This window comes from Phocoena phocoena, chromosome 1, assembly GCF_963924675.1.
Source record: "Phocoena phocoena chromosome 1, mPhoPho1.1, whole genome shotgun sequence".
In the NCBI taxonomy this organism is placed as follows: domain Eukaryota; kingdom Metazoa; phylum Chordata; class Mammalia; order Artiodactyla; family Phocoenidae; genus Phocoena; species Phocoena phocoena.
The window spans coordinates 68368158-68499743 of record NC_089219.1 but is presented as its reverse complement, the minus strand read 5'-3'; the positions used below and the strand labels follow the sequence as shown (position 1 = coordinate 68499743).

General features: G+C 40.4%; 1 protein-coding gene and 1 non-coding gene across 2 annotated transcripts; one reads left to right on the top strand and one right to left on the bottom strand.

Moving 5' to 3' along the window:
- Positions 1-10251: 10251 nt before the first annotated feature.
- Positions 10252-97520, bottom strand: GIPC2 (GIPC PDZ domain containing family member 2). Its single transcript, XM_065890472.1, has 6 exons — positions 97281-97520; positions 67528-67713; positions 57895-58075; positions 37746-37852; positions 32328-32409; positions 10252-10391 (listed from the first exon to the last, which is right to left on the bottom strand). Exons 1-6 carry the CDS (start codon positions 97518-97520, stop codon positions 10252-10254), a joined length of 936 nt encoding a protein of 311 aa, XP_065746544.1.
- LOC136140530 (U6 spliceosomal RNA) lies at positions 62889-62995 on the top strand. Its single transcript, XR_010657628.1, has one exon. It is a non-coding gene; the product is annotated as a U6 spliceosomal RNA (small nuclear RNA).
- Positions 97521-131586: the final 34066 nt, after the last annotated feature.

Genomic DNA, 131586 nt, shown 5'->3' with positions numbered 1-131586 from the left:
ATTTCAGTGCTCAGTCATTTCTTTGCCTCTCAGGTCTAGAGGACCATTGGTTGGTTTTGTAGAATTAGTCATTCACTCTGAATACTCTCTGAAACCGCATGATATAATCCCCAAGAGTCAGAGGAGAAGCTATCTGGCTATCAAAGACACTGTAGCTGTCAAGGGGCTATGCTTATTTGGATCACAGACGAGCTCAAAAATCAGACCGTGGACAAGTCAGAATGGATACAACAAAAATATAACAAATACCTGATTTGCTATTCAGGTTCACATAAGAGGAAGATAGACTCAAGGTAGCAACTAAGGCAGGCAATGCCACATACTGGACAGCCAAGATAAAATTTTTAAGTTGCCTAGTGAATTCTGCCATATAGGACAAGAAGATAGTGGGAGTTTTCATCAGTGAAATAAGCATTAGATTACCTGGAGGAATCTTTCTGGAAGCTAATGAATTTATATTTAAAGATTAAGCCAAAGTTATTAACAATGTTTATCAAGAAAATCAAAAAGGATAGCCACAGACATACTCCTTGGAATTTCAGAATAATCACTCTTGAAAATGCCACCTGTCTCTATTTCAGTCAGTATACCTTCCCACTTCAGAATTTCCTTGGATCTCATTTCAATAAAAATTCAATAAACATATCTAAATTACACATGAATATGTAATCCCCTGGAAGGAACATGATTGATTTAATTTTTTAAATCACCACAGTTACAAATAGTCTTACTTTCAGTTTAGTATTGAGGGAAGCCTCACAGATATTCCCTACTCATCAACTCATAAGTTAATATGTTGAAATTGACCACTCATGTATAGAAAAGAATTGAGTAGGGAATATGTTCAGGGAATTTATAATCATCTGTATAAACTCACCCCTTTGGCATATAAATTGAGTTTTAGTCCAGAAATAAGCCTTCTGAAGCAATATAACTTACCAATTCATTTCTCAGAACTGAAGTATCTTTGAGTCTTAAAAATGGTTAATGATAAGTTTCCATGCTCCATGAAACCTCAAATGCTAATGACATTTTCAAACAGTAAGTGGCATGCAGAGCATTTGATAACAAGCTGCTACTTTTTTTTTTTAATTTGTTTCATCCTATTAAAAACAAGCTTGAAGAACACAGCAATCACCCCTTAATAGTTTACTGAAACATAAACAATAATGACTCCAGAAGCAAAATACCCACAGCCCAAGTCAAAACAACTAAACCATGAAATCACTTGAACTAGAAGAAGCTTTGAAGGATTTCTAAGGCAAGTCCTTATTCTCCAAAAAAATGGTCAGGACCTTTCTTTCCTTAATTTTTTTTTTTTCAGTCAAACTAGCAAGTGATTATTATGCCAGTGACTATAAAAAAAATCCAGACTTATTACTAATTATAATTTTTAACCTAAAGAACCATTAAAATCCTTCAGCATATGGTTTCTAACCTAAAAATCTGTCACTTAGACATTTAAGTCTACTTCTTAGCCTGACCTCTGCATAGCTGCACCCTTACTCAGGCTGACGAGAGCAGTTAACTGGATCTATAACCTTGTTCCCCAAGTTTTGATCCCCTCTACCTCTTTCTTCAGTTGAGTGACTCAGAACATTGCTCTGGTAAAGTATTAACAGGATCAATTTTACAGAGAGCTCAGGACTTAAACTCAAAACTAGGTTCAAATCCTGTCACTAACCAAATATATGTCCTAGAGCAAGTTATTTAATTGCTTTAGACCTGTTTCTTCATCTTTAAAATGGGGCTAATCTTTACCTACCTTGCGGGGTTGCTGAGAATTAGGTGAGGTGATCCATTTCCTGCGGCTGGACACACAGTAGGCACTCAACACACATTTGTTGAAATTCCTCATCAATAATTACTTTTTTAGTGCTTGATATATATGAGGCTCCATGATAAGTGCTGGGGATACAACTATGAGAGAGACGTTAACAATCCCAACCCCAAGAAGCTGACATTAAGGTGGGGAACATAGAATAAAAACAACCTAATAAAATAATCACAAATAATGATGTGTTGTGATGGAAACAAATAAGGGCTGAGATCAAGAATACGGAGAATAAGGGGAGGGAGAAGGTCAAAAAAGCCTTTTCCAAAGAAGTGGCATTTAAACAAACAACAGAAAGATGACAAGGACATAGCCATGCAAATAGGAGGAAGGGTGTTCAAGGCAGAGAAAATAGCAAGTGAAAAAGATCTGAGAAAGGTAAGAGCTTGGAAGTCAAAAGAAAGTTTAATGTAACCAGAGCACAGAACTAGGAGGAGTATGGCAATGGGGTGGGCAGGGCTTAGGGGGCCACTGTATGGAGCTTGAAAGGGAGTGATGTGATCCCATTAACATGTAATTTGCCAGTGTCCCAGCCAGGGGTCACATGCTAGTTCAGGTCAGCCTCCCAAGTACAGAAGCAAGGATTCCCCCACACATCACCAGGTGTTCAAGAGACCATCTCTCTTTTCTACAGCTTATGTGTCCTTTTTAAAAAAGAGCCTGGGGGGACTTCCCTGGCAGTCCAGTGGTTAAGAATCCACACTTCCACTGAAGGGGGCATGGGTTTGATCCCTGGTTGGAGAACTAATATCCAGCATGCCACGTGGTATGGCATGAAATGAAATGAAATGAAATGAAAAAAATAAAATAAAATACAATGCCTGGGAATAGGGCAGCCACAAGAATAAGCCAGAGGTTCAAGCAGATAGGGTGACATTCCTGCTAGACAACAACAGGCAAGACTGCTGACAAACGATATCCTCACCGAACACTGATGACAGAAATAAATAGGGGATGGGAAGAGCTGTTCTATGAAGGCTAGTGCTCTCTGGTCAATGACTCAAGCTTCCTCACAAGTCTTGGGTGTTCAAACACCACCCCTCACTATGGGCCTTACTCCCTCTGTGCCATGATGAAAGATCAGGAATCTTTTGAAGACTTTTGTTCCTGTTGGTCTAAACACTCCATCTAACCATGATGTGCCTGCAGGAAAACAAGGTACCAATCTCCTCTGTTTGGGCCTTTAAAGACATTTCTCGCTCTCTCTGTGCCCTTCCTACACACACACACAGTTTAGCCTTCACAGCCTTTAGTCTACACCTAAGAGATTTCTTCATTTTGCCTCCTTCCTCTTATTTCTTTCACAGTAGATTCTGTGGGCCCTTTAGTAGAAGCTGAATCATCCAAAAAGTAGTGTCCCTTCCCTCAAAGACAGAAAAGAGCTTAATGTCAAACCCTGCCAGAGAAGAAAAAATGAGGCGCTGACACTTTCATTTTAAAGGATGCTGAACACTCATGCCCTGCAGTAAACGTTTTCAGGGTACTCTTGTTACCGGGCAGCACAGAGCCTGTTGGAGCAGCCACAGGAGAAATGGCACATGGATGAAATAGGTGACAGTGAAACTGGAAAGAAGTGGATGTATTCAGGAGGCATTTTGGGAAATACAACAAAAAGGACTTGCTGCTGAATTAGACACAGTAGGTAAAAGAGCAGTGAGGTGAATTATGAGCCTGACACAGAAATTGAGGAAAATAAGACTTCTGAGAAAAATCTAATGTTTCATGCTAGACATGTTAAGGTTTTGACACACCAAGTGGAGATGTCAAGGAAGCAGTTGAGTATCTGAGTACAGAGCTCAGAAGAGAGGCCCAAACTGATGATATAGATTTTGGGGTTGAAAATATAAAGATGTTTAAAGATACAGGATCAGATGAGTCTCCTAAGAAGAGGGTAGAATAGAGGATAGGAACCCAGGCCTGAGGCCTGAGGAGCACCATGGATGGAGGTTAGGTAGAGAAGAAAGAGCAAGGAATGGAAGCTGTGAAGAGGGAAGGAAGATGACTACAATGTTCCCATTATCCTGTTATCCTAAGTTTTCCCATGGTTTTGACTCCATTCCTTAAGTTTGTAAGATTTTATTTCTTCATTTTTCTCCAGCGCCATTGCAAAAGACGAAGTTTTCCTCTTGTTTTATGGAGAAGAAAATCTTTGGTTTATCTCATTTTTATATTTCTGTTTACTTTTCTGTTAAAATAAGATGAAATTCTGATGTGTGTTACAACATGGTTGAATCTTGAAAGCATTTTCCTGAGATAACCCAGACATAAAAGGATAAAGATTGTATAACTCCATTTATATGAGATACCTAGAGCAGGCAAATTCATAGAGACAGAAAGTAGAAGTTTCCAGGGGCTGGGCAGAGAGAGGAATGGGGAGTTGCTGTTTAATGGATATAGAGCTTCTGCTTGGATGATGAAAAAGTTCTGGAAATAGGGCTTCTCTGGTGGCGCAGTGGTTGAGAGTCCGCCTGACGATGCAGGAGACACGGGTTCGTGCCCCAGTCTGGGAGGATCCCACATGCCGCAGAGCGGCTGGGCCCGTGAGCCATGGCCGCTGAGCCTGCGCGTCCGGAGCCTGCACTCCACAATGGGAGAGGCCACAACAGTGAGTGGCCCGCGTACCGCAAAAAAAAAAAAAAAGTTCTGGAAATAGATAGAGGTAATGATTGCACAACATTGTGAATGTACCTAATGCCACAAAACTGTACACTTAAAAATGGTTAAAGTAGTAAATTTTGTTTTATATATATATACACACTATAAATATATATAACATAAGTATTGTATATTATATATATGCAATATAAATAAAAATTTTTAAACGAATCAAATTATTTTTACAAGAACTTATCTGTACAAGGGGGTAGAAATTCTAACTTCTAGAGAAAACACTTTTTCAAAGCTAAATTAATTCATTGGATGTATAACTTTTTTAATCATAAATATTATTTCTCACTTATTTTTAGATGACACATAAGATAAGGAAGCATGAAGTACATTCTGCATTCTACCCTCTGCATAAAGGGACGTCAATAAGAGAAAAATCTATACAAGGAGAATTCAAGCAGCATTTTTACAAGATTAGCTTTTCCATAATCAAAACCACAGCATCCACTGAACTTACTCTAATTGAGAGAGGTCAGTCTTCTTATCACACATGCCAATTCCATTCTCCTAAAAGCGAAAATGTTTAGAAACCATTGTTTCAGAGGATCTTTATCTACAAAATTAGAAGAGGATAAAAAACCTAATAAGGGTGAGATAAATAGCCAATATTTACTTGTATCAACAGTAAGCATCAAACACTGCATGTAAACTGAGGCAAAACCATCACACGGGTTAACCAATAGTGTGCCACTTGGGGAGTCTATTTCTCTAAGATAACAAATTCTTCTAGCATACCAAGTAACGTTTAGAAAATTGCCCACTTAACAAAATGCCTATTGTCATTTACGCTTTTTCGCATACTACATCACATGCATTTGAGCACTTATCTGATCTTAGAGATGTCTTTTATACCTCTGTTTACCTTGATAGATCCTGAGTGCTCGAGTGTATCTATTGTTCCACCCTAGACTAGGCCAGCACCTTCAGAGAGCTCAGAGTAAAGGTCCCTGATTCATTTCCATTTAGAACCATTTGGAGGAGGTGTCAAAATGCAGATTCCTGGGCCCCACCACCAGTACATGGAATTAGCACATTTGTAAGGATTTCTAACAGCTCTGATAGGGCCTTCAAACTATCAAGGAGATAATGAACCCAAAAGGCATAACTACCGAAGAGCTAGGGGCTGATATGTCTTTTATTTACACTATTGTTTGTAAATTACTGCCATAAAAATCAGTTGAATAAAGGAGAAAGTGTCACCCTGGGTAAACCTCCATCTTATAACAGGAACAGCTTCTGACTGTTTTGTCTTAAGAGTATCGTAGCAGTGCCTATCTCATGTATTTTTACTGAATCAAAGCAAATAATTTGGGGATTTTAAAACTAAGAGACCTTGAGGTTATACCTTGTTACAAAATATGTTGAGAAAAAGATATACCAAGGTATGTTAAAAACACAAAGGTCTGGACAATCACATGTGTTATTCCCATTATTTATTTAGACAAAACTAAAAAGTCTGACATTTAAAACCCCAAATTTTTATTGTTTTCACGATAAAAACATTCATCACTTTTTTTCCATGAAAACGATATTTTATTTGAGGAGTTCTATTTTAAATATAAGAAATATAAAGTTATGATAGCTTTACAAATAATTTATTTTGATCAATACATGAAGATGTATACATTATAAGTAGAAATACAGTAAATATTACATTTTTAAACAATGTATCAAAATATAATTTGTAATTACACATATTAATAAATTTCCAAATTCAATCTCAAAAATACATTTTAAAGTATAAGCTATGATTTTTATAAAAGAGGAAAAAACTTTTCTTTATGAAAAAGTAGAATATTTTACCTGTATATAGTCAATGCTATATGCATGGCACAAACAGTTCAAAATACAAAACGTTTACTTAAAACTATCTTTCAGAAATTTTTTTTTAATTTCTTTTTCCTCCTATAGCTTGAAAATATCTAGGGCTATACATAAGTCTCATAGAGATGTAATGTCTCCGATGAAATAAAGATGTCATACTCAACTTTTGTTCGCCCTCCTAGCAGATACTAACCATGAATCATTTCTTAGAACTGGGTTTTCAGGTAATAGGTAGGGACAGGCTGTGCCTGTATAACCATGATACATTACTCTGATATCTCTTTCAGTCTGTGTCAATAAGATAATAAATGTGCATCTTACACAGAGCACTAATACGTGGGACTGTGAGTTGAATAGCATCTCCTATCTCTCTCTATTCACTCACAGCTTGAGTAAAACACTCAACTGTCTTTCTAACCTATTACTTCCTCCAGAGTAACAGCACGCTATTGGTATCCATGTTTTAGACGTATCACAGAGTGAAACGGTAATTATATGGTCACTCTTTTACATCTCTGGAAGATAACTGTACTCTATTTAGAAAAATCATTACTTTGAAAAAAAAACACCATTTGCAGGTGAAATTCATTTTGCTACTATGCTAGGAAGGCAATGATAACTGAAGGAACCAGGAAGGCGCTCTCTAGACTTGACGGAGGTCTAGCAACATGGACCCAAATAAAGTGCGCTTTACTTGGAAAATGTCTATTTGTTAAAGTTATGGGGGGAAATACTGCAAATTAAACATCATGTGGAAAAATTATCTCTATTTAGCTAATTACCTGTCACATTATACTACTGGCTATAGCAGCCCCAAGCAGAGGTTAACTGATTACAGCTTTTATAGTTGAATTCTTTCTTTAAATTATTTATTTATTTTTGGCTGTGTTGGGTCTTCGTTGCTGCATGCGGGCTTTCTCTAGTTGCGGCAAGTGGGGGCTACTCTTTGTTGCAGTATGTGGGCTTCCCATTGCAGTGGCTTCTCTTGTGGAGCACAGGCTCTAGTCATGCAGGCTCAGTAGTCGTGGTGCACAGGCTTAGTTGCTCTGCAGCATGCGGGATCTTCCTGGACCAGGGCTCAAACCCGTGTCCCCTGCATTGGCAGGTGGATTCTTAACCACGGCACCACCAGGGAAGCCCTATTAGTTGAATTCTTAAAGAGTTTCACATCATATAATTATATAATTGTATTTTTGAAACATCACAGAAACCCAAAATGTACCCATTTGTAGTCATCAGAATGTGTAGACCTGCTAGGAGCCAAGCTGTGTTCAAGACCCCATTGAACCCAACGTTCACTCATCCTTTGCATTCTTTCCACAAAGAAAACAGAGTGTGCTCTTAGCGGCCACTGAAAGATGCTGTTTTGCATGAAAGGAAATCAAGAATAAAATAATCAAAATCTTAAAAAGAATGAAACAATCATCCTCCACTTGGGGAAAAAAAAGTTCTTAGAGAACAAGAGAAAACAACAGAGGCCTTCTGAAAATGTTTAGTGTTGCCAATAAAATGGCACAGTTAAAAAAAAAAAGATTTCGTCTCATTGTAGCAGTAGAAGGGTAGCTCCCACTTGTAGACTGTGACATCCAAAAAGAAACCCTGTTCCTTTTGTGCACTGAGAGTTTTACCAAAAGGCACAAAGTTCACAAAGAGATATATTTTCAGGTAAGAGAACAGAGTGAAGAAACTTACTTTCTTATCAGTTTATCAGTAGAGGTAACAGAGAAAGACATTTCAAGAAAAAAAAACTGTTAGTAGTAAAACACCTGTGCCCAGCTGACACCCTTTATGCTCATGTGATGTTAACAAGCAAGTTACAGTTGCAGCTGTACATGGCCGTCAGTACCTTACACATCAAAATTCTAGAAAGATCATGGTAACCACTTTGTGAATATGAGATTCCACAAATCACAGGGAATTTGTACCAAGTGTCAGTGTTCATCCATATCCAAAAGGAAAGGAGGATCAGACAGCCATCAATAATAAACAATGACTCATCATTTCAAATCTAACATCTAGTGCCAAAAATTTTATTTTTTGCTTAAATCGAAATATTTCTGTGGTCCTCTTAAGTCATCCAATAACTTTCCTATCCTATGAGGAGTGATATTAAGAATTAGTATGGGGGCTTCCCTGGTGGCGCAGTGGTTGAGAGTCCGCCTGCCGATGCAGGGGACACGGGTTCGTGCCCCGGTCCGGGAGGATCCCACATACAGAGCGGCTGGGCCCGTGAGCCATGGCTGCTGAGCCTGCGCGTCCGGAGCCTGTGCTCTGCAACGGGAGAGGCCACAACAGTGAGAGGCCCGCGTACCGCAAAAAAAAAAAAAAAAAAAAAAAAAAAAAAAGAATTAGTATGTATTTGGGGACCTCTGAAAGAAATTCACTAAACAAGTAGCAACAAATTACTACAGCCTGGGCTGAATGCTATTTCCAAATGATTGGCAAGGGCAATAAGACAATCCACATTCCATAAACTGCTTTGGTTACATGTTAATGACTGCAACAGTTTCTGTGCAGGTTTCAGATTAATGAGACAAAGAATACCAAGATTCATAGAATTAAATTTATGTGAAAAAGAGAGCGGAATGCAGTTAAAGTGAAGTTGCACCAGAAAACAAGAGTTATCTAAGCATCAACCCAGCATGAAAAGGGAACTACTTTTGATTTCCTAGAATACACCCCTCACAGGTTATTATTTCTGATTACCACGGCAGCATGCAGCATTTTCCATCTAACATTTTAGAAGAACACCTGGTCACACCATGCTCTGCCTTATTAAATGATCTATGTTGAAACCATTCATTTCCATTTCTCTTACATGTGTAAAATGTCAAGTTAAGAGTGATAAAACAGTCATTTACCCTCAATTTTCTCAATAATGTAAGGTTTCAGAGAGAGTGCATTAGAACTCTAAAATAATAAGCTAATATCTTTTCTCAATTTTCCCTTCCTCCTGCATTTTCACTAGGGGGAAATCTACTGCTGATAGTATCTCCTTTTAAGTTCAGGAGGCTTAAAAGTGTTGCTCTTCCAAAAAAAAAAAAGTGTTGCTCTTTAACCCCCAAAAATGTTCTCAAACATAGTTATTTTCTGAGTAAACATCTTTCAAAAGAAAAGTTCTACAAAGACTATAAAAACTTTCCCTGGAATGCTTCTAAAGGGTAACATAACAGTAGGTATGGATGGAAAAGAAATAGTGTTGTAAGAACTGCTACAGAAAAATCAAATATAAGTGGTTTCTACCATATCTGCCTCTCTTTCACCTTCTTCTACATGTGCAAATACATACACAACACAATAGATTTCAACAAGTTTAAGAAGCAAGGAAGCAATTACAAAGAAGCAAAAAATAAAAGTCAATCAATCCTTGTTTTACAAAGAGAGTAAGTAAGCCATAGACATCAACAGGCTATAGGAATCTTCCTCTCCTTATTCAGTGGATTTAAAAAAAAAATGTTTCTAGACCTCTAGTAGGCATAATTCGTATTTCATGTCCTGAACATATCCTGTTCAAGCTAGTATAACAAAATGAAGACGCTATGAGGCAAATTATACTCCAATCCTCATTTTCACTGCATTAAGATTTTGCAAAAGAACTACAAAGCAATTTCAATCAACTACTTATACATGGAAAACAAAACACGGCTGTCAATGGGGACCAAAATAACCTATCTAGAAATACTCTCTAAAACTAACTTTAAAAAGCTTTTAAATGAGTATTAAAATTGATCACGTTTTAGGTAATTTATCTTAAGTATACTACATATGCAACTGCATTAAAAAGTGCCCAGAAATCAAAACTATATTTCAAAAGAATGTATTCATACACATAAAACAAGCCAGAGTCCATAACAGTGTCTAAAAGCAGATCTTAACTTTTTTTTTTTTTATTCCTCCAGAGACGATGATTCACATCATAATCATCCTCATTTGGCATCACCAATGACTCCCCAAACATCAAAGACAAACTCATCTGGGAACGCAAAGTCTCCAAGGGTTTCATCAAGTGCCACAGCAAATTCATCCGGATTACCTTTGTCCTTTCCAGCTTCAAACATTGTAGTAGCTATCAAAAATAATTTTTAAAGATTAATTAGCATCAGAAGACTGAGAAAAATGACACCAAGGCAAAATACTTTCTAAAAGTAACATGCATAAGTCTATTCCCATAGATATTGTAGAAGGAGATGCATGTCCAAAATCCATGGGCAATAAGGTTCATAGGCAGTATTATTCAAAACAGCCCCAACCCAGGAAGACCCCAGGTATCTATCAGTAGGAAACTAAATAAACATAGTATAATCATACAATGAACTTATACACAGCAATGAAAGTGAACAAACCACAGCTAATATACCAGAACATTCTCAAATCTCCCAAATGTGACATTAAGCAAAAGAAGCCAGACACAAAGGAATCATACTATATTATTCCATTTACATAAAGATAAAAAAAACTGGCAAAACAAATTTATGGCTAAGTTGGGAAAATGGTTACTTCTGGAGAGGAGGGAACAGGCAATAATTGGGAGAAAGCATAAAGAGGGCTTTTGAGTACTGGCAGAGTTTTATTTCTTGACATGAGTGGCGGTTAAATAAGTGTTCATACTGTGAGAATTTTGTGTTGTATACTTATAACTTGTTCATTTTTCTGTATGCATGTGTATTTAGCATTAAAGAGCTTAAATAATAAAAGTCATTCATTCATTCAAAAAAACTTTTAATAAAAGGAACATGCATAGATACATACTCTAGTACAAATTAAAATAAGTTACTCTCTATCATTACACATCAAGGTAGCAAAGATGTTTTAAACATTCTGTCTTCGGCACCCGGGTTTGCATCTTCTACCCCTGTCTTCTTCTCCGTCTTGGAGCTCATCAGGTGGAGCCTCTGGTGTCTCTATGGGTGGAGCAAGGGCTCCTGTGGCTAAGCCTGACGGGAGACCCAGAGTACATCCGCTCCCCACCCCCCTTAGTCACTAGCTTTCTCCGTCCCCTCTTCCACTCCCCACCCCCAACTATAAAAAAGACAAAGGATAACAGTTTGCAACGGGGCAATCAAGCTAGGGAGAAGGGGAGGAAATCTGTCTCTTCGTGGAATCAAGGAAACTTTTTTTGAGCCCCTTTCCAGTTTGGGATAGAAAGCAAAGATGGTGCCCTTGTTCTGTTTTTCTAATAAGTTGCCTGGATCCCATATTTTATGTCTGGGGAACCAGCATCTTCAGGAGTACACATTCCCCTGGGACTTGTCCCTCCTGGCTGGGAGCCCATGAGGCTCAGCTGGTTTTTTTCTCAGCCCCCTATAAGCACTAGCTACCAGGAAGAGACAGTGTGGATGTGATTTGGGACTTGGGTGAAAAAAACCCAGGTAAAAGGGAAACACCAAAGCCCAGCCTCTTTTTCCCTCCCAAGTTAAGGTTAAACAAATCAAAGGTTGTATGATTTCTCTGAATGAGCCAAGAGGTCTGGTCTTTCCAGCTAAAATCCACTAGGGCTCTGGAGAGCATTTAAGAACTGTTCCTCACCTCGAACAGCTCAGTACTAACACAGGCAGGCTAGGGGGAAGGCAGGAGATGTGGCCAATAGAAGGGCACCACAATCAAAGCAGAAGTGGATGGGGTGACCTGGGACAGGGGTCAAAGCCCTAGTTAAGGTGAGGAGGGCTTCCACATAGCTGGACAGGTTGGTGTAGGGTGGAGAATCCAGGTGTGGTAAGGAGGGCATGGGGGTGGGGGAGAAGAGGACAGCAGGCACACCGATGAGAGATTGGTTACATACAAGGGCATGCATCACATACATGTATATACACCAAATAATGGGAACCACGTTTTGTCACTGTCAGAGAAAGACAAATAGGAAAAGGGAGAAAACTAGAATGATTGCTGCTAAGTTAGAATTGTAGAGATCAGTGAAATATTATTTTTTCAAAAGAGAGATTAAAAACTATAGAGGTAAAGACATGAACACAGGGCTTCCATGGTGGCACAGTGGTTAAAAATCCACCTGCCAATGCAGGGGACACAGGTTCAAGCCCTGGTCCAGGAAGATCCCACATGCTGCAGAGCAACTGAGCCCGTGCACCACAACTACTAAGCCTGCGTACTGAGCTGCAACTACTGAAGCCCACGAGCCTAGAGCCCGTGCTCCACAACAAGAGAAGCCACCACAATGAGAAGCCCGCACACCACAATGAGGAGTAGCCCCCACTCGTCACAACTAGAGAAAGCCCGCATGCAGCAACGAAGACCCAACGCAGCCAAAAATAAATAATAAAATAAAATAAAAAGACATGAATATACACATTCCTCAATCCACTGTGGGGACCTGGGAGCAGTGACACCCCAATAGCAATGAGCACACAAAACACCCAGATCTTGTTTCCCAAATATCATTTTCCACTAAAAAGAATCAGAGTTCCTCAGAGAAATGGCTGATTCCAGGGCTGGAGCAGGAAAAGTACAATATGAACTAAGAATAACTTCTGCCAGAAAGTAAGAAAGTCTCAAAAAAAAAAAAGGTAGGAACATGTGAAAAGACATAGAAGTCAGAGTGGAATAATGCCCACTGACCAAAATGAGGGACAATTTGAGCATCAGAATAAGTAGTGATGGTCATAGATTATAATCCTATTGAACAAAACAGCAAACCATGAATCCATAATGAAATGATTGGTTGACTGACAGATGGATGAAAGGTTGGTTGGTTGATTCATGAGGAACAGGATATTCACATAGTTTCAAAATATCTCCTCACCAAATACTTATTATGAAGAGAATAACTTGACAGTGGAGAAGCTTAGTAAATATCACATAACAAGTCATCAACATAAACAATATCATAAACAGAACAAATCAAAATCCCGTGCCTCCAGATAAGATGTAATGAAAACAACACAGCACCACATTTGTGATATCTCTGCCAGAGGTGTAACCTGAATGTTATTATGGAAAAATAATCCAAAAATGAGGAACATTCTGCAAAATAACTGGTTTGTACCCTCCAAAAGTGTCAAGGTCATGAAAATCAGGAGTGGAAAACGCTCCAAATTGAGACAAGTAAAAGTAACACATGATTTTGAACATGCTCTTTTGCTGTAATGGATATTAAGGCACTTGGTGAAACAAAAACAGGATATGATTAGATGTTAGTAATGTATCAATGTTGATTTCATGATTTGGACGGTTATATTAGGGTTACACAAGAGAATACCTTTGTTTAATACATCTTGTTACACAAGAGAATACCTTTGTTTATAGGGAATACGCACTAAAGTATTTGGGGGCAATTGTATATCATTAATTTATTCTCAAATGGTTCAAGAGAAAAAAATTTTGTACTGTATAACTTTTCTCTAAGTTAGAGATTGCCTAAAAAAAATATTTTACGCAGTAAAAAGTGAGGAAAATTGAATCTCTTCATTAACATCTCCCTGTCTCTCACGTTGCCCCAGGCTTCAGCCATGACCCAAAAGCTCCTCGATTTACCATTAACCTAGAAGCAAACACTTCAAAAGCGAGGAAGGTCCAGCTGCAGCTGGACCTTCTTCTCCAGCCCAAGGGCCAGCCAAGTTTACTAAAACATTTATATGTATACATATATATATATATTTTTTTTTTTAATGATATGCTAAGGCTGGCCAGGATATAGTGAAGCAAACACTCAAATATACTGGTGTGGACTTTGTAAATTTGGCTTTTGAAAAACAATTTGGCAACAAGTACCAATCTTTAAAAATGTTCACATCCTTTGATCTACTAATATTTCCACTTCTGTGAATCTATACATTTTTTTCTCCCAGCTTTATTAAGATAAAATTGATATACATCACTGCATAGATTTAAGGTACACAGCATAATGATTTGACTTATATATATCATGAAATGATTACCACAATAAGTTTAGTGAACAACCAGCATCTCACATAGACACCAAAATTTTTTTTTCCTTGTAATGAGCTCTTCGAATTGACTCTCTTAACTTTCATATACACCATACAGCAGTGTTAGCTAGAGTCATCATGTGTACATTACATCCCTAGTACGTATTTATCTTATAACTGAAAGTTTGTATCTTTTGACCACCCTAATCCAATTCCCCTCCCTCTCACCCCCTACTTCTGGTAACCACAAATCTGATCTTTTTCTATGAGTTTGGTTTTTTGGTGTTCTGTTCTTAGATTCTACATATAAGTGAGATCATGCCGTATTTGTCTTTCTCAGACTTATTTCACTTAGCATAATGCCCTCAAGTCTCATCCATGTTGTCACAAATGGCAGGATTTCCTTTTTATGGCTGAATAATATTCTATTGTATATATATCTCAACTTCTGTATTCATTCATCTGCCAGTAGATACTTAGGTTATTTCCTAAGTCTATTTTCTTAGGCTATTGCGAATATGCTGCTATGGACACAGGGGTGCAGATATCTCTTCAACATAGTGTCTTCTTTCCTTCACACAAAAGAATCTACACTTTTTTTTTTTAATCTTAAAAACAGAAAAGAATTTAGGAGAACATTTTTATTTTAAAAAAACCTAAGATGCAGGATCATGTTTTTTATTTAATAAGATACAGGATCATTAAGTCACCTCTAGTATGATGAAATATATTAGATGAAATATTTGATGAAATATTTTGAAGTAATTTTAAACAATGTTTATAACTTTGTAATAACTTGAGAAAATCTTTTTAATATTTACTGAAAAAGCAGTACATAAATTTTATATTACAATCACACTATGTTTTTTACAAAAATCTCTACATAGGATGGGTAAAGGGAGAAGTGTATGTTAAAGCAATTATAATCAAATATTAACGGTAGAATCTAGGTGACAGGTATGAAGTACTAAAAAGTCTTTCAACCGTACTGTATGTTTGAAAATGACTGTAATAAAATATTAGGGAGAGAAACTTCTACACAGACAACGAAAGAAAAAAAAAATTTTTTTTTTAAGAAGATGTTGGGAGTAGGAGTTTATTAAATTATTTATTTATTTTTGTTGTGTTGGGTCTTCATTTCTGTGTGATGGCTTTCTCTAGTTGTGGCAAGCGGGGGCCACTCTTCATTGCGGTGCACGGGCCTCTCACTCTCGCGGCCTCTCTTGTTGTGGAGCACAGGCTCCAGACGCGCAGGCTCAGTAGTTGTGGCTCACAGGCCTAGTTGCTCCGAGGCATGTGGGATCCTCCCAGACCAGGGCTCGAACCCGTGTCCCCTGCATTAGCAGGCAGATTCTCAACCACTGCGCCACCAGGGAAGCCCGAAAGAAAATTTTAAATACAGTAGATACATTTAAATTGGAGAGAAAGTTTTTGTTTTGGTTTTTTTAGCTAGGGCCTGTTCAATGCAATAAAACTATGGCTGACTTAACAAACTCTGTGCCCTCGTGGGTACCAGCTATATTTTGGAAATTATTTCCTAAGCCACTGAGAAACACTCTAATGTCTATAAGTAATGCTTCTCTTTCAACAGCCATAGTACCATAGTCAAGAAAGGAGGAAAGCGGCCCTCAAAGCGCATTTCCACACAGTGAGATAAGAAACCAAGTGTTCAGGAAATGGGACTCTACTGATGTTCTGTGTCCCTCCTCTCCTGAGGTGGTCTTGCCTTGGAGGTCTTAGCCACACGCCCAGCTTAACCATGGCTTGCTGCAGAGAAGTCCCAAACCTTCACTTCCATCCCTGACTTCTCTCACGAGTTCCAAATACCCCTTTCTGAATAAGGGGTGCACAAGTCTCCTAGCTTGTATTCTGTTAGCATCTCAACCAGCATGTCCAGAAACCAAACATCATGTCCCCTTCCGAAAAAACCGCTACTCCTCTTCCCGTTGCCACCACTGTCATTAGTAGTGCAATCATTGTCCGTTACTTTCTCTTCTTGCCTGTGTACCAAACACTGCCTCCCCTTGATTCTACCCCTGCAACCTCTCCAGCCTTCATTTCACTCGCACTGCCACCATGCTATTTCCTTAATCTCCAAGTCTAGTCAGCGAACCATCTCCCATAGGTACATTAGATTTCTCTTCCTAAAGCACAGCTCTGATCCTATTAGGTAATAAGACAAAAGGACCAGGAAGCTCCTTTCCACCTCTCAGACTGTCTGTGTCACTCGCATATATGAAAATATTCCTTTGATCTCCAACGCATATCTTAAAAACTCTAAACCCTGTCTGTCATTCTGATCCGAAATACCCCTGGTTCCCACGTGGGAACCCAGTACTCCTGCACTAACGCTGTACCCTTAGAAATCTGACAACTCAAAAAGCTGTCTTTCCTCCTTGCTACCTTTGCCCAGGATAGCCTGCTCCTAATCACCAGCTCCACCATCAAAATCCTTTCTCGGGCTTCCCTGATGGCGCAGTGGTTGAGAGTCCGCCTGCCGATGCAGGGGACACGGGTTCGTGCCCCGGTCTGGGAAGATCCCACAAGCCGCGGAGCAGCTAGGCCCGTGAGCCATGGCCGCTGAGCCTGCGCGTCCAGAGCCTGTGCTCCACAACGGGAGAGGCCACAACAGTGAGAGGCCCACGTACCATAAAAAAAAAAAAAATCCTTTCTCTCCTTCAAGTCTCCTTCCTCCATGAAATCCTGTGTCCCCAACTGGAAGTGACATCTGCATTCCCTAAAGCCTTCTACCAGTGCTCTTCATACTTGAGTATGTGAACATATTGGCTGAGATCTCGGCAAAGTGCAGATTCTGGTCCAGTAGCTCTGCAGCAAAGCCTGAGATTCTGCATTTCCAACAACCCCCAGGTAATGTCAGTCCCCAGATCACACTCTGAGGCATAAGGCCTTATGGTGCACATTTAACATTATTCTGTGTTGTCATTATTTTCATCTACATATTGCCTCTATCAGAGAATAAACTCCCAACAGATCTTGAATAGCTTACTTAGTCTTTTATGCCCAGGGAAAACTAGTTCAGTGTCTTATGTACAGTAAATGCTGGTAGCTGGGTAGGTCCAGAAAGAGTCCTTGGAATTACACTTAAATAATTTTTGTACCTGCACAGTTAGCATGCGCTCAAGAAAATGAAGCCCAGAACTCTGATCCTGTAGCCAGGATGTGAAAGAAGAGCAGCCAAAACTTTTGCAAAAGTAGGACTCAAGTTCAGAATTTTGCTTAGACTACAATTCTAAATAGTTCTCATAGGGCCTACAGACAGCATTTACTGAGACAGTTACCTAAAGATCATACCGACATGAGGGTGATATACAATCTCTTTGAGGAAGAAATAAGATGCACACAAATAAAAGATATAAGAAAATCTACAGACCATTCAGAAGCAGAAATTAACAGTGCCGGTGACTGATGCTCTTAAATGCTGGAGGAAACGATGACCAGGATCAGATGTTCACTAATGGACACTGAATCAAACAACCTCCCTCCCTCCCTCCCTCCCTCCCTCCCCCCCTCCCCCCCTCTCTCCCTCTCTCCCTCTCTCCCTCTCTCTCTCTCTCACACACACACACACACACACACACACACACACACACACACACATTGGCTGAAAGAAACAACTTGGTGCATGTTTTTTGGCACCTCAGGAAGTCAGCAGTACTGGCTAGCGCCCTGAGCCCAGGAACAACATATCCTGGACCTGGCTGACTCTGACTCGCAATCTCTGGTTTGGGTTCCTTAGTCACAAAATGAGAAAAATGATGGCTTAAGATGCCCCAGACAGTAACCTTACAGTCCAAACTATATAACCTCACTCATGCTGGCACAACAGAGAAGAAAACCTCCCATACACTAAACACAGCCCCAGAACTGCTCAGACCTCCTATATGTTTCTACCTCTACTACACCACTACCATTATTACTGGCAATAATTGTTAGTAATCATTGCTAAGAATGATAATAGCTACACCTATTATTTATGATGTGATAGAAACTTTATATATATTTAATTTAATGCCTTGCCAACCCAGTAAGGTTGTTTTTTATCATACCCTTTTACAAACATACAGAAATTATGATTCAAAGTTAAATAATTTGCCCAAGGGCTAAAGCTTCAAAAATGATATTAGGACTCCATACTCCCTGTGAATTCACTATTTTTGTGCCTCTTAACAGACATTCGGTCAATAAACATTTACCAAGGATTTACTCTGGGAGAGGCACTGTGGTAGGAGCTGAGATTAAAAACTGAGTAAGTTATCACCCTTCAAGGAAACACGGGTCTTGTAGAAGCAACAAAAGTACCAATTAGGCAGCTTCATAGTTATGCTGGAAATACTGTATGTAATACAGTGCTCCAGAGATCTTTCCAAAATCCATAATTCGCTTATATATTTTAAAAGAAATTACGAATGGAGCATGCTCTGAACATGTTATGAATTGCTAACTCATAAAGTATAAACATAGATTTTAAATATTTTTTACAGGAGAAATAAATGGTATTATTGTATCTGTTTTGGTAAAAGATTGAATCTCTGATTTAAGACAAAAGCAAAAGAGGGCTTCCCTGGTGGCTCAGTGGTTAAGAATCCACCTGCCAATGCAGGGGACACGGGTTCAAGCCCTGGTCCAGGAAGATCCCACATGCCACAGAGCAACTAAACCCGTGCGCCACAACTACTGAGCCTGCGCTCTAGAGCCCACGAGCCACAACTACTGAGCCCACGTGCCACAGCTACTGAAACCTGCGCGCTCAGAGCCCGTGCTCCGCAACAAGAGAAGCCACGGCAATGAGAAGCCTGCGGACCGCAAGGAAGAGTAGCCCCTGCTCACCGCAACTAGAGAAAGCCTGTGCGCAGCAACAAAGACCCAACGCAGCCAAAAATAAGTAAATAAATAAATTTATGAAAAAAAAGAGAAAAGCAAAAGAAACTTTAGCAAAATGAAATAGTTTTTAAAAAGTTTTATTACATTAACATAGTGACAGCTACTAAAATGCTTTTAATATGTTAACTATAATAGATCTGCAGTATGCCGCAATAATATTCAGCACCTGAATACAACCTGGCAAAAAATATTCCACTAAAATGTAGAATTTACACCACATATAGCAGCTAAGTGCTGACATCTAGTGGCCATACTGAGAATATCTTTATATTATTACCACTACTAAACAACTTTCACATCATTATTAATGACAAACTTACATTGGTGATACAGGTCAATCTGTATTTTCCACTAAGTTTTTAAATACTTAAACATAACTTTTAGCTATAAGGTACTACTGAAGGTGAAAAATCTTGGTATCAAAGTCCCAGAATTAAATCTCAGTCCTTGTTAGCTGACTGGGCAAATTACCAAACATCTCTGAATCTGTTTGCTCTCTAATCTATAAAATGGCACATAGCAGGGTTTAGATAAAGGTTAGTGACCACCATTGTTAATTTAACCATTAAATCTGTAACTGTACCTCTTTCTACGTAAAGTCTTTAACACCTACTTTCCCTAAGACTTTTCATAAATGTCGACCCATTTCAAGCAACTCACACATTAGTCAAACATCAAAAAATACAGGCAATACAGAATGTTTAAGAAAAATCTATTGCCAAAATTTCATTGGCTTTATCTGAGAAGGATGACTTTCACTGTTTTGAATTCAGTGAAAAAAGAAATCATCCTAGGAAAAAATGTAATAACCTCTAAATAAAATTATCATATACATTTAAAAGACCTATAAAAGATTTTACAGGAAAACTCTACTGAGAAACTATCATTCAAATTTCCTTTCCACATATTTCTGGATCTCTTTTTTTTTTTAAGGATTTTTATTTCGACTTTTAAAATGATAAACTTCATTAGCAATAACATTAATTTTTTAACATCTTTATTGGAGTATAATTGCTTTACAATGTTGTGTTAGTTTCTGCTGTATAACAAAGTGAATCAGCTATATGTATATATATCCCCATATCCCCTCCCTCTTGCGTCTCCCTCCCTCCCACCCTCCCTATCCCACCCCTCTAGGTGGTCACAAAGCACCGAGCTGATCTCCCTGTGCTGTGTAGCTGCTTCCCACTAGCTATCAATTTTACATTTGGTAGTGTATATGTCAATGCTACTATCTCTCTTTGTCCCAGCTTACCATTCCCCCTCCCCATGCCCTCAGGTCCATTCTCTATGTCTGCGTCTTCATTACTGTCCTGCCCCTAGGTTCTTTAGAACCTTTTTCTTTTTTTTTTTTTTTTGCAGTACGCGGGCCTCTCACTGTTGTGGCCTCTCCCATTGCAGAGCACAGGCTCCAGACGCGCAGGCTCAGTGGCCATGGCTCATGGGTGCAGCCGCTCCACGGCATGTGGGAGCCTCCCGGACCGGGGCACGAACTCGTGTCCCCTGCATCAGCAGGCTGATTGTCAACCACTGCGCCACCAGGGAAGCCCCCCTTTTTCTTTTATTTTAGATTCCATATATATGTGTTAGCATATAGTATTTTCTCTTTCTGGCTTAACTTCACTCTGTATAACAGACTCTAGGTCCATCCACCTCACTACAAATAACTCAATTTCATTCCTCTTTATGGCCGAGTAATATTCCATTGTATATATGTGCCACATCTTCTTTATCCATTTATCTGTTGACGAACACTTAAGTTGCCTCCATGTACCACCTATTCTAAATAGTGCTGCAATGAACACTGTGGTACATGACTCTTTTTGAATTATGGTTTTCTCAGGGTATATGCCCAGTAGTGGGATTGCTGGGTCATATAGTAGTTATATTTTTAGTTTTTTAAGGAATCTCCATACCGTTCTCCATAGCGACTATATCAATTTACATTCCCACCAACAGTGCAAGAGGGTTCCCTTTTCTCCACACCCTCTCCAGCAGTTATTGTTTGTAGATTTTTTTCATGATGGCCATTCTGACTGGTGTGAGGTGATACCTCAATTGTAGTTTTGACTTGCATTTCTCTAATGATTAGTGATGTTGATCATCCTTTCTGTGTTTCTGGGCAATCTGTATATCTTCCTTGGAGAAATGTCTATTTAGGTCTTCTGCCCATTTTCGGATTGGTTTCTTTGTTTTTTTGATATTGAGCCGCATGTAATGCTTGTATATTTTGGAGATTAATCCTTTGTCAGTTGCTTCATTTGCAAGTATTTACTCCCATTCTGAGGGTTGTTTTTCATCTTGATTATGGTTTCCTTTGCTGTGCAAAAGCCTTTAAGTTTCATTAGGTCCCATTTGTTTATTTGTTTTTATTTCCATTTCTCTAGGAGGTGGGTCAAAAAGGATCTTGCTGTGACTTATGTCGTACAGCATTCTGCCTACGTTTTCCTAAGAGTTTTATAGTGTCTGGCCTTACATTTAGGTCTTTAATCCATTTTGAGTTTATATTTGTGTATGGTGTTAGGGAGGGTTCTAATCTCACTTTTTTTTTTTTTTTTTTTTTTGCGGTACACAGGCCTCTCACTGTTGCGGCCTCTCCCATTGCAGAGCACAGGCTCTGGACACGCAGGCTCTGGACGCACAGGCTCAGCGGCCATGGTTCACGGGCCCAGCCACTCCGCAGCATGTGGGATCTTCCCAGACCGGGGCACGAACCCGTATCCCCTGCGTTGGCAGGTGGACTCCCAGCCACTGCACCACCAGGGAAGCCCTAATCTCATTCTTTTACATGTACTTGTCCAGTTTTCCCAGCACCACTTAAGAGGCTGTCTTTTCTCCATTGTATATTCTTGCCTCCTTTATCAAAAATAAGGTGACCATATGTGGGTGGGTTTATCTCTGGGCTTTCTATCCTATTCCATTGATCTATATTTCTGTTTCTGTGCAAGTACCATACTGTCTTGATTACTGTAGCTTTGTAGTATAGTCTGAAGTCCAAAAGCCTGATTCTTCCAGCTCCATTTTTCTTTCTCAAGATTGCTTTGGCTATTTGGGGTCTTTTGTGTTTCCATACAAATTGTGAAATTTTTTGTTCTAATTCTGTGAAAAATGCCACTGGTCGTTTGATAGGGATTGCACTGAGTCTCTAGACTGCTTTGAGTAGTATAGTCATTTCCATAATGTTGATTCTTCCAATCCAAGAACACAGTATATCACTCCATCTGCTTGTATCATCTTTAATTTCTTTCATCAGTGTCTTATAGTTTTCTGCGTACTGTTCTTTTGTCTCCTTAGGTAGGTTTATTGCTAGGTATTTTACTCTTTTTGTTGCAATGGCAAATGGGAGTGTTTTCTTAATTTCTCTTTCAGATTTTTCATCATTAGTGTATAGGAATGCATGAGATTTCTGTGCATTAATTGTGTATCCTGCTACTTTACCAAATTCATTGATTAGCTCTAGTAGTTTTCTGGTAGCGTCTTTAGGATTCTCTATGTATAGTATCATGTCATCTTCAAACACTGACAGCTTTAATTCTTTTGCGATTTGAATTCCTTTTATTTCTTTTTCTTTTCGGATTGCTGTGGTTAAAACTTCCAAAACTATGTTGAATAATAGTGGTGAGAGTGGGCAAACTTGTCTTGTTCTTGATTTTAGAGGAAATGGTTTCAGGTTTTCACCACTGAGAACAATGTTGGCTGTGGGTTTCTCACATATGGTCTTTATTATGTTGAGGTAAGTTCCCTCTATGCCTACTTTCTGGAGGGATTTTATCATAAATGGCTGTTGAATTTTGTTGAAAGCTTTTTCTGCATTTATTGAGATGATAATAGGGTTTTTATCCTTCAGTTTTTTAATATGGTATATCACATTGATTGATTTGGGTATATTGAAGAATCCTTGCATTCCTGGGATACACCCCACTTGATCATGGTGTTATGATCCTTTTAATGTGCTGTTGGATTCTGTTTGCTAGTATTTTGTTGAGGATTTTTGCATCTATGTTCATCAGTGATATTGGCCTGTAGTTTTCTTTCTTTGTGACATATTTGTCTGGTTTTGGTAGCAGCGTGATGGTGGCCTCGTAGAATGAGTTTGGGAGTGTTCCTCCCCCTGCTATATTTTGGAAGAGTTTGAGAAAGATAGGTGTTAGCTCTTCTCTAAATATTTGAAAGAATTCGCCTGTGAAGCCATCTGGTCCTGGCCTTTTGTATGTTGGAAGATTTTTAATCACAGTTTCAATTTCAGTGCTTGTGATTGGCCTGTTTATGTTTTCTATTTCTTCCTGGTTCAGTCTCAGAAGGTTGTGCTTTTCTAAAAATTTGTCCATTTCTTCCAGGTTGCCCATTTTATTGGCATATAGTTGCTTGTAGTAATCCCTCATGATTCTTTGTATTTCAGCAGTGTCAGTTGTTACTTCTCCTTTTTTATTTCTAATTCTGTCGATTTGAGTCTTCTCCCTTTTTTTCTTGATGAGTCTGGCTAATGGTTTATCAATTTTGTTTATCTTCTCCAAGAACCAGCTTTTAGCTTTACTGATCTTTGATATTGTTTCCTTCATTTCTTTTTCATTTACTTCTGATCTGATCTTTATGATTTCTTTCCTTCTGCTAACTTTGGGGTATTTTTGTTCTTCTTTCTCTAATTGCTTTAGGTGTAAGGTTAGGTTGTTTATTTGAGATATTTCTTGAGGTAGGATTGTATTGCTATAAACTTCCCTTTTAGAACTGCTTTTGTTACATCCCATAGGTTTTGGGTCATTGTGTTTTCATTGTAACTTTTTCAGGTATTTTTTTAGTTCCTCTTTGATATCTTCAGTGACCTTTTGGTTATTTAGTAGCGTATTGTTAGCCTCCATGTGCTTGTATTTTTTTTACAGTTTTTTCCTGTAATTGATATCTAGTCTCATAGCATTGTGTTCAGAAAAGATACTTGATACGATTTCAATTTTCTTAAATTTATCAAGGATTGATTTGTGACCTAAGATATGATCTATCCTGGAGAATGTTCCATGAGTCCTTGAGAAGAAAGTGTATTCTGTTGTTTTTGGATGGAATGTCCTACAAATATCAATTAAGTCCATCTTCTTTAATGTGTCATTTAAAGCTTGTGTTTCCTTATTTATTTTCCTTTTGGATAATCTGTCCATTGGTGAAAGTGGGGTGTTAAAGTACCCTACTATGATTATGTTACTGTCAATTTCCAGTTTTATGGCTGTTAGCATTCGTCTTATGTATTCAGGTGCTCCTATGTTGGGTACATAAATATTTACAACTGTTATATCTTCTTCTTGGATTGATCCCTTGATCATTATGTAGTGTCCTTCTTTGTCTCTTGTAATAGTCTTTGTTTTAAAGTCTATTTTGTCTGATGTGAGAATTGCTACTCCAGCTTTCTTTGCATTTCCATTCGCATGGAGTATCTTTTTCCATCCCCTCACTTTCAGTCTGTATGTGTCCCTGGGTCTGAAGTGGATCTCTTACAGACAGCATATATACGGGTCTTGTTTTTGTATCCTTCAGCCAGTCTATAACTTTTGGCTGTAGCATTTAATCAATTCACATTTAAGGTAATTATCAATATGTATGTTCCTATTACCATTTTCTTAATTTTTTGTTATTGTAGGTCTTTTCCTTCTCTTGTGTTTCCTGCCTAGAGAAGACTCTTTAGCATTTGTTGTACAGCTGGTTTCTTGGTGCTGAATTCTCCTAGCTTTTGCTTCTCTGTAAAGGTTTTAATTTCTCCGTTGAATCTGAATGAGATCCTTGCTGGGTAGAGTAATCTTGGGTGTAGGTTTTTCCCTTTCATCACTTTAAATATGTCTTGCTACTTCCTTCTGGCTTGCAGAGTTTCTGCTGAAAGATCAACTGTTAACCTTATGGGAACTCCTTGTATGTTATTTGCTGCTTTTCCTTTGCTGCTTTTAATATTTTTCTTTGTATTTAATTTTTGATAGTTTGATTAATATGTGTCTTGGCGTGTTTCTCCTTGGATTTATTCTGTATGGGACTCTCTGAACTTCCTGGACTTGATTGACTATTTCCTTTCCCATGTTAGGGAAGTTTTCAACTATAATCTCTACAAATATTTTTTCAGATCCTTTCTTTTCCTCTTCTTCTTCTGGGACCCCTATAATTCGAATGTTGGTCCATTTAATGTTTTCCCACAAGTCTCTGAGACTGTCGTCAATTCTTTTCATTCTTTTTTCTTTATTCTGCTCTGCAGTAGTTATTTCCACTATTTTATCTTCCAGGTCGCTTATCCATTCTTCTGCCACAGTTATTCTGCTACTGATTCCTTCTAGTGAATTTTTAATTTCATTTATTGTGTCGTTCATCACTTTTTGCTTGCTCTTTAGTTCTTCTAAGTCCTTGTTAAACGTTTCTTGTATTTTCTCCATTCTATTTCCAAGATTTTGGATCATCTTTACTATCATTACTCTGAATTCTTTTTCAGGTAGACTGCCTATTTCCTCTTCATTTGTTTGGTTTGGTGGGTTTTTTACCTTGCTCCTTCATCTGCTGCATATTTCTTTGTCTTCTCATTTTGCTTAACTTACTGTGTTTGAGGTCTCCTTTTCACAGGCTACATGTTCGTAGTTCTCATTGTTTTTGGTGTCTGCCCCCGGTGGGTAAGGTTGGTTCAGTGGCTTGTGTAGGCTTCCTGATGGAGGCACTGGTGCCCATATTCTGGTGGGTGGGGCTGGATCTTGTCTTTCTTTTGGGCAGGGTTGCATCCAGTTTTGGGTGTCTTGACTTAGTATGATTTTAGGTAGCCTCTCTGCCAATGGGTGGGGTTGTGTTTCTGTCTTGCTAGTTGTTTGGCATGGGGCATCCAGCACTGGAGCTTGCTGGCCGTTGGTGGAATTAGGTCTTAGTGTAGAGAAGGAGATCTCTGGGAGAGCTCTCGCCAACTGATATTACATGAGGCTGGAAGGGTTCTGGTGGTCCAATGTCCTCAACTCGGCTCTCCCACCTCACAAGCTCAGGCCTGACACCAGGCCGGAGCACCAAGACCCTGTCAGCCACATGGCTCAGAAGAAAAGGGAGAAATAAAGAAAGAAAATAAAAATAAAATAATTAAAATTTAAAAATTAAAATAAAAAAATTAAAAAGTAATTAGAAAAAGAAGAGAGCAACCAAACTAATAAACAAATCCACCAATGATAACAAGTGTCAAAACCTATACTAAAATAAACATAAAAATCAGAAACAAGTCAGTCGCAGACAGCAAACCCCAAGTCTACAGCTGCTCCCAAAGTCTACCGCTTCAGTTCTGGATTGATTCGTTGTCTATTCAGGTATTCTACAGATGCAGGGTACATCAAGTTGACTGTGGAGATTTAATCCGCTGCTCCTGATGCTGCACAGAGAAATTTCCCTTTCTCTTCTTTGTTCGCACAGCTCCTGGGGTTCAGCTTTGGTTTTGGCCCCACCTCTGCGTGTAGGTCGCCCTCAGGCTTCTGTTTCCACCCATACAGGAGGGAGTTAAAGAAGCGGCTGATTAGGGGTCTCTGGTTCATTCAGGCCAGGGGGACGGAGGGGTACAGTAGTTATAATTGGAATGCAGGGCAAGCCTGTGGCAGCAGAGGCCACCATGATGTTGCAACAGCCTGAAGTGCACTGTGTGTTCATCCAGGGAAGTTGTCCCTGGATCACGGGACCCTGGCAGTGGCGGGCTGCACAGGATCCTGAGGCAGTGTGGATAGTGACCTGTATTTGCACACAGGCTTCTTGGTGGCGGCAGCAGCAGCCTTAGCGTTTCATGTCCGTCTCTGGGGTCCGCGCTGATAGCCACAGCTCGCGCGCATCTCTGGAGCTTGTTTAGGCAGTTCTCTGCCTTCTGTGGGCAGACAGGGAAGGAATTCCCCTTCTCCTCGCACACCCTGAAACAATGGTCTCTTGCCTCTTAGGCAGGTCCAGACTTTTTCCCAGACTCCCTTCCTGCTACCTATGGTGCACTAGCCCCCTTCAGCCTGTGTTCACACCGTCAACCCCAGTCCTCTCCCTGGGATCTGACCTCCAGAGCCCAAGCCTCAGCTCCCAGCCCTCACCTGCCCCAGTGTGTAAGCAGACAAGCCTCTCGGGCTAGTGAGTGCTGGTCAGCACTGATCCTCTGTGCAGGAATCTCTCTGCTTTGCCCTCCACACCCCTGTTGCTGTGCTCTCCTCTGTGGCTCCGAATCTTCCCCCCCACCCACCGCCCCCCCATCTCCACCAGTGAAGGGTCTTCCTAGTGTGTGGAAACCTTTCCTCCTTCACATCTCCCTTCCAGAGTTGCAGGTCCCATCCTTATTCTTTTGCCTCTGTTTTTTCTTTTTTCTTTTGCCCTACCCAGGTACGTGGGGAGCTTCTTGCCTTTTGGGAAGTCTGAAATCTTCTGCCAGCATTCAGTAAGTGCTCTTGAGGAGTTGTTCCACATGTAGATGTATTTTTGATGTATTTTGGGGGAGGAAGATGATCTCCAAGTGTTACTCCTCTGCCATCTTGAAGGTCCCCCCCCCCACCTCTGGATCTCTTTATAAATTAGAAATCCTAAAATTCTGAAGTTGCTGGGATGATCTCCAAACTCCTAAGTTGGCATCATCAGAAAATAGTGTAGTTCCATATACAATTTACACAATGGCCTTAAATATTCATGAAGAACCTTATATGACACAACTTTCCTTTAAGTTAGGTCAATCCCATCTAGGGTCTTACAGGACTCAAAACCTTCCAGAAACCATTTTACCCATTGGGTAACATTCCAAGGAAAGCCACGTTGGCTGGCATTGGTTTGGTTGTGAAATAGTTCACAACTCTACAACCAAATGAAGCACTATCCCTTTCAGGGTTACTTCTACATAAACCCATTTGAATTGTTTTCCATTTTCAAATGGTAAATACATCCCAATCCTTTTTTGAGGATAGTGTTTTGAGTTTTAGTCATTTTATTGCCATATTACTTTTTAAGTTTTCTAACAAAAACATATTAACTCGAATATAACATGATATCAATGTAATTTGCATTAAGACAACATTTCTGAAAGCTAAGAAATGCTTGGAATACAAACAAGTAAATATATTCATTTGTCTGTTGAATCAGTGTCATATTTGTGAGTCATATTTCATGCTAATCAGATCTGAATAATGAGAGAAATTCCTAATTCAACAATGGTTCACATTCTCAAAATAATTACTTTCCTTAAACTTTACCTCCCTAGGTGACTAATCACGTTGCTAATCATGTATAATAATAATGATTTTTATGCCATTGGAGGAATTTGATTAATTAACTTTATAAAGGGATTACTAGTTAATTTACAAGGAATGTTTAGTGCTCAATTTGTCAGAGTGAAAGAAAATTGATCTTTAAAGAACTTTATTGGGCTTCCCTGGTGTCGCAGTGGTTAAGAATCTGCCTGCCAATGCAGGGCACACGGGTTCGAGCCCTGGTCCAGGAAGATCCCACATGCCGTGAAGCAACTAAGTCCATGTGCCACAACTACTGAGTCTGCGCTCTAGAGCCCACGAGCCACAACTACTGAAGCCTGCACGCCTAGAGCCTGTGCCCAGCAACGAGAGAAGCCATCACAATGAGAAGCCTGTGCACCGCAATGAAGAGTAACCCCCCCACTCGCCACAACTAGAAAAAACCTGCGCGCAGCAACAAAGACCCAATACAGCCAAAAATTTAATTAAATAAATCTATAAAAGAAGAACTCTCTTAATTCATTTATAATTACTTGTACCATTGCCCAGCACTCTTCCCTGTATATCTGTATATTTTAATAACAAAAGATTTATTATTAAATATGATTTATTTAATTATGCCCTATTTATACTTAAGTAGCTATAAGACCTATGCCCAAAATTAAGTTCTAAAGTTAAGCACTGCTTTAAGTTCTCACCTTTGAAAAGTATGATTCTCCTAAAGCTCAAGATCCAGCAACTGATACCCTAGTTCCTGAATCTTATAATATTTATACAGTATACAATTTTAAAACTTCTCAATTGAATAGAGATATTTCATATTACTTTCCTAACAAACACTACCTGAGTTTAAGAGCACTACCATCTCTAAATCCCCTTTACTCTCATTTGCAGGTTCATTTGCATAACTGCCACAGGCCCACATCATTTATGCAAATCTCTTTATTTTTCCAAATACAAACAGGTTGTGAGAAACATTTTAAAACACTTGCTTTCTGTAGGATCATCTCAGCTTTAACTTTGTGTCGTGTGTAGCAAGGATCTATTATATGCAAATTTTATATTTCTCTTAAAGGAGCTAGAAAAGAGTATCACTTTTTTCAATTACAGACATCATCTGCACAGCCAACATAAAAATTTTATTTTTAAAGTTCAGATAGGCTAGAAAAAAATAAGAATAAACTCTGTAAGGAAAAAGGAAAATGAGTAGAATTAGAAAAGGAAGAATGAGTTTTAAATACTTCTAGCTAATGTAAAGTAAAATACTTTCCCTGGTAGCAAGTAAATAAAATAGTCCCAGTCTTTGACTTTAAAAAATTTATTAAGTACCTGATACAAATTCACCCACGCCCACACACACAGATGCATGCAGGCACACACCCCACCACTAGCATTCTCATTCACTCTTTCCCCATCCAGCATCCACCTGCCCTTCTTAAGGGAACATTTATCATTTGCTTCTACACTGGAGGGACCAGGCCCTGCACAATCTCAGCCCTTGTATTTCAGAGTCACTCTCTGTTGCATAGGTAGAGCATCTGACCCAGACCTAACCACCTCCCTGGCCTCTGTGACTAATTCACTTGAGACAGAGACGATCCTGAGCATTTTGCTTGAATGACTTGGAAAAGGCCCTCCCTCTCTCCCACTGTGCTTGCCACCAAGAAGATGTAGAGGGTGGAGCCATGGCTGTCATTTGGGCTCTATGACGGAGGGCCTGAAGCTGCCAGGGGATACCATGGGGATCTGAAATGAAGCCAGAATTGAGAGAAGAGAAACCACATCCTGATGACAGCGTGAGAATTCCAGTTCTAACCATTTTTGAAGCCAAGATCTACCTCTGGAATTTTCAGCTATAAGAACCAGAACATTTCCCTGGCTTAACGTTCCCTTAAGCCAGTTGGAATTAGATTTGTTGAGTTTTGTTTTGTTTCATTTGTTATCTGCAATTGATAGAGTCTTAACTGAGAGATCAAGATACTGACATCCTAATGATGACATAAGAAATACACAGAGGGCTTCCCTGGTGGCACAGTGGTTAAGAATCCGCCTGCTAATGCAGGGGACATGGGTTCGAGCCCTGGTCCGGGAAGATCCCACATGCTGTGGAGCAACTAAGCCCATGCGCCACAACTACTGAGCCTGTGCTCTAGAGCCCGTGAGCCACAACTACTGAAGCCTGCATGCCTAGAGCCCATGCTCCACAACAAGAGAAGCCACCACAATGAGACACCTGCACACTGCAAGGAAGAGTAGCCCTGCTCACTGCAACTAGAGAAAGCCCGTATGCAGCCACGAAGACCCATCACTGCCAAAAAATAAATAAATAAAATTTTTAAAAAATAAAATAAAGAAATACACAGAAATTCAAATGCTCTTGTTCGTCACATGCCAAGTGTGTCTGCTTTCTTCATATTTGATCCATTGTTCACAAGGTTTCAGTAATCTTATTAAATGGGGCACAACTTTAATACTGTAACAAATACACAATTTGTCCATTAAATCTGATGTATTAAATACTTTCCATATGTATCATTTACAAATTTTTCCACATATATTTTAATATATGTATATATTATGAAATCATCACCACAGTAAGTCTAGTTAACATCTATCATCATATATATTTTTTAAATCCATAAAACTGCTTATGTAGGAAATATTATTTATAGGTTAAAAACTGAAGTTTAAAACAGCCTCTACAACTCAATACCAAGGAAACAAACAACCCAATCAAAAAATGGGCAGAAAACCTAAATAGGCATTTCTCCAAAGAAGACATACAGATGGTCAACAGGCACATGAAGAGATGCTCAACATCACTAATTATTAGAGAAATGCAAATCAAAATTACAATGAGTTATCACCTCACATCAGTCAGAATGGCCATCATCAAAAAGTCTACAAATAATAGGGGACTTCCCTGGTAGTCCAGTGGTTAAGACTCTGTGCTCCCAATGCAAGGGGCATGGTTTCAATCCCTGGTCAGAAAACTATGATTCCGCATGCTGCACAGCACAGCCAAAAAAAAAGTCTACAAATAATAAGTGCTGGAGAGGGTGTGGAGAAAAAGGAACACTCCTACATTGTTGGTGGGAATGTAAATTGGTGCAGCCACTTGGAAAACAGTATGGAGGTTCCTTAAAAAACTAAATATAGAGCTACCATATGATCCTGCAATCCCACTACTGGGCATACACTGGAAAAGCTGAACACTCTAATTCAAAAAGATACATGCACACCAATGTTCATAGCAGCACTATGTACAATAGCCAAGACACGGAAGCAATGTAAGTGTCCATTGGCAGATGAATGGATAAAGAAGATGTGATAGATATATTACTACTCAGCCATAAAAAAAGAATGAAATATTGCCATTTGCAACAACATGGGTGGAAGTAAGATAAAGAAAAATATGATATCACTTATATGTAGAATCTAAAAAATAATACAAATGAACTAATTTAAAGAACAGAAACAGACTCACAGACATGGAAAACAAACTTACAGTTACCAAAGGGAAAAAGGGGGGGAGGGATAAAGTAGGAGTTTGGGATTAATAGATACACACTACTATACATAAAATAGATAAACAACAAGGATTTACTATATAGCACAGGGAACTATATTTAATATCTTATAATAACCTATAATGGAAAAGAATCTGAAAAAAAATATATATATATATAACTGAATCACTTTGCTGTAGACCTGAAACTAACACAATATTGTAAATCAACTATACTTCAATTTTAAAAAATAGATAAAATGAACATTTTCCCGTAAAAAAAAAAAAAAAACCCTGAAGTTTAGGAAAGTTGACTTGGCTTTGAGGCCTCATAACTAATAAGGGGTAAGGGCCAGGTGTTCTTTTCATTTTTATTTATCTTTATTTTCATTATGCTTTTCATCACTACACAGATACTGTTTATCTTGAAAAATATAAGTGACAATAAATGCAAGCAAGACACAAATAAGCATTAAGTTCCATCAAATTAAGACATAAGAATTTCTAAAATAGTATGATCTTACCTAAATCGATATCTCGAATTCCCATGTACAATTCAAGAAGATCATCAACCTTTCCAATCGCCTTTGTTTTGGTTTCAGAGGGCTTTATGAAAGAAAAGAGAAATAAAATCATATTTTTATGTATAATCTCTTAAATGTCAAGCCATACATAGGGGGAAATCTGATGTGGAGCCAGTTCCTGGTTGTGTACTTCAGCTAATTTGAATGGAAATATATCTAGAATGTGCACTGCAACTCAATACAAATGAATATAGTAAATATTTTTGGTGTTTGTGTTAAGTATTATAGATTCAAAGAAGAAAAGCAAGAACAGTCTCCAAGCAGCTAGCAGTCTAGAAGGGAGACAGATGTGAAAAGAAATAGCTATTTAACAATAATAAGGACAATTTCTAAAGGATGTCAAAGGCAAAGAGGCATCACAGGGGAAGTAAATTTAAATCTCTAAGTGTCCAGGAAGACTTCAGAAAGGTGACTTAAGAACTGTGTTTTCAAAATGAACTGGCATCAGATAAGCAGAAGCAGGCACCGAAAGTAGAAGGCAATATATACACAAAGTCTATGTGAGGTTGCAGAGTCTGATAAAAGCGTACAGTGGGTTAAAGGACTGCAAGAAGTCCCATGTGATGGGAATCATAGCGCCAGATATGACTAGATCTTAAGGAGTCCTGTTGGCCTTGAATAGGGCTTTGGTCTTTATCATGCAGGCCATATGCATTAACAGCTCACCCCAAGAGTAAAACACTCTGAACACATACCCCTATTATTTATTTTTTATTAATTTTATTGAACAGAAGTCCCCCCCTCATCTGTGGTCTTGCTTTCCTCAGTTTCAGTTACCTCAGTCAACTGAGGCCCAAAAATATTATATGGAAAATTCCAGAAATAAACAGTTCACAAGTTTTACATTGTGTACCACTCTGAGTAGTATGATAAAATCTCACACCTCCTGCTCCATCCCAGAATTCCCAACCACAGACATCACCTGCTCCTGAGATCCAACCTTCACCATCATCACGGCTAGGTGATCCAGGATCACCCAAGCAGATGATCCTCCTTCTGACTTAGAGTCAGAAGGTCAGTGGTAGCCTAACACTATGTCACAATGCCTATGTCATTTACCTCACTCCATCCCATCACACTGGCATTTTATCATGTCACATCATCACAAGAAGGGCGAGTACAGTAAAATAAGACATTTGGAGAGATCACGTTCACACAACTTTTATTATAGTGTATTTTATAATAGTTCTATTTTACTATTAGTTATTATCATCTTTTACTGTGCCCAACTTATAAGTTAAACTTTATCATAGGTATGTATGTATAGGAAAAAACATAGTATATATAAGTTTCAGTACTATACACAGTTTCACACATCCACTGGGGGTTTTGGAAAGTGTCCACTGTGGATAAGAGGGGACTACTGTATGCAATTTTTATCAATTACACACATGTGTTACCACATTAATGTATTGAGTATGTTATAAAAATAGAAATTTTATAAGATGGTGAAATAATATTTTTAAATAATTGTTTTATGTATTAATGGTACCAAAATATTTTTGTTCTTCCTACAAGTTTCTATGAAAAACATGATTGGACATATTTTATTATTCTTTTAAAATCTTGGTTTAATATTTGGTGAAGTCTGGTTCTGTTTAGTTTATTTCAATACTTGGTTTTAAATGGCTTCATAGCTGAAATAAAATTTGCCCAAAGATGTTAAACACTCAACTACGGGTACAAATGTTGAATTCAAGACTACACTGCAGGGCTTCCCTGGTGGTGCAGTGGTTGAGAGTCCGCCTGCTGATGCAGGGGACACGGGTTCGTGCACCGGTCCAGGAAGATCTCACAAGCCGCAGAGCGGCTGGGCCGGTGAGCCGTGGCCGCTGGGCCTGCGCGTCCGGAGCCTGTGCTCCGCGACGGGAGAGGCCCCAGTGGTGGGAGGCCCAGCATACCACAAAAAAAAAAAACAATGGCCACCAAGATCTTACTATCCTAAATAGCTCTTGACCTCATCACCCCCTCTTCCATTCACGTTCTGATTGCCTGTGTTCAGTCCTGACTTTTTTAAATTGAGATATAATTGACATATAACATTATCTTAGTTTCAGGTATACAACATAAAGATTTGATATGCGTATATACTGTAAAATCATCACCACAATAAGTCTAGTTAACATCCATAACCACACATAGTTATTTTTTTCCTTGTGATGAGAACTTTTAAGATCTAGTCTCTTAGCAACTTTCAAATATATAATAGAGTATTATAAACTATAGTCACCATGCTGTGCAGTCTATCCTCAGGACTTGTTTATAAGTGGAAGTTTGTACCTTGACCCTCTTCACCCATTTCACCCACCCACCCCCAACCCGCTACCTTTGGCAACAACCAATCTGCTCCATTTCTGTATGAGGTGGGGGATTTGGGGGGGGGGAGGTGAGAGGAGTATATAACTGAGGTCATCCAATATTTGTCTTTCTCTGTCTGACTTATTTCACTTAGCTTAATACCCTCACGGTCCATCCATGTTGTTACAAATGGCAGGATTTTCTTCTTTTTCATGTCTGAATAATACTCCCCTTGTCTTTTCTTATTTGCAGAAGTCTCCTAATTGGTCTCCCTGCCTGAAATCTTCAGGCTCGGGACTTCCCTGGTGGCACAGTGGTTAAGAATCCGCCTGCTAATGCAGGGGACACGGGTTCAAGCCCTGGTCCAGGAAGATCTCACATGTCGCAGAGCAACTAAGCCCGTGCGCCACAACTACTGAGCCTGAGCCCTAGAGCCCACGCACCACAACTACTGTAGCCCGTGCACCTAGAGCCTGTGCTCCACAGCAAGAGAAGCCACCGCAGGGAGAAGCCTGCGCACCGCAATGAAAAGTAGCCCCTGCTCGCCGCAACTAGAGAAAGCCCGCACACAGCAATGAAGACCCAATGCAGCCAAAAATAAAATTAAAATTAAAAAGAAAAATCTTCACACTCTCAAATCCACCCTGCTCAATATCCCATCCCCCAGAACCAAGGGGTTTTTCTAAAACACAAAACTGATTTGCTGTTCCCCTTGCAATTTTTAAATAGCACCCCCCGCTCCATTATCCACAGGTCCTTCACGCCCTGACCCAGGCCTCTACCTCCAGCCTCATCACCCCCCACCAGGTACTTGCAGCACACTCCAGTCCCGTGGACATTTCCATTTCATGCCTAGAACACTCTTCTCCCCATCTTTGACCAACTCAACCATTTCTTCTGGAGGGAACTCTCCCTGATTTCCCTTTCCCAATCCCTGACTGCAGCTGATCAGCCAGCCCCTCCTTTATGACATTAACCTTGCCCTTCTGATTTGTAATAGTTTCTTTTCCTGCCTCTCTCCTTTTAAAGGAAAAACAACGTCTTTATCCATCTTTGTATCACCAGCACCTGGACTGTACCTGTCTCAACAAACACATAGTGAATAAATCGTGAGGTATGCAGGTGGAGTATAGTTCCGTTTTCAGAAATTGTGCTAGATAATGAGGGGCTGATTTGCTTCAAATCTGTAAATCCTTTGGTGTTTGAAATTAAATGGTAGGTCATTTGTACCAAATTTAATATTAGCACCAAACTAGTTTTTTTTTCCCCTTTATTACGAGCTATTTTAATTGCCCTATTTAATGAAGCAGGCTATGCAAATAGGAAGGGAGTTTTAGATGTTTTTCTTGGAATGAATCTTTCCCACCTCCTCAGGCAGATCTGCAGTTATTCTTTTTCATTCCAGCACCTTCTATATAGCAGCTGCTCATAAAGAAACAGATATGTATTACCCATTTTAACTGTTAGAAGAGGGCGCTCCTCCTGCAGTGACATGGAGTTTTTCCTGCCGACCCCACTTCCTTTGCAAACAGTTTGAAGGCCTGTCCTTTTCTCCTCCACTTTAAAGCACACTTGGCATCCCCTAGCTCCTTCCCACTGTCCTTCCATCCTCTTACAGATTCCTTTCTTCCACTGAGGTTTGTTCATTTGTTCAACAATAAACATTTACTGGACTTCAGCATTATGTCTGGCAGTGTGCTGGGCATTGGAAAAGCAAAGACTCAGAACAACCAGATGTCACTGCCCTGGGTTTTTTCACAAATCTTGTCATATCTCACTTTCAAAATGTTTTCAGCTCTCCCAGGCCTCTCCATTGTCACTTGCCTCCAGATCAATCTTTTCATTCACCCAGGACCAAGGCACTCGACTCGGAGTCTTCCTCTGGATTCTCCAAAACAGACAACATCCTGGGTGACTCAAACATTCAAGAGGACAACCCTGGCCTCGTGGTTCCTTGAGGGTCTGCTCCGACAAACCACACCCGTGACTGACCCTGACATCGTCCCCCAAAAGCTCTGGATCCTATGAAAACAGCCTCCTAACCATTCATCTGTCTCACTCTCTTGCTCTTCAAACAGCTGGGAGCCCTAAGACGGTAGGTGCACACAGACATGCCTTCCCCCTGACCCAGCCCCCCCACCCCACGCTAAGGAGCTCCGGAGCCTCAGAGGTCTGTCTGACCTCCCCAAAGGAGGGCTTCATCACCGCTGTCTTCCTGCTGTGAGCGGACCTGCCACTTGTCACTTTGAATCATTACCACTGTCACCCTCTTCTTCCACCTTCCTTCCCTCCATGTGTCTCTTCTCCTTGTGTTTTTCACTCAAATACTGACCTTTACATAGACACAGTCAATCAGCAAAACCCTTCCTCCAGTCAATCGTAAGTGAATCACTCACTAATTCATTAAATTCAAAGATCTGAGCTCCTCTGAAGTGTCAGGCACTGTTCTAGGTGCTGGGGATACAGCTGTGAACAGGACATGTGAGAACAAGACATGGGACTGAGAGGAGACAAGGATGTAAGTCCCACTGGGTTCAGTGCCTTAAAAAAAATGAAGGGCAAGGAAGATTGGGCAGGGGGCAGGGTGGCGGGACCTGCTATTATAGCAGCTGCTCAGAGGTTAAACAGGGTAGGATGTGGACAGAAACTCAAGGCGGCAAGGGAGTGAGCAGTGCTCGTAAATGGGCAGCGCATCCAGCTAGAGGTAACAGCTCATACAAAGGTCCTGAGGCAGGGATGTATCTGGAGTGCTTGCGGACAGAGAGGAGACTCAAGTAGCTGAAGCAGAGGGAGCCAGAAGGAGAGGGGTGGAGATGAGAGCAGAGAAGAGACGCAGAGTCAGATCGTGTTGGTCACTCTGAGGAATTTAGCTTTTACTCCGAGTGACGTGGGAAGCCACTGGAGGGTTTTGAACAGATTGTTCCATCTCATTTGAGTTTCTAAAGGATAACTCTGGCTGCTGAGTAAGCAGAGGGAAAGAGGGCCTTTATTTCCAGCTCTGACAAACACGAGTGTCCATCCATTTCCAAGACGTATAGGGATTAAATGAACATAACATACCACTTCTTCCACAGTGGCAGGACCTTTTGATCTCAGGCGAAGTGTCTCCCTTCCAGTACCAATCCTTCCTGTTGATGACTTTCCAGCTTTTGACCTAGGCTCCATGTCTATAAACATACAATGGATGGGGAAACATACATATATTAAGAATTCCAACCAGTTGCTATAAAAGCTAATGAGTTTCCATCACAAATTTCTGTACAGTTATTGAAGAGATTTGATAAAAGCTATGCCTTCTGATAAAATTTCCCAAAACAAAATAAATTCACCTGTCATCCATTATTCTCATATGAGAGTCTCTATGAGGTCTGCCTACAACAAGGAAAGGGAATACGTGAAATGTGCTGATCGGAAAGACTGGAAGTTATAAGGAACAAAAAATAAAAGTTGGTTTTATTGTAAGAATAAAGAGGTATATGTGGCAGGAAAGCAGAGGTAGGTGTGTAGCTGGACTTCATTAAGGTCACAAAGAAGGGAAGGAGTCATGTCTTGATAGAAGACAGAGATGGAGGCACTATTATTGGAGGACCTACCTTCTGCTGGATGCTTTGAATACAAAATCCCATTTAATTCTTGGGCCAACTTATGAGGCAAGTTAGAGCCGTCATTTTACAGAAAAGGAAACTGAACTCAGTAAGGATCAGAGCTGGTATTCAAATCCAGGCCTTGTGACCCCAAAGTCTCAACAACACTTCACCACCACACCTCTTGGAAGCACAAGGGATAAATTCAGAGGTAACGGACCTCAAGAGGCTGGGAACAGGTTCCAAGGAAGGAGTTCCCCTCGCAAGGCAGACGACAACAGAGAGTAAGAGTCCACGAGAAGCCACTCCTTCCCTATGCTGGTTTTCTACGTGTGTGTTTTGGTTTGGTTTTGGTTTTCCAGCATACCAAGAGTCACCCCCACTCCCAGACAGTAACATAAATGAGTGGAAGGGTAGGGTGGGAACTGAGGATAACTCCCAGGACGTACCCTATCCAGGCCACTCCAGTAACTGACTGCTCTGTGAGAAGGTAGGCCCTGCACAGCCAGATCTTCTACTGGTTTGCAGAGAAGATGAACACTCAGTTTTGTGTCAACCTCCTGATTTTTAACTTTTGGCAACTAAATCAAACTTTTAAAAATGACATAATGTGCTCCGCAACAAGAGAAGCCACCACAATGAGAAGACTGCGTGCCGCAACGAAGAGTAGCCCCTGCTCGCCGCAACTAGAGAAAGCCCGGGCACAGCGAGGATGACCAAACACAGCCAAAATAAATTAATAATAAATTAAAGATAAAAATAACGTAATGGCAAATAAAAAATTTGTGGATCAGATTCTAATCATAGGCCACCGGTTTATAACTTCTGCAGGTATCCCGAGTCCCCTTGACTGAGGACTCTGGCAGCAGTCTGGGGCATGGATGGAGGTGGATGTGAGGAGACGCAGCACCAAGCCTGGGCGATAACTGAGCTCCAACGCAGAGTCACAGGGCAGGCCGCAGTGTACGAGCAGGTGGTGAGGTCCACACAAAGCTCTCAAAACATGGACATCAAGTGGCCTGCACAAACACATCCTTCCTTAGAATCTAGGATAATTCCCATCTTCAGCAAGTCCTGTTTCACTATTGGGGATCTATTCCAAGGTGACTAAGGATTTTACATGTTAATTTTAACCTGCATTTGAGGACAGAGCCACCAAAACATAAAACACATAAGTCTTCCTCTGAGAGTGAAATCATTCAAAATAATCATGCAATAAATAGGGTAGTTCCCCTAAGCCAAAACCTCTAAATGGTGGCTGACAGTGCTCATGTTGACCACGCTGACCAGAGAGATGCTCAGGAGACCAGAGCTGTGTCAGCACATCTACAGCATTTGCCTTGCCAGTCACACTGTGTCCCGTCCGAGGGAAGAACAGATTAACAGGAGATGCTCACTCAGCACAGGGTTTCCAAAAGAATGCCCAACGAAAAAGATGAGGCCAGTCTGTCACCAGCACTGTCCAGGATCCTATACTACCCAGTTTGGGGTCATGTACAGACCTACAGTGGTCAAGACAGCCTCACCTTAATGATGCTAACCTCCAAGATAAACTACCTTACACCCGCACTCCCCCTATCACACACTCTACCCACCACGATTTCACCAAGCAACCTGCTCTGTATAATCTGTCTTCCAATATAAATTTTCTACAGGGTGGCAAATGAAGTACTCAGCTAACACACGTCTTTGGTTTACAACTACATATACATTTCTAACTGTAAAGTAATACACTGGCATTCTGACTTAACAACGAGTCTTTTGTAAGTTTGGTAAGCAAGACATAACCCTGGAAAATTGCACAAGTTCTGGATACACTGAAGAAATTAAAGGTTCCTGGGATGTACGAAGCTGAGGACCCAGACTCTGGAACGTGGGAACTTCACGGAGGGAATGTCATCCAGGCTTGAGAAGTCGGCCAGCCACCCTAGATGATGTCTCTGCTTACCTGGCTCTTACCTGCAATAGCAGTAGCTAAAAATGAAAATGAAATGTAGAACAGAAGTTTTTTTACTTGGTTTTTTTTTTTAATTTTTAATTCATTTATATTTTTAATTCATTAATTTATTTATTTTTGGCTGCGTTGGGTCTTCGTTGCTGCGCACAGGCTTTCTCTAGTTGCAGTGTGCATGCTTCTCATCGTGGTGGCTTCTCTTGTTGTGGAGCACGGGCTCTAGGCACGCGGGCTTCAGTAGTTGTGGCGCATGGGCTTCAGTAGTTGTGGTGTGTGGGCTCTAAAGCGCAGGCTCAGTAGTTGTGGCGCAGGGGCTTAGTTGCTCCGCGGCATGTGGGATCTTCCTGGACCAGGGCTCGAACCCATGTCCCCTGCATTGGCAGGCGGAGTCTTAACCACTGCGCCACCAGGGAAGCCCCTAGGCTTTATTTTTTTAAGCAGTTTTAAGTTCATAACAAATTGAGAAGACAGAGCTCTCCCATACACCTCTTGCCTCCACATATGCATCACCTCCCCCATGATCAATACCCCTCACCACAGGGCTACATTCGTTATAATCAATGAACCTACATGGACACATCATATCACCTAAAGTTCATAGTTATGTTAGGGTTCACTCCTGGTGTTGTACATTCTGTGGGTTTGGAAGAATGAATAATGACATGTATCCACCATCAGAGCATCATTCAGAATAGTTTCATTGCCCTAAAAATCCTCTGTGCTCTGCTTGTGCACCCCAGATTTTTTTTTTTAGTCATTACATGTTTGTCATCTTCTCCTTGAAAGTGTTATCTCAAAACCAACCACTTGGTGGCACCAAAACAAAAGTTAAAATTTCACTTCTGGCTTAGACCAGCCTCCAGAAAGGCAGTCCTTGTGGCTAAAGAAATAGAAGCCACGTTTCTCCACAATCCTGATTAAGGGAAGTAAATCAACCGGTTTATACATGAAAACAGGCAGGATGGCCCTGTTCAGTCTCAGAGGGAAAAAAATGTTTTGCTTTTTTAATGTTTGCAAAGGTTGCTAGTCTGGCCTACTTTTAGGGTGCTGGCCGGTCTAAGCTTGTCGAACCAACCAGGCCAAGCCCTAGATCAGTCACTTCACTTCTCATGAACAGGTTTTCATGAGGCCTCTCTTGGGGCTGAATGATGAGAGGGATGCAGTTCACACAGGAGATGCTGGTAATCGGCCTGCAGCTCGAAGGATTCACTAGACTCAGGGCTCCCCTCCTGTGTCACTTAGGGCACAGGACACTCAGAGCTCAGGGGTACACAGCTGCTCCCACAGCTGAGTGGGATGTCACCAAGAAGCAGTCGCCTTAGTTCCAAACCCTTTTGTGGCAACTGTATCTGTTACTCTAATTACATAATTGAATTTAAAACTACGTGAGCTGATGAAATAAGTGTGAAACACGGAGTTATTATTGCTAGGAAAACTAGGTTAACTGCTTTGGAAAGACTCCATAAGGGCGAGTTGCAAAAAAAAAAAAAAAAGGTGTGGGCAAAATGATGCTAGGAGATTAGGAAAAATATCTTTAACCATCCAGCATTTCACATATCTGGCTTTTAGATATCAAACAGAAACCATAGATGTGCGTTCAGGTTCTGATTACTAAAGCAAGACTTCATAGAACTCCAATTTGTGTCCTCTACTCAAAGAGCTTTTTACATCTAAAGAGTTGTAAAAGAACGTATATTTATATGTTTTAAAATAAAATGTTTATATCCACTTGTGTCATTCTTTATGATACCATTTTAACTGGCATTTTCAATAAACAGACCAACCCCCAGCCCCTGCTACAACGTGAAGGTCAGGGGAGAGATGGGGAAATGGAGAAGACAGCAAGATGTCTGTCTCTAGTCCCACCCTGAGCCCCAGGGGAAGAAGAGCACTGACAGCGGCCAAGGCCCTATCTTCAGGTGGAACACATGCAAATGGTTTAGATCCCCAATGGACACAGAGTGACAGTGAGAAGGGTAGGCATTCTCCTGCTTCTGCGCAGAACAAGATCTTGTTCTGGTCCCACAAGGGCCTGCGTTGGCCTGGAGTACAGTTCATAGCAGGGGCAGAGCCATGATTTCCATGAGAGGGGGGCACATATGGACACCTCTGTGCCCAGGAAGAGATAGACTTCAGAATCAGAGAACTTGAGTTAAAACCCAGCTTCACCATTTACAAATTGTGAGAACTTAAGGAATAAGTTCTTATCTGTACAAGAACACTACTGAAACCAAGTGAGGCCCTGTGGGACTCCCAAGCACAGAGGCTCTTTTGTCCCGTTTCTTGTGGGCAAGGCTCCAGCCTCTATGACCTTCCCTGAGTTCCAAAGGGCAGATTCCAACAGTTGTTAATCAAGGGAGAAGCAGCCATGAAACCACCTGAGGCCAGATTAAAGGGACCAGAGAAGCTCATCAAGATTAGCCGACCACCTGAGCTGAGATTAAGGGCGTGCAGGCCCTGCTCAACCCTAATCTTGTCACAGACCCTCACCTTTGAACCACTGTTATAAAACCCTCATCAAATCCTCCCGGGTTGGGACACATCATTTTTCAAGGCAGAAGCCCAGTGTGTCTCCCTTTGCCTGGCAAAGTAATAAAGCTATCCTTTTCTACTTCACCCAGAACTCTGTCTCCAAGATTTGATTCGGCACCTGTGTACAGAGAGGCCGACCTCTCGGTAACACTACCTATATAGGATGTTGTCTTAAGCATTCAAATGGCTGCCGTATGAAAGGTGCTTTGCCCCGTGGTCTGGCTCATACACAGAAAGCTGCTACTGCTGTTGGATTTGCTTCTGCTAACACGGTCCACACTGGACAGCCAGCCATCTGCTCATCCCATGCTCTCCCCAACAAAACCATTTGCACTGGTTTTCCCAGGATGAGAAACATGCAGAAGTCTCTCTTCGAATGTTCAGAAAACTGTCACTTCAAATACAAAGGTCTCCTTTTTATTCTATCTTCTATAGAACTGTGATTTTTTTCCCCCTTCCATTTACAGGGGAGTAGAAACAACAGATGACCCATTACCCTACTCAGATTGGCCAAAGTGGCTGAGTTTAAGCCCAGCTCCTCGGGGTGGGGGGGCGGGGGCACTCAGCAGTGGGGGCCCTCCAGTGTCCATCTCATTGGACCTCTGACCCCCATTCAAAACGTCCTGTTAGAGTTACATGACACCGTGTGGGCAAGAGGGCAGACACATCAACATTCCAACCTGGAAACTTAGAGTCCCCTCCCCTAACTACCCATGTAGGTGAACTAAGCTACTTCACCAAATTCACTAATCCATTTCTATAATTTCCACCTCTGGAGTTAGATAGCATCAAAAATGGTGGCCAGGGCTTCCCTGGTGGCGCAGTGGTTGAGAGTCCGCCTGCCGATGCAGGGGACACGGGTTCGTGCCCCGGTCCGGGAAGATCCCCCATGCCGCGGAGCGGCTGGGGCCGTGAGCCATGGCCGCTGAGCCTGCGCGTCTGGAGCCTGTGCTCCGCAACGGGAGGGGCCACAACAGTGAGAGGCCCGCGTAAAAAAAAAAATGGTGGCCATATGGCAACTCAGGCAGGACTGTGCAGGATGTGTATACCAATGACTTTCAGCACTGCAGGCCCAGAAATGCTTTCTTCCAGTGTTTCCAGAACTGACCTGAGTCTTAGGGATTGACTCACACTAACCAAATTCACAAGAACAGACGTCATACATCAATGTATTAATCATAGGGAGGGATGGTATCAAAGGTCCAAGTGGGCTCCCATGCTTCATTCTCATGAACCCAAAACCTCCTGGGGAAAATGTCCAAGCAGAAACCCAGCCATGAAGGCCTAAGACAGCAAGGCTACGTGGGAAAAGGGGAAGGGATCATGCTCCAGACCATGAGTTCCAAGACTCCAAAAGCAAGGAGTGGAGAGTTGATGTTTTAGAGTCCCTCCCAACTGGGTGACTCTCAGTTGACCACGCCTCTACCCCTCTTGGGAATAATTCACTTGAAACTTTCTTCCCATTGGGTACCTGAGAAGTTTAGTGTGCATGGATGATACCAGAGAAAAGGACTTGGGCACAAAGGATAATTCTCACAGCTCAAGGCTGCAAACAGGTAGTTCAGTGACATATGGTCCACAGACATGTTTGTGAAGTGTGCAACGTTTTCAGATTTTTTAAATTAGTTGCCAACTTTTAAAAGTTGGGTGATTTCTCATCAAAATTCAAATTTTAAGTTTCTCTTGGAGGCTGACACATGCCTACAAAACAATAATAATTAGGGTCGACAACTTTACTTTGGGGTTTGCAGCTCTCTGCCGTCATTTTCAGACAATCTCTCAAGGTATAGAATTTCTCACTACATATGGCTATAAAGCGTTATATGCTGTTTCATACACTAGTGTTATTCTTAGACTGCAGTCTTATTTCAAAGGAATAAATATACACACATACATCTACACTATAATTCATCTAGGGGCAAAAACATAGATCATCTGGGAAAATTAAAGGTAACTTTTTTAACTGATCATTTAATATGTCCCAGGTACTAGAAATTCTTGATAAGTTCTTTTATTTAATCTTCACAACACTATTACAAGGTAGGTATTACTCTAATTTTACAACTAAACTTACAGCTGAGGCTTGGAGAAGTAAGATGATTTCATCAAGGTCATAGACAACGGGTAAGAGGTAGAGCTGGGCTACCCCAGAGCCACTGCCTGATTTTATATTCTATTAAAGATTATGAGTTGCCATTGGTAACAGACATTAGTTGGCTGTCTTCTCAGTACCCAGTGGTCATGAGGATCACTGTGGTTCAGGGGAAGCTGATTGCTCCCAGCTTCAGGGATGGGACACACAAATGGGCCAAGCTAACTGATCCCCTTCATCACAGTGATTGTTTCAGAGGTAGACATGGGAACAAAGGTAAGTCAGAAAAAAATCTAAGGACTTTTGCTAGAAATTCTGAGGCAAGGACACTCTCTTTTTCTGTTCTATGTAAATAAGGAAGCACATGGTCCCAGCCATTGCTGATCACCATCTTGGGATACGTTAAGGATATATGGATGATGAAGCTGATGCCTCAGGCAGAAGAGCAGAAAGGAAGGGCAAGAAACAGGGTCCTGATCACATTGTACGGGCCCTACAATAGAGCTTTGCTAATGCCGACATCACTCACGGACGGTTGATTTATAAGCTTCCCTTTTCTGCATTAGCCAGGGTAATAAGATTTTCCACTGTTTCCAAGTGAAAGATACCTCACAGATACAGAATTGTGTCTAAGCAATGAAGCAAAGAGAGACCTTCCAATGCTTGGACATACATAAATGACACTGTCCATAAACAGCTGGTGTGCTCACTTCCCTACCTCGACCCCCAACACTCCCTCCCTCCCTCCCTCCCTCTCTCCCCCCACCCCTCTCTCAGAGTAGCTGACATAAAACCTAGCTTTGCCCCAGAATTTCAAACTTTATTCATTCCCTTTTTCTATGTCTCCTTCCTCTCTCCAACATTCTTCAGACTTCTTCAGAATAGCTATGCTGTTTTTTTTGTTTTGATCGAGCTGGTAGGGTGCTGGGGCGGATACGAAGGAAAAGGAGATAAGTGGATGCCACATACACAAGGTGGCTATCGGATCAAAAGGGCTGGCAACACATGACCCAATCCACCCAAAAAAAAAGGCTACACAAAGTTGCTCTTAACTGTTCCTTTAATGAGACTGAACAGTGTAAGACAAGTGTCAGAAGGGAAATAACTATGCCCAAAATCATCTTGTTCTCTAGGTAAGAGTGTCATTTGAGAAAAACTCAACCCTATTTTCATAACTCCCTGAAATCACAGGCAAAAGTTAACGTGCATCTCTGGGATAATTTTACTCCAGAGGGGACTGTGTCACCAAAAATACTACAAACCTCGGGACTCTAACACGAGGAAGTTAAAAGGATGGCTAAAGTATTTTTATCCTTTTATACTTATTTTATTCCATAGTATGATTTTATGGGAATTCAAAAATCAAGAATTGTTCACTTTTATTCGTGGTTTATTACACATATTTTTCCTCCACCTTTTAAAAAGTTTAGTAGTTACAAAAACAATCCTGCCAGGCTTCCCTGGTGGCACAGTGGTTAAGAATCCGCCTGCCAATGCAGGAGACAAGGGTTCGGGCCCTGCTCAGGGAAGATCCCACATGCCGCGGAGCAACTAAGCCCGTGCGCCACAACTACTCAGCCTGCGCTCTAGAGCCCGTGAGCCACAACTACTGAAGCCCGCGCGCCTAGAGTCCATGCTCCACAACAAGAGAAGCCACCCAATGAGAAGCCCGAGCACCGCAACAAAGAGTAGCCGACGCTCTCCGCAGCTAGGGAAAGCCCGCGCGCAGCAACAAAGACCCAAGGCAGCCAAAAATAAACATAAATAAATAAATTAAATTAAATGTCTAGTTCATATTAAAAAAAACCACAGGGGGCTTCCCTGGTGGCGCAGTGGTTGGGAGTCCTCCTGCCGATGAGGGGGACGCGGGTTCGTGACCCGGTCCGGGAGGATCCCGCGTGCCACGGAGCGGCTGGGCCCGTGAGCCATGGCCGCTGGGCCTGCGCGTCCGGAGCCTGTGCTCCGCAACAGGAGAGGCCGCAACAGTGAGAGGCCCGCGTAACGCAAAAAAAAAACAAAAAACAAAAAACACAATCCTGTCCATTTAAAAAGTTGATACAATGTAATCTACCACATTTCTAACATGGAACCATTTAAGATAATGTTAAAGAAAGCTGTTTAAAATAAGTATGATCATACAGTTAAAAATTATAAAGCTACTAAAAGTGGAATGATTCCATTTCTCTACTTCCTAGACTAGGAATGCTAGACTTTTTTTTAAATAATTGTTTTCTGGTTATAAAAGTTAATATTTTCTATTTAAAAGGTGAGAAACACAAGAAACCTAAAGAAACAAGTCATTCATAAACACACCACCAGAGATAACTGTTAACATTTCAATATACATATACTGCAAGTCACTTCTTCTACATGTAAAGATAGTTTTTTACAAAAAACGGGATATTACTGTACATTGTTTTGTAATCTGTCTTTTCACTTAATATATCAAGCATTTTCCCATACACAAAGGGAACTGTTTATCTGCTTACATTTTTCTGAAGGCATACTCTGACAGTTTTGAGTATAATTTGTCAGATCCATTGTCTTACAATTACATGACACTTCCCATTATACAATGGGAAGAATGTGTATTATTAGAAATGTGTATTATTAGAAAAAGAGCAATTAGACCAATAAGTTATATTATCTTCACACTGTTCTACCATATTAAGGAAGCCACTTCCATGTTAGCACCAGTTTTGACCCCTTCATCCCACATGGCTATTTTAATTATCAAGCTTACAGACAGCTGAGAACTATTATCTACCTTCCACTCATGGTTGTTATTAATTCCAAAGGCTCCTTAAACATTGTAGTTCTAAGAGAAATCAATCACGGTTTAGGGTAAGTGACACGGGAAATACAGATTACAGAGCTTTCAGTATTATAGATCATAATAATTTTACCTTTCTTAGATTGAAAACATTTAATAAGCATTTAATAAGTTTTCCCTTAGAGAGAGTTTATAGCTAGAGTAGAAAAGAGTGAATATTTAGCCTAGGTCTTTATCCAGCTGAGCCTTTACACTGAAAACACATTTATCGGTTACACCCAGCATTCATCTAACACATCTGCCACACCCCACAAAAGAGAACTTGGCTCTTCATTTATCTTCTTCCATAGTATTTTTGTGGTAAATGCCAAACCAATGTCTAGCTAGATATAAGAAAGGCAGAACAAACTCTATGACATGAAAAGATGATTAAGTGGCATGTTCTAGCCCCGAAAGTTGTCACTGTGAGTGCTTTAAACCTTTGCCAAAAAAATACATGAGAGTGCCACTGTCACATAAAATGCAATACATCTAAAATTAAACTTCTCTCCCTTTCTCCCAAACCATTACTACATCCAATGGCCCCATTTCCAATGATCACTTTTATCACAGGCTCCAACGATAGAAACCTGGGGTTACATTTGCTTCTTCCAAACCTTCTCTCTCCCTCTTTTAGCTAAAGTGCATCAACCCATCTCTAACCTCTAGTTGTGCCTCTGCAGTATTACTCAGGCTTTCTTCTTTCATGCAAATTCCCACTGCTGCCTCCAATCCCAGCCCTTATTATTTCCTCCTGGACTACTGCAGCAGCTTCTGACGTGGTTTCTCCTCCAATCAAATACAGCCAACATTCCTCCTCCGGGCTTAACTCCCCAAAGTCTATTTCATCATTTCATTCTTCAGTTCTAATATCTCCATGATTCCCTATTATCCTCTCCGACAAGCTCAGGTTCCCCACCTAGTTTTCAGAGGTCTTCTTAACATGGCCTGGAGCTGTTTTTGCAGCCTGATTTGCTGCAGTCCCTCCAAGACTCTTTTCCACAGGAAACCCTCCTTCCTTGTCTGTACTTCCCCTGCCATCCTGCAAGGCCAAGTTCAAGTGCAATCTTCTTCAGGAATCTTTCTCACCTACTCATATCTTTCCCCTCTTTAAACACCCATGTAAATGTCTGTAGTGGATTTAAATTTTTGCTCCACAGTTTTGGAGAAAAGAAATGTCAGGTTGAATCTGACTGGGAGCCCCTCACCCCACAGGTTTGGTGAGAAACTGAGTCTTGGTTTTTGCTTTGGGAGTCTCCCCTTCTTGGGATCCAGAGGGCTGATATGGTGCTCAGTCCAACATAGATCCTACTCTGAAGCTTGACCTCCAAGTCAGTGTGTCCAAGCCCAGGGCACAGGGGCTCTTTCACCTCAGATGGCAAGGTCACAGCTCTCACAGCCCTGATATCCCTTTGCAACTCTATCAGGAGGCCTATCACTTCTCATGGGGAGTTACGTGGGAATGGGACAACTGGTCCTTGATACTGGTGGGACATGCTATATAAGCCATCTGTCCCATGGCTTATCACTTTGGGAAAATTCCTTCGCAATCTTACCACTGCTCCCAGCCTCCCTCTCAGCTTCAGGACCCTTCTCCGTCATGGACAAATCAGCTCTCAGCTGAACTGCCCTTCGTTTAAATCTGCATTACAGCACATATCATATGGTTTGCATTATAGTCTAAGAGGCAGTAACACATACTGTTAAGCGCAGAAGCCTCAGGAGCAAACAGGAATGGAGTAATATGACCTCAGGGAGGTATTCAACTGCCCAAAGCCTCAGTTTACTTATCTAGAAAACCTTCATAGGAATGACACAAGGATTGCATCAGGCCAGAATAGAAGTCCTAGTAGCAACGACTTACATTTATGCAGCACTGTGTGCAAGCACTACTCCAAGTGCTTTACCTACATTAACACATTCAATCCCCACAACACTTTATGGATAAGTAAACAGGCATAGAAGGGAGGGAGTAAGTAGTCCAAGATCACATAGGAAGTAAGCAGCAGAGGTAGGAATTCAACCCAAGCAGTGTGGCCCAGAATCTATGCCTTTAACCGTTATACCATATTGCTTCTAATAAGCAATTGCTTTAAATGGTAGCTATTACGGCTATTGATAAACTACCTGATTCTTTTTTTTGGGGGGGGGCGGGGGTTCGCGGGCCTCTCACTGTTGTGGCCTCTCCCGTTGCGGAGCACAGGCTCCGGATGCACAGGCTCAGCGGCTAGGCCGTGGGATCTTCCCAGACCGGGGCACGAACCCGTGTCCCCTGCATGGGCAGGTGAACTCTCAACCACTACGCCACCAGGGAAGCCCAAACTACCTGATTCTTAATATATCTGCCTCCTTATGTAAATTGCAAGCTCCTTGAGGACAGTAAACAGGCTGACTCATCCATAACAGCTGTTAGGGGCTGGCTCTGGAGGCTCACTGCAGGGGTTAGAAGCCTACCTCCCACGGTCACTAGCTAACTCTAAAATCTTGGACAGATTGCTTAACTTTTTAGAATGGCTGTAAGTATTAAATTATTTCCGACTTAGAAAGTACTTAGAAAAGTGAATGGCAGCTGTGACAATGACATACTGATATAGTTCATTATTTGATACGAGATGTGATTTACCATCTGTCTTTCCAGGATCCAGAAGAGTGCCAGAGTTCTCAACAAATATTTGCTAATCACCAACTCACCCACATTGTTTGTCTTGCTTCATGTGGGGTTCATCCTGTTTCTAAAATTACTCCTTAAAGAAAGGGCTACACCTTCAAGATAGTATCAGCAGTAATAATAGCAGCTAACTTCCACCATAGACTTATATGCACCAGGGACTGTTCTGATTGTTTTTGTGTTTAATCATTTAATCCTCACAACGGCCCAATGTGGTCGATATTATTATCTTTACTTTTTGTGTGAGGAAACCAAAGCACAGAAAGGTTAATTCACCCAATGTCACATTAACACACAGCCCATATGTGGCAGAGTCTATATACTTAACACTTTGTTGTCCCTTTTGTAACTTTTTTCATATTCCACAGGATATTTAGTAGAATTCAGTATATATAAAAGTACCGGACTTCCCTGGTGGCACAGTGGTTAAGAATCCACCTGCCAATGCAGGGGACACGGGTTCGAACCCTGGTCCGCGAAGATCCCACATGCCACGGAGCAACTAAGCCCGTGCGCCACAGCTATTGAGCCTGTGCTCTAAGCCTGTGCGCCACAACTACTGAAGCCCAAGAGCCTAGAGCCCGTGCTCCACAACGAGGGAAGCCACCGCAATGAGAAGCCCGCGCACCGCAACAAAGAGTAGCCCCCGCTCGCCGCAACTAGAGAAAGCCCAGGCGCAGTAACGAAGACCCAACGCAGCCAAAAATAATTAATTAAGAAACAAAAAAAAAAAAGTACCAAAAGCACTGTTGCTTGAAAAATGTTCACTCGAAATAGCATGAATAGTAGAGAGTATTTTTTAAATATTTGAAGTGTCTATCTAAGAAGTCATAATACTTAAAAGCCAAAGTTTCTCTTAATAGCAAATAGACTTAGTCTTTGAAAATGAGCACATCAGTTAAGCTGAATCACGAAGATGAGGTACAAGTTTTCCAGCTGTGAATGACTCAAGGGAATCGGACGTACTTCACATACTGAACATCCTATTCTGATGGGCACATAGCACAGAAATGAAGTCTCTAAAAGAAGACATAGCCCAGAGATCTGTAACAAAATCTAACCCCAAAACAAAGACTATCGATGCTTTAGGAGGCCAACATTCTTTCAACTCTTTTTCTGTTTTCAAAACACTTTACTGATACATTTCATACCTCCTTCCACAAACCTCTTTCCATAAAGTGGAACAATTACAAATTAAAGAAATTCTCCAGGATAAGTTAAGTAGAGACTCATCTAAATAAAATTGAATCAAGGCCTCATAACATTTAATAATTAAAAGGCCTCGTGAGAAAACAAACCAGTTGAACTAGTCTGATCCTTCAGCCAGTTAAATGGAAGAATGAATTTTCACAGCCCTGGGAAAATCTAGGTTTACAGGGCAAACTCTGAAGGGTTGAGCTCATTGTGGAGACATGTTCCTTTTCACTGGCTAAAGAGAAAAGGAAGTGAGCCATGCCCTAAAAAAATTACCACTAGAGACATTCCAGCCGATACTTGATAAGAACTGGGAAGGCTGCCATCAACTCATGGCTAGAAGATGGAAAATTTGGATTGGAATGCAGCTGACCAGGAGAAACCATGTTAGGTATGAATAAGATTTCCCATTAAATTACAAGTTTTCAACAAGGGGGTCATTTAAACCAGACGCTTTCAAATGTTTTTGTTTTCTGTGTTTTTTTTTGCTGTGACACAGTGAGAAATATATATAATACATTATATCACGACATATATTATATATCTGAGACACCCATATGCATACACGGAAACATTGAAACTGAAACAATGCTTACCCTTACTAGGCACAAAGCACTATGAAATTTTCAGTTCTATTCTACTTTGTGCTCCGAACACACTAGTTGAGACCTACTGGCTGAAAAACAGCTATTTAAACCAGCAGAGGAGATTCTGAGGGTATGTTTTATAATAGCGTTTATTCCTCCCTCAGAGTCCCATAGCCAACTTAGGAAAGCTGCGATGGCGCGTCTGCTCTTGGGACAAGTGACTTGTTCCTTGAGTGCTTGGGTAAAGGCCACCCAGAAGCTGGCTCTTCCAAGTCCAGCCATTCCTCACTGTGCGGACTCCTCTTTCTATCCCTTGAATGCTGGGGTTCCCCCAGGGCTCTGTTTTTGGCCTTTTTCTCTTATTACTCTGAGTAACTTGATCTACTTCCATGGCTTCAAGTTACTCAGAAATCCAATTCCCTAGGCCCCAATTCTAAATGCCCATCTACATCTAACGTATTTCCAACTGAACTGTCCCACAGATCTCAAACTCTTAAGGCCCAAAATTGTACTGTAAGTACAATCTCTCTTCCCTGTCTCCTCACCCAAATCTTTCTTTTCCAGTTTTCCTCCTCTCAAGGAATAGCACCACACACAATCCACAAATCTGTGGATCATCATTTGCAATTTCTTTTCCTATACCTCAACATCCAATGCGTTACCAATTTTACCTTCTTAATATTCCGTGGTATGCAGGTAAATGTTTAACAGTCACCTTTCCAGGTTAAAAAAAAAAAAAGCCCTGACTTGCAGCACTTCTCTATTTCTGTGACGCAAATACCACACCAGAGCCAATTTCAAGCAACCGACTTGATGCCACTGAACATGGAATTGAAAAGAGATGGGCACTAATGGCTCCAGCACACCACCATCTAATCCTCAGAACCATTTCTTATCTCCGTGCCTACTGGCACTGTCTCCGGATTTCATCTTGCTTCTCCTCAACACAATAGAGTCTTTATTGACTTCCTGACCTTTTACTCATACCCTACCTCTCCGACATGGTCTCCAAAATACCTCTCTAAAATCCAGGTCTCATTATGCTTCTCCCCGGCCTAAACCCCTTCAGTGGTTCTCCACTGTCCACTCTTTATCTGTATACATAAGGCCCTTGATAATTTGGTGCCCACTGACTCTTGGGCTTTGTCTCTTGCCACACCATAACCTATAACCTCTATTCCAATCACACCCACATACATCATATTCTAAGATATATGATACTGCTTCATGCTTCTGCACCTTTGTTTATTTTATTCCTACTCCCTAGGACAACCTTCCCTGATTCGTTCCTTGAGTAAGCCTCTTAGGATTCAGCTCAAACTCCTTCTCCAGGAAGCTTTTTCTAAACTCCTTGGTTGGTTTGATGTATCCCACTTTTAGACCTCCAGTACATTCTATCACCTCTAACACCCTTTAGTGAAATTTTTTCATATCCATCTCTTCTCACTAGACATGAGTTTTGTTTTTTTTCTTTTCTTCTTTTTTTTTTTTTTTTTTGGCTCCGTTGGGTCTTTGCTGCTGCGCGGGCTTTCTCTAGTTGCAGCGAGCGGGGGCTACTCTTCGTTGCAGTGTGCAGGCTTCTCATTGTGGTGGCTTCTCTTGCTGCAGAGCACAGGCCTCAGTAGTTGTGGCATGCGGGCTTCAGTAGTTGTGGCTTGCAGGCTCTAGAGGGCAAGCTCAGTAGTTGTGGCACACAGGCTTAGTTGCTCCGCGGCATGTGGGATCTTCCCGGACCAGGGATTGAACCCGTGTCCCCTGCACTGGCAGGCGGACTCTTAACCACTGTGCCACCAGGGAAGTCCCTAGACATGCAGTTCTTGAAGGCAAGAACTGGATCTTATTTATGGAATACCAAGTATGTAGTATGGTGATGGGACACAGTAGTTTCTTGGTGAACAGTGACTCTTATCCCAACAACTAGCACCCTAAGACCAGTATATACTAATTACTCAAATATTCATTGAACGAAAACATATTGGTAAGTTCTTGCCATCTGCCCAAGGCCAAAGGACTGCTAAGACACCCAACCTATACCTTCTGTATTGTCAGGAAGTCCAAGATCTACTGCCATAGTCAAAGAACTTGCAGTATATTTTCTTTTTTTGCTTCTTGGCCTCTGTATTAGTTTCCTGGGGCTGCCATAACAAAGGACCACATGGCTTAAACAACAAAAACTTATTTTCCTACAGTTATGGGGGCTAGACGTCTGTTACCAGGGTTACTTTCTTCTGAGGGCTCTCTCCTTGGCTTGCAGTTGGCTGTCTTCATGTTCACAAGGCATTCGCCTCCTACATGTCTCCATGTCCAATTTTTCTCTTCTTGTAAATACATCAGTCATATTGGACCAGGGGGCCACCCTAATGACCTCATTTTAACTTAGTTACCTCTTTGAAGATCCTATCTCCAAATATTGTCACATTTTGAGGTACTGGAGATTAGGACTTCAACATACAAATTTTAGGGGGACACAATTCAGTCCATAACAGCTTCCTACTAGACTGTGAGCTTCTCAAGAGGCAGGAGCTATAACTTAGTCTTTCTTTCTTAGTATCTGCTAGGCATAGCAGAGTACCTGGAACACAGCAAATTCTCAAATTATTTGTGGGATACATAAATGAAGGACCTTCAAGGAGTGTAGTCCCAATCTATGGAGTGAGGTCCCTTCCAAATTTGGTGGCCAGCACCAAGAAGAATATGGCTTTAGCCTTTCCCTGAAAGAAAGTTAGATACTGTCATGGTCTCCAGATAGCCCACTGCCAAACAGCCATCTATATAGCACCCAAAACTTAGTAGAATAATAAAATCCTTAAGACTAGACACCCAAAGCCAGTTGACAATACCCTCCTCCCTCCAGACTCATTCTGATACACCAGACTGACAGCATCATGCATGGATAGAGTCAGATTCAAAGTCAAGAGAAAACAAACACTTCTCTACCTAAAGAACAAGATGTAAAAGCTTAGAGAAATGGTTAAATGGACATCTGCCTTTTCCTACCCAAAAGGAAACGTCCTCCCCTTCACTGTTCTGTGTGATTTTGGTGGGCCTGTCAATTATGTAGTCTGCCTTCCCCACTATCAAGACAGACACATGACCTAATAAGTACCCCCCTCCCAGGAATTTGAATCCTAAGTGGGGTAACATGAACACAGGAAATAACTGGAGGGAGTCAATTAAACCAGTACCATGAAGAGTTCCTTGTTCACACATCCCTGAAACAGCCTCAGTTCCTACCTTTCCAAGACTTGATTGAACTTTCTTTGTTTCTGAGACCTACTTGATAGTCTTTCCCAAAAATGTCTTTTCCTTAAATTAGATAGTGCTTATTCTGTAGCTCTCAAAGAATCTTGACACATATAGTGGCCCCTAGAAGTGGAGTGTGGATAGTGGTGGATGTAAAATATGGAAATAAAACAGGCAGTACGGATTCCCTTATCAGCGGTTAAGAAGTTGTATTCATCATACCTGCTATGCCAGCACAAAGCAGCCAACTACATTATTCCCTCCTATATTTTGGGACACAGTCCACATGCCTCCCCAGGCTAAATCTTTGGGAAGCTGACAGGAAAATCTCAAGATACTGGAGTGTGTGGCTACTTCTGACAGCTTTTGGTTAAGTCCAAGAAATGACTTAGGCTATCTTGGCTGAAGCTACATGAATGCAAAGAAGAGAATTCTGCCTCATGTAGACTGGCCCTTTCTCCTGGTAGGAATCCATGATGACAGAGTCAGATCATGAAGGACTTTAAATTTGAATCAATGAAAATGCTAGAAAAACACAGGAAGGAAGGAAACATAGCAAAAGATAAGATTGGGATGGAGAGAATGGGGCCAAGACTGGTCCCCCAAGTACCTCCTGATATATATTCCCTCCCTGGCAAAAGAGCTAAGTGCTGGAATAAGGCCACAGGGTAAGGAACAAGCTAGCATTGCCTTTATCCTAGAGTCAAAAAGATAGGCACCAAAATTAAGGGCTGAAGGGTGGAAAGAGAAGCAAGGCCTACTTCTAAGAGAAATCCCCGGACTAGGGCCCAGAGGCAAACCTTGATCTACAGAGTGAAAAATGCATATAGACCAGCAGGTGTTACATTGAGTTAAGCTGCCATTGAAACCATAGAAAATAAAAACTTGTCACTGCCCCAAAATCAATCTCCAGGTATCCTAACTCATACCACCAGAATGTGAGCTGCCTGAAATAATATACCCCCATTAGGAAAATCCTTTTCAAATTTGTCCATGGAATTCATATGAAGCAAAAGAGCAGGTTCAGCCATCGCAGACACATAAGGCAGTGAAGTACACCAACCGTCCATACATGTATCTCAAATATTGAAGGAAAAAAATCTAATCATGGAGCAATAATAGCTAAATACAATGACCTCTGTAACATCCAAGACTATTACCAACCTAACGTCCAAGTTAAGGTGTACCAGCAACTTTCTACAAAAAAACACAGGGACCACACAATTTATATGCAGACAAGGAAAAACAGGAAGAGATCGACTCTGGAAAACAGATTCTATGGTAGAAATAAATGTAGAAAGAAATTATATTTCTTGAGCTGTACTAAGAGAATAATTTTGATTTACAAACAGTCTAAATCAGATACTGTTTATCTGAAACTGCCTACATCCTATCAGTTTATATGCTGTGATACCTGGGAAGTTGGTTACCAAATAAAGCCATTTCAAAAGGGGTTGCTGGATAGAACTCTGCGTGATGGCCCACCTTCCTCTGTGGGAAGTGAGCTCAGATGCTGTGATGTACCATGTGGAACCATGGTATCTGCGGCAGTGGTTCCTAGAATGGTCCCTCCAGGAGCACTACTGGCATAAGGCATCCTTTTCTCACATCTTCTTGGAACTCTGTCACCTACAAGCAATACCACCTGCACTGCATTTCTAGTAAATGGCACAGAATCGCTCGGAAGCAGAGAAAGTGTTTCAATTTCGTATGGCTAGGATCTGCCCCTTACTTGCTTAGGGTGGGGAAATGTAATTGCCCAGACCCACTGCATTCACTCATCATTGTCATTAACTGCCCTGAGAAAAGCCATTAGAGACAAACTATAAGGAATATTTATGTTTTGTGAGCAAAGGAAAGAACTAAGGTGGGTGGAGTCACAGATGAGCAAGGGCGGGCTGAGAATGATTCTGCTGAAGGTATTTTAACACCGATGAACACTAGGCCATCATTTGGCTTATTAAAATAGTTCTGGGTAGTGAGAGAGAAGCTGGCACATTTTCCTGTAGATGAGATAGCCCTAGGTGTTTGAACAGCAGTTGGAACACAGCTGCCATGGCTAAAACCAAGCAAGTACAGATGTCACACCAAAGTAGAAGCAATCTCATACCATTCCACACTGCCAAGTTTAAAATGCCAATGGAGGAAAAGTATTGAAGGAAGTCTTTAAAATAGACCAAATAACTACTTTAAATACCAATTCTGTGTGTAACTAAAATTTTTGCTGTTGAGGTCCATGAGTGACAGACACCACCGTTTAGAGAGCTCAGTCAAAAATCTCCCTGCTCGGCAAGATGAACGCAATACAAGGTGCTGTTCTTCGAGCTTGGAGCAAATTGAGTCACTATACATGACACTTTATAACTCCAAAATGTCTTTTTAAGAAAATGTCCTTCTAGGTAATCTTTTTCTCCTTCAATGGTTGTTTTCCTTATAAGTAGAGCTTATCTATCACTTCCTATGTTCTTAACTGATATACAAAAGCACATGGCACCATATCGCAGTACTCATTTCCCCGAGAAAGATAAACCAAACCGACTTACCAAAGGCCTTCTTAGGTTCTATTAACTTCAAGGTAAAGAGTTCCTCTTTTTTTAATTCCTTTAACTTCTTAGCAACATCAAAGTGACGCCACCCAAGGATAGTTTCTCCATTGATGGCTTCAATGTGATCCCCCACACAGATTGTTTTAACTGAGTCAACTATGCTGCCATCTTTAATTCTCTGAAAGAAAATGAAGGGTAATACTTAATATAAAATAGCACTGTGTAACATGACTTATCATGCTCTTGAGACATTACATACAATACACTGACACATCAACAAGGCAGTTTAGTGTTCAGTTAAAGACAGAAGCCCAAACAACAAAGACAACCATCCTACTCCCAACCATTCTCCTTTATCATTCAGAATTCAGCTTCCATCACAGTCACCACCTCCTCTGAGTAGCTTTTCCTGACACCTCCCAGCCCACTCCAAGACTAGGTAAGGTGCCACTCTCATGTAGTACTTTCTGCTACATAAGTTGAGCTCTAAGCTAGATACTTTACATTCGCCATCTCAATTAATTTTAACAAACTTTATGAGAGTCTCATGTCTCGATCAGAAGATCAAGGAATTTGCCAAGTTCAACAAACCATCCTGCAATTGTTCATTTATCTCTCAGTCTCCACTACTGAACTGTAATATCCTTGGGGACAGAGATGGTCTTCTTCACCACTGCCCTGTGCCTAGCACAACATCTGCACAGAAAAGCCCCTCCATAAATGATTGTTGAATCATTTCAACATGAGGCCTGTTACATCAGAATAAAGCTTGAGCTTTTTCTACCAGCTACAGTTTTTTAAACCTTAGTTACAAACGCAAGACAAGAATTAGTAGTTAAGAATATTGATACTTGGGCTTCCCTGGTGGCGCAGTGGTTGAGAGTCCGCCTGCCAATGCAGGGGACACGGGTTCGTGCCCCGGTCCGGGAAGATCCCACATGCTGTGGAGTGGCTGGGCCGGTGAGCCATGGCCGCTGAGCCTGCGTGTCCGGAGCCTCTGCTCCGCAACGGGAGAGGCCACAACAGTGAGAGGCCCGTATACCGCAAAAAAAAAAAAAAAAAAAAAAAGAATATTGATACTTAAGAGACAGGTGTGGTTACCAGTTGTGGAGCCAATGAGAAGGATGTTATACCACCACTTTTCATTCATATATTTTAGGTGAGGAGAACTTAGGACCCAAGGAGAAACATCAAATTGGTCTTTCATAACTCTATCATAGGTATGTACAATATATCAGTAGCTCAGAGTTTCAAGATGAGGTGTAAGACTCCCTAACATAATCCTAAGAATTTCTGAAAAGATTTTAGGGACAGAAAACTCTGCACAGGTAACAGCCCCACAGAGGATGTACAAATTCTTCAACAGTGGTGAGGAACACGGCAAAATGCAGGCCACAGTCTGCCTCGGGCATCACAAATCCTTTGTGAGAATGACAGGCTGGAAATATTAGGGGCTGCTGCTGTTGTGTAACTGAAGTGTGTGTATTCCCCACTCTTGCCAGGTGGAGTAACAACATCTTCTGAGGCAGCAGGGGATTGATTACTGCGTCCACGAGTTGAGAGACAAACCGATCTCAAGTACCCCAACATCTCCATAATACTGTCATAAGAAAAAACAAGTTGTAGAAGACTAACCTAGAAAGGTTGGGCATTTTTAATTTTTAAATTGTATTACAATATACCAAAACTTACAGTGGGTTTCTTTTTTACCCCCCCCAATTTTAAGAACACTGATATGTTCATTGTAATAACTGTTAACAGGCTTTATGCAAATGACACAATAATGCTTATTCACACAGAGATTATTGTCATTACAGGTTGTTAATTTTAAAGGAAAAAACCCAGAAATTTCATAATCTAAGTGACAATTTTTTTTAGTAAGTCCATATTTGACACAAAAACTAGAGAAACAAACAAGGGTAACAAACACTGTACTGAGTGGTAACAAACCACTCAGTACAACTGGAGTTTCCAAACTGTCATAGAAACATAAGTGAGATTAAACAAAAGACTAGAGTTTAAAGAAACAAAGCAAAAAAAATGTAATATTCTGTCATCTAACCTTTCTTAAGTCACTAGAGAATATGAAAATCTATAACTGACTTTCTTCATTTTTATTCTAAGTTGTTTCTTGATACATTCTGAACCTATTTTTTCCTTTGATCAACTATACCATACCAATTTCAGTTCCACATATTTTTAGTTTAAGACTTACTGTTGTAATTTTATTAAAAATAAGCACTATATAAAACTAAATGAAAGACTTTAAAGACATGTATGAATCTTACCAGTAAATTAAATGGCAGAGTAACAGAAATCTAGGGTCACCAGGGCCTATGAGTAGCCACAGGTCACAAGAAAGGTGCCCAGAGAGAGGGAGGAAAGGCAATTACCAGAAGTCAGCAGGTAGCAAGGTGAGAATCCAGGTGGGCAAGAGAAAAGTCAAAGCATATGTAATCATCAGGGCCAGTGGATAAGAATCTGGGATGAAGAGAGAGGAAAATCAATATAAGAAACTTGGAGAAAGGCACCATAGGTGAACCAGATATAGAAGCAAAGTGGGAGAGACTGATGATATATTTTGTGGGTGACCTGAGCCTTAGCTTCCTAAATAGATAGAATAAAGAATGAGGTAGCAACTGAAACAAGTTTCTGCAATTTAATATACTTTAATAATCATACCATAACTTGATATAGATTAATAATATTGCTAAAAGTGCTACTCAGGCACAAAGGACCAGGAAGAAAAAAGAGGCATTAATTCTATATTTATATTTACTGAGTTACTTAATATCATTCTCTTAAATACTTAGAACTTTCTCTCATCTGGCTCTGGAGCTTGATGCTGCAAAATGTGAAGACAACATTAAATATTTTTTGGAAGGTAGGATTTACAATATTATTGAACTTAGAGGTTCCCAAATATTCCAGACTATTATATTAACTTCTATTAATTCATCCCATATAGCTACAAAATTCCATCTTCTCATCACAAATCAGCAGAACTCTAGGGTAGCATCCCACCATCCTCAAAGCCTTAAGCATTGACTCGAGGTTGTTTGAGCCGACGCTGCCCACATGGTCAGCAGCTCTGAGTCTCTGCTGCTGGCCCTCCAAACACTGTCCTCAAACCTTGTTCATAATAATAAACATGCAGATAACAATTGTAAATAGCTATTTCATTTAGTCCTAACAAGCCTGGGAGGGGAAATACTTAATATTCCTTTAGTGAATGAGGAAATCAAAGCACAGTGATGACATGGCTTAACCAAAATAACACAGCTAATAAATAAGAAAACTGGTTTTCAAAGAGAGGTGGTATAATTATGAGACATCATGCTCTTTCCTCAAAACACTCCCAATCAAACAGATCTAACTAACCCAAATGTCTGGTTAAGAAAGAAAGAAAGTCACATGAATAATTCAAGATCTTCTGACTCAAGACCAGAGTTTGGGGTTGTAGTTATCCAAGATGATCTGTCACCTTGATAATCATTTTACGATACGTAAGTGTATCAAATCAATACATTGTACACCTTAAATTTACACCATGTTATATGTCAACTATACCTCAATAAAGCTGGAAAAAGGTGACCTATCACCTTTGAACTTTTTTTTTTTTTTTTTTTTACAAACGCCACCCTCCTACTTTACTTTTTCTTACCTCTACTAAAGCTGCTCTTCATCTATATCATGGCCTCCAGATCTCAAATATTACCTCTTTTCTCAGATCACCACTTCTATTCTTGCTTTACATGCCTCTTCTCAGAGATCCTAGCTTCCATCCCAGAACTGCCCCCGCCCCCGCCCCTGAGTCCCTTGATCTTGTACAATTATTAGTTCTGGATAAATAATCAAAATATTAGAAATATACGAGTACCATATTTCTCAAAGGATCATGCTAAAATGTGATTTAGTTCTAGTAAAGTAAAAGTATCCCAAATTATACAGATTTCTATAAGAAGATATTCTGAAAATGACAGTTCTGTGGTTATTTATGTTACTTCAATTCTAAATCAACTTAGGTTTTCATTTCTTAATTGCATAGTATAAGCCCTTATTTTTATTTTGAATCTAAAAGTATTCTCTTCTGTTAAACTAGGGAAAAGGAAACAACAGTTCAGAGGTCAAATCTGGCCTACCACTTGTTTTTATACGACCCATGAGTTATGAATGGTTTTACCTTTTTTAATGGTTGGGAAAAAATAAAAGAATATCTGTGACATGTGAAAATTATACAAAATTCAAATTACAGTGTCCATAAATAAGATTTTACTAAAAGACATCTATGCTCATAGTTTAAGTATTGTATATAACTTCTGTGCTACAATGTTGAGTTGAGTAGCTGCAACAAAGACTGTATGATCCTAAAATTTAATGAAGCTTAAAATATTCACTACCTGGCCCTTTATAGAAAATGTATGCCAACTCTGGTCTTGAACTATTTTAGGAATTTGTAGAGTTTGTTGTAAGTATACTCTGATTTTTCTGATTTTCCTGGGAAATGTTAAGACTTGGGTACAAAAGTTATAAAGTTTAAGTCTGCTGTCTTTCCACCTGAAGAGGCTTATCGGTGAGAACCATGCGGTACTAGCAAATACATTTCTCTGCCATCGATCTCATCTCCTAATTATGTGATGATTTGTTGTTGTTGCTATTAGTAAGGTATTAGCTATCAATTATAAGTACTATCAAACATTTCAGAGGTGTCATCAGTTTATACCCAAATAATCCTATAAAGTAGGTGCTAATATTCCATTTGAGAGAAGGCACAGAAATGACTTTAATGACTTGTCCAAGGTCACACAGCAAGTAAATAAATGGTTGAAGCAAGACCAAAAGCAGGCCTGATTCTAAAGCCCGTGGTCCTATACACCACACTGCCTTCCTAATCATTGACTCCTTCCTCCTCACCCTTGTCTGAATCCCCACTACACTGTCCTCTTACATCAACCTTCACTGACTTGCAGCCACTGCTAAAAGCATATCAAGTACTCATTTCAGCAGCACATACACTAAAATTGGAACCATACAGAGAAGATTAGCATTGTCCCCAAACAAGGGTGACATGCGAACTCTTGGAACATTACACTTTTTCTGCTTATCTTGGCAGAAAACACTGGAAGAGTGAGCCAGAAATTAACAAAATTGATTACTTTAAGGAGTGGGGAAAATGAGTAAATGGGGATCACAGAAGGTGTGACATCTCTGAATACATCTTTTATTGTAGTTTTAACTTTTGAAACCATTTTACATACTCAGAAAATTAAACCAACATGAGAGGAAAAACTCAAACTCAGTTTGAAGAGAAGCAAATGGATTCAACAGTATTTCAAATGAATAAAAATCTTGGGGTTCGGGGGTTTTCCCTGGTGGCGCAGCGGTTGAGAGTCTGCCTGCCGATGCAGGGGACACGGGCTCGCGCCCGGGTCTGGGAAGATCCCACATGCCGCGGAGCGGCTGGGCCCGTGAGTCATGGCCGTTGAGCCTGCGCGTCTGGAGCCTGTGCTCCGCAACAGGAGAAGTCACAACAGTGAAAGGCCCGCATACCGCCAAAAAAAAATCATGGGGTGGGGGAAGGAGAGGCAAGTGAGAACCTATTCCAAGTTAACTCCTGAAGAGAATACTTTGTGTACATACATTTAAAGACAAAAATGCATAGAAATCTTGAACTCTTAATAGATTTTTCAGAGTACGAATACAGCAATTCTGAAACTATTTTATGTATATTGTAGAACTAAGGAAATAAGTAAATATTTCAATAATCTTGAAAGCAAATATTTTAGTTGGGAAGCCAAGGTAGAACTTTGTGGGGCAGGATTAGAATTGGAGGCATAATTATGAAATCATAATTCCTAAAATACATGTTTTCTAACCCTTTCTGTGGTAACTGAAAGGACCTAGAAACACTGACACTCAGGTAGCAATGAATGCATGCGACCAGCTTCAGATCTTGATTTTGAAATACCCATCCTCACTAAAAAAGAGAGCTCCTTGAAGAATGGTTGATTCCAAGCCTGGGGAAAAGAAGATAAAAGATGATCGTAGAGGGCTTCCCTGGTGGCGCAGTGGTTGAGGGTCCGCCTGCCGATGCAGGGGACACGGGTTCGTGCCCCGGTCCGGGAAGATCCCACATGCCGCGGAGTAGCTGGGCCCATGAGCCATGGCCGCTGAGCCTGCGCATCTGGAGCCTGTGCTCCGCAACGGGAGAGGCCGCAACAGTGAGAGGCCCGCATACCGCAAAAAAAAAAAAAAAAAAAAAAAAAAAAAAAGATGATCGTAGAACATCTTGTTGTACCAGAAAGGAAGGAATTGCTCAATAAAATAATGGGAGGCTGGTCAAAAGGATAAAGGAGCCAGCTGAAAAGGACTCCTGCAGGACAAATCTCAGGAAACTGGAGTATCAAAATAAATGATGGTAATGGACCCACTGAATAAGAAATTGACAACTAATAAGGACCTACTGTATAGCACAGGGAACTCTACTCAATACTCTGTAATGACCTACACTGGAAAAGAATCTAAAAGAGAGTAGATTTATGTATATGTATAACTGATTCATTTTGCTGTACAGCAGAAACTAACACAACATTGTATAATCAACTATACTCCAAAAAAATTAATTTAAAAATCATGTGTCCATTGCCAATAGATAATAAATAAGTGGAGTGCTTTATTATAATAGAACGTTTTAAAAATATATATAGGAAATGATGGAATTAGAAAGACCGCCATTTTGCAACCATTAAAGACCGAGTCAGGCAAGACTCATCAATAGATGCTAAGTGTGTGGGGTGCGACTAAGAGAACAAGATATATACATAATCTCAAAGTATCTCTCCACAAATTATTAATTACAAAGGAAAATATAACTTTGCAGTGAATAAGACTGGCAGCCACTACCTTACACAAGGGAAAAAATTAACATCATGAATAGTGAGACAAACCAATAAAATGCATCTTCTGAGGTAATACACTGAGAAGGACACAACATCACTTATCTAATTTTCCTGCCAAAAATGCATAATAACCGGTTTCACAACATAAAGAGACATCAGAAAAGTCCAAATTGAGGGATATTCTATAAAAGGCTGAGGAACTATTCAAGAGTAAAGATGACTAAAAAGACATGATAACTAAATGAAATACATGATCCTGTATTGGACTTATTCCAGGAAAAAAATGCATTACTAGGACAACTGATAAAATTGCAATATGGACATTAGATTAGTTTGACAGTATTGTATCACTGTTAGGTTTTCTGAATTTCGTAATTGTACTGTAGGTATACTAAAGAGAATATCTTTGTTCTTAGAAACTACATTCTGAAGTATTACTGGATAAAGAGACATAATACATGCACTCCACTTTTTCCAATGGCTCAGGAAAGATTACATATATGTATATGTGTGTGTACATATACACACACATACATGTGTGTGTTTAAGAGAATAAAGCAAATGTGGCAAATGGTAAAACTTTTTTGAGTAAAGGGTATCGTGTGAGTTCTTTGTTATTACACTCTTTCAATAAGTCTGAAATCACGCCCTCCACAATTTTTAAAAAATCATATCAACCTTGTACACAGTATGATATTCATTTCTTTTCTAAGTTGAACTGTAAGTTGGAGGTTTGACTTAGGCTCCACTTTCTCTTTGACACCATGTTCTCTGTCCCCACAGGGCTAGTGACTAGTAATCTGAGGCAGGCACATGTCTGAAGGGGCATAAAAAAATAGAAACACAAGCTCTGAACATCAGAGGCTAAGATCTAAAAAATCCATGCGTGTTTGCAAAACTTCCAAGCCCTTCCCTTGCAAAACTTCCAAGCCCTTCCCTGCTGACATTAGAATGGCATTGCTCCATGTACCTCATGTCCTGAGCTTCCCCCAGATAATCCCACATGACTTTCCCAACTCACGGATTTTCCATTTGGTCACCCACTCAACCTTCAGCAAGCAGAGTCATATCTTTTGCAGAGCTAAAAATAGCCATTCTATCAAGTGGGAAGTTAATTAAAGTACTATTTACAGTTAAGAAGATAACTTCCCTAAGGCTATTTTTTTCAATGATGACAATGCATCAGCAAATCAAGGATCTGGACCAAAAAAAGGCATGAAACTTTACCATTAATTCTAAGCTCAGTGGGTAGGATTGCCAGCTCTGGAGTCAGATCGCTTGGATTCAAATCCTGAATTTGTCCAGCTGCATTAACTCTGGGCAAGCTGCTTAACCCTCCCAAACCTGTTTCTACATCTGTAACAGTTGATAATAGTGCCTACCCAGAGACGAAGCTCACAGACATGTTGAGCAAAAGCCAGAAACAGCAGAGTACATAATATGTGATTCCACTTGCATGAAGTTCAAGAACAAGCAAAACTATGGTGATAGAGGTCAAAATAGTGGCTACCTTGGAGGGGGAAGGGTACTGACCGAGAAGGAGCACAAGGGAGCCTTCTGGGTGAGGGAAATGAAATTTCCCTTACTCTTGGTGGTGTTTACACAGATCTGTAAACATTCGTTAAAGGTGTACATCTGTTACATCTCAACAAAAAAGTAATTAAAAAGAAAACATGATACCAAATGGAATTGTTGTGAGCATTAAAAAAAAAAAATCCCACCACGTGAACAGTTCCCCATATTCACAGTTCCGCATCCATAGATTCAACCAACCCTGGACTGCATTACACTGTAATATTTACTATTGAAAAAAATCTGAGTGGACCCACACAGTTCAAACCTGTGTGGTTAAAGAGTCAACTGTATATGTTCAGATATTTTTGAAGAGCATTTTTTTTTTTTTTTTGTGGGACACGGGCCTCTCACTGTTGTGGCCTCTCCTATTGCAGAGCACAGGCTCCGGACACGCAGGCTCAGCGGCCATGGCTCACGAGCCTAGCCGCTCCACGGCATGTGGGATCTTCCCAGACCGGGGCACGAACCCGTGTCCCCTGCATCGGCAGGCAGACTCTCAACCACTGCACCACCAGGAAAGCCCACTGAAGAGCATCTTTTTTAAAGAAAATAAGGTGGCCAAAAATATGTGCTCTTGGAAATAACACAAAATCAGTGGCAATCAGCATGGAAGTCACATGCTGACGAGCAACAGACCTACAAGATCCCATGAGGATAAGTAGGCACCAGGGCCAGGCTTTCCTTTTCAGTAAATGCTAAATTCTAGAGGAAGTTTAATCTGAAGGAAAAAAAAATCAAGGAAAGAGTAAACAAAAGAATGGTGTTGGGACTTCCCTGGTGGTGCAGTGGTTAAGAATCCGCCTGCCAATGCAGGTGACGCAGTTCGAGCCCTGGTCCAGGAAGATCCCACATGCCGCAGAGCAACTAAGCCCGCAAATGGCAACTCCTGAAGCCCCCGCTCGCCGCAACAGAGAAAGCCCACGCACAGCAAAGAAGACCCAACCCAGCAAAAATGAATTAAATAAAATAATTTTAAGAAAAAGAATAGTGTCTTTGAAACATTTTTTAAAGGAAACATTACCAATCCATCCATTGCTGTCGAGTCAGCTCTCACTCCAAAGATCATTTCAAACTTTCTTTGACCTGGTAGATTTTCATATAATATAGATTATATGTTACCCTCAGTTAAGTCACACAGTTATTTTTTAAGACTTACCTTTATAAAAGCATAGCCAGCACCATTATCTGTAATGGTGAGACCAAGTGAATCCTCAGATTTATACACATTCACTTCTTTTTTGATCCCTTTCACATGGGCAAATATGAAATCTTCAAGACCTATCTGTGCTCCCAAGAGTTTTCCCATGTCAACTTTAGGTGTATTTAAAGTGCAATATAAGATCTGCAAAGAGAAAGAAATATTTTAGGTCAGTTTCCACCAGGAAAACATTCTGATCATTAGTTTATTTAATACTTGAGCGAAACAGTCCTCCATTTATGATGTAAGCAGTTATACCATTAACGTTAGGTGATATGAACTGTTTCCTATAGGCCAAGCTCTGTGCTAAGCAACTTATATCCATTATCATATTTAATCCTCACAATAGCTTTATAAATACGTTATCATCTCCACATTACCAATAAGAAAATCGAGACTTAATGAGAGTAAGCAATTTGTCTAAGGTCACAAAGATATTACTTGTCAGAGCCAGGGTTCAAGCTCAGGTCTCACCAACTTCGTAGCGGTTTACACTCCTACGTTACTTGCCATTTACAATGCTGACATCGAAGGTTGTGTTCCCAAAGGCGGGGTCATGATATGTATACCACAATGAAAACATAGGCAAGACTATTTTGGAAAATTTGCTTTTTTAAATGAGGAAATTTTTATTTATTTTGCATTTTTGTGCTTAAGAAAGTAATTAATGGGTTTCCCTGGTGGCACAGTGGTTGAGAGTCCGCCTGCCAATGCATGGGACACGGGTTCGTGCCCTGGTCTGGGAAGATCCCACATGCCGCGGAGCGGCTGGGCCCGTGAGCCATGGCCGCTGAGCCTGCGCGTCCGGATCCTGTGCTCCGCAATGGGAGAGGCCACAGCAGTGAGAGGCCTGCGTACCGCAAAAAAAAAAAAAAAAAAAAAGAAAGTAATTAATGAATGAGGTAGTAAAACAAAAATGTCTAAAACGGACCTTGACTAGTCCAATCCCTTGGCTTTTTTTTTTTTAAATAAATCTATTTATTCATTTTTGGCTGCATTGGGTCTTCGCTGCTGCACATGGGCTTTCTCTAGTTGCAGCGAGTGGGGACTACTCTTTGTTGTGGTGCGCGGGCTTCTCACTGCAGTGGCTTCTTGTTGAGGAGCATGGGCTCTAGGCACACATGCTTCAGTAGTTGTGGCACGTGGGCTCAGTAGCCATGGCTCACAGGCTCTAGAGCACAGGCTCAGTAGCTGGGGCACACAGGCTTAGTTGCTCCCCGGCATGAGGCATCTTCCTGGATCAGGGCTCGAACCCATGTCCCCTGCGTTGGCAGGCAGATTCTTAACAACTGCGCCACCAGGGAAGTCCCAATCCCTTGGCTTTAAGCAAGGGGGAACTGAGGTCTGGAGAGGCTAATGCAACTTGATCAAATTCACTTAATGGTAGAAACAGAAAGACTGAAATGGCAAGAAGTTGTGTGGAGGTTTTAAAGGGACTTCTTACGTTTACCCAGTCTTTATTTGACCTCATTTTCCTTCAAAAATACAATTCATTTTACTAAAATCTGCAATGCTACTCTTAAGTTTGCCAACTGTAATTTGGGTAATTTGTGAGGCCCAGATAAAAAAATGGAAGAGGAGAAGGAGGGTTAAGAACATGCCATTGGTTTCAAGATTAAGTTCGGGACTTCCTGGGTGGCACAGTGGATAGGAATCCGCCTGCCAATGCAGGGGACATGGGTCTAATTCCTGGTCCAGGAAGACCCCACATGCCAAGTGAAGCAACTAAGCCCATGTGCCACAACTACTGAACCCGAGTGCCACAACTACTGAAGCCCATGCACCTAGAGCCCGTGCTCCTCAACAAGAGAAGCCACCGCAAGGAGAAGCCTGCGCACTGCAAACAAGAGTAGCCCCCGCTCACCGCAACTAGAGAAAGCCTGCATGCAGAAATGAAGACCCAATGCAGCCAAAAATAAATAAAATTAAATCTTAAAAAAAAAAGACTAAGTTCAATAAATAAATATTTATTGAGTACCTTCTACATACCAAACAAAACTTTCTTTCTTTTGGTGGTAGGGGCCCTCGGCAGTGAAAGCACAGAGTCCTAACCACTGGACCACCAGGTAAATCCCTAATACAGGTTTTTTATATCAAAATGGCTAAATGAAAATTTTTACCTTTTGTTATCAAGTAACATTTGCCAAAGATATAGTCAGCCTTTCCTCCATCCCTGAGACTTGCTTCAGCCCTCACTTCCAACCCTCTCCCAACCTCCCTGAGTTTCACACCATTCCTGATTCCCCTGGAACCTTGAGCTTTAATGCATCCATAAGCCTCTGGAAGCCCAGAAACTGTGCAATTACTATTTGTTAAATGGCTTTTTAAGCCCTATCAAAATATGTCTGGGGCTTCCCTGGTGGTGCAGTGGTTGAGAGTCTGCCTGCCGATGCAGGGGACACGGGTTCGTGCCCCGGTCCAGGAAGATCCCACATGCCGCAGAGCGCCTGGGCCCGTGAGCCATGGCCGCCGAGCCTGCGCGTCCACAGCCTGTACTCCGCAACGGGAGAGGCCACAATAGTGAGAGGCCAGCGTACCGCAAGGAAAAAAAAAAAGTCTGAATTGGAACAGCTGTCCCTGCTCTACAGTTAGAGGTCCAGCATGGTTGGCAAATCCCTTATCAAATCCCAGAGGTATATGAAAGGTACTAGTGATAAAGACAAGGAAGAGGCCAAAGGGTACAGAAGAATTAACGCCTACAGGGAAGAACTACTGCCGCTGCCCTTTCCTCTTTACACCCAGGTCTGTAGTGAGCTGTTCTAACTGGTGGGCCTTTAACACAAAGGGTTGTTAACCTTTGTATCCCGGTGAAGACATAATATATTCGGCTTTATAGTTACTCTTTGCAAATACTCACTGGTGTTAAATTTTTATTATTCACGGGGGGCGGCGAGTCATTTAAGCCAATAATGGCTCCTATTTCTTATTCCAGTTGTGAAGTCAGTGGTATAATTAGCCCACTAACAAAAATCATTAATCATGGTTAGTCAGGGGGAGGTAGTATGCATAGAAAACAGCTTTTCTGGCTTCCTTTCTCAAAAAGATGGAAAGTGAGTAGAACAGTTTTCTCCTTGTCATTTTTTCCCGTGAAAATCTGTTAATGAGGCTCATAGTGGATCCTAACCACCACTAATAAGCAACTTACCAAGTAGACCTATGATCTTATTTGCAAGGCAGAAATAGAGACACAGACGTAGAGATCAAACGTTTAGATACCAACGGGGAAGGCGGGGGGGATGAATTGGGAGACTGGGATTGACATATATACACTACTGATACTATGTATAAAATAGATAACTAATGAGAACCTACTGTATAGCACAGGGAACTCTACTCAATGCTCTGTGGTGACCTAAATGGGAAGGAAATCCAAAAAAGAGGGGATATATATGTATACGTATAACCGATTCACTTTGCTGTACAGTAGAAACTAACACAACATTGTAAAGCAATTATACTCCAATAAAAATTAATTTATAAAAAAGCAACTTACCAAGTAGACAGGAACTAAAACATAATGATGATAAAACAGGGTAGGGGAAAAAGCCCCAAACAGGAAATCCCACACAAACTGAACTTCTAGCTACTAAGCTACTTCCTTTCTTTCAACCTTTTCACATGCTTCACTACAGAACAAATATAAGATTTCCTGTAGATATAACTCTTTCCCACTGTGCTTCCTCCCCTGCAGAATAACGTTCCACTCCGGGCAGCCAGAAGTTGGCAGCCAAGGCATCAGGGTTTCTTTCCTGGAAGGAGTAGAGCCATGGAAGAGCTCCAAAGAAAGTTGTGTTGAAAACCGGCAGAAACGTAATGGTCCCTGGGAGGTGGAGTAAGAGCCCTCTGTAGCAGCAGGTAACTAAAGCTCCGAGACTTCAGATCAGTTCCTCAAGGGAGGATAAAAACCTATCACTCACACGATCTCAATGCTCAGCCATCAGCAAATACATCTGTATGTCATAAAGTCTAGAGATTCAAATACTCCTCATAGATACTGCATTTTGAACTGAAAAATAAGAAATGCTTTCTAAATGCTGCAAAGTCCGTGCTCATTCATCTACTCACAATCATCTATTGAACACGTGCTTTTTGTCAGGTTCTGTGCTGCATGCTGGATGTACAAAGATGACTAGGACCAGTCCTCATACACAAGGAACTCCCAGGCTGGTAGATGCTCCACTGAGGTACAGTAGGGCAACATAACCCAATTGTAATATAACAGTCCTGGATATTTAAACCAAAAAGGAACCGCAGATACATATCATGAAGCTTCCGACCTCCATTCATACATTTTCTTCAATCCAAAACCTAAAAGGCCTGCCCGCCCACCCCCAACTCTACCCCCACGCTCTTGTCTATTGAGACTCTGCAGGAATGTGACTGCCCGGTGGAATCACTCTTTCCACTTCACTCATTCGAGTGTCTGAGTCACCTTGCCTTCAACTCCAATTGGTGTAACACGTATTTGTCATCCTCACTCAGAGAGGCGAGATCTCAGTCATCTTTCTCCTACGATGTCTAACACAGTGCACTGCTCAGTTTTTATCCGAATGTCACTGCACATTCACTTACCTCGTTTAATAAAACCTACCTGTGTACTAGGTTTTATTAACCTCATTTTGTGGATGAGAAAATTATGACTTCATCCAATTATCACAGCTAATAAATGTTTAGTGTTAAAAGAAAGAAAAAACAATACAAGAAAAGAAACACTGAAGTGGCTATATAATCAATGTTCCTCTAACAAATACCTGGTTACAGAGATATACTAGAGAAAAGATATACTAGATAAAAGTAGTATGACATAGTACTTAATGTCATATTTTATACTCTGGTGCACAAACTAAATCAAAAGAAAGTAAACTCAGGGTAAGGTAGCATATAAGGAAAATTATCCATCCATTAGATATACCTTTCTGATGTTTTTTCATTGTAAAACGAAATACTTAACATCTTCTGGGGTATCTATATTTGATGCTTTACCACCATCATTGTTAATTTTCATAAGATTGATGGAGTTCTCATGACTATTCCACTTTCCAGAGCAGTACTACTCAATATAAATGTAACACAAGCTACATAATTTTAAATTTTCTAAAAATCACATTAACAAAAGATATAGGTGAAACTAATCTAATTTCCTCATATAATCCCATATATCCAAAATATCATTTCAACATATAATCATTTTTAAAATGAAATTGAGAGTTTACATTTTTATTAAGTCTTTTTTTTTCCAATTGCCCAATTCAGCACACCACCACCGCTTTCCCCCCTTGGTGTCCATACATTTGTTCTCTACATCTGTGTCTCAATTTCTGTCCTGCAAACCGGTTCATCTGTACCGTTTTTCTAGGTTCCACATATATGCATTAATATATGATATTTGTTTTTCTTTTTCTGACTTACTTCACTCTGTATGACAGTCTCTAGATCCATCCATGTCTCTACAAATGACCCAATTTCATGCCTTTTTATGGCTGAGTAATATTCCATTATATATATGTACCACATCTTCTTTATCCATTCGTCTGTCGATGGACACTTAGGTTGCTTCCATGACCTGGCTATTGTAAACAGTGCTGCAATGAACATTGGGGTGCATGTGTCTTTTTGAATTATGGTTTTCTCTGGGTATATGCCCAGTAGTGGGATTGCTGGGTCATATGGTAATTCTATTTTTAGGTTTTTAAGGAACCTCCATACTGTTCTCCATAGTGGCTGTATCAGTTTACATTCCCACCAACAGTGCAAGAGGGTTCCCTTTTCTCCACACCCTCTCCAGCATTTGTTGTTGTTTTTAAGATCTGGTGTATATTTACCCTTGCATTTTATCTCAATTTGGACTAGCGACACTTAAAGTGCTCAATATCTGTATTTGGCTAGCAGCTACCATATTAGGCAGCTCTGTTCTGGAATCCCACGTCTTTAACAATTTTATACTTTGTATTTTTCCCATCTCCATATAACTATACATGTCATTCCCTCGGCCAAAAATGCCATAGCTTAAACTCAACTTCTAAACCCAGTCATATCTGTCAAAATCTTCCGCATCCAATAAAGTCTAGCTAAACTACATTTTCTAGTAACACCCTAAGCTAATGTTATTCCTTCACCTTCTATATACCTATTAAATTTCATACATTTGTTGTGGAACTCACCATGTGCTGCTTTGTAAACTTTTAGCAGGTAAGGATTCAACTTATTGTCATATTTGTCTTATTGCGTGCCTGTCACCATGATTTATAGGAGATGTGGTTTAATGAAAGGAGAAAGCTATTGCCCTTTGGGGCCAGATTTGTTGTTGTGCTGGACATCAATATCTACAGTACCCATTCCCCTTCCCCCTCAAGTTTCATTCCTCATTTTAAGCCATATGGTAGATTGGGTAGGAGTAACCCATCCTCAGTTCCATCAGAAATGAATCGTAGTTAGGTTTAAATCAGTTAGTGACTAATTCATAATCCAACTGAGGCCAATAACATACAAGAAAGAATTTGTTGGGGTTTCTGGGGAAGGAATCTTCTTTTCCACAGAAGCTCCTAGAGAGGTGTCTCTGTCCCTCTGATGTGAAGTCTAACTACTGCGGCTGTCACTTCAACATTAGAAGACTGACCCTGGGGACAAAGCTGGCACATGGAGAAGGGCAGCGCCTCTAGATCCAACCTCACCCAAAAACAGTCAGTAATGGACACTGGAAGTCGTCCACCCCTTTCACCTCCTAAGACAATCTTCTGATATCAGGTAGCTATACTTCGTGTGTGCTTTGGAGGAAAATGATTCACCTCCTGTGTTACAGGCATAAGGCTTAGACTGGTAGAAGTGGTGATTTTAGGAGTAAGCATGTGGCCCAGTCCTGGCCAACAAGACATGGGAGGAAGATGTCCAGGAAGCCTCAGGGAAGTATTTTTTCATTCCTAAGAAACAAACACAGTAAAAGACAATCCCCTCTTCCCCTGGATGTTCCCTTACCTGTATGTGATCTAGAAACTTCCACCACCACCTTACTACCAACGCAGGAAGAGATCAATGCCAAGAACGCAAAGATTTCAAGTGAACCTAGGTCCTTGACGTTGGTGAGTTGCTCTGTTAGCCAGCTCTGGAACCCACTATGCCTCTTTTATGTAAAATAGAAAATTATTTGTCTTAGGCAGTTGAACTAGCTCTGTTCTACTTGCAGCTGAAAACATCCTATCTGATACACAGCCCTATCCCAGAATGTTTAGTTACACAAGCCAATAATTTCACCAACCCACTGTGGGTTGGATTTTCTGTTGCTTTCAACTAACAGATTTCTAACTGATAGAATCATTATCCTTTGTATCTTCATAATTCACGGGAGGGGGTGTTGTTTTGTTTTTGGCCACACTCCACAGCTTGTGGGACCTCAGTTCCTGGACCAGGGACTAAACCCAGGCCACGGCAGTGAAAGCACCAAAACCTAACCACCAGACCACCAGGGAACTCCCCATAATTCACAGTTTAAAAGTTCTTTCTACCTACTGTCTCATTTTATCCTTAAAAAAAAAAAAGACAACTCTGAGGTCTATGGTGAATCATGTTTCCTTTAATGCACTGAAGTGATATGCATTCTTATCCTAATTTCATATCCTATCAAAAATTTCAAGCATTGGGCTTCCCTGGTGGTGCAGTGGTTGAGAGTTCCTCCTGCGTGCCCCGGTCTGGGAAGATCCCACATGCCGCGGAGCGGCTGGGCCGGTGAGCCGTGGCCGCTGGGCCTGCACGTCCGGAGCCTGTGCTCCGCAGCGGGAGAGCTCACAACAGTGAGAGGCCCGCGTACAGCAAAAAAAAAAAAAAAAAAAAAATTTCAAGCATAAAGTAAAGCTCCCCTTACTTCCAGTACCAGCAAAATGGATATCTACAGAGGAGCTATGTTATACTTGTAATGGTTGTGAGAAAGAAAGAAAAATAGTAGTAAAGGAAAGAAGGAAACAATGGGTTAAGAGGTAAGAGACCTGGATCTAGTCCCCACTCTGTGCTCTCAGTAAGCTCAGTCATTTGACCTCCTTGGTCTTCATGTACATCCTGGCATTAGTAAAGCTTGGCCTACATCACACAGCTGTTACTAAAACTCTAAGAGACTATACATAAAAGTGCTTTTTAAACTAAAAAGCTCTAAAGGTTATTATTAGTATTATTCCTGGAATACAGGTGCTTCTTGAATAATATTTACACCTATGCTTGACAGCTTAAATTGCATTACTTTTCCTGAAAATTAGATTTTGCTCCTTTTTAATGTCATAACCAGGATGGATTTCATGTTCCCCCATAAATTACATTATCCTTGAACTTTTTTTGTTGAGATTAACTCATGACAGTATTCTTACCCTGCACTTATATTTCAATAGCTATTTTTCAGTTCTTATCACACGGTTATGATTATTCACCCCAGAAACTCAATATGGCTAGGATGATAAGACTCTGAACTACTGTAGAGAGCCATTAATATAAATTAATATTACTTTTTCTCTGATGGCACCATTATATATTCCACGAGTGTGCTAGGTGAATAGGGTTAAATAAATCATTTGTCATTAGTGCTTCAAAAGATATTCTAGCCCACAAACAGGTTGCAAATCTCTCCAAAAACACATCAAATTCATTTTTAAAACTCCAGGAAGTCCACTTCCAACCTTTTGTTTAATGCTTTCCTTAAACAGGAACTGAGTTGGCCCAAGATTCCACATATTCCAAAGATCTCTGGAAGAAATTATGGGCTTGTGTGGCTTGCATTACAGTATTTGGAATGTGATTTTAAATATAAGCAACTAAGGACTTCCCTGGTGGTGCAGTGGTTAAGAATCCACCTACCAATGCAGGTGACACGGGTTTGAGCCCTGGTCCAGGAAGATCCCACATGCCTCGGAGCAACTAAGCCCATGCGCCACAACTACTGAGCCTGCACTCTAGAGCCCACGAGCCACAACCACTGAGCTCGCGTGCCACAACTACTGAAGCCCACGTGCCTCGAGCCCGTGCTCCACAACAAGAGAAGCCACCACAATGAGAAGCCCGCGCACCACATCAAAGAGTAGCCCCAGCTCGCCGCAACTACAGAAAGCCCACATGCAGCAACAAAGACCCAACGCAGCCAAACATTAATTAATTAATTAACTTTTAAAAATAAATATAAGCCACTAGAATAGTTATCTCCTGTGGTTATCTAAAATAACAGTGTTATCGGGCTTCCCTGGTGGCGCAGTGGTTAAGAATCTGCCTGCCAATGCAGGGGACACGGGTTCGAGCCCTGGTCTGGGAAGATCCCACATGCCGCGGAGCAACTAAACCCGTGAGCCACAACTACTGAGCCTGCGCGTCTGGAGCCTGTGCTCCACAACGGGAGAGGCCGTGACAGTGAGAGGCCTGTGCACCGCGATGAAGAGTGGCCCCCATTCGCCACAACTGGAGAAAGCCCTCGCACAGAAGCGAAGACCCAACACAGCCAAAAATAAATAAATAAAATTTAAAATAACAGTGTTACTAAATATTTTAATACAACTACTTTCCTACATCTCAATCTACCAAGAACCTTGCTAACTCTTTATATTTTTCTAAAATAAGCATTATAGAAATATCAATGTCATTATAGAAAATAAAGAGAAAGTGGATAATAATAAACATAGTAATTAACTAAACCATACTTTCATCAGGAGTTAATACCACCATCTTTATACACAAGAATACCACTTGGATTATGTTTTCTTCGTTAATGACCAAGGCCCTATCTGGGTTATTCTTATTATCTAAGCCTCACAGACTGTTTCTCAAAAAGAGAAAAAGATTTTACTTCCGTTCAGTTAATTGCCCTTAAAATAGCAGGAATTAAGAACAACCTGAAACTAAGAATAATTACTGAGGAGAAAAGATCACCCACTTACCCTGTGTGCTTGAACAGAAGGAAGTAACTCTAGGCAAGCCAGAGTGACAGAATTATATTACTCAAAACTCTTCCCAAAAGCTAAGAGTCTCATCCTACATGATTCCCCCAAATATATGGTAGATGTGTTGTATAAAGGAAATTCTAGAACTCAAACAATTCTTCAATGACATTCATGGAATGAGACAGCTGCTCAGCCCTCTCAGCTCTACACAGTTTGGAGACTGGGTCCCACTTCTATTAGAGCACTAAGTGAAGGAACTGGGGAGATAAAGGTCTGGAAAAACAAAAATAAAATAAAAATTAAGGTTTCATAAACATTAATTGATGACTTATGTGTACCAGGTATTTTCACATACTACCTCATTTAATCCTACAACAATTCTATGTGACATTTATTACTATACCCATATACTATACAGATTAGAACATAAAGATTTAAAGAGATAAAATAGTTTGTGATTAAGTAGTATTTGGTGCTAATATAACTCCAACCCTGCTTGTCCAGTTCCATGCTCTTTCCCCTACAACGTTGCCTCTCTGACACCAAATATCTACATAGAGACATCCAAGTTACTGATCACTTCCTAAAGCATTAGCTCAGCTAATCCATGTGCATCAGGTCATAAGGACAAGCAACACTACATGCTGTGTAGAAGAGAAAACCAGCTCAAACCCCCTTACATGATTTGTCTAAGGTCACATAGCTAGTGAATGACAGAGACAAACCTGGAATTCAGACTTTTGTGCTTTCTCTAACCCCATGATACCATAGCTGTGATGTAAATATAAATTTGGCTTTAAACTTAAAACTCCTAGAAGGCAGAGACTACAAAGTTTTTGCTCTATATGGAGCCAAATACAGTTTATTTATTAAACCACCCACTTCTTAAAAGGAGTGAAGACAGCTTACAAAAAGGAGCTATTTGTAATTGGACTTGAAAAGTCAGATGTAAGACTTCTCTGGTGGTGCAATGGTCGCAGTGGTTAAGAATTCGCCTGCCAACGCAGGGGACACGGGTTTGATCCCTGGTCCGGGAAGATCCCACATGCCACAGAGCAACTAAGCCCGTGCACCACAACTACTGAGCCTGAGCTCTAGAGTCCGCGAGCCACAACTACTGAGCCCGTGCACCACAACTACTGAAGCCCACATGCCTAGAGAAGCCACCGCAATGAGAAGCCTGCACAACAAAGAGTAGCTCCCGCTTGCCGCAACTAGAGAAAGCCCGCGCACAGCAACAAAGACCCAACGTGGCCACAAATTAAATAAATAAATAAATTTAAAATAAAAAATTTTTTAAAGTCAAATGTATTAGGTGATTAGTAAATATCAAAATATTAATACATTGTTTAATTTGATTTACTGTAAATAAGTAATTTTAAATGATTTCTTCCAGTTAATTTTAAAACTGACCATAACCCAAAGAAATGAATGTAACAAAACACAGACGTTTAAGATCTCATGCCTATTATCTTCCCAGTATAACACATGTAACAAATTTCTAAGATTTGTTTTTTTAAATATACATTATTTTAGAAATCCAGTGCCTTTGCCTTCACCTTGTCAATGGCTACAGTCACCTAGAAAAAAAGTTTCAGTTTGGAAAAGATATAAAATTGGCAACAAGACAGATATTTAGAAACCTGATACTGTATGCTCTATTTAGACCTTCATGAGGATATTGTACAAAGCCCTGCCTCGGAACTATGTAGAACTTTCTATAAATGATTCACTTCTAAATTAGCTGTCCTGGGTCAGCAGTGGCAAGTCTTAAATAAAAGGTGAATCATCCTTTGTACTGTTCCTTCTCTGGTACAACCACATTTTTTCCCAGTGTTTTCAATGGGCAAAATAATGTGACAAAAATAGTTTTATCCCCTCCTCCAAAATCAAATCACATTTTTTAATCTACCAAATGACTTCCCAGAGTAACAGAAAGAACGTTTTCCTTTGTTAATGAAATCTAATCAAAGCAACCACGTAACAAAGAAAGGCAATCTCAAAGCAATTCTTGAAACAGGAAAAGGTTAAAAGCATAGAGATAGGTTTTAGTCTTGCTTTTGTGGACATTACACCGACACTAACCCGAGGAGTAAGATAAATCAAATGTGTGTAGCTATATATATCCATCCTCTTCCAAACTATAATTCAGGTCAGAGGAGATATCTGAGCTTTAGCCTGGTCTAATAATGCTGCAAGGTTACATGCCAATTTGAAAGACATCATAAATCACTGCTGTTCCCCTTGTCAGGTGCTGTCCCAAATTTTCCAGGTTTCTAAACCACGTATCTTCTTCTTTTTTTTTTTTTTTTAAACCACTTATCTTCTTAAAAGCGTCCTCTTGCTTGACACTTAAGATGGAAGAGAACCTCAAAAGGGAAGGAGAAACTCGATATAACAGGAGACGTTTTACATCCGAGAATGCAGTAGAATGGTTTGTGAGACATAACATTATAAATTATTATTAGTAAAGAGACCTGTGATTAAACTTTCCAGTTTACCAAATATACAAATATAAATTATATTATTTTTTAAAAAGCCATTAGATCCCCAAAGGGTCCTTAAACAAAATTTTAAAATTTGTTTGGCAGAGTGCTTATGTAGCAAGCACCTGTTCATATTAACCAGGAAGCAGACTTATTATAACTCTTACAATGAAATGTCTACAAGGTATGTGATATTTAAAATCCACCCAAATGGCACAACATTGTAAATGAATTATATTTCAATAACTAACTAAATAAAAGCTACCCAAATAAATCATGAAAAATTGGAAAGCAAGCATGAGGAGCCACTCAGGGGTCAAGACGGGAGTGATGCAGGAGGGTGGTCTATTCCTTCCTATTCCCCAGAACAGAAATTCTGACAGAAAGAGATGAGCACTTTATGAAGAAAATGGGTCATGCAAGAAACTCTCAACAACTTGAGGGAGTGAAAGATTGCAATTGATTTTTATTCTAAACTAGGACACCTGAAAGACGTTAGAAAAACATAGTGCAGAGTGACAGGGCAAGAGGGGACAAAGGAAAATGTACTATAGGGTTCCCTAGATGAGAGGTGACAAAGGGTTGGGGTGAGGGAGTGGAGGCAAACTCAGTGACCGCCTTAGACCCTTATTGATTAGAAAGCCTGAGAAGCATAGAAAAGTTCACCCATGGGTGGGGCTGGTGTGACGCAAAGAAGCTGGTTAGCCGAGAGTCTGGAGACTGTGAAGATTCTTCTAGGTTCAGTTGCTCAATTTCAAGCCACCTCCCACCCCAGGGGTAGACAGCTCCAAGAACAGAGACCAGGAAGACACGGAGAGGAGCTGCCAGGAATAGAATCCTGTCACAGAATCGGAGACACTTAGTCACAGCCCTGGCTGAGAGCCTCTCATCTTTGCTCCCAGGGGTTTATGACCAGCTCGGGCTCCCCACTCTCCCAAGCAGCTTCTTCCCACCCTCTGCTTGCCAACATTCCTGCCCTCCCTGCCTGTAGGACTCCTGCGACTGGAGCAGACAGAACAGTTAGAGAAGAGGGGAGGAGGACCCAGCAGTGTCAGGAAGCTTCCCAAAGAAGCTGGCAGGGCTCCATCCTCACTCCCAAGAATGTGTCACCAAGCCAGAGCCAGGACGAGGAGTACCAGCATCTCCTGGCTCCAAGCTTAGAGCTGACACTGTGCCTTCACTACCTGCTTCTATTTTTATGCCCACACCCTCCTCTCCCCACCCCCTCCCTAAATGCCTACCATTCAAAACCTTCCTTACTGCCTAGGAAACTGGCTTGTGTGTGGTGCGTGCATAATTAGCAAATGTATGATAAACTTTCTCACATCGCATTTTTTTTTTCTCCTTTTCTATAATTAGAGGGACTCTGGATCCTAGTTCACCGCTGCTGTCCCAGAGTAATTATTACAACCTTCCTTCTCACTCTGTGAAGTGTCTGGGTAGGAAATATAAGTTACATGGCCATCTATTTATAATGCTTCTTCTACTAAGCAGATCAAATAAGCACGTTCCCTTTTCAGGATGATAAGACTAGACAACGTGGGATAAAAGGAAAAACATGATTTGCATGTTGAGGAAAGGCAGTGGTAGAGTTCTTCCTCTATCCCTTAGCATGTAAGTAATCTTCCCCAGAAGCTTCTTGGAAGTCAGTGTCCGCGACTTGAGCACAATTAAGAATCTAGGAGGGACTTCCCTCGTGGCGCAGTGGTTGGGAATCTGCCTGCCTGTGCAGGAGACACGGGTTCGAGCCCTGGTCCGGGAGGATTCCACATGCTGCGGAGCAACTAAGCCCGTGCGCCACAACTACTGAGCCTGTGCTCTGGAGCCCATAAGCCACAACTACTGAAGCCCGCGTGCCTGGAGCCTGTGCTCCACCACGAGACAGGCTACCACAATGAGAAGCCTGTGCACCGCAGTGAGGAGTAGCCCCCGCTCACTGCAACTAGAGAAAGCCAGGGTGCAGCAATGAAGACACAACACAGCCAAAAATAAATAAATAAATAAATTTAAATTAAAAAAAAAAATACTTCATTATAAAAAAGAAAAGAATCTAGGAGACTCATGTACACAGTGTTATATTTAAAATAAATAACCAACAAGGACTTACTGTAAAAAAATAATAATAAAGACATTTAAAAAATAAAAAATTTAAAAATAAAAATTTTTTTAAAATCTCCAACTAACTTTAAAAAAAAGATTCTAGGAGATTTAACAAGTGTGGGGAGAGTTGAAAATGAGCTCTAAATGTTCAGTGGGAGAATGGAGTAGAATAATAGAATTCCATGCTAAGAAAAATTCTGTCACAGGTATGTCTAGAGATATGACACAAAGAAACATGGGTATTCCTAAAGAGTTATTTTTGAAATAACTCTTTTGAATAAGAGTTCAAGAGAAATAAGCATTGACAAATGCAATGCAAAATAATTCTGAATAAATTTGTATATTTAATATTTCAAGTTTGAGATCTTTGACTGTGTTGACTGAAATAGTTTATTAGGTTTATACTAAACTTTATTGAAGAAGTCCTTGTCAGAAGAGTCCACGTTAGTTACTATAACACAGAATTCCACACTGAGATAGCTTAGTTTGAGGATCATGTATAGAGATAAACTTTTAAATTTGCTTTCCTTATTTTCTGGGATTAGGCAAAAAGTAGGAGACTGAAATTGTACAGGTCTAGAATAGAAAAACTAAAAAGAAAAAATTACCAAAAAATTACTCAAAAATTGCCTAAAAAGCATCTTTTTTGAGGAAAAGAGGGAACGGGAACTAACATTTATTGAACCATTGTTCTAGAGAGCTAATATGCTATTTCATTCAGTTCTTGCGACACTCCTATAAGGCAGGTATTATTTGTACATTTTCCAGGTTCAATTCCATTGTTCAATTTTCCAGGTGAGAAAATTGAAGCCACTCGGTGACACCTCCAAGCATCAAACTCAGGGCACACCACGCTACTCTGAAACCCACCTCCCCATCAGATTGACCTAAAGCATTGCTGTCATGCCACCCTGACTCTCCATCTATCATAGGACCCTATAAGCCTGTGAAATAGCCACAGCAACATGTGTGGCTTCAAGATATTGCAAAAGCTTGGAATCTCACTAAATTAACCAGCCATGTTTCACTTTGTATAATTACAATCCTATAACACTGATCCTAAAACTGTAAGTATAAAACAAGAGGTCTTTCTACTGCTTTTCCCTTCTTGTTGCTTTCCCATTTTGCCCCCCTTTGCATCCTAACTTCACAGCTTAGAGCAAGTGCTTAACCTCAAGCAAACTGGCATAAAGCAATGTTGCCAGCATGTAGGGTGACACTAGAAAATTCTGAAATCTTGTGGGAGCTTTTTTAGTTGTTACAATGATTATGTACACCACTGGCGCTGGCAGAGATAGGGGATGAGGCAGGGATACAGTATGAACTCTAGTGCTCAGAGAGGCTCAGCCTGGTGAGCCTAATTCTGATGATTTTCAAATGTCCTACTAGAGATTCATGTTGGGAAGAGAATATATATATTCTCTTGTTTGTGTAGAACCTTATCAAGAGTTGTTCATCATTTCAGAAAATCAAGTCACTGACAGCACTGCTGTCCATGTTATTTGAATTTAACACGAAACATTTATATCATTTGCTCCTATTATTGTGACATTATATAGTTCTATGAATACCTACAAATATTTAGATAACAAAAGGTAACAGAAAGGAGTCAACAACAATCAAGTGACTATTGTCTTACTTTTTTTCTTCGTTTCCTTATTCTTTTTAAATCCAACCGTATTCACTGTAAGTAGGTAAATACAAGCAACTGACTGCTTCATTATGTCTTCTGAGATAGTTTTCCCAAGTATTTGCATTGAAATCCATGTTTGTTCCTAATAGTTTTAAAAATTATGTGTATAGGTAGGTATTATTGTTTAAATTTTTATTTCAGGATAAGTAAAAGTGGTGCCACAAAATATTTGTTATTACAGGGGAACTTTGGGTCCAATAAGGTTAAGAACCACTTGTGTAAAGGAAAGAACATGGGCTTTGGAGTCAGACAAACCTAAGACAGAAGACGTCTCTTTGGACTGCATGATTTGTGTACTTTACTTTTTTTTTTTTTAAGTCTTTATGGAACTTGTTACAATATTGCTTCTATTTTTTGTTTTGGTTTTTTGGCCCCAAGGCATGTGGGGTCTTAGTTCCCCGAGCAGGGATCAAACCCACACCCCCTGCGCATTGGAAGGCGAAGCCTTAACCACTGGACCGCTAGGGAAGTCCCTTGAGTAGTTTACTTTTTTTTTTTAATTAATTTACTTTATTTTATTTACTTTTGGCTGCATTGGGTCTTCATTGCTACGCATGGGCTTTCTCTAGTTGTGGCGAGCGGGAGCTACTCTTCATTGCGGGTGTGTAGGCTTCTCATTGTGGTGGCTTCTCTTGTTGCAGAGCACGGGCTCTAGGCATGCGGGCTTCAGTTGTGGTGCCCGGGCTCAGCAGTTGTAGCTCACAGGCTCAGTAGTTGTGGCACACTGGCTTAGTTGCTCCGCAGCATGTGGGATCTTCCTGGGCCAGGGCTCGAACCTGTGTCCCCTGCATTGGCAGGCAGATTCTTAACCCCTGCACCACCAGGAAAGCCAGAGTAGTTTATTTTTGTTCTGAGCTCCAATTGCCTCATCTATCAATCACAGCCATTTCTGGGGGCTCTGTTAAGAATTGCTATTTCAAACAAGGTAGCACAGGTTAAGTGGTAATGATAGGTATTCAACAATAATTCCCTTCTCAATGCTCAAGCTATGCTTCCCTCCCCCACTTACCTTTACAGAAGGCAGGAAAATTAAGATAGGAAGGAGGAAGTATAAAGAATACAGAAGGAGGGACTTCCCTGGTGGTCCAGTGGGTAAGACTCCACACTCCCAGTGCAAGGGGCCCAGGTTTGATCCCTGGTCAGGGAACGAGATCCCACATGCATGCAGCAACTAAGAGTTCTCATGCCGCAACTAAAGATCCCATATGCCACAATGAAGACCTGACACAGCCAAAAGTAAATGAATTTTTAAAAAAGAATACAGAAGAAGAAAGGGAGTAACAAATCATGATCTGTACCTAATACCTAACTACACCCAGAACACACTGTTAGTATCAAATGTGAAAAGGTTCAGGAGGTTCAAGTTACATTCTGGCCCTGGATCATGAAGAACATGTTGTTAATGCCAATCAATAACACAAACACTACTACAAACACTACTACTTAATGCAATATATGGATATGTAAATTGTTCCAGGAATGGGTACAGAATTATCATTTCCTCAACCTTGTTACTGTGTATCCCTTTAATACCACTTAAAGTTAACACTGCAACTTAAGAACCTGTAGAGGTTGAGATGTAGATCTGGATTTCAGCCTTTTTTTTTTTTTTTTTTTTTTTTAAGTTGGAACTCTTCCTCTACACGTAGTTTGATTATCTCCAGGGAGATTTTTATACAATAGCAAATACACTTTCTGAATGCTGGATCTTGTGCCTGTTTAGCCACTACTAACTGGGGGTCAGATATGTTCCTAAAAGGCAAATATTCTATCACTGACAAGGTCTAAGGTCTCTTCTTCCCTTTCGCTTATCTGTAGAAGCCATAGGACCTCCCTGGTATTAGCCATGTCCAAGCTTCGACTTCATACTCCACATTTTAATCACCAAAATTTCAAAATACTCAGCATACCCCAAACAGAAAGGCTAGAGTTTCTAAGACAGTGAGAAAAAAGCAGTTTTTAGATCCCAATCCAGAGAAACAGTGACAGTCATCCACTCTTTGTTGGCTTCCTCTTTTCTTTATCTCAGCAAGTATCTAGCCCAAAGGTATTTGTTAGTTACTTTATCTGAATACATAGTTTCAAGAAACAGCTTTAGATGCACCCCAATGTTCACAGCAGCATTATTTATAACTGCCAAGAAGTGGAAACAACCTAAGTGTCCTTTAACTGGTGAATGGATAAGGAAGATGTGGTATATTCACACAATGGAATACTACTCAGCCATAAAAAATGAAATTTTGCCACTTATAGCAACCTGGATGGACCTGGAGGGTATTAAGCTAAGTGAAATAAGTCAGACAGAAAAAGACAAATACTGTATGATATCACTTATATGTGGACTCTTAAAAAAGTACAACAAACTAGTTAATATAACAAAAATGAACAGACTCACATGTATAGAGAAAGAACTCGTGGTTACCAGTAGAGAGAGGGAAAGAGGGAGGGGAAGACTGGGATAGGGAACTAAGAGGTACAAACTACTATATATAAAATAAATAATCTACAAGGATACATTGTACAACATCAGGAATATAGCCAATAACTATAAGTGGAATATAACTTAAAAATTGTGCATCACTGTGTTATACACCTGAAACTTAATACTGTACATCAACTATACTTCAATAAAAAAATGAACACCTTTGGTTACCTTAGGTGATGGGGATTTATTTTAAGGAAACAAAGGGAAACAAAAGAAACACAGGAAACCTTCTCAGAAGACAGACTTCTTAGAAATTACTAAAAATTGGCTCATTGCCATTAAAGACACAGTGTCAGCTCTCCTAGCATGAAGGACATTCTGATGGCCCTCTGTGACCCTGAAAGGACCCCAGTGACTCTGCCATCCCCAGGCTTCAATGTTTTTTTCTTAGGTCCACTTCTTTGCTTCTGCTACTACCAACTGTACAGAACAGATACATGGTATGCTCCTAATCTGTTAAAAGTAGAAGGGAGGTTTACACTTACACAGATATGCATTTACTTTCACACAAACACACACTCATAAATTCACAAATTTTATTTTTCTGTAATGATGGTCAAGAAAGTGGCCTAAGCAGCTGCTTCTGGGGAAAGAGGACTAGGGAACCATGGTTCACACTTTTTTCCCCCACACACAAAAAAATGGTTATCCACTTTTTAAAATTTTTTACTATGTACATATATTATTTTTTCAATTAAAATAAAAATTGGTGGATTTCCCTGGCAGTCCAGTGGTTAAGACTCCATGCTCCCAGTGCAGGGGGTCCAGGTTCAATCCCTGGTCAGGGAACTAAGATCCCACATGCTGCACCACATGGCCAAAAAAAATAAATAAAAATAAAGACACCAATTTCTAAAAAAATTAAAATAAAATAAAAATTGGTTTTAAATAACATTTACTATGTAGCTGCTCTGTGGACTTCTGCTTCACAGAGAGTAATTTCTGCTAGGAAATTTAGTGAATGAATAAAACAAAACCACAAAAGCCATTTTCCCTTGGTGGTCTTTGGTCAAACATCATGGATATGCTCACTAACTGAGAGCCAACAGGTGGAAAGAAAGAGGAGGACCTGAGAGGAAGGTTACAATTAATAACACTGAGGAGGGGACTTCCCTGGTGGTCCACTGACTAAGACTCCACACTCCCTATGCAGGGGCCCAGGTTCGATCCCTGGTCAGGGAACTAGATCCCACATGCTAAAGATCCCACATGCTGCAAGTAAAGATCCCACACATGGCAATGAAGATCCCGTGTGCCGCAACTAAGACCCAGTACAGGCACATAAATAAATAAATATTAATATTAAAAAATATATATATATGGGACTTCCCTGGTGGCACAGTGGTTAGGACTCCGCGCTCCCAATACAGGGGGCCGGGGTTCGATTTCTGGTCAGGGAACTAGATCCCACATGCATGCCACAACTAAGGAGCCCTCGAGCCACAACTAAGGAGTCCGTCTGCCACAACAGAGACCCGGTACAACCAAATAAATAAATATTTATAAATAAATAAATAATTTTTTAAAAAACAGTCTTCGATTTGAAGTCATTCTCTTTATTCTAGTTTGTTACCACACTTTCCTGTATAATTACAGTTTTACATTTGTGGAATCAAAATTACACGCTAGGTATGTACACTGAGCAGTAAAGGTACACACGGCTCAATACTTTTGGGGCTCTGCCACAATTTTCTCAATCAAATTCCATCTCACTCTTCTTTGATCTCTGCCTACCATATCCCTACCTGCATATTTGGTATCTCTGGCAGCATCCTTCATATTCCACCTTGTATTATCAGCATATACATACTTGTTAACTCATATGCCTTAGTTTACTCTTACCACCACTCCTATACATTGTAAGCTCCGTGAGATAGGCAGTTGGTAACATTTATATGCATTTCAATACTTTTTACATAAAAGTGACACTCCAATATTTTTAATTGAGTGCACAAGCTCTGGAAGACCGTTCATACTGGAAAAGACCTTGGATCTTCTCATTTAATCCAGTGGTTCCCAAAAACATATCTGCCAACAGATGATAGACCAACTGCCTAGGGACACCAGGAAGAAGTTAAATTACCACATTTTTCAGGCCCTAGCCCAAATCTGTAGAAGCGGGGCCCAGAAACCTGCATTCTTGGAGTACTGACTCACAAGCCTGAGCGTAAGTAGGAGTTGTTAATTTTAAAAGGAGGCCATTAGACTGAGAGTGTTCTAATGAACTTGGCAGCCTAGGTAAGCAAACCAAAACCTAGGCCAGCAAATGCCTCAAAGTTAAGAAACCTAAAGGACAACCAATCACAAACAGCCAAGTAGGTTTTCCCAAATAAGGCAACCACTTAAGCTAGAGCCAATCAAATAACTTCCTCACTTTGCCTCCACATCTCCTCTAGAAAAACCTTGCCCCTAACTCCTGTCTGCTGAGCACTCCTAACCCCTTCTGGTTTGCCACTGCCCAAATCGATTTTTGCTCAAATATACTCAATTTAAATATGCCTCAGTTTATCCTTTAAAAGAATTAACAGGGAAAGAACAGGGGAAAGATTTCCAGGTAAAGAGAAGAACAACAGATAAATGTCAGAGAACCAAGAATAGTTTCATGCTCTCTACAGGCCGTGGAAGGTGTCTGCCACATCCCTAATTCAAGAAGTCTCAGACCATCTGTCCTGCCCACTGTCCTCTCCAACAGGACTCCTTATCCACTGTTCATCCGCCTTAGTACCACCTACACACTGGACCAGAGACGAGCCCTGACCCACAAGCCAAAGGGGCCTGCCCCACCTGTCCTGTACCCTGACTCAACAACAGAGACTCACTCTCAGGGAGTTCAAGTTTGAGACAGAGTGGGCGCACAGAAAGTACAGAAGCAAAGGACTAAAAGACAGAGAGGAGGCAATAGGGGCCTTAAAGGAGCAAAGTCAAAGGATAAAAAGAGGAAATCAGTCAAGAACACAGTAAGAAGTAGGGAGACAGGTAGAGAGGGAAGGGGAAGAGCAACTGGACTTCCTCTTGGTTCTCCAGAGTCTGAAGTTACTGCTTTCACCCAGACAGCATGAGTGATGTTCCAGCTGTCCACGGAACCTGACCGCCCAGCTACAGAGACGATCCTGGGCTTCCTCACCTCCCCATACATCCTAACAAATACATACATACACGTTGTCCAAGGTAACCTGAGTGTCTCCATCTCTTACAACCTGCAAGAGCCTCCCATGTCCACTCAGGATGGCTGGAGGGGTGGGAGTAGGTGAGGGACGGCAAAGGGGACACCATCTGTCTATGAGGTAGCAGAGGCTTGGGGAGGGGTTCAGACTTGATTCTAGAGTTGTTCACGCACCTACTTGGGGGGGCATCTCCAACACACAAATCAACAGTCTTACCCATTTCTTATCTTCCTGAGAGCAATGAGGTCTATAAGGCAGCTGGTGAGACTATCCTCCCACTTCTCAAAATGAGTCACGGTTCTAGGGGGAATTTTTTGGTGTTTTGTTTTTTACTTGAGCTTTTCATAGAAAACAGAGGCTGATGCTCATGAGGGATAGTAAGCATACATAATGATCGTAGTATATTTAGAACTTCTCAGATGGTACTGTGCAATTCCAGAAAATACCATCCTATTTAACTTAAACTAAACTTTATAAAGGAAGCATAGCAAAGGAATGGTCGATTGTGTTTCAACTTTATAAAACACCAGTCAGGGGTCATTCCCCTGCTGAAAAATACTTGGCTTACTCTTACTGCCTACAGAATAGAACCCATATAGCTTCAAGGACATTTGTAGTCTCACTACTGTTTACATCTTCAGCTTCATCTCCTACTGGATCCACCATCTACTTTTATTTATTAAACTTTTATGGTGCAACTAAGCCATCTAGCAACTCTGGAAATGAGATTTTTAAGGGAAAAAACTCTCCCAGCCCTCAGTAAGAGATAAGTAACTAAATTCAATTCAGTGTGCTAATGCTATGTTAAAATCATGCAGTACTGGGTATTAAACATATCTAGGGCTTTCCTGGTGGCGCAGTGGTTGAGAGTCCGCCTGCCGATGCAGGGGACATGGGTTCGTGCCCCGGTCCAGGAAGATCCCACGTGCCACGGAGCAGCTGGGCCCATGAGCCAGGGCCACTGAGCCTGCGCATCCGGAGCCTGTGCTCCACAATGGGAGAGGCCACAGCAGTGAGAGGCCCACGTACAGCAAAAAAAAAAAAAAAACATATCTAGATTGGCAGATTCACAAGGAAGGCTTCTTGGAGGAGGTGACAGTTGAGACTGGAGAGGTGGGTAGGAGCTACCAGAACAAGGAAGTGAGAACATCATGAGAAAAGGCATAGAGGAATAAAACAGTTAAACATTCTGGAATAAAAAGGGGATTGTTAGGAGATGAGACTGGAGCAGTAGGCACGGGGCAGGACTAAAGAGGCAGGCAGGACTAGGAGACGTTGTCTGGCTGGTGGGGGTTATTTGTAAGTGCTATGGTCTGAATGTTCATGTCCCCTCCCCCAAAATTCAAATGTTGAAATCCTAGTGTTAATGGGTGGGGCCTTTGGGAATTGCTCAAATTATGAGGGTGGACACCTCATAAATGGGATTGGTGCCTTATCATAGAGGCTCCAGAAAGACCATTAGCCCCTTCCACCAGATGAGGACAGAGAAAGAAGTGCCAGCTATGGACTAGGAAATGAGCCTTCAACAGAGGTAACCATGCTGGCACATTGATCTTGGACTTCCCAGCCTCCAGAACTGTGAGTAATACGTTTTTCTTGATTATAAACTACCAAGTTGGTGGTATTTTTTTAATAGCAGCCCCAAAGGAATATAACAGTAAGTAACAGGGAGCCTTGTAGGTTTTTGAGATTGGTATGAAGAATCAATATTAAAATAGAGGATGCGGGACTTCCCTGGCAGCGCAGTGGTTAAGAATCCACCTGCCTATGCAGAGAACACAGGTTCGAGCCCTGGTTCGGGAATATCCCACATGCTGCAGAACAACTAAGCCCGTGAGCCACAACTACTGAGCGTACGCTCTAGAGCCCACGAGCCATAACTACTGAGCCTGCATGCCACAATTACTGAAGCCTGCATGCCTAGAGCCCATGCTCTACAACAAAAGAAGCCACTGCAATGAAAAGGCCATGCACCACAACAAAGAGTAGCCCCTGCTCGCCACAACTAGAGAAAGCCTGCACACAGCAATGAAGACCCAAAAGAGCCAAAAATAAATTAATTAATTACTTTTTTTAAAAAATAGAGGATGGGTGGAATCAGGGAAACCATATTCAGGGTACCATTTAGAATCTGCATTGTAGAAATCCAGCAGTGACAACTGTCAATGCCTTCCAGCCAAAAACCACCAGGCATTCTCATTTCTAGTTTACTGTTCCTTGCAACAAGGAGGGAGCACACCATGGAGAACCATGGGGGAGGGTCTGAGTAAGAGGGCATTAGAAAAGATTTGGGCTTGTGTTAGGTGATGTTAGGACAGCATAGGTTTGCTGTCAGGAACTGAGGACAAGTCTATGACTCAGTATCTTAATAAAACTATCTACAAGGTGGGGAAAGCTATCAAAGCTAAAACTGTGGGTGGTAAAATGAGCAGCAGTCATTTATATCAGTCAAGACAGGGGGATAAAAAAAAAAAAAAAAAGACAGGGGGATAAGAACTTCCCCAGTGACACAGTGGTTAAGAATCTGCCTGCCAATGCAGGGGACACGGGTTCGAGACCTGGTCCAGGAAGATCCCACATGCCATGAAGCAACTAAGCCCGTGCACCACAGCTACTGAGCCTGAGCTCTAGAGCCCGCGAGCCACAACTACTGAGCCCGTGTGCCTAGAGCCCATGCTCCACAACAAAGAGTAGCCCCGGCTCACTGCAACTAGAGAAAAGCCCACACGCAGCAACGAAGACCCAATACAGCCAAAAATAAATAAATAAATAAATTTATTTTTTATAAAAAGGGAATAGGGAGTGCTATAATTTGGAGGGTTTTGTTTTTTCTTTTCATTTTTTGTTTGTTTTGTTTTTAGGGGGTGCTGTAATTTTAAATGGGATGATCAGTACCAGCCTCACTGAGAAGATGACATTAGACCAAACTTCAGAAAGAGCATTCTGGGAATTCCCTGGCCGTCCAGTGGTTAGGACTTGCGCTTTCACTGCTGAGGGCTCAGGCTCAATACCTGGTCATGGAACTAGGATCCTGAAAGCCACAGGCGTAACCAAAAAAAAAAAAAGATCATTTTGCCAAGGAGAGGTTCTGGTAGAGAAGACAGCCAGTGCAAAAGCTCTAAGGCTCCAGAGTTCAAGGAACAGCCTGGAGGCCAGACTAGCTGGAGCATGTTAGAGAGGCCACAGGGCCTGTAAGCATCATTGGATTTTGGCTTTTACTCTGAGTGAGCTGAGGAGCTATCAGTCTTGAGCAGAGAGATGAGATGCAGAATATATCTCACTGGAGACAGAAACTTTTGAGTTTTGCTATAAAGGAGAAATGGGGTAATAGCATAAGAGATGGGGGTAGGTGACAAGAGAAGGTTTGTTGTGTTTTTTTTGTTGTTGTTGTTTTTAAATTTATTTATTTAGTTTTTGGCTGCACTGGGTCTTCGTTGCTGCGTGCGGGCCCTCTCAAGTTGCGGCAAGTGGGGGCTACTCTTCGTTGCGGTGCGTGGACTTCTCAGTGTAGTGGCTTCTCTTGTTGCCGAGCACAGGCTCTAGAGCGCGCGGGCTTCAGTAGTTGCGGCACGCAGGCTCAGTAGTTGTGGCACGCAGGCTCCAGAGCGCAGGCTCGGTAGTTGTGGCGCACGGGCTTAGCTGCTCCGCGGCACGTGGGATCCTCCCGGACCAGGGCTCGAACCCGTGTCCCCTGCATTGGCAGGCGGATTCTCAACCACTGCGTCACCAGGGAAGCCCTGTTGTGTTTTTTTTAAGACAAAGAGCATAATTGCATGTTGAACGTTTGGCTTGAAATTAAAATCACAATTCTTGACTCTTCTGCTTCCCCAGTGCACTGCTTTATTTGACTGCCCTATGTATTGAGAGAGAAGGGGCTGTACTTGCTTGATCCATTCATTCAATGAATTACTTAGTATCACAACATATACAAACTAATGTAACCAAATCAAAGTTAATAATTTCTGAAATCTATAGTTTTCAGCTTCTGGACAAGTATCTAGCTATAAAAGTGATTTCTTAATAAACTCTTTCAAATTCACTCTTTCCCCACAATCTTTCCACATAATAGAGAATTAAGAAAATATGTCATGACACAAACTACTTGTCAAACAATTACAGTAGTAAAATATTCAAAAGACCCCTTCAACAAATTTTATGACTACAGCTCAACAGTTTAGTAATCAACTCGTACATGAATCCTGAAATTTTTCCTTTTTTTTTTTTGGCTGTGCACGGCATGCGGGAGTTTAGTTCCCTGACCAGCGATCCAACCCATGCCCCCTGCAGTGGAAGCGTGGTGTGCTAACTACTGGACTGCCAGGGAAGTCCCTGAATCCTGAATATTTTAAAAGATGGTATCAAATGTTTTGTAAAACTGTCCCAGCATTTATGACTTAACTGTTCTTTTAGATGAGATTTACTTTTTTTCTTTTTGCTGAATTGCTCATTTAGCTGTTTAGAAAAATGACATCAGCTGTAAGGGATTTTTGCATAATTGGCCATCTGTTTCAAGGTAATGATTACAGACTGCACCCTGCAAGTGATTCATAGGTTTCGTTAACTTCTTCCTTCAGAAACCAGGTAATAGGTGAAATCCATAATTATCAGTTTCACTACAGCATCTTTTTGAGGTAGTAGGTATTTTGGTGGTTGAGTCTGAGGGTTTACTTGAAAAGATCATTTGTTTAAAAAAGAAGTTTTGCCGGTTTGTATTTGGAATCTGAAGATAGTTACCAAGAACCCCACAGCTGCTATGCAATGAACTTGGAACCAGGAAACCTTGATTCGAATCCCGACTCCGCCACACATGAGCCCAGTGACTCTGGGCAAGCTACTTGACTTCTCAGAGCCTCATGTAGCTCAACTGCAAAATGAGAAGACTCCTTGCCTCAGTGCTATGGTGAGGATGGAATGACCACCCTGTAGCCTTAAACGCCTCGCACAGCCAGGGGCACATTACAGACTCCCTGCCATCAGGTCAGAACAACTCCTTCCCTCTTTTCCTTAGCAGAGAGAGTACAGCTCTTCATACAGTGCCATTTGTATCCTTATAGCCACCTCTCTAGAGAAAAGGCAGGACTTCTGATATAGTCATATAAAGGGGGAAATTTTTTTGTTTTTTCCCCACTGACATCTCAAAAGTTTATACCACTATTCCTCTTGCTGGGGGAATGGGATGAGAAATGGGATCTCACTAGTGTACATTTTATTTTAATAAATTACTCGTTTCAAAAGTAACTATTGAGGACTTCCATGGTGGCGCAGTGGTTAAGAATCCACCTGCCAACGCAGGGGACACAGGTTCAATCCCTGGTCCGGGAAGATCCCACATGCAGCAGAGCAACTAAGCCCGTGCGCCACAAATACTGAGCCTGCGCTATAGAGCCCGCGAGCCACAACTACTGAGCCCACGTGCCACAACTACTGAAGCCCGTGCGCCTAGAGCTCGTGCTCTGCAACAAGAGAAGCCACTGCAATGAGAAGCCTGCGCCCTGCAACAAAGAGTAGCCCCCGCTCGCCACAACTAGAGAAAGCCCGCATGCAGCAGTGAAGACCAAACGCAGCCAAAAAATAAATTCATTCATTCATTAAAAAAGTAACTATTTAGATACTTTGACATATACTATGATGATCGATACTTTACCTTGAATATACTTAACTCTTTTTAGTCTAGATGAAAAACCTGCATTAATGTTGATTATATGCATAAACATACTAATATATATATCTAGGGTTATAAAAATTTATGAAATTTGATAAAGCACATCAAAATACCTAATGTTTATCTCGAAATTTTAATGCAAGTCAGCACATTGTAAACTTAAAATGCTGAACGTGGTTGCCAAGTTATTGCTGAGACACCCTGGAAAACTTGGGAAGCAATATAACTTCATGGAATTTGGAGCCAGAAAAAAAACCTGGGTTTAAACCCAGGCTCTGGGACTTCCCTAGTAGTCCAGTGGTTAAGACTCTGCACTTCCAATGCAGGGGGCATGGGTTTGATCCCTGGTCGGGGAACTAAGATATCACATGCCGCACAGCATGGCCAAATAAATTAATTAATTAAATAAACACAGGATCTGCCACTTACTATATGTAATTTTGAAAATTTTCTGAACCTCAAAGCATTAGTTTCCTATCTGTGAAGTAGGGATAATAATAATACTTCTCAGGGATTAAGTGGATTGAGTCAAGTCATGCATCTAGAACTCAAAATAGTATCCCATTATGATGAGGAAGACTTAATGCAAAGTAAATAAATCTGGAGTCCCTGGTTACAGGACAGATATTTAAAGTTGTCAGTTAAGAATGCTAACTAGCTCACTTAGCTTAGAAACAAGAAGATCCAAGTTTAAAATAACGGCCCAGCTTTTTTGTTGCTAGCCAATGGCCAGACACATTGTACCTCAGCCCACTCATTTAACTGTTAGGTATTAATGATATTAGGTATTAATGATATTAGTTACAATTTGTAAAGCACTGACCACACACCAATGCAATCTGATAGGTTTACACATGCACTCCAGTCTTTACAATAACCCTTCAAGGTAGATATCCTTATCTCTATTTTACAAATGGCTGAAATTGAGAGAAGTTAAACTTGTTCAAGGCCACCCAGCTAGTAAGTGGTAGAGCCTGGAACCACAGTGGGGTTTGTCAGTCTCCAAATCCTGTCCTTAACTACCCAATGAACTCTCTACCACCTACCTCTCTTAGAGAAGATCAAATAACATTTTTCCTGCAAGAGTGCTTTTTGAATTGAAACGTCCTATACAAACATGAAGTATTATCGTTAATACTCTATATCAATCTAAATAATTCATAGAATGGGTCTGTGATTTGCCCCCTCAGTGCCTGGGAACCCTGAAAGAACAAAAGGTTAGCTTCAAGATCTCTTTCATCTCCTCTTGGAATTTTGACCTCAATTTCACTTGAACTGACCTGATAAACAACATTAAAGAATAGATAGCTAAATGCTGCTCTGTGCCACCCAAAGGCAGCTCTCTGCACTCTCAGGAGTCCAGGGCAACACGGTCTTGTGCTTTTCCTTAACATATGGACAAAATATTTTCTTGGACTGACTTCTCACACCTGCATTTGCAGTTAGCTTGGGTAAGTATAAATGAAAGTGTTCACATAAATGTCCGCCTAGACTAGGGCTTTGGAAATCACCCTATAACAAACTCCAGTTCCTGGCACACATGCTATCGATCTAATAAAAGCAAATTTCAGTCCCTTTTCAAGGATATGGGGTAAAATTTAGAGGGGTTTTTCCCTCTGAAATTTTTGTCAACTAGTCCCGCATAGTTTAGTATAACTCTCTTAGTTATCCACCCTTGGAATAATAAGCTTCCCGGAAATTCCAAAGCGTTGATGACATGTGACATGACATATGCGGGTCAAAATGGGGCTCGGTTTGGTATCACCCGGAAGGCACCCCCTAGCCCACCGATCCCGGAGATGCTCAGCGTGGCCCGCTCACCCCTGCAGAGGAAGCAGGAGGGCAAAGTCCAGACAAAGTGAAGGGTGTTAATTTGCCGAGCCAGATCTCGACGCTGGGAAGGCGCCGAAGCTGCTGAATCTCGGGTTACTAGAGCATGCTCATTTGCGTGAGGAAGAAAGGTCGTCCCGGGTTTCCCAGAGGCCAGATAGAGACTGGAGAATGTGACTTTCTCCAGTCCTGGGACTTAGCTCTTCCCTTCCCTGTAAGGCCGTACTCGCTCCCCCTGGGGCGCTCGCAGCCGCGGACCCCACCCCGCTTCCGACTTCGGGATCCGGGAAGCGCAGCTCAACCAGCCGGAGCCAATTTAAACCTGCGCGGGGCGGTGGGAGAAGCGGCGAGAGGGAGCGAGAGGCTGAGCCCCAGCCCCCGGCGCTTACCTCCGACGGCGAAATCTCAAACACGCTCGCGATCTTGGCGTAGAGCTCCTGGATGCTGGAGAAGTTCTCCACTCTGCCCGTGGCGCTGCCGTGGGCCAGCTGCGTGTGGAAAGCCAGCCTGCAGGTGGGCGCCGGGAGCCTGGGTAGGCTGCCGCCAGCCGCATTAGTCTGCTCGCCCTCCACCAGCCGGGAGGTCTCCTTGGTATTGAATTTCTTTTTTCTCCGCAGCCGCAGGGGCATCTTGCCTGGCCGAGGGCGGGGACCCACCTGCACTGCCACGGACTGCTGCCTCCTTGGCCTGGGCCCGCAGACTTTGTGCTATGGGCCTGCCGGCTCCGGGCAGGTGCAGCCTGGGCTGAGCCAATGGCAGAGGCGCTCCCGCCAGGCCCCGCCTGCTCAGGGCCCTCCTCCACTGAGAGGAGCTGCACCTGCAACCCACCGAGCAGCCACCTGCCCTCCGGATGGATCAGGGAGAAGAAAAGTTGGACCCTGAGGAAGGGGAATGTTGCCTACCATTCCAGTTCTACAAGGATCAAGCCATCAACCATCGCAGCTGCCCCGGATGGTGTGCCCTGAGGGGAATTCAGGATGGAGAAAACAAGGAAGCATTCTGTTATTTGGATACTGGCCCTAGATAGTTAAGATGCACATCTAAGGAATCATTTCAGTGAACTCAGACTCTTGCATCTTCCCCTACATAGGAAAGCACTACAATCATTAACTTGAGACGTCTGTCCTTTGTGATTAGCAGTAATCTTTTCATGTTCCATAACACGTTTTTATCCAACAAAAACACCCATATATCCTGGCTCCTCCCTTACCTCTTCTGAGCAGTTCCTCAGAGCTATCTGAGAGGCTCTCCTCTGCTATAGTGCTCAGTAAGGTCCCCAAATGAAACTTAACTCAAAACGTTTAGGTTGTGCAGGTTCTTCAGTCGATAGCCCATTCCCTCCTCTCATCTCCTGGCTTCTTTCCCCTCCTTTAAAAATGGTTCAATTTCTAGGGATTTCCCTGGTGGTGCGGTGGTTAGGAATCCGCCTGCCAATGCGGGGGACTCAGGTTCTAGCCCTGGTCCGAGAGGATCCCACATGCCCTGTAGCAACTAAGTCCATGCGCCACAACAGCTGAGCCTGCGCTCTAGAGCTCGCAGGCCACAACTACTGAGCCCATGTGCCACGACTACTGAAGCCCGCACACCTGGAGCCATGCTCCACAACAAGAGAAGCCACCGCAGTGAGAGGCCTTTGCACTGCAATGAAGAGTGGCCCCCACTCGCCGCAACTAGAGAAAGCCCGCGCGCAGCAATGAAGACCCAATACAGCCAAAAATAAATAATAAATAAATAAATTTTGTTTTTAAATGACTCAATTTCTATAAAAGCCTTAGGATTCTGATTCTACAGAACAACACATCTTAGAATACAAACATGCTGGCCCTTCTGGTGATGGTCATAAACGTGTGGTCGGCACTCACACACGACTGGGCCACATGCCTTCGTAACTATATGTCTGCGCCATTGGGAATAGGAATTTAAGTGGAAGTCAATCTCCATCTTTCTTCTCTGTACCTTACACCCTGCAAGGCAGAATTGGAAGAAGTTTTGAGATTAGTGCCACATTGAATTCATAGTTAAACACCCTCAGCCAAGCCCTCAGCAACTCTCAGTAATCCTTTTTACTTCTTCCTGGGCATCTTTCTCTCCCAAACGTTCAGCATTCTCCCAAGGTGATTTACTCCACCTCCGCCCTCCTTGGTCTCTGTAGAAAACCCTGTCTCTTATTCTACAGAGGAAATTGAGGTCACTCAGTGTGACTCCTGAACTCCCTCAATTCCCCACCCTTTGTCTGTAATTCCACCAACCTCCCTTCTCCAAACTCTGAAGAAATCTCTTCTTTTATTTGACCCTTGAGCTGATCTTTTCATTCCTTGAGGATCTCTATGTTTAAGCTACCTGTTGACTCTCGTCTTTCATCTCCCCACCTGGTACCATCCACTGATGGTCAAAAGCCCAAATCTTTTACATTGTTTTCAAGTCCGCCACCCCTCCGCCCCTGCAGTCACCTCTGCATTTTCACAGCAAAGCAAAACAGTCTTGAATTAGCTGCATTTCCTCAATTCCCCCTTTGCTCTTAGACCCACTGTGATCAGACTTTGCCCTCACTCTTCACTGAAATTGCTCTTACTATGGTCAGCACTTAATCATCAGATATGATTAATACTTTTCAGTCTTACTTCACCTTTTGGAATATCTGACTGCATTGACCATCTTATTCTTAAATCACAGCTCTGTTTTGGCTTCTACTGAAATAAAAACATACAACATGAGAGTTCTGAGTTTCAGTTTTATTTGGAGATTTACTGAGGACTATAGCCCAAGAGACAGCATCTCAGATAGCTCTGAGGAACTGCTCAGAAGAGGTAAGAGGGAGGTCAGTATCTATGTGCTTTTGGCAAAGGGGGTACATGCACCCAAGCACACATCTCAGTAGAAGTTTGCTGCCAGACATGAGGAACAGATATCTTCATAAATGGTTTTAGTGCTTTTCTAGGTATGGGAAGGCACAAGAATCCAGGTTTATAAAAAATTTCTTCTGAAAATATTTAACTATTTGAAGCTTTGTTCTACCAGTTTTCCCAGAGTCTTATTCCTAATCTCTGTCCTGAACTCCTTTCAGGGTGTGTTAAAGGTCAGCAGCTGCAGTGGCTAATAACTCAATTCCACTTGTGATATCAACAAATTTGAATGAATTCCTCTCTTCTTGAAGCTTCCAAGATATCTTGAGATTCCTGCACTTGTCAGGAGGTGGCCTTCATTATTCACCTGATAAGTCTGCTGGGAACCTAAGAGTTTCCAATTTCTGGAGGGATGAAGTAGAGAGAAAAGATAAAAGTTTCAATTCTGCTTACAAGGATATAATTTACCAAATTGCTGTAAGCCATAATTAGCTTAAGGGGAAATGTTTCCTTATATCTGGAAAACACAGAGTAAAAGCCAGTAACATTTCAGACAAAAAATTTTTAAAAACAAAAAAATTATAACCATATTCAGTAGTTCACTCAGTCCTATGTAACTAATCCTTGATCTCTTGTTAACAGTTTTATGAAGCCATCAGGGTTTCCATTAAAATTCAATTCCTTACCCAGTTCAGCTGTATGATCTGAAATTTATCAGAAACCTGTACTTGTCAAACAGTCCTTTCTATGAATCTTGAAGATGAAGCTTTATTTTTTTGCAAAAACATCAATACAACAATAACTGTCTATAAATGACAAAAGATTTTAAAAGGCATAGTTAAAGATCTTATTTCAATGCAATTGACAAAGAAGCTTGGTTACTGCTGTGACATACAACATTTTAAAATAAGTAGAATTATGACTGATAACATTTTGCCAGGACATACCAGATTTTTAGGAATTCCATATAATTTCTAGAATACCTGTATTAATAATATTTACCCCAATATAACATAGGAAGGTTTATCACTCATTTAACGATGCTTCCCATGTAATTTAACGTACCAAATAAATCTAATTAACTTAATACCTCTTTTTGGAGTTCCATGGCTGTCCAGTGGTTAAGACACTGCAGTGTCAATGCAGGGGGCACGGGTTCAATCCCTGGTCGGGGAACTAAGATACCACATGTTGCGTGGTGAGGCCAAAAGATAAATTAATTAATTAAATAAATAAAATTATTTTTTAAAAAGGGCAGACCTTCCCTGGCAGTCCAGTAAGCCTCTGCACTTCCACTGCAGGGGGCATGGGTTCAATCCCTAAGATCCTGCATGCCATGCAGCGCAGCCAAAAAAATTAATTAATTAATTAATTGAAAGAAAGATTTCAAAGGAAAATTCAGAAAGTTATGATACATCACTTAAAAGGTAAAGAGGGACTTCCCTGGTGGCACAGTGGTTAAGAATCTGCCTGCCAAAGCAGGGGACACAGGTTCGAGCCCTGGTCCAGGAAGATCCCACATGCTGCAGAGCAACTAAGCCCGTGCGCCACAACTACTGAGCCTGCGCTCTACAGCCCATGAGCCACAACTACTGAGCCCATGCGCTGCACCTACTGAGCCCATGTGCTGCAACTACTGAAGCCCGTGCGCCTAGAGCTTGTGCTCCACGACAAGAGAAGCCACCACAATGAGAAGACCGTGCACCGCAACAAAGAGTAGTCTCCACTCGCTGCAACTAGAGAAAGCCCATGCTCAGCAACAAAGGTCCAATGCAGCCAAAAATTAATTAATTAATTAATTAAAAAGGAAAGAAACTTTACAATCTGTTACCAAAAGCAGATCGACTTTCTAAGAGAACTTTGTTTTCTTCACAGAGAGAGAAAACCAAATTCAAGTTTTGTACCACTTTACCTTTAATCTTAAAATGTGTCTACTCAATTAAATTCATTCTAATCTAAGTCAGTCCTGAACCATACATAAGATTCCTTTCTAAGGATTCTTTTTTAATTTCTTCCCCAGGAACCTTCCACAACTCGCTATATCCATATTAATATGTCCCTTATTTTCTTTCTTATTCAGAAATAACCAGCTTTAAGACAAAATTACTTTATTTTCCCTTAACAAAATACATTTCCATTCCTCATATCTTCTTTTACTGAAAACACAACTCTTACTTTCCTTGCATAGTGAAATGTTTCCCTTATTATTTCTATTAGCTTTAAGTACATATTTTAATTAGAATTCTCAACTCTTAAAAATCTTAATTTCTAGTGAAAACAAAGAAGTAAGCACTTAGGAAATTTTACATTACCATTCTATAGATTGGCAAACTTATAAACACTATTTATAATGTCTAAAAACATGCTTTCTTATAGAAAATGTCTCAGTGTGGCACCAAACATATTTATTAATCGTCCTTAAATATCTTTAGTTTCTCTGTAAAAGAAAGCCAGTGTTCAGTAATTATTGTTTCAGTATCTTATTTTATTTGGAAATGACCTAGATAGTCAATAAACTTCCATCATTTAACTTAATTTAGCAAAACTGTAAAGTTTCAAGTTAGCAAAATCTGGAGAGACTATTTTTAGGTAGACATTCCTAAAACATAATTATTCCTAAAGAGTTTACCTTTAGGTTCTTATCTCATTTACATTTAATTTACTTATTAAAAACTTCATCATACCAAGTTATTTTTCTTGGTAAATAAAAAAGCTGACAAACTTTGGTAAAGCTGACAAACTTTGCACCAGATATAGTAAGATCTTATTTGACTTCTAGTAAACCTAGGTACAATCATACTATTATACTTAATGTTGATGACTCTAAAGACATGTCTGTATTGATTAAACTAAATTTAATACCAAATATTAATTTAATACTGAATATTTCCCAGTTCACCTGAAACTGAAATTCATTTGGGTTAGCTTCTTTTATATTTCTGAGAATTTAAATAAGCAACTTAATTTCCTTTAAGTCAATTAAATAGAACTCACTTGCAAATTAATTTTGGTAATACCATCTGGAGGTAGAGACATATCACATCTCTAACATACACACAGCCATACATATATCCGTACAGACACAGAGACATCTCACAGTTGGATTTTAAAACTTAGTCATGAATCCTGTGTTACAATATAAAACTCACTAGTTCATAAGTAACAATTGGAATAAGTTAAGTTTACTCGTTTGAGCTTAAAAAGGCCTCCCCCCTCACACTTTATTCTCAGTCTCAGGAATTGAAGATGTCTAGATAAGACATGAATTTCTAAGAGCCCTAGTAGAACATTTACATCTCAAGACACAGAGAGAGAAATGCAAGCTTCTCCTAGAAGGACTTTCCCTTAGGATCAGAATTCTGAAAGGATATTTTATTAAGTTGGCTTTCTTGAACTTAACTGCATATGCAATGAAAGAGCCCCATCTTGGCCATTTTGGAAGCAAGATTTCCTTTAATTCCCAATTAAGTTGGTGCTTGTAAGTATAAGTTTTGTATGTACATAACCTGGCTCGGGTGTTAGTTGGAGGCTGGCTTTCTTTATTTTTTTTTTTAATTTAATTTTATTATTATTTTTTATACAGCAGGTTCTTCTTAGTTATCTATTTTATACATATTAGTATATATATGTCAATCCCAATTTCCCAGTTCATCCCACCACCACCACCCCTGCCCCTGCTTTCCCCTCTTGGTGTCCATAGGTTTGTTCTCTACATCTGTGTCTCTATTTCTGCCTTGCAAACCTGTTCATCTGTACCATTTTTCTAGATTCCACATATATGCCTTAATATATGATATTTGTTTTTCTCTTTCTGACTTACTTCACTCTGTATGACAGTCTCTAGGTCCATCCACGTCTCTGCAAATGACCCAATTTTGTTCCTTTTTAAGGCTGAGTAATATTCCATTGTATATATGTACCACATCTTCTTTATCCATTTGTCTGTCGATGGGCATTTAGGTTGCTTCCATGACCTGGCTATTGTAAATAGTGCTGCAATGAATATTGGAGTGCATGTGTCTTCTTGAATTATGGTTTTCTCAGGGTATATGCCCAGTAGTGGGATTGTTGGGTCTTATGGTAATTCTATTTTTAGTTTTTTTAAGGAGCCTCCATACTGTTCTCCATAGTGGCTGTTTCAATTTACATTCCCACCAACAGTGCAAGAGGGTTCCCTTTTCTCCACACCCTCTCTAGCATTTGTTGTTTGTAGATTTTCTGATGATGTCCATTCCAACGAGTGTGAGGTGATACCTGATTGTAGTTTTGATTTGCATTTCTCTGATAATTAGTGATGTTGAGCAGCTTTTCATGTGCCTCTTGGCCATCTGTACATCTTCTTTGGAGAAATGTCTATTTAGGTCTTCTGTCCATTTTTTGATTGGGTTGTTTGTTTTTTTAATATTGAGCTGCATGAGCTGTTTATATATTTTGGAGATTAATCCTTTGCCCGTTGATTCGTTAGCAAATATTTTCCCCCATTCTGAGCGCTGCCTTTTTGTTTTGTTTATTGTTTTCTTTGCTGTGCAAAAGTTTTAAGTTTCATTAGGTCCCATTTCTTTGTTTTTGTTTTTATTTCCATTTCTCTAGGAGGTGGGTCAAAAAAGATCTTGCTGTGATTTATGTCAAAGAGTGTTCTTCCTATGTTTTTTCCTCTAAGAGTTTTATAGTGTCTGATCTTACATTTAGGTCTGTAATCCATTTTGAGTTTATTATGGTGTTAGGAAGTGTTCTAATTTCATTCTTTTACATGCAGCTGTCCAGTTTTCCCAACACCACTTATTGAAGAGACTGTCCTTTCTCCATATCCTTGCCTCCTTTGTCATAGATTAGTTGACCATAGGTGCATGGGTTTATCTCTGGGCTTTCTATCCTGTTCCATTGATCTATATTTCTGTTTTTTGTGCCAGTACCATATTGTCTTGATTACTGTAGCTTTGTAGTATAGTCTGAAGTCAGGGAGTCTGATTCCTCCAGCTCCGTTTTTTTCCCTCAAGATTGCTTTGGCTGGAGGCTGGCTTTCTAATGCCCCTCTTTTAGTCATGGTGTTAGGCCAGCCTCCCACCTAATCACCCAGTCCAGACCACTCAGTGTCTTTCAACTGAGCAAATCCCTGTATCTTTCAACTGGAGAGCCAGGTACCTGTTATATACCACTAAACAAAACTTAGGCTCATCAACCAACAATTGGGAGAGCCAAGAACCAGAAGAGGCTTACTCAAATTCGTCTGGGCTCACCAAGGAGGCAGACAAGCACAAGGGGCCCTTCTGGTACCAAGGATCCAGATCCACATAAAGTTCAGGCAAAGGAGAGAAGTCTGCTCTGAGTCCCTTAGTGGTCACCAAAACTGTCAACAGAAATAAAAACACACAAAATGAGAGCTCTGAGCTTCAGTTTTACTGGGGGACTTACTGAGGACTACAGCCCAGGAGACAGCCTCTTGGAAAGCTCTGAGTAACTGCTCAGAAAAGGTAAGGGGGAAGGTCAGTGTCTATGTGATTTTGGCAAAGGGGGTACATGCAACTAAGCACACATCTCAGTAGAAGGTTGCTGCTAGTCATGAGGAACAGATATCTTCATTAATGGTTTTGGTACTTTTCCAACTATGGGAAGATGCAAGAATCCAGGTTCATAGAAAATTCTCCTGAAAATATCTAACTATCTGAAAGCGTATTCTGCCAGTTTTCCCAGAGCACAGAGTACCTCATTCCTGATCTCTCCCCTGGCCTCCTTTCAGGATGCTAAAGTTCAGCAGCTGCAGCCGCTAATAACTCAATCCTTGTAGAGCCGAATGGCGATCAACCTTCATTAGTTGGCACTTCCTTACCTCTCCCCACCTTTGCTAACTGCTACTCTGCAGGAACTTTGCTCTGCAAGGAAGGCATTTTTCCTTGGCCATCTTGTCTTCTTACCCTACATGCTCTCCCTGAATGACCACATCTATTCTTCTGGTTTCAGCAGATGTTGTTGATCTCCAAATTTGTATCTACAGCTCCATCTACCAGAAAGGGAATGTACTGTAGGAAACTAAAATTGAGATTGTACAAGTTCATCCTTTCTCCTGAAAAATATCTTTTATTTTCTCCTGATTTCAGTAAACAGGATCATGTACTCAGTGGCCCAGACCAGACATAGTTGAGTCATCATACCAAGCTTTTTTATTTTCCCTCACCTCTCATATCAATTCGGTGCTGAAAATCCATGTTTTCCTAATTAAGGTTAGCAGAATTACAGGGGGAGACAAAGAGAGTCTATTAATTCCTTAGGATAACTTAACATTTTTTGTGTTTATATTTCTATAACTTAAGAAATTAATATAAACATATTATGATTCATAGTCTGGTTCATACTCCCTCAAAATGGAATATTGCTACAGGATCTCAAGGCTTGAATTTACCTTTGTACTTATGGTTGTTATAGCACCAAATAGCATTACCTTGTCTTGAGCTAATGAGAAAAGATTAGAGAAAACCTAGTAAGTACTATAAATAATGCATTCCCATCAAGTGAAATAATATCACAATATATTGCCTGAGTAAAAAGCTTACTGAAATTTGATTAAAGAAAAGTAAGAAGAGAAGTGAGTCATCGTAGGGTATACGGCAGATACATTATCAATATCTACATGTGATGTATGAGGGATTAGTACAAGGGAACACAATAGGGTTTGAAGTTAAGAAAAACTTCAAAGATAAGAATCCCTTTAAGCTGTATCAAATAAAATATCAAATAAACGGGTAAAACTATTGGCATAAGGTGGGAAGTTTGAATTCTGTAGCCCTTCTTTCTTTTTTTTATATTTATGTTTTTTATTATCATTTAGTTTTGGCTACATTGGGTCTTCGTTGCTGCACGTGGGCTTTCTCTAGTTGTGGCAAGCAGGGGCTACTCTTTGTTGCGGTGCGCAGGCTTCTTATTGCGGTGGCTTTTCCTGTTGCGGAGCACGGGCACTAGGCACGCAGCTTCAGTAGCACACAGGCTTAGCTACTCCACAGCATGTGGGATCTTCCCGGACCAGGGATTGGACCTGTGTCCCCTGCATTGGCAGGCAGATTCTTAACCACTGTGCTACCAGGGAAGCCCTCTATAGCCTTTCAATTCCCTTTATTTTTCTTTGCCTAGAGAGTGGAAGTTTCCCTTAAGGTCTACATCAAGTTCACGTTTACTGTAAAATCTCACTTAAGGGTGCTATATGTCAATTATATCTCAATAAAACTGGAAGAAAAGAAAATCTCACTTGAGGGACCAGCTGTATCAGCCATAGTAACAGAAGGAAATAGATGGTACACTCAAATTAAGAATATATGGTGATGGCTTACTAAAAGGAATGGACAGGTAGCAGTCAGGGTATACTCATAACATATAGCATAATACCCCAGGGCCCTTTCTATTCCCAAGTCCAAAGAAATGAGGAATTAGGAAATTCTGTAGAGAGAATCACCTTATAAGGAGCTGTGACATTTGCTTGAAGGAAACAGGTAGCCAAAGGCAATCTAGAAGGAAAGAAACTAGGGAAATGAATAGCCTAACCTAATATTACCCTTAGACCTGAGCAAAGTGAGCACCTACTCCAACCCTCCTTCAGCTGCACAAAATCCTATAAGATATGGAGTCCACAGGGTCAAGGGGCATGGTCACCCAGAACTCATGCCCTCCCTTCTAGACCATGCTCTGGATACACAGGATTCTGGGTTTCCCTGCTCAAGTGGCCCCAAGTCTGGTCCCAAAAACTGCATAGGCTTTCCCAGGGTCAAGGCAGGTCAGCACCTGATGCGCACAACCGTATGCCTGGGGGGTGGCCCAGGAGCAGCTCTTTGCCACAATAAAAGGTGAGGGAAGTGGGGGGGGAGCACAGAGCAGAGCTGGGTAGGAAAAGAATGAGGTAGGCTTCAGGCAGAGATCTGTTTCTCCCCATGAAACTACATTCCTCTGTGTAACTCTGATGATCTGTAGACCTCAAATTTTGAACCTGGACTTTCAGATCATTATTAAAATATATTGGTCAAAATAGGAAGCTAGAACATATATTATTTGACAGTTTGTTTCTAAGCAATTAGTTTTCAGTAGTTAAGATATGGTAATTGGGCCTCCATGTGTACTCTTGCCCTGCATCTCACACACGTGCCTACCCTGACTTCATTCTCCTCCCCAGGTCACCTGCCCAAATGCAACCTTGAACCAAACCAGATGTCAGAGGGAAGAGACTGTCTGTTGACATTGTCCAGGCTGCAGATGTCTCCAGGAAAAATTGGAAAACATGAAGTTTGGGTCTAGAGAGGCTGGCATACCAGCCCACCTAATCCCATCTATTGTACCAGAAATATTTCTCTGCAACAGAGTTCTGAATTTGCATATATGCTGACTTTTTTCACATATGGTAAATTGTCTACCCAACCACACAGTTCCTTGAAGTTAGAGAACATGTTTCATATTCCTCTTTGGTACCCTCTCCAGATTCTCAAGTAGTGTTATATATGTAATATATATCAGTAAATATCATTGGATAAAATAAACCGATCTTTGTTCCTACCTAAGACAAATGAATTAACTACAATTAATCAAAAATATTGTCTGGGGCTTCCCTGGTGGCACAGTGGTTCAGAATCCACCTGCCAATTCAGGGGACATGGGTTCGAGCCCTGGTCCAGGAAGATCCCACATGCCATGGAGCAACTAAGCCCGTGTGCCACAACTACTGAACCTGCGCTCTAGAGCCCGCGAGCCACAACTACTGAAGCCCGCGTGCCTAGAGCCTGTGCTCCACAACAAGAGAAGCCACCACAATGAGAAGCCCCTCACACCACAATGAAGAGTAGCCCCCGCTCACCACAACTAGAGAAAGCCCGCACACAGCAATGAAGACCCAAGGCAGCCATATATAAATAAATAAATAATTTTTAAAATATATATATTGTCTTTGCTTTACATCTAGGCGTAGAGTTCAACCCAGTTATCAATCTACAGTACTTCCACTCAGTAGCATTTTGTGTTGCTACAGCCTAAAAGTATCAACTATAAAATCAAGTATGAGTTGAGTCATAAAAAAAAAATTCTAGGATTAAATTAATATAACTTTATATGCCTGCCAAAAGCAATAATGTTACCTTGTTTGTAAGAAAACATGTAGTCATCAAATGAATCGTAAGACAAATTTACTAACTTGTTTTTCCCAGCAAATATAGCCTCTAATTACATGTAACATTAGTAGTTCTGAAGAAACACACACCGCCCACCCCACTCAACACATTTCCCTCCCCCACACCAGTTATGTATGTATCCAGTAAGAAAAAACGGGAGAAAATAAACACAGGATTTGTTAAACCGTAGGCAGTTTTCCCTGGAACTAAAGATAGCATGTTTTATAGTTGCATGGAAACAATGAACAACTGAAGATGACAAGTAGGCAAGGAAATAACCCTTATTTAGCTGAAATTCAGATAAATCCTTCTAGGAATAATTGGAAATTAAGAACTGGAAAATGGGAAGAGGAAAAGGAGGTGAAGTGATATAGTAGGAAGAATAAGATAATAATATGTAGCTGTTCACTGAGCACCTACTGTGTGTCTGGCATAGTGTTCACTATGTTACATGCATTGTCTCATTCATTGATACTTGGAGGAAACCCTCTGTCTTGGAATCCAACTTACTCTGCATCTCTAAGGTTATGGTAAATAAAACAGTAAAGAAACAATAATAGATGTGAACAGTAAACTAATTTAACATAAGTCCTTCTATAATAATACAAATATGAAAAAGCTGCATGGGATTTAGAAAGTAGTCTCATTCAAAAGTCACATATTTTAATCATTCGAGAACTGTATTCAGAACTGAAAATAGTCATTAGTTGGCATATAAGCCCTTGATGACTCTTCAGAGTTGGGCAAATAATTTCCTTTATATAGAATCCAAAACAGTATTTAGAGTAAAACAAATATTCTCAATGAAATTGATAACTAAGTAACCTTTGAAGATAACCATTATAGTGATTTGGAGGTCAGGATACAGCAAAGGCTAAAAAATGTAATTTCTCTAAGGAAAAATATCTCACATAAGAGTAGAAATAGTGGAGCAATTATATTACATATCAAAAATATGAAATCTGGGGTTGCTTCCATTTGCTGGGAGAAAAGGGTGACAGATTGTCAGCACCTGATAGTCATTAGTGGTGATGAGATAATTGTCTCCAACTGTTCCATTTTTAATTTCAAATACATGCAAATAATAGGTTCTGAAACAGGGCCAAATATTTTTCATTTTGTTCCTCGGTTTTATTGGAAAAATTATACAGTAACTGTTATCCAGAAATATTTTGCCACATTTGATAATTAAAATTAGAATACTGAACCTACCCAGAAAGTTTTAAAACTAAGAATTTGATCTGAAAACTAATCAGTATAATATAACCTCCGTCATTTAACGTAACATATTTCAGGTTTTGCTATAATTTTAGCAGAGACAGGGCTGAAGTTTTTATCTGCCAAGCAGAATGCAGAGAATGTTGTTTTACATGACATACATATAAATTCAAAATCCAAATGGAATTTTTTTTTTTTTTTTTTTTGCAATACGCGGGCCTCTCACTGTTGTGGCCTCTCCCGTTGCGGAGCACAGGCTCCGGATGCGCAGGCTCAGCGGCCATGGCTCACGGTCCCAGCCGCTCCGCGGCACGTGGGATCTTCCCGGACCGGGGCATGAGCCCGTGTCCCCTGCATCGGCAGGTGGACTCTCAACCACTGCGCCACCAGGGAAGCCCCCAAATGGAATTTTTAAGTGGGCATCCTGCTTTCCACTTTCAAGAGTCAAGTAAACAAATAGAAATTATGAGTTTATATATTTTAAAAAAGGAAAAAAATCAGCCATAAGGGAATGTTACACAGCGATGGTATTATTTTCCATACTTCCCACAACTGTTATAAATCAGGGAAACTGTTCAGGATACCGATTAAGTACATGAGTATTGGATTAAATGACCTGATTCAAGTCATCAAGACATTATATAATAGTAATTGACTATGATTTGGAACAAATCTTTTAATCTCTTGGCTAATTTTTCATACTTGAAGATATATACTTTTTTTTTTTTTTGGCCTCGCAGCATACAGGATCTTAGTTCCGCCACACCCGCTCTCTCTGCATTGGAAGCAAGGAGTCTTAACCACTGGACTGCCAGGGAATTCCCTGAAGATATTTACTTCTTATGGATACTGTGAAGGTTATATGAAATAACATGTAGATCAGGTGGCATAACACCTAGCACATAGTAAGTGATTAAGGAATATTAGTTATTCCTTATTGCATAATAGATAATCAAAACGAAAATGAATGACATGCTGAATCAAGTATGTGTTCTATGTTTGATAAGCTTTCATATGGAGTATTTCATTGTACTCAAAGTTTGATAATAGGCTATCTGAACATGGTATATATTTAATTATTCAAAATAATGAATCAGACTAGTTTATTCCAAAAATTTTGGATGAATAAAAGTTGGTTTAAATAGTGAATATAAATTATAAGAGAAATCTTAAGAAAAAACACTTTCAATCCAATCATTTTAAAATGCAATAGGAAATTTCAACAGTTTAATTATGCTTATTATTACATGTTTATCTGCTCATTAAATCAAATCCTGAAGTACATTTATTTGGCAAATGAGTATTGCGAGTTATAAAATAAACTGGAAAATTATCAAACGATCTGTCTTCATGATTCATTGTATTTAATATTTCTTTAATTCAGAATAGTCTATTTCTAAATTATTTCAATTTATTGTGTTTCAAAGACATGTTGCATTATCTCCCTCCTTGGACATTTTTCTTAAATAAAAATATTAACAAATAAACTCCACAAGATATCTATTTAAATTATTCAGCATAAATTCAGTCCAACATGTATTGAGAAATTGTTTTGTATAAGGCCTGACCTAAATGTTGGGAAAGAAAAGTCTATTTTCAGGAAGACCCAGTCTAGTGAGGACGAGTTACATAATTGTGAATTATACAAGGCAGATTTTAATGAGCTCTACAAGGAAATAAGCAGAATGAGGGAAAGATTGATTCTAATCAAAGAGATCAGGAATATCTCACATTTTAGGTAGATCTCGATTTTGACAGAAGATGGGATTAGAATGGTATAAGAACCACATGAGGAGAAAACCAGAGGGGATTTCTTTCTGCACAGGCCAAATATTAGATGTGAATGGCTTATGTTATATATGTGCCTAAGTTTGGAATAAATATATAAAACTGAAAAAGCAGGTCAATACTAGATGATAAATGATCTTGAATACTAGGAAGAAGTTTGAATTTTATTTTGTAAGCAATTGATGATAACCAATGATGTGATTAATGCAGAACACCAGACCAGCAATAAGGACACCTGGTCCAAGCTCTACTGCCACTTAGCTCACGTGCACGTCATTCATCAACTCCGGGCATCGGTTTCCTCACTTGCATTTTAAAAAACAAAACTGAGAGTTGAACTGAATCATCTAAGACTCCTTTAAATACAAAAGTAATGTAATTCTGGTGAGTTCCCTGGTGGTCTAGTGGTTAGGATTTGGCGCTTTCACTGATGGGGTCAAAACTGGGCCACTGGTTGGGGAATTGAAATCCCATTAGCAGTGAGGCGTGGCCAAAAAAAAAAAATAATATAATTCTATGATTCAATATAAAACTATGGGACTACTTTAACTTTTTATCATTCTGTATAATTTACAAGCTGAAGATGGATTATTCCTATTTAAATAGAACATAGAAAAATTTAAATCATATCATCCTCATGGTTGTTAAATGATGATTCAATTTTACTGAAATCTGGTTCTAAATCTATAACAAATGAATATTTTCTTTCTGGAAATTAAATAAAATATATTCTAGCACAGGGAACTATACTCAATATTTTGTAGTAACCCACAAGGGAAGAGAAGCTTAATATATATATATATTATATATATATATATATATATATATATATATAAAACAATCACTGTGCTGTACACTTGAAACTAACACAACATTGTACATCAACTATACTTCAATTAAATAAATGAAGACATAAATACATAAATAAAATAAATTCCCCCAAAGAAAGTTTATCTCATCTTCTGCCATTATAGCACTTTCTTCTCTGCCAGGATCTCAAATACTTTGAAAAATTACAGACTGCCATAAAAATTCCAGGCAAAATATTTAGGCACAGTATCTGTCATTTAATAAATATCTGTGAAATTATTTTCTCTTTCCTTCCTATTTCTATTGTTAACTTTAACTCAAGACCTCAAAATTTCTTAACACAATCATTTTGATCATCTTGCAATTGGTCTCATTTGCCTTGTGCTGTATCTTTCCTACATTTGCCATACTTCTGTGAGTGATCTTAGAAAACTTAAATCTAATTGTGTTGCTTCTCTGTTTAAAATTGCTTACAGAAGTAGTTCTCAAAGTGTGGTCTCCAGACCAGCACCATAAGAATCACTCACAAACTTTTTGTTAAGTGCAGGTTCTCAGGTCCCACTCCAAACCTATGGTCCATGTTTTAACAAGCTCTCCAGGTGACTCTGATGTACCCTAAGTTTGGGAATAACTGGCTTGTAGGATAAAATAAAAGTACCTTAGGTTAGGATACATCCAGCACCAGTTCCTCATGTATTCCCCGGCCTCTCTCCCAAATCACACCCTACATTTTAGCCTTGCCATTATTTTATCTGGCCATTCCTTAAATACTATTATACTTCCTTTTGCTCACTGTACTCCTGGAAAGCATTTTCCCAACATGGCAGCCTGATAGCCCCCTGCTCACTTTTCAGAATTCTGCTGAAGGGCATCTGAAGTATTGTAGCAGATATAGATATTATATGGAACCTCTGATAAGTCCCAATAAGAGAATTAGAATGCAAAGCCCTAGGACTTTGCAGTAAGGGCATACTTTCTAATGCCAACAACCATTCTCCCTTTGAAAAGCAGCTCCTGACTTGCTGACGGGTGCTGGTAGAGACTCATCACCTGATGGAGGGACACAAAGTGATTACACAAGCTGAGCTGCTCCTCATGAAGTGAATGTTACTTGGTCAACCAAATCATACAGCTGAAACATGCACTCCATTATTAACGGAAATAATAGAATAATGCATTCCATTAAATAGAAATGATATGGCAACACTGGGGACAAGTAAAGACCACTTAGAAAGGGGGAAAAAAACACAGGCCTGGATCTGCACAGTATTGCTGGCACCAGCCAGAAATGGAAAGATATTGCAGGACATCCACTCGGGGTGGGCCTGAAACACATGGTGAAGGGAAATCCCCCCAATATGCAGAACTTTGGGCTGTTCACTTGATGGTCCACTTTGCATGGAAAGAAAAATGCCCTGGTATCTATTTACTTTGGCCACATTCCCCCAGGTACTCTAGCTGATATGTAAATTAACAAAGGGAATGGGTGAGTTTAAAGTCATGTGAGGAGCCCGAGGGCACAGAACTCCAGGCACTGCCTAAGCACTATTGATCATTCTGGTTTGCTGCTTATCCATTAAGCAACTTCTTTATCAGAGTATTACCTGTAAGTCCTTAGTGAGAAGCACACTGGGAGAAGTAATTCAATAGTACGAGGATTTTAAAGGAAAGGTGGAGGAGGAATAAATATCCAAGGCCTACCAGTCAGTCTACATTCATTTTCATCACCACCTCAACAACGAGGCTTTGCATCGCCCTGGTAATACTCCACAGTTATCAGCATCTGCAACCTGGACTGTTGCATCCATTTTCAGAAGTGAAGCTGGGACTTCCATGGTGGCGCAGTAGTTAAGAATCTGCCTGCTGGGGCTTCCCTGGTGGCGCGGTGGTTGAGAATCTGCCTGTCAATGCAGGGGACACGGGTTCGAGCCCTGGTCCAGGAAGATCCCACATGCCGCGGAGCAACTAAGTCTGTGTGCCACAACTACTGAGCCTGCGTTCTAGAGCCCGTGAGCCACAACTACTGAGCCAGCATGCTGTAACTACTGAAGCTTGAGAACCTAGAGCCCGTGCTCCGCAACAAGAGGAACCACTGCAATGAGAAGCCCATGCACCACAATGAAGAGTAGCCCCCACTCGCCGCAACTAGAGAAAGCCCATGTGCAGCAACGAAGACCCAACATGGCCAAAACATGAAATATAATAAATAAATTTATATATAAAAAAAAAAGAATCCACCTGCCAATGCAGGGGTCAGGGGTTTGAGCCAGGTCTGGGAAGATCCCACGTGCTGTGGAGCAACTAAACCCATGAGCCACAACTACTGAGCCCCAGTGCCACAGCTACTGCAGCCCGCACGCCTAGAGCCTGTGCTCGCAACAAGAGAAGCCACTGCAATGAGAAGCCCACACACCGCAATGAAGAGTAGCCCCAGCTAGCTGCAACTAGAGAAAGCCCACTCACAGCAACAAAGACCCAACGCAGCCCAAAAATAAATAAATAAATAAATGTATTAAAAAAAAAAGTGAAGCTGCAAATAATGTCTATTACAAGGTAATGTAGGAGAAAGATAAGTGCAGACTTAAGCTTTCCTCCAACTAGTCTTTTCACTGCTGCCTCACCAGCCTGCCACCCGTCAATCCTGACAACCTAGTTCAAGACAGTTCAAACTCTATAGGGTTCCTCTTATTTTCACCTAGTTCTATAGTTTCTCTAGGGTTGATTATCAGAGAGGAAGCTTGCAGCTCCTGCTGTGATCCTATCTTAGCCAGGAACTAGAAACTCTCAAATTCTCATGAATGCAATACCTGGCATATAGTTTGCTCTTAAATGTTTAATTACTACTGAATGAATAAACCCTGGCACTAAGGCCTAAAACTAGAATTCTAAGTTCATTTCCAGTTGAAAATATGCTATGATTAATAATAACTAATATTTATTATTGAGCCAAATATGATTATAGGTGTTTATTTCTTTAATGAAGTAATGCATGTAATAGATGAAACAACTATGATTTCCTTTTGTGTTCTGAGAGGGAACTAAGAAAAAGAAGCATACAGTAAGCCTTCTGCACCCACAGGTTCCACACCCACGAATGGAAAATATTCCAAAAAAAATTCCAGAAAGTTCCAAAGATCAAAACTTGAATTTGCTAAGCTCTGGCAACTATTTACATAGCATTTACATTGTATTTACAACTATTTGCATAGCATTTACATTGTATTAGGTATTAAAAATAATCTAGAGATGATTTAAAGCGTAGCGGAGGATATGCTTAGGTTATATGCAAACACTACACCATTTTATATAAGGGACTTGAGCATCCCCAGATTTTGGTATCCATGGGGATCCTGGAACCAATCCCCCGTGGGCTATACTTTTTTACAATAATAACGTATAACTTAAATGTTCATTATGTGTGATGGTTAACTTTGTGTCCACTTGACTGGGCTAAGGGATGGCCAAGATAGCTGATAAAACATTATTCCTGGGTGTGTCTGTAAGGGAATTTCTAGAAGACATTAGCATTTGATTCAGTAGACTGAGTAAAGAGATCTGCCCTCACCAATGTAGGCAAGCATTATCTATATCCAATCTTAACCAATCATTGAGGGCAACAAGGGAACTAAAAGGGGAAGAAAGGGCAAATCACACTCTCTCTTCTTGGGCTGACACATCCATCTTTTCCTACCCTGGGACGTTGGAGCTCCTCATTCGAGGGCCTTCATACTCTGGACTACTCCAGGGGCCCCTGATTCTCAGGTTTTTGGACTTGGACTGAATTATACCACTGGCTTTCCTAATTCTCAGGCTTGCCTATGGCAGACTGTGGGACTTCTCAGTCTCCATAACTGCATGAGCCAGTTCCTACAATAAATCTCCTCATATATATATGGGCACATGGGATCCTCCCAGACCGGGCCACGAACCTGTGTCCCCTGCATCAGCAGGCGGACTCTCAACCACTGTGCCACCAGGGAAGCCCCTAATTTCCAATTTTTTATAAGAACAGTTATTATAGACAATTTTTTGGCTGCTGCCTTAGAGATATATGTATGTGGCCCATTTATTGTTATCCCAGAAGCATACCTTATACTGAAATAGTGGTAATGAAGAGGACACTTACAAACACGGGTGTGGAGGCTTCCAGGAAGATGGCTGAAGAGTAAGACGCAGAGATCACCTTCCTCCCCACAGACACACCAGAAATACATCTACACGTGGAACAACTCCTACAGAACACCTACTGAACGCTGGCAGAAGATCTCAGACCTCACAAAAAGCAAGAAACCCCCCACGTACCTGGGTAGGGCAAAAGAAAAAAACAATAAACAGAGACAAAAGGATAGGGACGGGACCTGCACCAGTGGGAGGGAGCTGTGAAGGAGGAAAGGTTTCCACACAGTAGGAAGCCCCTTCGCGGGCGGAGACTGCGGGTGGCAGAGGGGGAAAGCTTTGGGGCCGCGGAGGAGAGCACAGCAACAGCGGTGCGGAGGGCAAAGCGGAGAGATTCCCGCACAGAGGATCAGGGCCAACCGGCACTCGACAGCCTGAGAGGCTTGTCTGCTCACCCGCCGGGGTGGGCGGGGCTGGGAGCCGAGGCACGGGCTTCAGTCGGAGCACCGGGAGAGGACTGGGGTTGGCAGCGTGAACACAGCCTGCAGGGGGTTAGTGTGTGGGAACACAGCTAGCCGGGATGGAGTCAGGGGAAAAGTCTGGACCTGCCAAAGAGGCAAGAGACCTTTTCTTCCCTCTTTTTTTCCTGGTGCCCGAGGAGAAGGGATTATAAGGAGCTCCAGAGATGGGTGCGAGCCGCGGCTAAAAGCACGGACCCCAGAGACGGGCATGAGATGCTAAGGCTGCTGCTGCCGCCACCAAGAAGCCTGTGTGCGAGCACTGGTCACTATCCACACCCCCCTTGCGGGGAGCCTGTGCAGCCCGCCACTGCCAGAGTCCCGGGATCCAGGGACAACTCCCCTGAGAGAACACACGGTGCGCCTCGGGTTGGTGCAACGTCACGCTGGCCTCTGCCACTGCAGGCCCGCCCCGCACTCTGTGCTCCTCCCTCCCCCCGGCCTGAGTGAGCCAGAGCCCCTGAATCAGCGGCTCCTTTAACCCCGTCCTGTCTGAGCGAAGAACAGACACCATCCGGCGACCTACATGCAGAGGCGGGGCCAAATCCAAAGCTGAGCCCCTGGGAGCTGTGAGAACAAAGAAGAGAAAGGGAAATCTCTCCCAGCAGCCTCAGAAGCAGCGGATTAAAGCTCCACAATCAACTTGATGTACCCTGCATCTGTGGAATACCTGAATAGACAATGAATCATCCCAAATTAAGGAGGTGGACTTTAAGAGCAAGATTTATGATTTTTTCCCCTTTTCCTCTTTTTGTGAGTGTGTATGTGTATGCTTCTCTGTGAGATTTTGTCTGTATACCTTTGCTTCCACCATTTGTCCTAGGGTGCTATCCGTCCGTTTTTTTTTTTAATTTTGTTTTTTTCTCCTATAATTATTTTTTTATTTTAATAACTTTATTATATTTTATCATACTTTATTTTACATTATCTTCTTTCTTTTTTTCCTTCCTTCCCTCATTCCTTCCTTCCTCCTTCCCTCCCTCCTTTCTTTCTTTCTTTCTACTTCTACTAATTCTTTCTTTCTACTTTTTCTCCCTTTTATTCTGAGCCATGTGGACGAAAGGCTCTTGGTGCTGCAGCCAAGAGTCGGTGCTGTGTCTCTGAGGTGGGAAAGCCAACTTCAGGACACTGGTCCACAAGAGACCTCCCAGCTCCACGTAATATCAAACAGCAAAAATCTTCCAGAGATCTCCATCTCAACACCAGCACCCAGCATCACTCAACGACCAGCAAGCTACAGTGCTGGACATCCTATGCCAAACAACTAGAAGACAGGAACACAACCCCACCCATTAGGAGAGAAGCTGCCTGAAATCATAAGTCCACACACACCCCAAAACACACCACCAGACCTGGACCTGCCCACCAGAAAGACAAGATCCAGCCTCATCCACCAGAACACAAGCACTAGTCCCCTCCACCAGGAAGCCTACACAACCCACTGAACCAACCTTAGCCACTGGGAACACACACCAAAAACAATGGGAACTACGAACCTGCAGCCTGCAAAAAGGACACCCCAAACACTGTAAGGTAAGCAAAATAAGAGGAGAGCAAAACACACAGCAGATGAAGGAGCAAGACAAAACCCCACCAGACCTAACAAATGAAGAGGAAATAGGCAGTCTACCTGAAAAAGAATTCAGAATAATGATAGTAAAGATGATCCAAAATCCTGGAAATAGAATAGACAAAATGCAAGAAACATTTAACAAGGACCTAGAAGAACTAAAGATGAAACCAACAATGATGAAAAACACAATACATGAAATTAAAAATACTCTAGATGGGGTCAATAGCAGAATAACTGAGGCAGAAGAATGGGTAGGTTACCTGGAAAACAAAATAGTGGAAATAACTACTGCAGAGCAGAATAAAGAAAAAAGAATGAAAAGAACTGAGGACAGTCTCAGAGACTTCTTGGACAACATTAAACACACCAACATTTGAATTATAGGGGTTCCAGAAGAAAAGAGACAAAGAAAGGGACTGAGAAAATATTTCAAGTGATTATAGTTGAAAACTTCCCTAATATGGGAAAGGAAATAGTTAATCAAGTCCAGGGAGCACAGAGAGTCCCATACAGGATAAATCCAAGGAGAAATATGCCAAGCCACATATTAATCAAACTGTCAAAAATTAAATACAAAGAAAACATATTAAAAACAGCAAGGGAAAACCAAGAAATAACACACAAGGTAATCCCCATAAGGTTAACAGCTGATCTTTCAGCAGAAACTCTGCAAGCCAGAAGGGACTGGCAGGACATATTTAAAGTGATGAAGGAGAAAAACCTACTACCAAGATTACTCTACCCAGCAAGGATCTCATTCAGATTTGATGGAGAAATTAAAACCTTTACAGACAAGCAAAAGCTGAGAGAGTTCAGCACCACCATAAAAGCTTTACAACAACGGCTAAAGGAACTTCTCTAGGCAAGAAACACAATAGAAGGAAAAGACCTACAATAACGAACCCAAAACAATTAAGAAAACGGGAATAGGAACATACATATTGATAATTACCTTAAATGTAAATAGACTAAATGCTCCCACCAAAAGACACAGATTGGGGCTTCCCTGGCGGCGCAGTGGTTGAGAATTCACCTGCCAATGCAGGGGACGTGGGTTCATACTCTGGTCCGAGAAGATCCCAAATGCCGTGGAGCGGCTGGGCCCGTGAGCCATGGCCGCTGAGCCTGCACGTCCAGAGCCTGTGCTCCACAATGGGAGAGGCCACAACGGTGAGAAGCCCACATACCGCAAAATAAATAAATAAATAAATAAAATTAAAAGACACAAATTGGCTGAAAGGATACAAAAACAAGACCCATATATTTGCTGTCTACAAGAGACCCATTTCAGACCTAGAGACACATACAGACTTAAAGTAAGGGGATGGAAAAAGATACTTCATGCAAATGGAAATCAAAAGAAAGCTGGAGTAGCAATTCTCATATCAGACAAAATAGACTTTAAAAGAAAGACTATTACAAGAGTCAAAGAAGGACACTGCATAATGATCAAGGGATCGATGCAAGAAGAAGATATAACAATTGTAAATATTTATGCACCCAACATAGGAGCACCTCAATGCATAAGGCAAATACTAACAGCCATAAAAGGGGAAATCGACAGTGACACATTCATAGTAGGCAACTTTAACACCCCACTTTCACCAATGGACAGATCATCCAAAATGAAAATAAATAAGGAAACACAAGCTTTAAATGATACATTAAACAAGATGGACTTAATTGATATTTATAGGACATTACATCGAAAAACAACAAAATACACATTTTTCTCAAGTGCTCATGGAACATTCTCCAGGATAGATCATATCTCGGGTCACAAATCAAGCCTTGGTAAATTTAAGAAAATTGAAATTGTATCAAGTATCTTCTCTGACCACAATGCTATGACACTATATATCAATTACAGGAAAAGATCTGTAAAAAATACAAACACAAGGAGGCTAAACAATACACTACTTAATAACGAAGTGATCACTGAAGAAATCAAAGAGGAAATATAAAATACCTAGTAACAAATAACAATGGAGACACGACAAACCAAAATCTATGGGATGCAGCAAAAGCAGTTCTAAGAGGGAAGTTTATAGCAATACAATCCTACCTTAAGTAACAGGAAACATCTTGAATAAACAACCTAAACTTGAACCTAAAGCAATTAGAGAAAGAAGAAAACAAAACGCCAAAGTTAGCAGAAGGAAAGAAATCATAAAAATCAGATCAGAAATAAATGAAAAAGAAATGAAGGAAATGATAGAAAAGATCAATAAAGCTTTTCCTTTGAGAAGATAAACAAAATTGATAAACCATTAGCCAGACTCATCAAAAAAAAAAAAAACGAAGAAGACTCAAATCAATAGAATTGGAAATGAAAAAGGAGAAGTAACAACTGACACTGCAGAAATACAAAGGATCATGAGAGATTACTACAAGCAACTATATGCCTGTAAAATGGACAACCTAGAAGAAATGGACAAATTCTTAGAAATGCACAACCTGTCAAGACTGAATCACGAAGAAAGAGAATATATGAACAGACCAACCAAAAGCACTGAAATTGAAACTGTGATTAAAACTCTTCCAACAAAAAAAAGCCCAGGACCAGATGGCTTCACAGGCAAATTCTATCAAAATTTAGAGAAGAGCTAACACCTATCATTCTCAAACTCTTCCAAAATATAGCAGAGAGAGGAACACTCCCAAACTCATTCTACGAGGCCACCATAACCCTGATACCAAAACCAGAGAAGGGTGTCACAAAGAAAGAAAACTACAGGCCAATACCACTGATGAACATAGATGCAAAAATCCTCAACAAAATACTAGCAAACAGAATCCAACAGCACATTAAATGAATCATATACCATGATCAAGTGGAGTTTATTCCAGGAATGCAAGGATTCTTCAATATACGCAAATCAGTCAACATGATACACCATATTAACAAATTGAAGGAGAAAAACCATACGATCATCTCAATAGAGGCAGAGAAAGCTTTCGACAAAATTCAACACCCATTTATGATAAAAACCCTGCAGAAAGTAGACATAGAGTGAACTTTCCTCAACATAATAAAGGCCATATATGACAAACCCACAGCCAACATCATCCTCAATGGTGAAAACCTGAAAGCATTTCCACTAAGATCAGGAAACAAGACAAGGTTTCTCACTCTCACCACTCTTATGCAACATAGTTTTTGAAGTTTTAGCTACAGCAATCAGAGAAGAAAAGGAAATAAAAGGAATCCAAATCGGAAAATAAGAAGTAAAGTTGTCACTCTTTGCAGATGACATGATACTATACATAGAGAATCCTAAACATGCTACCAGAAAACTACTAGAGCTAATCAATGAATTTGGTAAAGTAGCAGGATACAAAATTAATGCATGGAAATCTCTGGCATTCCTATACACTAATGATGAAAAATCTGAAAGAGAAATCAAGAAAACACTCCCATTTACCATTGCAACAAAAAGAATAAAATATCTAGGAATAAACCTACCTAAGGAGACAAAAAACCTGATGCAGAAAATTATAAGACACTGGTGAAAGAAATTAAAGATGATACAAATAGATGGAGAGATATACCATGTACTTGGATTGGAAGAATCAACATTGTGAAAATGACTCTACTACCCAAAGCAATCTACAGATTAAATGCAATTCCTATCAAGCTACCACTGGCATTTTTCACAGAACTAGAACAAAAAATTTCACAATTTGTATGGAAACACAAAAGGCCCCGGATAGCCAAAACAATCTTGAGAACGTAAAACAGAGCTGGAGGAATCAGGCTCCCTGACTTCAGACTATACTACAAAGCTACAGTAATCAAGACAGTAAGGTACTGGCACAAAACCAGAAAGATAGATCAATGGAACAGGATAGAAAGCTCAGAGATAAACCCATGCACATATGGTCACCTTATCTTTGATAAAGGAGGCAGTAATGTGCAGTGGAGAAAGGACAGCCTCTTCAATAAGTGGTGCTGGGAAAACTGGACAGGTAGATCACTCCCTAACACCATACACAAAAATAAGCTCAAAATGGATTAAAGACCTAAATGTAAGGCCAGAAACTATCAAACTCTTAGAGGAAAACATAGGCAGAACACTCTATGACATAAATCACAGCAAGATCCTTTTTGACCCACCTCCTAGAGTAATGGAAATAAAAACAAAAATAAACAAATAGGACCTAATGAAACTTAAAAATTTTTGCACAGCAAAGGAAACCATAAACAAGACCAAAAGACAACCCTCAGAATGGGAGAAAATGTTTGCAAATGAAGCAACTGACAAAGGATTAATCTCCAAAATTTATAAGCAGCTCTTGCAGCTCCATAACAGAAAAACAAACAACCCAATTCAAAAATGGGCAGAAGACCTAAATAGACATTTCTCCAAAGAAGATATACAGACTGCCAACAAACACATGAAAGAATGCTCAACATCATTAATCATTAGAGAAATGCAAAGCAAAACTACAGTGAGATATCTCACACCTGTCAGAATGGTCATCATCAAAAAATCTACAAACAATAAATGCTGGAGAGGGTGTGGAGAAAAGGGAACCCTCTTGCACTGCTGGTGGGAATGTAAATTGATACAGCCACTGTGGAGAACAGTATGGAGGTTCCTTAAAAACTACATATAGAACTACCATATGATCCAGCAATCCCACTACTGGACATATACCCTGAGAAAACCATAATTCAAAGAGTCATGTACCAAAATGTTCATTACAGCTCTATTTACAATAACCTGGAGATGGAAACAACATAAGTGTCCATCATCAGATGAATGGATAAAGAAGATGTGGCACATATATACAATGGAATATTACTCAGCCATATAAAGAAACGAAAATGAGCTATTTGTAATGAGGTGGATAGACCTAGAGTCTGTCATACAGAGTGAAGTCAGAAAGAGAAAGACAAATACTATATGCTAACACATATATATGGAATTTAAGGGAAAAAATGTCATGAAGAACCTAGGGGTAAGACAGGAATAAAGACACAGACCTACTAGGGAATGGACTTGAGGATATGGGGAGGGGGAAGGGTAAGATGTGACAAAGCGAGAGAGAGGCATGGACATATATATACACTACCAAACGTAAGTTAGATAGCTAGTGGGAAGCAGCCGCATAGCACAGGGAGATCAGCTTGGTGCTTTGTGACCGCCTGGAGGGGTGGGATAGGGAGGGTGGGAGGGAGGGAAATGCAAGAGGGAAGAGATATGGGAACATCTGTATATGTATAACTGATTCACTTTGTTATAATGCAGAAACTAACAACAAAAAAAAAAGAGGACACTTACGTGAAGGTCTATGAATTCCAACAGGCTACACATAAGTTTTATGTATAGTCTCTTAAAACATCAAGATTACACTTAGTGCTTACAAATGAAAACCACTGAATATAACAACTTGGGAAACATACTTTTTCCTACACTATTTTTGTGGTCACTAATGACAACCAAAAAATTTTTAAATAATGTGAAAATAGAATTTAATCAGACACTTTTAATGGTATTTTGTTTCCTCATGTAATCCTGAGATAAATTATTGTGATGCTGACAAACAGAATGAAATTTTTAAAGTAAATTTTAAATATTTACTTTAAAATTTAAAGTAAATTGTAAAAATTTAAATAAAAATTTGCTATTTTAAAAATTATCTTCCTGGGATTCCCCTGGTGGCACAGTCGTTAAGAATCCAGCTGCCAGTGCAGGGGACATGGGTTCAATCCCTGTCTGGGAAGATCCCACATTCTGCAGAGCAACTAAGCCCATGTGCCACAAATACTGAGCTTGTGCTCTAGAACCTGGAAGACACAACTACTGAAGCCCGTGTGCCTAGAGCCTGTGCTCTGCAACAAGAGAAGCCACTGTAATGAGAAGCCCAGGCACTGCAATGAAGAATAGTCCCCGCTCGCCATAACTAGAGAAAGTCCGCATGCAGCAACGAAGACCCAATGTAGCCAAAAATAAATAAATAAATAAAAATAATAAATAAATAAATAAATTTTTTTAAAATCATCTTCCCTCAATTGGGGTAAAACAACACATCAGAATTAAGCTCACTCAAGTCCATTCCAAATATTCCAAGTACAATAAATCTAATGAGAAATTTAAGACATTTCTGTTTCTTACTAAAACACCATCTCTTTATGTAGGATCTTCATAAAGTTTTTGGTGCATAAATTTAATTTTTAAAAATGTCACTAATTGGTTTGCTAAAATAATGTATAAACAGAATTTGAAGGAAATCTTAATGTTATTGTCACAGTTATGAGCCTTTATGTGGGTATATTTAATACAAATTTACTTTCTTATCTATAATTACCTTAAGTTCTCGGGGAGGGAGAGGAATGAACACCGTCTATAAATTAACTGGAAATATGGTCTTTTATTAGAAGTTGTCTCATGACCAAGAAAAAGCTATATCTATTGCTGTTCCAACAATTAAATAATGAGTTAAAATCTTCCAATCAATAGCTTAAAAGTGAATTTAAACAACAGTTAAGTTTTAATTTTTGTCAATTACTACTTTTATGTCATTACAAGAATACCTTGGGACTTCCCTGGTGGTCCAGTGGTTAAGACCCCTAGCTCCCACTGCTGGGGACACAGGTCGATCCCTGGTTGGGGAAGATCCTACATGCCCCACTGTGTGGCCAAAAAAAAGAAGAAAAAGAATACCTAGGAGTGTTTTTCAAATTGTAGAGCTATTCCACAAATGTAAATCATAAAAGAAATGTGGGATATCATCAGAAAGAGTAATTAGAGTAAAATAGAAAATCTCTGGGTCTTTGATATTTTATGAAACTTTCGTTTCATATAAATATACATATATGAGATTATTTTCATAGGGCAAAAAATCAGGTAATTTCTTATTGCTATTTTTATACGACAAAAAAGTTGAGGGCTTCCCTGGTGGTACAGTGGTTAAGAATCTGCCTGCCAATGCAAGGGACACAGGTTTGAGGCCTGGTCCAGGAAGATCCTACACGCCATGAAGCAATTAAGCCCGTGCGCCACAACTGATGAGCCTGCGCTCTAGAGCCTGTGAGCCACAACTACTGAAGCCTGTGGGCCTAGAGCCCATGCTCCCCAACGAAGAGTAGCCCCTGCTGGCTGCAACTAGAGAAAGCCCGCACACAGCAACAAAGACCCAATGCAGCCAAAAATAAATAAATAAAAATAATTAAATTAATTTTTTTTAAAGAGTATTTCTTTAAAAAAAAAGTTGAATATCTGTAATTTCTTAGGGTTCAAACTAAAATATTCATGCACAAATGTAAGCAATTGCAAAATGTATTCTTACTGGCAAAGAGTAAAAAACATAACAAAACAAAACACTGCTACGCATTACATAGCTTTAGAAAATAGACTAATATTTAAGAATTTTTATTTCTATTAAATTACAGTGCAGTTGTACTCAAAATCATGAAATTTTTGTTGTTTATTAACTTTTTATTGTACTATGAAGTGGGTTGATATTTGACAATGAACTTTAACAAGCTTCATATATATATATATACAGATATTGTAAAATTTCTAAGCGTCTCTGACTTTTATTATCTCTAGTAACACCTTTGAAGAAAAAATTGGGGGTTATGTGAAGAATAAGCAAGAAAGGTAGAAAAACTGATTTTCTAACATTGTTCCCATACCAATATTTCAAAACCATATTATTTCTATTAAATAGTTTAAATTTCAAAGTGCTATTAAATAGTAACATTACCTAATTTAAATTGCAGGCATCATTTAGTATGATTTGTTATAATTGTGAAGACCATACATTATTTTTTTATAACCTAACACTATTTGTTCTTTTTTTTTTTTTTTTTAAGAAATTGCAGGACCTTCCAAAGCTGTTAACCGTACAAATGAGCTTTTGGACAATGATTTCTAAAAAAATACATACTAGTGAATTAAATTTATGGTACAATCACTCAAGGCAGTTTCATCTGTGGGAGGATAGACCTCATCTAACGTCATTGTCATCTAACAGCAGTCACCAAAATTACAATCAAAGACAAAGGCTGATGACTCCTAATCTCAGGTCTCTAGGGTCCAAGGAAATTACAGTGGAAGTAATAGGAATAAATCAAGTTACTTTTGATATCCCAGATCACGTAATGGGACTCACATATCCTCAAACAGGTAACTGAGGATAATTTTTAAAAATCAAGTTTTTGCTTCTATTTGTTTACCTCCTGTTTATCAGTAGGTGACCAGCAGCTGTATTATGTTTGATACATAAAAAATTATTAATAAATACAATCGGTTCAGCAGAACAAAAATATTTGAAAAGGTTTAATGGGGGAAATAATATAATAAAAGACCAATTTGGTATAGAAAGGTTGAAACAAAGAATATGAAATAAATTGTTTTTACAATAATATACTCAGGTTCTTTAAAACGTTTTCTTTTTTGACATCTTTATTGGAGTATAATTGCTTTACAATGGTGTATTAGTTTCTCCTTTAAAACAAAGTGGATCAGATATACATATACATATATCCCCATATCTTCTCCCTCTTGAGTCTCCCACCCACCCTCACTATCTCACCCCTCTAGGTGGTCGCAAAACACCGAGCTGATCTCCCTGTGCTATGTGGCTGCTTCCCACTAGCTATCTATTCTACATTTGGTAGTGTATATATGTCCATGCCACTCTCTCACTTTGTCCCAACTTACCTTTCCCCCTCCCTGTGTCCTCAAGTCCATTCTCTACATCTGCATCTTTATTCCTGTCCTGCCCCTAGGTTCTTCAGACCGTTTTTTTTTCTGTTTTAGATTCCATATATATGTGTTAGCATACGGCTTTTGTTTCTATCTTTCTGACATCCTTCACTCTGTATGACAGACTCTAGGTCCATCCACCTCACTACAAATAACTCAATTTCGTTTCTTTTTATGGCTGAGTAATATCCCATGGTATATATGTGCCACATCTTCTTTATCCATTCATCTGTCGATGGACACCTAGGTCGCTTCCATGTCCTGGCTATTGTAAATAGAGCTGCAAGGAACATTGTGGTACATGACTCTTTTTGAATTTTGGTTTTCTCAGGTTATATGCCACGTAGTGGGATTGCTGGATCGCATGGTAGTTCTATTTTTAGTTTTTTAAGGAACTTCCATAGTGTTCTCCATAGTGGCTGTAACAATTTACATTCCCACCAACAGTGCAGGAGGGTTTCCTTTTCTCCACACCCTCTCCAGCATTTATTGTTTGTAGATTTTTTCATGATGGTAATTCTGACTGGTGTGAGGTGATACCTCATTGTGGTTTTGATTTGCATTTCTCTAATGATTAGTGATGTTGATCATCCTTTCATGTGTTTGTTGACTATCCGTATATCTTCTTCGGAGAAATGTCTATTTAGGTCTTCTGCCCATTTTTCGATTGGGTTGTTTGTTTTTTTGATATTGAACTGCATGAGCTGCTTGTATATTTTGGAGATTAATCCTTTGTCAGTTGCTTCATTTGCAAATATTTTCTCCCATTATGAACGTTGTCTTTCACCTTGTTTATGTTTTCCTTTGCTGTGCAAAAGCTTTTAAGCTTCATTAGGTCCCATTTGTGTATTTTTGTTTTTATTTCCATTACTCTAGGAGGTGGGTCAAAAAGGATCTTGCTGTGATTTATGTCATAGAGTGTTCTGCCTATGTTTTCCTCTAAGAGTTTTATAGCGTCTGGCCTTAAACGTAGATCTTTAATCCATTTTGAGTTTATTTTTGTTTATGGTGTTAGGGAGTGTTCTAATTTCATTCTTTTACATGTAGCTGTCCAGTTTTCCCAGTACCACTTATTGAAGAGGCTGTCTTTTCTCCATTGTATATTCTTGCATCCTTTATCAAAAATAAGGTGACCATACATGCATGGGTTTATCTCTGGGCTTTCTATCCTGTTCCATTGATTCATATTTCTGTTTTTGTGCCAGTACCATACTGTCTTGATTACTCTAGCTTTGTAGTATAGTCTGAAGTCAGGGAGCCTCATTTCTCCAGCTCCGTTTTTCATTCTCAAGATTGCTTTGCCTATTCAGGTTCTTTTGTGCGTCCATACAAACTGTGAAATTTTTTGTTCTACTTCTGTGACAAATGCCATTGGTAGTTTGATAGGTATTGCACTGAATCGGTAGATTGCTTTGGGTAGTATAGTCATTTTCACAGTGTTGATTCTTCCAGTCCAGGAACATGGTATATCTCTCCATCTGTTTGTATCATCTTTAATTTCTTTCAACAGTGTCATATAGTTTTCTGCATACAGGTCTTTTGTCTCCTTAGGTAGGTTTATTCTTAGGTATTTTATTCTTTCTGTTCCAGTGGTAAATGGGAGTGTTTCCTTAATTTCTCTTTCAGATTTTTCATCATTAGTGTATAGGAATGCAAAAGATTTCTGTGGTTAACTTTGTATCCTGCTACTTTACCAAATTCATTGATCAGCTCCAGTAGTTTTCTGGTAGCATGTTTAGGATTCTCTATGTAGAGTATCATGCCATCTGCAAACAGTGACAGCTTTATTTCTTCTTTTCTGATTTGGATTCCCTTTATTTCTTTTTCTTCTCTGATTGCTGTGGCTACCACTTCCAAAACTATGTTGAATAATAGTGGTGAGTGTGGATAACCTTGTCTTGTTCCTGATCTTAGAGGAAATGGTTTCAGCTTTTCACCACTGAGAATGATGTTGGCTGTGGGTGTGTCATACATGGCCTTTATTATGTTAAGGTAAGTTCTCTCTATGCCTTCTTTCTGGACCGTTTTTATCCTAAATGGTTGTTGAATTTTGTTGAAAGCTTTTCCTGCATCTATTGAGATGATCATATGGTTTTTATTCTTCAGTTTGTTAGTATGGTGTATCACATTGATTGATTTGCGTATATTGAAGAATCCTTGCATTCCTGGGATAAACCCCACTTGATCATGCATGGTGTATGATACTTTTAATGTGCTGTTGGATTCTGTTTGCTAGTATTTTGCTGAGTTTTGCATCTATGTTCATCAGTGATATTGGCTTGTAGTTTTCTTTCTTTGTGACATCTTTGCCTGGTTTTGGTATCAGGGTAATAGCGGCCTCATAGAATGAGTTTGGGAGTGTTCCTCCCTGTGCTATATTTTGGAAGAGTTTGAGAAAGATAGGTGTTATCTCTTCTCTAAATGTTTGGTAGAATTTGCCTGTGAGGCCATCTGGTCCTGGGCTTTTGTTTGTTGGAAGAGTTTTAATCACAGTTTCAATTTCAGTGCTTTTGATTGGTCTGTTTATATTTTCTATTTCTTCCTGGTTCGGTCTTGGAAGGTTGTGCTTTTCTAAGAATTTGTCCATTTCTTCCAGCTTGTCCATTTTACTCGCATATAGTTGCTTGTAGTAATCTCTCATGATCCTTTGTATTTCTGCAATGTCAGTTGTTATTTCTCCTTTTCCATTTCTAATTCTATTGATTTGAGTCTTCTCCCTTTTTATCTTGATGAGTCTGGCTAATGGTTTATCAATTTTGTTTATCTCCTCAAAGAACCAGCTTTTAGTTTTGTTGATCTTTGCATCATTTTCCTCATTTCTTTCTCATTTATTTCTGAACTGATCTTCAGGATATCTTTCCTTCTGCTTACTTTTGGGGTTTTTTCTTCTTTCTCTAATTGCTTTAGGTGTAAGGTTAGGTTATTTATTTGAGATGTTTCTTGTTTCATAGGGTAGGATTGTATTGCTATAAACTTCTCTCTTAGAACTGCTTTTGCTGCCTCCCATAGGTTTTGGGTCATTGTGTTTTAATTTTCATTTGTTTCTAGGTATTTTTTAATTTCCTCTTTGATTTCTACAATGATCTCTTGGTTATTAAGTAGTGTATTGTTTAGCCTCCATGTGTCTGTATTTTTTACAGAGTTTTTCCTGTAACTGATACCTAGTCTCATAGTGTTGTGGTTGGAATAGATACTTGATATGATTTCAATTTCTTAAATTTATCAAGGCTTGATTTGTGACCCAAGATATGACCTATCCTGGAGAATGTTCCATGAGCACTTGAGAAGGAAGTGTTTTCTGTTGTTTTTGGATGGAATGTCCTATAATTATCAATTAAGTCCATCTTGTTTAATGTATCATTTAAAGCTTGTGTTTCCTTATTTATTTTCATTTTGGATAATCTGTCCATTGGTGAAAGTGGGGTGTTAAAGTCCCCTACTATGATTGTGTTACCGTCGATTTCCCGTTTTATGGCTGTTAGCCTTTGCCTTATGTATTGAGGTGCTCCTATGTTGCGTGAATAAATATTTACAATTGTTATATCTTCTTCTTGGATTGGTCCCTTGATCATTATGTAGTGTCCTTCTTTGTCTCTTGTAATAGTCTTTATTTTAAAGCCTATTTTGTCTGATATGAGAATTGCTACTCCAGCTTTCTTTTGATTTCCATTTACATGGAATATCTTTTTCCATCCCCTCATTTTCAATCTGTATGTGTCCCTAGGTTTGAAATGGGTCTCTTGTAGACAGCATATATACGGGTCTTGTTTTTGTATCCATTCAGCCAGTCTATGTCTTTTGGTTGGAGCATTTAATCCATTTGCATTTAAGGTAGTTATCAATATGTATGTTCCTATTACCATTTTCTTAATTTTTTGTTATTGTAGGTCTTTTCCTTCTCTTGTGTTTCTTGCCTAGAGAAGTTCCTTTAGCATTTGTTGTAAAGCTGGTATGGTGGTGGTGCTGAATTCT

Excerpts from the sequence above, each read along its gene's own strand:
- GIPC2 (XM_065890472.1), bottom strand. The coding sequence starts at position 97,520 with ATGCCCCTGCGGCTGCGGAGAAAAAAGAAATTCAATACCAAGGAGACC. Across the intron at positions 32,410-37,745 it reads CTGCCACTGTGGAAGAAGTG|CCCTCTGAAACCAAAACAAA; the intron begins GTATGTTATGTT and ends TCTTTCATAAAG. Across the intron at positions 10,392-32,327 it reads AATTCGAGATATCGATTTAG|CTACTACAATGTTTGAAGCT; the intron begins GTAAGATCATAC and ends TATTTTTGATAG.